Source organism: Furipterus horrens, unplaced genomic scaffold (genome assembly GCF_987537825.1).
Source record: "Furipterus horrens unplaced genomic scaffold, mFurHor1.1.pri manual_scaffold_1, whole genome shotgun sequence".
Taxonomy (NCBI): domain Eukaryota; kingdom Metazoa; phylum Chordata; class Mammalia; order Chiroptera; family Furipteridae; genus Furipterus; species Furipterus horrens.
The window spans coordinates 7,474,574-7,587,830 of record NW_028327171.1 but is presented as its reverse complement, the minus strand read 5'-3'; the positions used below and the strand labels follow the sequence as shown (position 1 = coordinate 7,587,830).

General features: G+C 49.6%; 3 protein-coding genes across 7 annotated transcripts; 1 reads left to right on the top strand and 2 right to left on the bottom strand.

Moving 5' to 3' along the window:
- The first annotated feature begins 6,071 nt into the window (after positions 1-6,071).
- Positions 6,072-39,402, top strand: TMPRSS2 (transmembrane serine protease 2). Of its 5 annotated transcripts, XM_090271858.1 has the most exons (15): positions 6,928-6,973; positions 11,363-11,493; positions 15,140-15,210; positions 17,252-17,474; positions 21,572-21,658; positions 22,393-22,512; positions 26,276-26,402; positions 27,608-27,718; positions 30,730-30,773; positions 31,642-31,813; positions 33,297-33,472; positions 33,879-33,974; positions 35,903-36,045; positions 36,340-36,492; positions 37,852-39,402. In XM_090271858.1, the coding sequence occupies exons 3-15, from the start codon at positions 15,196-15,198 to the stop codon at positions 37,861-37,863; spliced, it is 1,479 nt and encodes a 492-aa protein (XP_090127984.1). In that variant the 5' UTR covers positions 6,928-6,973; positions 11,363-11,493; positions 15,140-15,195; the 3' UTR covers positions 37,864-39,402. The 5 variants fall into 5 exon arrangements, with proteins under 5 accessions (XP_090127975.1, XP_090127991.1, XP_090127984.1 ...); XM_090271849.1 differs by lacking the exons at positions 6,928-6,973; positions 11,363-11,493 and adding an exon at positions 6,072-6,155; XM_090271865.1 differs by lacking the exon at positions 11,363-11,493 and having other exon boundaries at positions 6,870-6,973.
- A 2,903-nt stretch (positions 39,403-42,305) lies between these two features.
- Positions 42,306-70,252, bottom strand: MX1 (MX dynamin like GTPase 1). Its single transcript, XM_090271844.1, has 15 exons — positions 70,233-70,252; positions 69,956-70,030; positions 68,898-69,106; positions 64,107-64,299; positions 63,196-63,333; positions 62,278-62,432; positions 61,467-61,605; positions 60,580-60,778; positions 57,978-58,056; positions 56,303-56,425; positions 55,833-55,974; positions 52,372-52,530; positions 49,739-49,815; positions 48,443-48,679; positions 42,306-43,132 (listed from the first exon to the last, which is right to left on the bottom strand). The coding sequence occupies exons 3-15, from the start codon at positions 69,000-69,002 to the stop codon at positions 42,902-42,904; spliced, it is 1,977 nt and encodes a 658-aa protein (XP_090127970.1). The 5' UTR covers positions 69,003-69,106; positions 69,956-70,030; positions 70,233-70,252; the 3' UTR covers positions 42,306-42,901.
- An 11,810-nt stretch (positions 70,253-82,062) lies between these two features.
- On the bottom strand, positions 82,063-106,402 carry MX2 (MX dynamin like GTPase 2). Its single transcript, XM_090271836.1, has 13 exons — positions 105,941-106,402; positions 105,404-105,596; positions 103,825-103,965; positions 99,759-99,913; positions 97,150-97,288; positions 95,459-95,657; positions 92,092-92,170; positions 89,750-89,872; positions 89,350-89,491; positions 88,339-88,497; positions 87,823-87,899; positions 85,884-86,111; positions 82,063-84,884 (listed from the first exon to the last, which is right to left on the bottom strand). The coding sequence occupies exons 1-13, from the start codon at positions 106,337-106,339 to the stop codon at positions 84,654-84,656; spliced, it is 2,265 nt and encodes a 754-aa protein (XP_090127962.1). The 5' UTR covers positions 106,340-106,402; the 3' UTR covers positions 82,063-84,653.
- Positions 106,403-113,257: the final 6,855 nt, after the last annotated feature.

The following is a 113,257-nucleotide window of genomic DNA, read 5'->3' as shown; positions in this document are numbered from 1 at the left end:
TTAGAAGGAGTCGGTTAGAGGCTTTGACCTCATGCAGGAAAGGGAGCTCCCTAACCAGTCTCTGCATGATTCTGGTCCTTGCATTTGAGGCTGACGCTTGAAGACCCCAGGGCAGGGACAGAGATCGCCTTAGCCTGCTCAGGCTGCCATGACAACGTACCGCAGGGCAGGAAGTGGAAACACCAGACATTTTCTTGCAGTTCAAGATGCTGGACATCCAAGGTCAGGGTGCCATACTGTTCAGTGAGGGGTCTCTTCCTGGCTTGCAGGTGGATGTCGCCTTGCTGTATCTTCACATGGTCTTTCCTCAGGGTGTACACATGGAGAGAGAGACAGAGACACACACGCACAGTGACAGAGAGTGAGATCTCTATTTTTCCTACAAGGGCAATCAATCCTGTCACTCACCAATCCACCATGGGACCTTATTTAACCTTAATTACCTAAAAGCTCTATCACTACATAGAGTTGCATTAGGGTGAGGGCTCCAACATATGATTTGGGGGGGTGGGCATCAATCAGTCCAGGGACGTGCTGGGACCCATATATACATGCGCTGAAGCCCACAAGGCCAGACTGTAGCCCTGACCTTGACGACGGTTTCCTGCAGGAGCTGGTGGGGGGTGGGGAGTGGGTCATCATCGCAGAGCTAAACACACACCCAGTCCAGGAGCTGGGCAAACTGGAGGATGTGGGGGAAAGGCGAGTGTGCAGGCCCGGCCACCGCCTTGTGCGAGGAGGCGTGCCTGCTGACCAGCACCGAGGTGCGGGCGCAAAACCCGGCCCTGCTTCATTGCTGCCTTCCAAATCTCCCAAGATCCTTACGGTCCAGCCTAAGCAGTAAGTAATACATCCTGGTGAAGCCGTCACAGTGCAAAGCCACCGCATCTTCGAAAAGTTCCAACACTTGATTTTCACATATTTTCTTTAATTCACCCGCACTGATTTACGTGTATGATGTGATGTGGGAGGCTAACTCCATGTTTCCCCATTTGGATCATGGGTTTTCTCATGAGGCTTCCGCACTGATCTGCCTGTCGCCTGTGACCTTCATGTCTTCACATAAACCCGATTCTGTTTCTGTGCTCTCTGCTTTCCCACTGCTTCTTCCTTCCCCTAAGCAGTGCCACTTCGTAGCTTCTACAATGACATTGTCACCCTCAATCTCTTACAGTCTGAATGGGATGGTTTATTTGGGAATCATCCTGCCATGCTTTTGCTGTTCTTCCACTGTGACTTGGTGATTCCTGGCCCTTTATTCTTTCCTGCCCTTGCAGATTTATTGCAGACTAAGCTCATCGATGCACTCTAAGACACATGCATTAGAATTTTGGTTGCACTTGTATTAAATCCATTATGTCAATTGAAAGAGATAATTACTGTAACATTGTAGCTTCTATAATATTGTATCGTCTACATGTGCTTGCCTATCTCTCCATTTACTCAGTCTTTAATACCTTTCAGTAAAGGCTTGTAATTCTCTCCATAGGATTTTTCACATATTTCGGTAGATCTATTTAATGAAGGTAACTCATTTTTTGTTGGGATTTAAGTGGTAAACCTTTGTAGATTTTCCTCAGGTTTTTATGACGCATTTCAAAGATGCAGAAGTTATGAAGGTTGGTACAGTGAATACATGCACACCCTCCCCCCAGACCCAACAGTTATTAACATTTTTCCGTATGTGGCTTTTCATTGATGAACCATCTGAAATTAAGTTGCAGACACTGTGACATGCTTCTTCCAGAATGACATTCTCCTATCAAATCACACAACCATTTTTACCGTAAGTGGCACATTTAAAATTCGCATTTCCGGTGCTTAGTTGGTGATATGGAAGAATGCAAGTTATTTTTGTGTATTTCCTCTGTGTTTGCTTAAAATAAACAGCTAACCTTTCTTAATGCTCATGATTTTCTTTTGATTCCTTGAGGTTTTTATAGGTATACAATCTTTTTTTTTTTTTAATCTCATGTGATGGTTTTCAACTTAAAAAAATAATAATTTATTTATTTAGTTAGTTAGTTTCGTTTATTTATTTATTTATTTTTAGAGAGAGGGGAAAGGAGAAAGAGAGGGAGAGAAACATCACTGTGTGGTTGCCTCTCACTCGCACCCCCAACTGGGGACCTGATGTGCAACCTAGTCATGTGCCCTGACTGGGAATCGAACCAGCGACACTTGGCTCGCAGGCCGATAGGTATACAATCTTGTCTTCAAATAATGACAGAATTGTTTCCGCTTTTGTAATTCTCATTAGTTTGATTTCTTTTTCCTCATTGACTACCTAGGCTAAAACATTCAGTGTGAGGTTGATCAGAGTGGTTCAAGAAGTAATCTTTTTTTTTTTTTTTTAGCCCTAGCTGCTGTGGTTCAGTGGATTGAGTGTTGGCCTGCGAACCAAGTGTCACTGGTTCGATTCTCAGTCAGGGCACATGACTAGGTTGCACATCAGGTCCCCAGTTGAGGATGTGAATGAGAGGCAACCACACATTGATGTTTCTCTCCCTCTTTTTCTCCTTCCCCCTCTCTCTAAAAATAAATAAACAAACAAATAAGTAAATTATAAAAAAAGAAGTAATCTTTTTAATTTTTATCATTAAGGGTATTTTTGTGGGATTTATACAGATATCTTTCATCAGGTAAGAAAGTTTTCTTTTACTGCATCTTTGCCAAGGACTTTTTACAAAGTGCTCATGGGTGCATGTTGAATTTTATTAAATGCTCATTCTAGGTATGTTAAGATGGCTTTATAATTTTTCTGTTTTAATGTGTTATTGTGTTGGACTAGGTTGAAAGCTGTTTTCCTAATGTTAAAGCAATATTACATTCCTAGGATAAACCCAGCTGGATCATAATCTTTCTTAGACATTTCCCTAATATTTGTTTGGGATTTTTACATTTATATTTATAAACTAGATTGGCTTGTGATTTTCCTTGAACTATATCCTCCCTGGTTTAGGCATTGATGGGTGGAACAGTATTTTCTATATTTCTATTCCTTTGAAGAATTTTTGAAAGACTGGAATAGTATGTTTCTTAACTGTTTCTAAGAAATAATCTGGAAAACCATCTGGCCAATTATTTGGTATAGGTGTCTGTATATGACCGTTAATAAACTTGCTTATTTTGTTATTCAAATCTGTATTTTTACTGTTTTTTGTTTGTTGGTTTGTTTTGTTTGTTGGTGGGTTGATTGGTTCACTGGACCTTTTATGACTATGAGAGAAGATGGTGAATTTGTGAAGATCTTGTGGTTCTAGAAAAATTTCCTTTAAATATTTTGGAGATTATGTTGTTAGGTATACACAAGCTCACAGCTGTAATATTGTCCAAGTGATTTGTTTAACATAATTTGTTTATCTTATCATTATAAAGTGGCTCTCCTTATTCTCAATGCAACTTATTATTCTGAAGTCTATTGTCCACTATTAACATAGCTAAACCAACTTTCTTTTACATATGCCATTTTACATATGTCTCATAACTTATAGCTGTCTTAAAAATTAGATAATTTATATTTTAAAAAATTCTATTCATGTAAACTGGACCATTTGGAGCACTTGCGTGTGTTATGATTACTGCTGTATTTGTATATAGTTCTACATTTATATTTGTCTTATTTTTCTGGGTTCAGTTTTACTCCTCCTTCTCCCCTCATCCTTCTTCTTTGTTTTATTTCATCTGGTTTTGTTGAATTTTTCCCCTTATCCCATTGTTACTACTTTAAGTTTAGACACGATCAATATATACTCTATTTTTATTCTTTTGTAATTATCCCTTTAACAAATACGTTCAACAAAGTCTAAAGTGAGTCAGTATGTTTATTCTTCTCCAGAATAATACAATCATTGAAATGCTTTAATTTTGTTCATTCCACTAAGGATTATACTACATTTTCATGTTATTACCCAGTATTTTAGTTCTGCTTTTCTTTGCTGTTGTCGTTTCCTTACCTTTACAAACTAAACGTTTTCAATGGTTTTAGTTTATGTTGTCCGTATTTGGTTAGACTTACCCACATTTTTACCATTTTCTTGGCTCACCATTTCCTCTTGAATTTCCTTTTGGGATTATTTTATTTTTTATTGAACTACATCCTTTCAAGTTTCTTTATTGTCAACATTGTCTTGATTTGTCTGGAAATGTCTTTTCCCTTTTTCTTAAAGGACAGTTGTACAGGATATAAAACTATAGACTGACAATCACTTTTCCCCAACACTTTAAATATTTTATTTTACCGATTCTGCCTTCCATTTGGAGACATTTTGTTTCAAGATGCTTTTTAGATCTTGTCTTCATTTTGGGGGTTCTACAATTTCACTATATTATGTTTAAGTGCGCATCTCTCTTTTTTTCCGCTTGAATTTGTTTTGCTTCAATAATCTAAAAATTCATGACTTTCATCAATTTTGGAAAATTCTCAATCATTATTACTTTAAATATTGTTTCTACCTAGTTCCCTTTATTATCACATTTGGAGATTTAATTAGACACATCTTAGGTCATCATACTCTGTTCTTCATACCACCTAGCTTCTATTTTTTATATAATTAAAAAATAGGGAGAGAAATGGGGGGAAATGGACAACTGTAATTGAAAAACCAAAAATAAAAAATAAATAAATAAAATAAAAATAAAAAAACCCTAAATTTGCATTACAAATTAAAAAAAAACAATAAAAAATAACTTAGTTCCTGTATGTGAATTTCTTGAGGTTTATATTTCATGTTCACTGAGTCCTTCTTCAGCTATTGAAAATTTGCATTTTTTATTTCTAAAATTCCTCTTTAGTATTTTCTGCCCATTTCTGCCAGGTAATTTTAAATAATCTTTTCTTCTTATTCATTTTTTGGATTCCCTCTTTTATTTTATTGAAATAGTAAACTTACTTATTTTCTCATCTGTGTCTAATGACAGCAGAATCTATGATCACATTGCTTGCTGTTTTTGCCTACCTTTATGTCTTATTTTAATTGCTTTTAATTAAATCTCATTGTGACTGTGACTGTGTGGGAGTTTTTCCTGGGTTAAGGAGTGTATTAGTTAGGGTTCTCCAAAGGAAATGTAACTGATAATGTGTGTGTTTGTGTGTGTGTGTTTATTATAGGCATTGGCTCACATGATTATGGAGACCCAAAAGTCCCATGATCTGTGATCTGCAAGCTGGAGAACCAGGAAAGCTGGCGGTGTCATTCAGTGTGAACCCAAAGGCCTGGGAACGGGGGGTGCTGAGGACTGAGGGCAGAGAGAGCAAATTCACCCTTCCTCTGCCTTTCTGTTCTAAGTGACCCCTCAAAGGGCTGGGTGATGCCACACTGCAGTTGGGGAGGACAGACCTTTACTCAATCTGATGATTTAGATATTAACCCCCTTCCTAAAACAACCTCCGGACACACCCAGAAATAACATTTTACTAGCTACCTGGGCGTCCCTTGGCGCAGCTGAGTTGGCGCATGAAATTAACCATTGCAGGCAGCAGCATTCCACTAGAGAGGATAGGAGTTTGCTTCTGCCCTGTGCCTGGGGCATTACCAATCTAGGACCACTGGGTGGAGTTGGCTGGTGGTCTGCTCCTGGGGGGGGGGGGTGTATACCCCAACAAAAATTTCAGAATGTTGCAGAAAGGGGAAGTGAATGTTGAGAAAACAGCCACCACAGGAGGGCTGCACGTAGAGACACACAGACTCCCTAGTGTGTAGCAGACATTGGGGGTTTGGGGAACAAAGGTGTCATTCATTTCTAGGGGGCTCCAAACAGACTATCAAAACGAATAAGAGAATTGCCACAGGAAGAGGACCTGCCCTGCCCTATCTGGTCTTGGAGGGTTTTCTACTTAAGACAAGCTGGACACCAGTGAAGTTTGAGAGATGGGTAGGACTGGGGCGCATGCAGGACGGTCCCCTTTCGTGGATCTAAGGGGGAGGGCCAAAGGAGAGGGTGGAAGAACTTACTGGGGCAGTCCAGCGCCCAGGGAGACCAGCCCAGGAAGGAGCGCTGAGCCAAGGCAGCACGTGACTTGGAATGAAGTCGGTTTTCTTGTGTTTCCACCTTACTCTGAAGTAACCCACGTTATTTGGTGTATTGCGAACAGTATTGGAAAGAGCCTCCTAATGGGCCGCGCGGGGAAGGGGAGCCAAGCCTTCTGGACTAAGGTTTATCTCGCTTCCTTTCCTCACCCACTGTCCCCTTGCTTTCGGTGGGCGGGAAGTCCTGGCGCCTCTTCTGGGGACTTGCTGAGGAGGTGGGAAGGGACTTAAGACCTGAGGGCAGAGAAAGGCGGCGCAGGAGAACTAGGGAAGGACCCGAGTATGCGGCGCTGCATCCTCCGACGCTAGTGTCCGGGCCAGCGGTCCCCGGGGGCCGACTCCTGGGTGCTCGCCGAGGGCACAGAGGCCGGGGTGGGGGATGGGGGGGAGCTTGGGGCCAGGCCCGAGCCAGCCGTCCACAGGAGCTCGCGAAGCAGCAGCTCCTGGCCTTCCAAGGCGTCTCGATCAGAGTTCACCGGACCCCCCTTCCTCAACCCCAATCAAGTCGTCGGGCTGAAAGCGCCCGCGACAGACGAGGTCCAGCGGACTTGGGGAGGGAGACGCACTCCTCCCCAGCCCTAAACTGCCAGCGGGGAAACGGGGCCGGGGTAGCGTCCCCGGAGCTCCCTCTAGGTCCCGCCGCGGGCCGGGGCCGGGAGCACGTCCCCCACTTTCCCTAGGGGAACGCCTCCTCCGGTCGCCCCCGCCCCGCCCGGACCGGCCCCGCGGGAGCCGCAGCTCGGGCCCGTCCCCACCCCCAGCTAGAGGTGACCGGTACCTGCGCTGGGGGTGTCGCCCTGGGCGCTCGAACACCGCCTCCCGGGATTAAAGCGAGAGCCGGGGAGGGTCGGAGACTCCCGCGCGGGACAGAGGAGGACACGCGCTCTGTAGGAGGCGGAGGAGGAAGGACTCGGGGCGGGAACACCGGGCCCAGAGAGCTGCAGGTAAGCGTCTCTGTGCGGGGCACGGGGTGCGGGCTCCCGGGCGCAAGAGGGAGGACCTGGGCGCCGAGAGCGATCCCTGCACTCGGTGTGGGTGTCGGAAGTGAAGCCAGGTGTGAGCAGCGGGAACGCTGCAGGTGCCGGACGCGAGGAGCCGAGCCGGGCAAAGAGCCCTCCGTGGGGCTGGGGGGATGCCGCGTGCCTGGGACCCCTTGGCGCGCCGCTCGGAGACCCCCGGCCTCAGGCGGCTGGGACAGGTTGTCCTGTGAGTCCCTGGCCAATTGATCGAGGAAGAAGGTGCCTCGGAGTCCCTTGGGTGGATCATTTCGGGCGGAAACGGCTCCTGCGCCACTTGCTCAGGATGGAGACCAGGGGTGCACATTTTTCCTTCGGGAACGAGGAAGAGGGGGGCGGGTTGTCGATCCGTTTCTTTGTTTCGGGAAAATCTCTGCAGCCCTAGAGTGTTACCTGAACTCCTGCTGCTTGGTTCCCTCCCGAGGTGGGGAGAAACTGGAAACTCGCTGAGATGCCCGGAGCGATACGGCCGGCGCGGCGGGGACGGTGGGGAATGGCCCCCGAAGGGTTCCCGCGCGGGGCATCAACAGCCCGGCGGCCCCCGGGGAGGGACTGCCCTTAGCCGGAGCCCCATTGCGGCGCCCCGGCAGCAGCGATCAAAGCTGTCTCCCTGGGCACCGGGCACCCGCAGGAACCGGTCAAGTGGAGGGGTCCTGGACTTTGGGCGCGCGCTCCCTGCAGGAGAAGTCCAGGTACCTGGGAGCTTCGGTCCACCGCATGCCGGACTCGGGACGGTTGCCAGGCAGCCAAGCGCACCGGACAGGCAGTGGGAACCTTGCTCACGGCCCCACGGGCCCTGCGGGAGGATTGCTTTAGGGCCCGAAAGTTTGTGGCTACCGGCATTGGCTCACGCCCAGGCCTGTGCGTGCGCAGAGCCCCGAGCCCGTATGGCGCAGAGCCGCCCAGCCTGAGGGCACAGCACAGTGGTCCCGAATTCCGTTTCGGATGCCCAGGCGACAGGCCTGATTGGGATAGGGCAACGATGACATGGCGCCCGAGGTCGGCCTGGTCTGCAGGGTTCCCAGAGCTCAGCCTCGAGGCTGCGCACCCCTCGATTCAAACATGCTCATTAGCCGTCGGGGGCGGGTGGGGGGGGGGCGCTGAGGTCAGGGGCGCACACAGGCGCGCTAATCCTTGCGTCCCTGGCGCTCATGGCGGTGGAGAGCCACTCAAAGAATGGAAAATCACAGAGCAGCAAAGCGGAGTTCCAAGACGTTTAGAAAACCTAAAGTGAGGGGAAGGTTGTTGACTTTGCCCCGGAGGTGGGAGGGTTCGCCCGCAAGCGAGAAAAGAGCCAGCCTCCTGGGACTAAAGGTGCGGACAGGAAATGTGCCTCGGAGTTTTCCAAGGACAGGGCACCTGGGTGTGCAGGCACTGAAGAATCCTAGCTTCCTAGGCAATCCCTGCTGCGGAGGGAAGTGGGGGGCCTGGTAGGCCAGGGGATGGGGAGCCCCTCAGGACTTCACCAGGGGTTGCTTCCTGCTTCCCCAACTTTACCAGAGGCGCTGTTTGCCTCCATCCCCCACCCCAGCAGACCCTACTGGGCAGAGCAGGTTAGAGTGGAAGGCAAGTGCTTCCCTGAGCAAGCAAACACTCAGTGAGGGAGTTGGTAGTCCAGGGGCTGGGCCCCCTGCAGACGGGTCATTCCCATCTGTGTTCCAGTTTTTCAAAGAAAGTAAGGGGTGAGCAGCCCGGACCGCGTCGCCCTTGGTTTGGACATTTGCTTTGTCCCCAACAACTTCCTTATTGATGCGCCCAAGGTCACCCTTCTAACAACTGGGTTATGTTGTTCCTGGAGTACCTTGGAGCTTGGCACCTCACACCCTGGCTGCCCTCCCCTGGGCCAGTCACCTTAACGGTAGGGACAAATTTGACCACACTGGTATTCGGATAACAACAAATACGGAGATGGCACCTTCTTTTAGACAGGCATTATTCCTAACCTGTTCAATGCAATTGAAAGGAAACTAGCAGAGAGGGGAGCTAACTTGTCCAAGTACCCTTAGGGAGAGCTGGGGACAAGGGCAGGCCATCTGGCTCTGGCCTTGCTTGGTACATATGTCACTTCCCTTGCCGTCCTTACAGGGGGTTGAATGCATGAAAGCCAGTGGAAGGAAGGAGAAAGGGGAGCTGAGAATGAGGCCTGAGTATGGGCCAGGCTAATGTCCCCCTAACCTGGGACCAGCCCCACCTGTGTGCTGCACCCTTCCATTGTGACATGACAGAGTGCCTGGGACTCCTCAGTGGGCCTGAGCGTCCTAGGTGGTGAGGCACCTAGGTACAAGATGCTGGTGAAATGTCTTATAGAGAGAGAAACCTAGACACACACAGGACATTGTGCCAGTAATAATCGTCATCTTATAAGGGTTCTGACTATCCCTCTGGGTCCAAGTTTGGAGTGACAGTGGGCGGTCCATCAGAAGGTATAAACCAGCACCCGGGGCTGTGACTCTCACTCTTCCCTACCTGCATCTGTGGCAGGGGCCCCGAGACAGCTTTGTAACAATATGGGATCATTACCCTGGTTCCAACTGCTGCATCAGACTCTGGAGGTGGGTAGTCTCTTTTTCTAAACCTTCCAGAAAAGACCTCTCAAGTCTAAGCCTTGGATGTGGGAGCAGAAAGGGAAGGCGATGGGGTCAACTTATCAACTGGTTGGTTTGTGATACTTAAGGACTGGAAGCTGCCCTTGCTGGGGAGGGGAGTCGAGGAGGGTCGGGGGGTGGGGGCATTCAAGGCCTCGAGGCCTTTCCCATCTCTGTTCTCTCCCACTGCTCAGGATCCCCCCAGGTGGCCTCACTTCCCGCAATTGCTGAGCCATTGCTGCTCTTCCTGGCCCCTCTGTCCTTTCCAGGGTGCCTGTTAGGAACCCCTGAGATCAGGTCTGCCCCAAGATAAAACAGGTGGCCTCTGGGCATGGGGTACAAAGTTGTCATGGACCTAAGAGATGAGATCTGTACTGGGGTGGGCTTGCTGAGCTCCTTCCTCGCTTGGAGTTGGGGGGCTCCAGAGGCCATCTTGGGGACCTCTGGCTTGCAAGTCCCCAGGGCAATGGGTCCTGGTATAAGGAAAGGGGACACATGGTGCCCCCATGCTGTTGACCTGACTCTCATTACATGGGAAACCCCCAAGACCAGCAGAGGACTGGGCTGCCCACGCAGGTGGCATGGGGACAGTCTAGAGCAAGAGTCTGAGATCAGGAAGGGAGAAGAGCCCAGCCTGAGACCTGCCTTGTCCCAGCCACTGGACAGTGGTCAGGAGAGGAGGGACTGGGACATGGGAGAAATGTCACAGGCAGCTGTGGAAGCACCTTGGGAGAAAGGCAGACACTGATTTTCTGGAGGGGGAGTTTGAAGAAGGGAGGTGACCCAAAGACATGCTTTTGCTCTTATTAGAGGTGAGCCAGGGAGGAGGAGGGACAGAGTTGCTCTAGGTGGCAATGCCAGGCATTTGGTTTGGGTGTCTGGATGGAGGTAAGCCATCAGGCATCAATGGTGGAGTGGGCGGCATGCAAGAGGGGGTGTGGGCGCAGAAACGTGATAAGAAAGACAAAATGTTGGGAGGCGCTGCGTGTTTGCAGGTGTGGCTGCTTAAGTCTGGAAGGTCATACAAGGACAGGCCAAACTGAAGAACTGGGGCGCTCGAGGAGGCTGAGAAGACAGGGCAGGCTTGTTGATGTGGTTTAGTGGATGCTTGCTAGAACCATATTTCCAAGTGAGAGCCGAATTGGAAGATGAAACAAAGCCCAGTCTTTATTAGTGCTGCTTCGTATGTGGCTTGAGCCCCAGCATCAGGTTCCCTTTAAGGTCACTGCCTTCCAAGGGGCCTTCCTGGCCCGGCGCCGCACCTGACCTCATTTCAGCCCTTGGTCTGGGTTTTCTAGGGACGACAGGTTTCATTCTTCGAGTTTCTGACCACACAGAAGAAAAGATCATGTCTGGCCTCCCAGCTAAAGCCCAGTTCTGTTCTAGAATATTCTTGAGAAATGATCTTCTAGTATTAAATCAAACAATTTTAGGTTTGATCACTCTGTTCTTTCCAAGGCAACCCAGTTGACATTTACTTTCTCGTGGTTGGAAACATGGTTTCCTTGGACTGAGTTAAACCTGCCTTTCTGATATTTCTGACCGTTTTGATTCTGGTTTCGTCCTTTGGATTTACACAGTAAATGGAGTCCCTTAGATGCTGGAAGGTAAATTCTAGCTGCTGTCATGGCGTTACCCCAGAGTGCTCCTCATGTGCTGGGCATGGGCTGGGGTACTTACACACTTTGTCCTTGCGACAACCCAGCTTATTTGTATTGTCCCCATTTCACAGATCAACTGGCCCAAGTTCTTTGAACCTTCGCCAGCGGCCTTTGCACACTCTCTCGTGGAGACCCGGCGCTGGCTGGCCCGTCAGGGCCGCGCTCAGTTCTGCACACCTGGCCCTGTGGGGTTTCTGTCCAGGTGCAGGCGTTCCGGCTCTCTTGCTCCCAGCTTGCATCTTACCTGTTTGGCCTTTGGGACTCAAAAAAACACTGAAACAGTTTCTTTGTATCATACAAGCTAGATTTAAAAAAATAAATAAAACTAAAAAAGACCACACCCAGTTTCTGCCCTACAAAGTTTGTTGGGACAATGAGGCATTCATCAGAAAAGAAACCTGGAGGGGGTAGGCAAAGCCTCTCCCGAGGTGATGTCTGTCTCTGTCTCTGGCTCATCGCGGTGCAAGCCGTTTGCCTGCTACCCTTATATGTGTTCGTGGTGAACTATTATTTAAACCTACCACTGTCTGTTAACTTGCACAGTGTATGGTGTCCCCAGCAGATATGAGAGCATCTTTTTGTATAATGTGATTTTGAGAACCATTTGAGGCATAAGGGACTCTTGTGGGTCATTTGTTCATTGGATGGGGAGTCTCTGCCGTGGTTGCTTGCTTTGGCGTTTGAAGAAGGGACATAGAATCTGAGGTCCCGGAAGGTGGGCCTTGTCGGCCTGTCTTACCTTGACACACCTGCAGCCCCTTGAAGGAGCCCAGTGGGGCCCTGCGCTGGAGCAGATGCGTGAGTGGGGGGTGAGTGGTGACGCCAGCAGAGGCTTCGTTATAGGGAACACCCCTGAGCCCCTGGATGGGGGGCTGGGCTCGTTTGGATGAGTTTGGTGGTTTTCCAATTATTCTCTGGCAGATAAATGGATGCTGGGGTGTCCAGAGAAAAGACGCGATGAGAAGAGACCATTGTTGTTTGGGAATAGCTTTGTTATGTCATGGGGGGCAGGTGGTAGGTTTCCACGGCACGGTCGCAGGTGACTCAGGTGTGACTCAGCTCGCTGAAAGCAAGGCCCGCAGTGGACCGAAACGAGCGTGTTCTGCAGCGTGACTCACTCGGATGATGGTGGAGCCAGTCGACGACAAGGAGGGATCAGGACCTTTGAGGCATATTTGCTTTTTTTGTCACTTAAAGGAAAAGTGCTTCATTGTGCTTGGCATTTGGGAGGAAGAACAATTGCCCATACCCTTTAAATGACAGGAGAGAACATTCGTGGCACGGTATTGTCTGTCCGTCTGTCTTTCTGTCTCTGTCTGTCTGTCTCTCTCTCCATCTAAGCAGCCTGGCTCCTTTCAGGAACCAGTTAGAGATTTGCTATCTTGTGTGGGCGTGGACACGCTGTTTGAAGAGGGGACCCAGACTGAAGATGACCTCCGGCTCTCCTTTCAAAACGAGTTCCATTGTGAGAGGCTCCCCATCCCTTCCTCTTGGCCAGAGAAAATTAGAGGCAGCCCCCGTCCCGACTTCTATCCCAGAGTCTGGGTTGCTTCTCTGGCACACTCAGCGGTTTTGGTCTAAGCTGGGCGGGCCGTGGGATCGCTGGATGAGACAGAATACCCTGCCATTCCTCTGGGGCCCCCTGGATTTTACTGGACAATTCATGGCTGCGGGTCCCTGTGGGCCTTCCTCTCCGGCTTCCTTGTCTCGCTGTTAGGGATCTTGCATGAATAGGAAGCCTGGATTTTGAGCATGGATTCCTTTCAGAGGGCTCCTCAACTGGGAAAGCCGCCAGTGGGTTCGAATGTCCATTTCCTGAAACTTCATCCAAGCCTGTGACTGGTGAGATAGCGCAGGGGCGCAGCCAGCGACTGCCACGACAGCAGGCAAACCAGAGCGGTGAGAGCGTTTGCTTGGCCGGGACTCTTTGGAAAGTAATCTTGGGAAGGTGACCAGTTTATTCCTGCTTAGACCAGAGGGGAGTGGAGCTGACTGCGCTGCCACGGATGTTAAGTCTTAGAAGGCCCTCTCCTCAGGGGGCAGAGACAGGAAAGGTATATTCATAGGGGATACTTGCGCCAAGTAAAGGCTTAAATGTTATATTTATATTCTAAATGGTGAACCTGCCTCCTTGCATACTGATCAGTTCTCTTTCCTCTTACCCAGAAAGCTACTGACTTTATTAATCTTAAAAAACCTCAGTGCTATCAGTATATTCTTATATTTTATCTATATAAGGGTAAATAGATGACCTGGTGTATTTGGGAGGATCTATTCACCGAGGTTTTCCAAGATTAAAAAACCATCCTCATGTTTTTATTCACAGCATGTTGTTATTTTTAGGTTAATGAATCAGATAATAGTTTTGCTGAGGAGACAGCAAGGTAGCAGTGTGCTGGAGCGGGCTGTGTTGCCTTTGGCTTTGCTGGATTTTCAGAGCGCATAGACTTCATGCTGGTAGCTCTGGAGCCCTTACCAGATGCAAATCCGCAAATGCCATCATTAGCCCCTCCCCTCCTCCCACCCCCAGCAGGCCGCTCAACAATTATCAGCCTTTCAATCACTTTTATTTAAAAGAGAAAGGTATGTGGCACCTATTGTGGGCCAGGCACCAAGAGCTTCACTAGCATCAGCTCGTCTCATACCCCCAACGACCCCGTAGTGGGTGTTACTATTATTGCCTTTTGCAGACAAAGACACTGAGGCACAGGACCGATAACTGACCTGCCCCAGATCACAGCTAGTGAAGGACTGAGCCGGGGTCTGGATCCAGAGGCTAGTCCCAGAGGTCGTGGGCTTAACCATACTCGGTGCTGCCTGCTGCTGTCTGAGCACCTGCTGTATGCCAGGCACTTGACTGATGGGAGATATTCAGACCTGATCTGGCCCGCTTCGAAGTCCAGAGCTTTCTCATGGGAACACAGTCTTGTGCATGGATGATCGCAAAGGCCTTTCCTCGAGATGTTCTTTGGCCATTGTCAGAAAGCAGGGACAGGCCCTCATTTGTTCACAGGAGGGAGGGTGATGTTAGAGGGGGTTTTCCCACAGAGCTTTTCATGTGGACAGTCCTCCTAGATATCACTGTGAACTATTGAGAGCCATCAGCAAAGAAATGACCCAGGGCTTTCTTTTCAATTGGAAACTGTCCAAATGACTAGTTCTGAATTTCTTGTTTCTGGATTTAAGCCCGTAAATGGAGTAGTGGGTGGGTGTGGATGTGTTTTACAGATTTTTATAAAACATATGTGTCTATTAAGAAATGGAAGATTCCATATGGCGTGTTTAAAAAGCCAGGTGTGGCCTCTCGTGGGTACTAAGCTCCGGACTGCCTTCTCAGGGTGTGCAGCTGCTTCCTCGTCTCATGCCTGGGGGTGCTCTCTGTGCAGCAGCAGCAGGGTAGCATCTGATGGCACCCGCTGTCACTCAGCGCCTAGCACGGCCTGCACCCTCTCGTTGAATCCTCAGCCGAGCAAGACAGTGCCCATGACTATGTCCAGCCTGTGCGAGACTCAGCGACGTTCAGTTATTGCCCAGTGGTACCTCCGGGCAGTGGCCCTGCCAGGAGTTGATCCCAGGTGTTTGCCTACCTGTAGCCTCTGCTGAACTTGAGGCTTTGAGTCCCCTTGTGTGTGCTTCTAGTCCCCGGCTCCTCCCTTGGGTAGAGGTAACCTAAGGGAGGACGTGGCCGCAGCCCCAGACTTCTGCCGTGACGGGCTGTTGGGAGGACGCGGCTCTTTGTTCTGGAGAGACGTAACTCTCCCCTAGACAGGTCTCTAGTTCTCTCTCAACTGATCTTCTAGAAGCTAACTGGTATGGAAATGTTACGGTCTTATCGTTCTTTTTTCTAGGTCAACTTGAACGTTCCGAATACCTACCATTACCTGATGCTGCAGATAAAGCCAGGATGGCTCTAAACTCAGTAAGTGGTTAACTACTGCCCTTCTGGACTTTTCTTTGTTCTCTTTTCCTTTCTGTTATTTCCCGGGCCGTGTGCGGCTCAGCACGTTCAGAGCTGTGTGTCGGGCCTGTGTGTGTTCCTAACGTATAGGTCTCCTATACGTTACAGGTGAGCAGGAGTCAGGGTGCGGCCCCATAATAACCGCCCGGGTGAGAGTCTCAGAGCTGTGGGTGGTTGTGGCCATGTGGGTCCTCACCTTGGCCCGTTCTCTTCCTGCTCCGAGGGTAGGGATGGGGCAGAGGACAGGGTCAGTGATCAGAGGAGGTAAGTGGAGGGGAAGAAAGTGTGTAGGATACACGGGGCAGCAGACCGTTGTGTAGCCTGGCTTCCTGATACGCTGGGCACGCCATGACTGACTGGGCTATTGGGCTGGCTCTCTCCCCCCGGCCACCCCCCGACCCCCCGTTGGAGACAAACGCACTATCCTCATGCACCATCTTACCTCACTGGTTCATTTTACCTCTTGTATACCCGGGAATAAGTGCGCTTAGGAAGGAGATGTGTTTAACAACAATTTTCTAGACCCTATATCTGGAAAAGACACCTGTTCCCCCCACATACACCCCTTTGCTTGTTACTAGTATATATATTCCCTGGGTCCATTTTAAATTTCAAATCCACTGCACAGGACTCTGCCAGGAAAAATGGCTGTGCTTGCTGCAGCCTTTCCTGGGTAGACGGCATGTTCTCAGATGCTTCCGATAGAGGCCAAACACACGTGCTGCCTGCTTTTGCCTCTGGTGCCCCATTTAGATGGGAGATTGCGTCTCGTTTTCTCTTTCTGTCTGCCGCCCTGGTTTAGACTTATAATCTTTGGACTTTAGAAGGAGAACGTTGGTGAGTTATTAAGCTGGGAGCCTGCCTGTGGCTCATTTCTTTATAATCACGCTTCCCTGGAGGCTCCGTTGAAAATTCTAAGCATTATGTTGCTTCTGGTCGGTGTACTGGTCCTCTCTGAGATCGCAATCAGTAAGAGATAAGGAGAGGAATTAATGCAAGAGAAGAAGGTTTGTTTGCATGGGGACCTCAGATGCTGATAGCTGGCCAGTGTGGCCTCCCAGCCAGTGGGTGACGGAGGGGCACTGATGTGGAGAAGATTGCAGGCTTGTGGGTTTAGGCTTTTGGACCCAGGGATTCCATGCACAGGGGTGTGTATAGCTACAGAAGTTCACACACTCTCCCCAAAAATGCATGTGCTGTGTAAGGAAGTTGTTTTAGGCAGAACTGCTAGGCAGTCTCCAGTTGTAAACCGGGTGCAGGCCCATTAATAAAAGATTGTGAGTAAATATGATACATTTTTATAAGAGAAGAGGAGAGAGACAGGGAATTTGCAAATAACATGCATAGGTAAATTTCTTAACCTCTGCCCCTCACGTGTCTCTCTGCAAAATGGATATATTGATAATTCTGGCATCGCTAGTCCGTAACTTTGCACCCCGATCTCAAGGTATTGACTCATTCCCAGACTTCTAAACTTTTTCTTAAAAACTGAATGTGTGAAATGGGGGAAGAGGGTCAAAAGGTACAGATTTCCAGTCTTAAGATAAAATGGCCTGGAATGTAATGTACAGTGTGGTGACTATAGTTCACAATACTGTTCTGCATATTTGAAAGCTGCTAAGGAAATAGATCTTGAAGGTTCTCATCACAAGAAATAAATATGGTAACTATGTTTGGTGATGAAAGTTAACTAGATTTATCGTGGTGATCATTTCATAATTTGTACAAATATCAAATCATTATGTTGCACACCAGAAACTATTACATGTCAATTATACTTCAATAGAAAAAGAATGAATAGTAAACAATGAGAACTAAACTCTATTGATAATTAATTAAAGATGTTGGGTAGCTTTTATTCTAGGCCGGTTTAGCTTTTGGCATAATTGTAGATGCCCTCACAGGATCTGCTGACTGCTTCTCAAGTGTTGTCGGAGGGCAACAGGATAACCTGTAGGGTCGTTTGGGTCCCCTATTATTCGTCTTCTTTTTCATTGTGTAGGGATTACCACCAGGAGTCGGACCTTACTACGAAAACCATGGATACCAGCCCGAAAGCCTGTACCGACCGCAGCCCGCCGTGGCCCCCAGCGCCTTCTCCGTGTATCCGGCTCCCTACTACCCAGCCGCGGTACCCCACTACACCCCGAGGGTTCTGACGCACACTTCGACACCCGCCATCCGCACCCAGCCCAAATCCCCATCGGGGACTCTCTGCACCTCAAGTAGGGCCCTGTTTTCGTGTTTATTTCCTATAATGGAACCCGAGTGTGGGGTCCGTCTTCTCTAGTGGGCTCTCTCTCTCCACCAGCTCAGTGGCCAGCTCTGCTGTGCTGCTGGGGCTGGCGTGTTCCACACGCCTCTCCTGTCTCCCTCCGCTGTGTCACAGCTGTCTGCTGCCGGGTGTCGGTCGCCTCCTGCCTTCCCGGGAGTCCATGGGCTGCGAGGATCTCGGCACTTCCTTAACTCCCTGGTCCCAGCCTTGCCTCCCAGGATGGGCTTTCAAGATGGGCCTCTCTCTCTGTTCTTAGCGTGTGTGGTTTACCTTGAATAAATAAATGGCAAGCTCCGGACGCAGGAATAAACTAACCTTCCCTTGTGGTGCAGTTCCCTGGATAGAGCCTATTGAGGTTAAGATGCTCAATAAGGATTTTGTATTTAGGGATTGAAGGGCCTCGTGTGGTTGTCATGACATTGTCTTGGCTTTAACGACCTGTAGACAGACGACTGGCACAGGCTGTAGAGATGAGAGGGCTGAGGGACCGCCGGCTCTGTGTCCTTTGCCTGTCCCTTGATCGTGATCTCTTTTATCCTCTCCCTCATTTTCCTTCTCTGCATTTGACTTTGTCCCCTTCCCTCCAGACACCTTCTTCTTCGTTTATGCTAAGAGCTGCCCAGTGTGTCAGTCGGCTAGAATGGCTAGTCCTCTTCTAGAACCGGTACAGTGGCTATCCCAGCTAACACTGGCGTTGGTAATGTTTCTATTTTATTTGGGGAGATGTGCGTGCATGTGTATCCAACTTGTGCTGTTCCAGATGAATAATAAAGTGAATTTCTGTGTGTTCACCGCAGCATAAATCGCGGGAACGAATAGGGCCTGTGTTGTTTGGAGCCCTGTTCCCGAGCAAGCGCCGCCTCTCACCCCCTCTTCACAGGGCTCATTCGGGCTGCTCCTTCTCTCCGCCAACGTCTGGTCTCTTTGGTCCCAGCGTGCGCTACCCCTCCATGGTTCCTCCTCCTCCATCATGTCTTCTTCCCTGCGAGCGTCTCTTCCCCTCTCCTACTGTCTCTGTTCAAGGAAACGCTTGCCTCTGCGCTGATGTCTTTCTGGTGGTGGCTGGGTAGGTTGCGACCAGTGGTTCTCAATCAGGGGTGATTTTGACGCCCAGGGATATTTGTCTGGAGACAGTTTCGGTTGTTATAACTGGGGGAGGGGATGGCTACTGGCATCTCCTGAGTAAGTGCCAGGGACGCTGCTAAACATCCGACAGTGCACAGGATGCCCCTCCAGCCAAGAATGATCTGGCTGAGATGCCAGTCATGCCGAGGCTGAGAGCTTCATTGGTCAGGGTGGTGGGAAGGAAGCCAGGTGAAGCGGGTTAAGGAACCCCAGACAGTGGTAGCTGCCTCCTAAGGAGAGAGGACAGTGCTCAGAAAGCAAGGGGTGCCTCTTGAGGTCACCACCTTTAGCAGGCCGTACTCATACCCGTGACTGTCCCACCGGGGCCGACTCAAAGAGCCCACTTGCCTGACAGGCATGTTTTCATTTCTCCAGGGGGAAAACTTGGTAACGGCAGGTGGCTGGACAGGAATATAAATCTCTGGGCAATTACTTTAAGGCAATTACTTTAATAAGGGAAGACTATAAGACCACACACAGGATTTTGCTATCTAAAATTGTCCTTTAAACTCAAAAATAGCTTACTGAACCTACCTTGGTATTATTTTTTAGAAGATTTTGTTGGCTTATACCCTATGAAATATATATATTTTATAAGTGTAACGTTTGGCCTTGGAAGTATTTTTAAAATAACATACTATTATTTCTAGATTAGTTTTAGGTTTATAGAAAAGTTGAGTGTAGAGAGTCCGTGTATACCTCCTTCTCCTCATCTCACCCCTAAAGCTTCCTGTTGCCTTACCTTAGTGTGATATATCTATTAAATCAGTCAGCCAATATTGATACATTATTATTAACTGAAGTCTTAGTTTTAAATTAGAATTATACCATTTTTATCATATATTCTGTTGGTTTGGACAAATGTGTAATGACACGTGTCCCTTGTCATTACAGTACCCTCTGAATGGTTTCACGCCCTAAAAGTCTTTGTGGTCCACGTGTTCATGCCTCCCCCACTGCCCCCAGCACTTGACAACCACTGATCTGACTGTCTCTGTAGTTTTGCCTTTTTTCCAGAATGCCATATAGTTGAAATCATATAGTATGTAGCCTGCTCAGAGCCCTGACAGTATTTTGCAAGTTACTGAAATAGCCCATATCAGAAGATTCCCTCATCAGGAGCAAAAGGGATGTTCGTGGACCCAATGCATCTGCTTGCTTTAGCTACAGTCATGGGGGCTTCACATTGAATCACAGCATCTACGCATCTTTCCATTTAGGTTTTGGAGACTGAGGGTCAACAACCCTGCGGTGCTATTTATAGTTAACACTAGAACCAGTAGGGCTGAATAATCAACCATAGACTAAATTGATAAGGATGCAGGTCAATGAACAGTAAGTCATGACTAAAACTCAGCAACAGACACAGTTGCAAACCAGCCCCAAGTCAAGTCTGGACTGAGCAGACACTGATTACGAAACGCTTGTCCACCGAAGGTAAACCTGGGAGCGCCCACAGCCCACGTGCTCCTCGGGAGAGCTGGGCAGATTGCCTGCCACACACCCGAGAGGTCACAACTACCTCATTTAATATCCCTTGACTCGCCAGGCAAGCTGTTTCGTTCTTCTTAGATTAAATAACGCACGTGGACGTTGCTCTCCTTGGCCAATGGGTGATATTGGTCATTTGGGATAGCCCCAGGGAGCATGGCCTCTGACTCAACTCTGCTCTGCCTGCCTAAGAGACAGAGTCACTGTGGGCCAGGTTCTGACAATGGGACAGGGTGGCACTGGGCATTCCTCAGACCAGTGGCCTTGGCCTCACCTGTGAGCCTGTCAGAGCTGCAGATTCATGCTCCCTCACCCCCGTCTGAATCCCAGTCTCTGGTGATGGGGCCACCGCCAGGAAACTGGCTAACAGGCTCCCCAGGTGATTCCTAAGCCTGTTTCAGTCTGAGAACAGACTGTGGAATTCAAAGAATGTGACAACAAAACAAGAGGCTTGGCTCTGAGCCCAAACCACATGGGCCAGCTCTGATCCGTCCACTCCCGAAGCTGAACTACTCGCTCTGCTTGACTTCAAGAAGCACACCTGTGTGCCTGGGATGCACCAGGCCCCCCCACAGTGTCCCTCTCTCCAGCCCAGTGTCCTCCCATATAAACCAAGGGGGCTGGAGGGTCTGCTGAAATGCCTTTTCCCCTTCTACTTCTCCCCCCCCCACTTCTGAGGAAAGCTGCCGGGAGTACCTGGCCTGGGGCTGCCCTCCACGGAGGGACGACTGGGGGTGAGGGTGTTTGGCACTGCCCTCTGAACCTTTACACGACTTCTGGCTTTCGTGCTGACCCATGATGGCACGTCAGTTAGTTTTGACTAGCAGACACTGGTTACCTTCTCCGAAGTCTTTATTCTTAGCTGGAAAGGTTCCTGCTCTCAGGCCAAACGGCCGAGGTCACTGCTGCCCAGCAGAACTTGCCACAATTGTAGCATGGTAGCCAGCGGCTACACGGGCCACTGAGCACTTGAATTTACATAATTGTTTAGTCATTGAACTTTACATTTTTATTTATTGATTGAGAGACAGAGAGAAACACTGATATTTGTTGTTCCACTTATTGAGGCATTCAGTGGTTGATTCTTCTATGTGCCCTGACTGGATCAGACCTGTAACCTTGGCACATCAGGATGACACTAATCAACTGAGCTTCCCGGCCAGGGCAAGGCCATGCTTTCTAAAAGAGCTTAACTTTATTGTACAATATGTTAGTTTGTTTATGTCATGCTTTTTGGTCTCCAAAAAGCATAAAGTTTAGTTTAATGGAACCGTTAAGACCTCCCAGGATATGTCCTTAAAAGTCACCTTGTTAAACATAAGAAATTATTATTTCTTGATATGCTATATGATAAAAGTAGTGGGTGAAATTTGAGAGTGTGACTGCCAAAACGCCTTTCCGATGAATCGTAAGCTTGTCTCGTTCCCTCAGAGACTAAGAAAGCACTGTGCATCGCTGTTTCCCTGGTGACCGTCCTCGCCGGAACTGTGGTGGCTGCTGTCTTGCTCTGGAAGTTCAGTAAGTGTGGAGCAGCCACCCTGAAGCTGGAGAGGGCAGGGCGCAGGGCCAGGGGTGGGTACTCGGGCTGTCGCGGTACACCGACCGCTCAGTGGCCGGGGGTCCCTTCCTGAAGTTCCTCTCTTACAGAGCGAGCTGCCTTCTCTTGGCTTCTGTTAGGCACGGTGGCGCATGAGTGCCCGTTCCTGGGAGCCGGTGATCTCTTTGTCCGGGTTGCATGGTCCTTCCTAATCTCATGCCATTTATGTAGTGTTGACACACGGCAGGAGAAGCATTTCAAGTTTGCCCAGTGGTTTGGGGCACTAGGTGCCACCTGGCACTCTGAGCTCAGGTTCCCCGCCTTGGGGCCATACCAGGTCCCTGTGCCACAGTGTACAGCAGTGGGCACTGCTGGCCCGGTGTGCCCTCCCCCTGCCACCAGCCCTTTTCCATCAGCCGTGGGCCATGCAGACCCATAGGAATCACCTGTAGGGCAGAGAAGACATGGAGCCTGTCCAAGGCCAGGAGTCCCTCCCTGGCCCTGAAAGGAGCGTGCCCTGGGGTCTCCGTGTTGCTGGCCTGTGGCCCTCTCTCCTTTGATATGTTGAAGCAAGGACACATCCCCTCTTGTTAAATGTAAGGGGAAAGGTGCTTTCCCCTTGTTACTGGAGGGAGACGACAGAACTCTGGTGGGTGTGGAGCAGCTTCCTTGGTTTCTGAGCCTGACGGGTGTCTCTCTCCCATCTCTCTGCCAGCGGAGAAAAAGTGCACGGTGTCAGGGATGGAATGTGGCTCCTCAGGGACCTGTGTCAGCGCCTCTCACTGGTGCGACGGGATCCTTCACTGTCCCAGTGGGGAGGACGAGAACCAGTGCGGTGAGTGGGGGACTGCATGCAGCCAGCGGGCTGGGCGCTGGGGTCCACCATGTCTGGGGCTTGATGGTGCAGGCCTGTGCCCTGCACGTCAGCCCATTCCATCATGAATCCCCTACCTGGAGCCTTGGGTTAACCCCGATTTTCAGGTGAGGAGACAGACAGGCTCAGAGAGGGTGTGCTCCTTGCCCTGCATCACACAGCAGTGGGAGGGACAAGACAGGGCCTGTCCTTGGGACATGCTCACTCCTGTCTGCCACAGGATGTCACCACACAGCAGTGGACATGGGTAACCAGAATCAGCTGTAAAGTGGAGGGCACACTAGGTGTTTCTGGCCTTAACAGGGAAAGTGATGCTTGCGTGCCGGGGCTGGGCTTCGGTCACTGACACCGACCCCTGCCACCTGATAACTCTGGGGAAAGACTGTCCCCTCATGTCATCTTCCTTCCCCTGTGGCCCTCCTTAGCGAGCTTTCTCTTCCAGCACATCCTCGCCTCCAGGTTGGGACATGCTATCTGTCCGGGCTCATGAATTCCTCCCTGGGGAAGCCTGGGTCCTGGGTCGGCCTCTGCCACCTGCATGGCCACCTGTGTCCTCAGGTGAATGCCTTGGACTCTGTGTGCCAGGAGCTCCCGGTCGGGAGTGTTTGCACTTGCAAGTGACTCACTCACTCTTGAAACTTTCGACATAGTGCCTGCCTTTATTTTAGTGATGACATACAACATCTATCTCCATTTTCTTACATGAAGTGGGGAGTTTTTGAGGTTATGTACAAACACATATGTAAAGTACACACTCATATGCACACACTCTGACGTAGACACACCACGTATACAAACGCACACTCTCATGTACACACACCACGTATACAAGCGCACACTCTCATGTACACACACCACATATATATACACACATACACACGCCTGTTCACCAGCCAGTTAGAGTTTACCTTAGAGGCAACTAATATGAGTTTCTTGCTTCTCCTTTGAGAGGGATTTTGCATTAAAGAGCAAATATTGTTTGTATGTTAAGACATTTCCCAATGGTTACCATTCAGCGACCCCACGGCACTTGTGATAAACATCCTGGCATCAGATGCTGCCCAGAGCTCTGTGTGTTACCGGTCTCGTCCTGGTGGTTTAGTTCTGCCCACAATGTGCTGTCACACGCATGCGCCACCTATGTGAACACATTGTAGAAAACATTCCCAAAGGTAAACCACTGGGTCAGAGGGTTGTGCGTTTGTAACATGCTAGGTCGTCCTCAATGTGGTGTTATCTAATTTCCGTATCGATTATTCATAGAAAGCAAAGCAGACAAACGTGATGTGTGTGATCTATATTAGAGGAGAAAATGCATGTGATGTGCTTCTAATCTGTCCTTGTAGAGGGGAAGTATTTTTCTACCAGGTGCACGTCTTCAGACATTAAAGAATACCACCGAGCCCATGGAGAACATTCCAGAATGTGTAGAGCTTTCTTTCCAAGGGCATATATATGTAAATACATAGTGTGTATATATGTATATTCTTAACATTAATTCTACTTTCTACATCTATTGCTGTACTTCCTGGGAGTATTAAAATGTCAGCAGAGGAATGGAAGAGGCATGTGAAGTGATATAGTTACCATACTGTTTTGGACACCTGAGATTTGCTAAAAGGCAGTCCTAAGTATTCTCATCATGGAAGGAAGGAAGGAAGGAGGGAGGGAAGGAAGGAAGGAAGGAAGGAAAGGAGCAAGTTGAGGTGATACATATGTTAATTAGCTTGACTCTGGCAATAATGTCACAATGCATGTGTACATCAGAATACCAAGTTGTACACCTCAAATATATACAAGTTTTATTTGTCCCTTATACCTCTGAAAAGCTGAAAAAAATCATGACACTTGAAAAGGAAACCCTGCTTGAGATGAGCTCAGGCTCCGGAGCATCAGCTGTCTCCTGGTTAGCATTTGAATGCAGATGGTTCGAAGGGGAAAACAGTCTCCGAAATTATCGACAAATCAAAAGTGAAATGCCTCCCTTACTTTCTACCGTGTCAGTGTTTGGAAGTATATTTAATTCTGGTTACTTTTAAAAAGTTAGTAAGACTTTATTTTCTAGAGCAGTGTGAGTTGTACAGAAGTTGAGCAGAGCACAAAGTTCCATTATTATGACCTGAAGCCCCGCGGTCATAGTGGGGTTCCGTCTCGATGTTGGGGACAAATGTATAATGACATGTCTCCATTTTTATAAGGTCATACACAGTCATTTCCCTGCTCAAACACCCCCTATGTGCTATCTGTTCATCTCTCCCCCAGCCCCAGGCAACCACTGATGTTTTTACTGTGCCCTTGGTTTCCAGAATGTCCTAGAGTTGGCATCATCCTTTATGTAGCCTTTTCAGGTTGGCTCCTTTCCCCTAGGGATACGCACTTACGTTGCCCCCATGTCTTTTCATGGCTTGGTGGCTCATTTCTTTTTTAGCCCCGAATAATATTCCATTGTCTGGATTCAGTCAAGTTTGTTTATCCACTCACCTAACACGTGGCTAGCTCCCACGTGGCATGTGGGATCCCTCATCACGGAAGCGTTGGGAAATCGTTAGACCAAGGCTGGTATTTCACGGAGGAATGTCAGTCAGAATGTCCAGCAAGTCACGGCCCACAGACGGGAGGCGAGAATGAGGCCTGAGAATAACCAGTCCCTCCTTTTACCCTTTGAGCCCACCCACAGTCCCCCCAGACCACAGAGCGCGTCTTTACTGGATGCTCTGGTCAATCTAAGTCATGTAGGACTGCACCCTGTGACCCCCCACTTGACGTTTCTCCCACGCAATGAAATGTTCTCAGAATTCTGAGTTGCAGCTACTTCTAGGCCGAAAAAGAAATGGCGTTGGGAGGGGCTCACGCTGTATTTATAAAGTTTGATCTCTTTAAACTAAAGAGCTGTGCTGTTGGCAAAATGTGGGTGAATTTCAAGGCAGAGCCTTACAGGAGGTACGGGGCACCTCCCTGGGCGCCCAGCCGGGTCCAACGTTTGGGCAAGAGGCCGTCAACGTGCTGTTCCAAGTGATGGTTGAAAGGGCACTTTCCAAAAACCATTGGTCTTATTTAGTTATTTCTTCAAAGTCGTTTTATTGAGATATAACTCACCTGCCATAAAATTCACCCTTTTAAAGTGTACGATTCGGTGGCTTTTACATTTTCAGATATGTGCGGCTATCACCACGATCAATTCTAGGCTATTTCTCTTGCTCCAGAAGCAATCCTTGAGCTGGCACCCTTATCCCTCCTCCCAGCCCCTAACCCCGAGCAACCGTTCACCTCCTTTCCGTCTCGAGACGTTTTGCAGAAACGGAACCAGCCCCTGGTGTCTGGCTTCCGTCACTCAGCAGGGTCTTTAGGGTCCGTGGAGTTTCTCGTGTGCAGGCGTGTCTTTCCCCGCTGTGGCCGAGTAACGTTCCATTGTGCGGATGCACCGGAGAGTGTGTGTCCATCCGTTGAGGGACACGTGGGTTGTTCCCACCTTTTGGCTGTTGGGAAGAGCTGTGGGGGAACACCTGTGTGCAGGGTTTTGCCTGAATCATTGTTTTCCATTCTTTTGGGCGAAGAGCACTTTCCGGCAGGGAAAGAAGGGATTTGCTGCATCCCTCCTGTGTGGTCAGCGCCTGGGGGAGAGGGAGCCGGCCACCGCCGAGCCTCTGTGTTGCGGGGAAGGGTGGGGGTCCCGCGGCAGCTGGGACACTGGCCTGGCACTCACAGGCTACCTTTCTTCCTGCAGTGCGTCTCTACGGCACGAACTTCATCCTTCAGGTGTACTCGTCCCAGAGGAAGTCCTGGCACCCGGTGTGTCAGGACGACTGGAGCGAGAGCTACGGGAGGGCAGCGTGCCAGGACATGGGCTACAGGTGAGTTGGGAGCCCCACGGCCTCACGGGTGGGGCCGGGCACCGTGGTGACCGTGACAGGCAGCGGAAACTTAGGGAAGCCCCGTGGTCCTTGCGCCCCTCCCTGGAAGTGGCAGCCACCGACAGGTGTCTCCTTCCCAGCACCGATTTGTCCAGTGAACATGGCTCCCTGCCCCCTGCCCCCACCCTGACTTGACCTCCATCCACTCCTGGTTACTCAGGACCTTCCCGTGCTGAAGTCACCAGGGTCCAGGACGCTGATGGAGGGCCTACCAGGGTGGGGGGTGAGTGGGGAGGGCTGGATGGGGGAGGTTAGCACCTGGGAGGCAGACAATGCGGGCTATTGAATGGGAGAGAATTGCTCATCAGATCTATACAGGAGAGAACTCTTTCCTGCATGCAGCCACAGGGAAGGTGGGAGAGGAGAGAGTGTCCCTCCCAGAGAGCCCTGGCCCGGGCAGGGCTCACCCAAGCATCCCTGGGGCATCCTTGGCAGCCACCTGGCTTCATGAGGGAAGGCTGTGTGATTTTATTACCACTGTCTCTTCCTTGGAGTATCCCTGTGTAACTTCTGTGCAATGCGAGGGTGTTCTCCATATGCCAGTTTTCACAATGAATTACCACTTGATAAGAACCTTGGCACCTTAGCTAATGAAACACTTCAAAATGCCACCCCCACTTCAGGGTTGAAGGGCATAGTGAAGCCCCTGTCCAGGACCTGTATTTATAACTGGGGGCATTTTAACACCTCTAAATTTTGTTAGATCATATGTACATACCCATCCTTGTTCTCATTTCTTTTAAAAAAAAAAATTTATTGTATTTTTTTCCATTGCCATTTAGTCCCCTTTACCCTCCTCCCCCAACAATCCCCACACGGTTGTCCACATCCATGAGCCCTTTTTCTTTTTTGCTCGGTCCCTCCACCCCTCCCCTCCCCCCACCCCACAAGCTGTCATCCTGCTCTCCATCTATGAGTCTCTCCTCATTTTTGTTTCTTTCTCCTAATCCAAACTAGATTAGAGACAAGACCGATGGAGGACTTGAGCTGACTCTTGTTTAAAACTTGTGATTTTGTTTTCCAAATACTAAGGCTTTTAAAAAAAATCTGAATTTCGTGCAGAACAAGTATGGTGATATAGCACAGGATTGGTGGTATCTTACCACTCAACCATTATTTTTAATATGATTTTCTGTCTTTTTTAGGAATAGTTTTTATTCTAGCCATGGCATAGCAGATGACAGCGGGGCCACCAGCTTTATGAAGCTGAACCTGAGTGCCGGCAACACCGACCTCTATAAAAAGCTCTACCACAGGTATCTGGTGACTGCTGCTCCCCCCTGAACAGTCTGTAATGAGGACGGCAAGGGGTATCAGGGCATCGCCGTGGAGTGCGGTCCTTCTCAGCTGCGATGCTGCTGGCCTTGGCTGGGTTCTCATTGCCAGGAGCAAGGTTAACGTGCCACTTGGCTGTGCCCTCTGCCCTCAATGGTATTGGATGACATTGCACAGATAAGGGGCCACGTTGTTTTCTTCACTCTCTGGACGTTGGAGCTGTACCTACTGTGTGCAGGGAGCGTCTCTAGACCAACTCACCCTGCTTGCCAGGGACTTGGCTGATCTTAGCACTGAAAGTCCTGCTTCCCAGGCACCCCCACAGTCCCAGGCAGCAGGGATGGTTGGTCCCCCAGCCCCAAACCCAGTGTCCCATGATGCCCTGGGTGGGGGAGGGGGCAGGAAGGGGCGGCTGCTTCAGTTCAGCCAACATTTCCTGTACCTCCAAGCTGACTTGCTGTCCTGGGTGGGTCACTGTGGTTCTGGGTGGATCAAAGTGTGTCCTGGGGGTGGAAGTGAACCCAAACAACGGGTCATGTGATTGGTAGCTTAACCTGTTACTAGGATGGGGGAGGGGTGGACTTAAACAACTCCATTTGTTTTGCCTGTGTTTAAAATGTTTACAGTCTTCTTAGGATCATTATTACTGGAATGTTCTTTAATGAAAAAGACACAGTGTCCTTTGTGAATAAGCCTCCCTCAGCTCCCAGGTCCCTGTCCCTCCTCCCCAGGTGGTTAACCAGGCCCTCACCTTTCCGCAGGCCAGGTGCTGTCTTAGGGAAGGATGAGTTCACCCCTCTGCCCCTCCTTTCCTGTGAGTGGGAGGCTGGACCCAGGTTTGCATTCCTGGCCACTGCCTGCTGAGGTGTCCTGGGGGGGGGGGGGGCTGTCGCTGGGAATGTGACAGGGTGAGCCCCGGAGGAGGGGCGTGCACAGCCAGGTGTCCCCATCAAAGCATGGGGCTGCGGTTTGCCCGTGTGAGAAGCTAAACACAGCTGCGTGGGCCCTTTTAAAGGCTGTTTCCTTGTCTTTCTGGGTCACACATGGATTCGGGGCTGAGCAGGGGAGAAAAGGCCACCATCTCTCAGTGAGAGCCCTGGAGCTCATGGCCTTTGGAGGAAAGAAGAGAAGAGAAGGTCACTGCCTGCCTCGGGGTGCCTTCAGGCCGCCGTGGGGGCGGGAAAGACTTTCCCTTGGCTTCCAGAAATTGCCCTTGGATACTGTGGATGAAAAGGGGGCCCCATGCTAAACTGTGGGGGAGGCCTGCATGGCGGCCGGCCGTACAAACTCAGAGACCTAAGTAACCACCTAGGATGGTCTGAAACGAAAACTTCCTGACTAAAGTAGTTCTGGGATGGTGGTCCTGTCCTGGGGTGATATTTTTCTCTAACAAAGGCCAGTCTCTACCTTACCTGAGCCTGTCCAGTGCTGTTTTCATCTAAGATAACAGACCGTGGGGTGGGTGGGGAGGGGGGACCTCAAAGCACAGTCAGCACCAGCGTAGAGACTACAAATCCCTTCATTGTTATTATCATCATGTTAATCTGCTAACTGTTAACTCTCCTTTACTCTTTAACATGAAAAAAAGTATATGTCTGTTTTTCTTGATCTTATTCCAGAGATTTCCCCACTTGGCTTTCTCCCACCTCCCTAATCTACCATCAGTAAATTTCAGAGAACCCCCTCCTCGATTGCAATGTGTAAAATAAGGTGCAAAACTGCCATTCTCTGGAGCATTTTGTCAATCCGTTGAGATTTTGCTTGCTGGCAGTTGTCATTAGCTTGGCTCAATAAACTCATAAAAAATTATTCCAGGTTTGGACATTCCTTACGTTGGCAATATCTGAGTCCCTTGGCTCCCGGTGGGGCTCGCCCGGGCGCCACACAGCGGTGTTGCCTCGGAGAGACCCAGCCTCCCGACTCTTCGCACCAGGACACTCCTGGGGTCCCGGGAACCGGGGAGCGTCTCCGTGGGAAGGGGCTGTACATGGCTTAGAGGACTCGGGCTTGTGTTGGGTCGTTTGGGGGATGGTTGAATGAAGCAGGGATTTGCTTTGGATTGGATGCTCTCAGGAACTGAGGCTGATTCTTGGATTGGCATCTGAGTGCTTTTTTTCTCGAAAGGGCTGGCCTGAGGCCAGGCTGCCTCCGGGACTGGCAGATTAGCTGGAGCCAGCGGAGGAGGCGGACGGTCCCTGGCTGGGCCAGGTCCATGGGGTGTCTTCAAGGCAGGAGCAAGCAGCAGGCTTATTGGTGCCCTGCTCCTTCCCAAAGCAGGGCGGCCCCTCGTCGGTGTCCGTGCACCTGTTTGTGTGCAGTGGGACTCGGCCAGCTGTGAGAGCCCGGGTGGCAGGGGCAGCTTCTCTGCTCCTCAGCGTGTTGGGAGGAAACTCGACACGGCAGAATGCCTGCCATTTCCCTCTCATCTGCCACCTCGATGGTGTACCTCCTGAACCAGTAACTTCCTTTTCTTTCTGCTCCTGGGCGAATAATTGATGGTATTATTTTCTCTGTGATTGATGTAAAACAGTCATAGGAAACCAAAGCTTACCTGTGGTTCCCTTACAAAATTAGAGGACGATGTTAAATTCCAGAGTAAAAATACTAGCTGCTTTCTCTCTCTTCCCCACGTCCCCGCTCTCTAAAAAGGCAATGGAAAGATGCCTTTGGGTGAGGATTAAAAAATAATAATAAAAATGGCTGAGGTTGTGGCGTGCTTACGCTCAAAACCACCCTGTGAGTTGGTGCTATTATAGCCCATTCTGCAAACTGGGACACGGAGGCTAAGTGACTTGCCCACAGTCGCGCAGCTGGGATTGGGACCCACACTCTGTCTGTCCTTCACCACTGCCCCCTGTACGGACTTACTGTCCTGATTCGAGTCTTCAATCATGGGCCCTTCCATGTCTGGGGAGCCAGGGGGCTGAGCACATTGGAAGAAAATATCCCTTTCTGTGTATTTGTGACCAAATTTCTATTTCTTCTTTTGTAGTGATGTCTGTTCATCAAAAAACGTGGTTTCTTTACGCTGTATAGGTAAGTGAGTCTTGGATTTCCTTTTTGTTTTTTCAAAGAGGAGACATTTTGTACCTTTGGTCACATACCCCTGTGTCTTTGGGAAGGTGGAGAGAGAAGGGACCCCGATCCTGAGCCACCCTGGGTGGAGCCGGAGCCCTGTGGGCACCCACCCCCATTCTGTGCTTGGGTTACTTAGGGTTTCTAAACCCTTTGGCAGTAGAGAAGGCTCTGTCCCTGTGCTGTCTCTCTGGGATGGCCTTGTCCTGTTCCTTTAGGGACTCTTGGTCCTGAAGCTCAGCTTTTCTGATTGAAGGGGTGAGACTAGCAGTTGCTCCCAATGGCCCCGTGTGCCAGTGGTCCTGGCAGGATCATCCCAGCCAGGCTGGGCTCAAGCTCCTTTGGGTACCAAGAGCGTGGTGCCCACCCTGCCCTGCGGCCCCACCGGCCACCTGCTGCGGAATGTGACCAGCCAGCCACAGGAGGAAATCCCTCCTTTGCTTTGTTCAGGAATCTTGAGCATTCAATCTCGCTAGGCCTCAATAGGGTCCCAGGGCCTTTGTCACCCAGGACCCACCAGCTGGGTATCTGGAATCACAGTGTCAGCTGAAGTGGTGCTTCCCAGAGTGGGTGGGCGGGGGGTGGGGTCTCAGGGGAGCTGGAGGAGTGTCCTCTCGTCCCTCTAACCAAAAAGAAACCAGGACATGTTCTCTCCAACTCAGACCCCCAGCCAACAGGAATGAGAGGTGACAGAGTTGTCTGCCAGCCCGGTGCGGCCTCTGGGACGGGAGCTGTGTGGGCACACCCTGCGTGGGTCGGTGTTGGGGTGGGGCCGGGGGACCTGGACTCTGCTCCCTGGCCGACTGCATTGTGCTTTTGTCGCCTTCAGAGTGCGGGGTCAACAGGAAGATGGGCCGCCAGAACCGGATCGTGGGCGGGACGAGTGCCGCCCTGGGGGACTGGCCCTGGCAGGTCAGCCTTCACGTCCAGGGTGTCCACGTCTGCGGAGGCTCCATCATCAGCCCTGAGTGGATCGTGACGGCTGCCCACTGTGTGGAAGAGTATGTTCACCGTGGGAGGAGGGATCCCGGGTTTGGAGGTGACTCTGCGGCCATGTGACCTTGGGCCCAAAACCTTCTGACCTCTGTCAGTTCCAGGTTCCTTGTGTAGAAGCAGGGATCCTAATGGTGCCCTCTGTGTGGCATCAGATGAGCTCCTGCATGTGAAACATGTAGCCGAGCCCATCCCTCGGCAAGCGTACATACATGTGGCGCCTGCTGCATGCAGGGTTCTGGGAGCAAGGATGCAGGGTGGGGCTTGGGTGTCACTGTCCCTTCCTGCCATTTAGGGAGCTCTGGTCTCCTCTGGACGATCAGATCAACGAGTGTCGGTGGGGAGAGACCGCACTCAGACCGCTCAGGAATCTCACACTGCCCTGCCGGGAGCGGGGCCTCCCTTAAGCCTCCTCGGCCACAGCACCAGCCTCGGGCTGGGAGGGGCAACCGTAGGCTAATTTATAGCGTTAGCACGTTTGTGGAAGAGACCATCCTCCTTCCTTTTTTTTTTTTTTAAACTAAGGATTTTTTGGTCACATATTGATTTTCTTTTAGGAACGCTTTCTCATCAGAGCTATGTTTCTGGGTCAGAGTGTGGCGGGGCAGGGCCTGGCTGTGTGGCCTCAGGCAGTTCACTCAAGGGGACTGACTGTAGTGGCCGTCTGCTCCTCCCCAGGACTGTGGGGAGGGCTGAAGGAAGCAGCACTTACTACCCACATTGGGGCCCTCCTTCCCTCCCCTGGGCTCTGACGGCTCACTAGGATTCGGGGTGCTCTTAATGGCAAACACCCCGATGAAGGTTATGCCTTGATGGCTATAGACCTAGAGTCTATTCATCAGCACACAGTTATTAAGCACCTACTACGTGTCAGGAAATGCCCCAGCATATACAGGGAGGTAAGACCTGGTCCTGCCAGAAATGAGGTTTAAAACCCCAGAGAGGCATTTAGGTCCAAGAAAGAAATGGTTTTGGAATTGCTGCTGCCGAAGCTCAGAGGAGACACAGGACTCACCCGGGAGGTGGAGCAGGGGCTGGAAGGGGGACGGTGTGCGGGGCCACTGTGCTGAGGTGCCCGAGGCCTCCTCGCCGGTCTCGTGGGCTTGGACGGGTCGTGGCAGCCCTGCGACCCTTGGCTCCGGCGTATGACTTTGGGTCATCGAGTGACAGTGTCACATGTGTGGTTCCAAGTGACAGTGCCACATGTGTGGTTCCGGGTGACAGCGTCACATGTGTGGTTCTGAGCGACAGCCTCACAGGTGTGGTTCCGAGCGACAGCCTCACAGGTGTGGTTCCGAGCAACAGCGTCACATGTGTGGTTGTGAGAGAGAGCATCACATGTGTGGTTCCGAGCAACAGCGTCACATGTGTGGTTGTGAGTGACAGCGTCGCATGTGTGGTTCCGAGTGACAGCGTCGCATGTGTGGTTCCGAGCGACAGCATCACATGTGTGGTTCTGAGATGTGAATGGTCTTCCTCTCTCTCTTCCAGACCTCTGAACAATCCACGGTACTGGACGGCCTTTGCAGGGACTTTGAGACAGTCTTTCATGTTCTACGGAAATGGGTACCGGGTAGAAAAAGTGATTTCTCATCCCAACTATGATTCCAAGACCAAGAACAATGACATCGCCCTCATGAAGTTGCAGACACCTCTGACTTTTAACGGTACCGACCTTTGTTCATGGGGCTCACAGTGTAGGAACAATTTTGACCAGATCTGAGGGAGAGCTTTGTTGGAGATAAACTGGTGTTGTGAGAAACAGGAGGGAATTTGTGTTGTGTTGGCGGGGGGAGGGGAGGGCATGCGGGAGGGTTGGCTGATGCAAGGGTGCTCAGCAGAAGCCAGATCACCCCAAAATGGGCCTGTGTGGAGAGAGGGGGCAGTGAGCACCACGCTTCCTCCACAGTGTGCGGTGATTAAGTCATCACAGAAAAGGGTTTCAGCAGCTGCACCGTTGACATCTGGAGCCGGCTTATGCTAGTGGGGGGCTGTCCTGTGCAGCGTAGGGGGTTTAGCAGGATCCCGGGCCCCTGCCCACTAGCTCATGGTCTTTTCTCCTACTTGAAACAGACAAAGTGAAACCTGTGTGTCTGCCCAACCCGGGCATGATGCTGGATCCAAAACAGCCCTGCTGGATTTCCGGGTGGGGGGCCACCTACGAGAAAGGTGAGGTTCCCGGGCACGTGAGTCTGCAGGGCCCGTGAAACATGGCGCTGGGCTGGGAAGTGGGAGGCCCGGGTTTCAGTCCTGGCTCTGCTCCTGAATGACGGGGTGACTCTGGGCTGGTCTCAGTCTTTGTGCCTCAGTCTCCCCGTCCGCTGAATGGGAAGAACCCTACCTGCCCGATTGAACACACCAGGTTCGTGTTCAAGTCGAATGGTACACTGTGTGGAAGCTGCTGGTTGAGGGATAAAGGCTCTGTAAGTGTGAGATGTGTAAAACCCCCCTGTGATCATGTGTTATTGTTGCTAACAGGCCACCCCGGAAGTCAGCTACCCTCTGATGGCTGAGGGATAATGGACTTGGTGGGGGTGGGCATGCATGGCTGGTGATGGCCTTTGTCCTCTGCCCTGACCCCCCAGAGACAGAGAATGAACTAGGACCCCTCCCACCCACCCAGCACAGGCCTGCTCAGCTCCCTTCTGTTGTAATGGCTTTTCATCTCAGATCAAGTTCAAATGAAGGGATCCCAGCTGTTTCATTTCTGGGGCATGTGGAAGCGCTTAGCATTCTGTGTATGGTTCCCACCCTTCTTCCTAAAAGTGTTCAGGGTACACAGAGAACAAATCCTTTAGAACAGGGTGCAGAGGACAAGGACTGGGTGACCTGGGGTTTTTTTGGGAGAGTGTGGCGGTGGGTATCCCGTCTAAAGGCAGTTACTACGGTTGAGCCTTATAGTTCGTTGCAAGCAAGGCTGCCCAGAAACCAAGGTGAAAAGAAAATCAACAGTTCACTTGCGGAGAACCTGCTGCGGTGGGAATGCCCCAGTGAACAAAAAGGACAGAAATCTCTGCCCTCGGAAACGTATTTCACTTTGTCGTGTGGATTTCTGAGGCAGGATGTGGTCAGACAAACCAGAAACAACTGTGGCTGCTTTGAAGAGGAGCGGGTGGGTTGTGGTCCAGGAAGGCTTCTTGGAAGCAGTGACATTTGTGCTGACATCCGAATGACAAGAACGTGTAAGGAGCAGGAGGGTATGATGAGCCCGCGGCGAAGGGGTAGGCTGGGGCCGGATTGTGTCAGGCCTCACAGGTTATGGTGAGGACACTGGGTTTTATTCCTTGTGAGATGGGGAGCTGTCGACAGTTTTAAGCAAGGAAGTGACAGAATCTGATGGCCGTCACAGAAAGGATGTGGGCAAGAGTAGACAGAACACGATGGTGAGGGAGCCCCTGCTGTGGTCCCCCCTGACGCGTTGGTGGCTCAGACCTGGGTTTGGGCGTGGAGGGAGTGACTGTGTAGATGTGGGCTAGAGCCTCCAGATTTGCTGACGGACTGAATGTCAATGGGGGCAAGAGTGACACGTCAAGGGAGGACAGCTTCCAGCCTGGTGATGGGACCTGCAGGCAGGGGGTGGCGCCGTGTCTGAGCCAGGGCGTGCTGGTGGTAGGTGGCGGGGTGGCCAACGTGAGGCCCAGATGACATCACGTGGGCTGAGCAAGGCGGGAGAGAACAAGTGGAGACGCGAGTGTGGGCGATTGTTCAGAGACCTTGGAGAAGTGAGGCCGTGCGTGGAGGAGGGTGTGGGACCAAGAAAGCTGGTCTGCTTAAGGTGGGGACGGTCCAGGGAAGGGGATGTGATGAGGGAGGGAGGTTGCTCCTCCAGAGCCCAGTCGGTGAGTGATAACCGAGGACGCTCCCGGAGCACAGGGCAGCGTGTCTCCTCCCCAAAACCAGAACCGAGAGCCGCATTAAGCCCAGACCCGCCAGCTGCGGGGATGACCCAGGCTCCCCCGCCGATGACTTGGGAGGTGGGCGGTGGGCAGGGCCCCCTGTGAGCTGTCTGCAGTGCATGTCCCCAGGAGGGGGTCTGCTCTTCCTGTGAGGGCTGCGGGCTGCCCTGATTCCGCAATCACAGGGTCTGTCCATCTCAGGGAAAACGTCGGACGTGCTGAATGCCGCGATGGTGCCGCTCATCGAGCCCGTGCAGTGTAACAGCAGATACGTCTACAACAACCTCATCACGTCAACCATGATCTGCGCTGGATACCTGCAGGGGAACGTTGATTCCTGCCAGGTGACCTCAACCTTTGGGCCTTGCCTACCCCACCAAGGGGATGAACTCCTCTCTCACCCCATGAGAGATAGGGAGCCGTGTCCCTGGGGCAGCTGGGGGCCATCATGGCCGCTAACGGTCATGGGTGAAAGGTTTTGTGCGATCAACCACCCCCACGTGCTGCTGTTTCCTCCAAAAGAATTTTATACTGTCTAAGTGTCCCCCACCCGACCCCCACCCTCTGTGCAAGGTCAGCGGTGTGTGCATGGTGGGTGTTGTTTGAACTTCTGCTCTGTTCCTTGCTGTGTTCCCCAGGGTGACAGTGGTGGTCCTCTGGTCACTCTGAAGAGCAGCATCTGGTGGCTGATTGGGGACACGAGCTGGGGGTCTGGCTGCGCCAAGGCGAACAGACCAGGAGTGTACGGAAACGTGACGGTATTTACAGACTGGATTCATCGGCAAATGAGGGTGAGTGACCTGTCCTCCCGGCTGAGGTGCTGCGTCAGAGCCCGGACGGACGTCGATGAGCTGCGGCCCTGCTGCAGGAGGCTAAAGGCTGGCCCCCATTAGCATCATGCAAACAGCGCCTCTCCTGACTGCGGTTTGCATTTAGCATGCCCCTCCACCCCGCCCGCCAGTGTGCCCGTCACCACTGGTGGGCCTCCTCCCTTGCATGCTGCCCAGTGGTGCCTGGATGAAAAAAGTCTGGGGCTCAGCTTGGCAGGGCGAACCGTACACGTGGGCCTGTGCTCCGCTCGCTTGCACGGTCCTGGCTCCACCCACACCTCATCAAATCCGGATTTTGGTGAAGGGCAGAAAGCGCAGAGATGCAAATTAGCCAGCTGAGCTGTGACCGAGCCCTGTCCTTTGCGGGACTGTTGAGTGCACCCTGGGCAGGTCCCATAGTTTGAGGGTGGAGGAGCAGCTGGGATTCTCCGGTGAAGATGGGAGGTCTCAGGGGCTCCCTGCAACCCTGCCCTCTGGGACTCCCAGCCCGACCATGCTGCTTAGCAGAGGCCTCTTCCCAGGCACTGCCCGGATCATGGCGAGAGCCAGATCCCTGTCCACCCCAGGGCCCGGACTGGCCGCTTCCACAGATTTCTGCCCCGGCCAGCACTGGGCTGCCGGTGAAAGAAAAACTTCTATTTTGTGTCCCCTCCTGTCTCCAGTCTGGGGAAAGAGGGGCAGGACCTGACCTGGCCCCCAGATAAAACTGTGGGACTTAATACCTTCTAGTGACCACGGCAGCAGGCCAGTTGGCACCTGGCAAAGGGCCAAGTGCTGGAAATAGACAACCCAGCAGCTGTTCTGTTGGGGGCTGCACAGTGGAGGGAAGAGGGTGGGCTGGGGTGGGCCTGGGCTGTAAGCCAGGCCCAGGGGTGGACTGTCTGTTCAGTACGGGAGAGAGCAAACCACGTGGTCTGTCCAGGGCATGGCCAAGGGCTCGGCACGGCCAGAACACCCCAGTGAAAGGCTGGGTGGCAGGAGAGACTGTGGGCAGCGAGCCAGGATTGTTAAATGCCCAGTGTCTTAAAGTGGCTGAGTCAAGCTTGGTTTTTCCCCAGCGAAGGCCTGTGTCCTAGCTGTGCTAAGCGGTTGGCTTCCCCACACACACCGCTCCCTGCTTCCTCCCGGTTGTCGACCCAAACACCTTTCCTCCACTGTCAGCCTAACTCCTTGACCTTCATGCTGTAGGAAATTCATGTCCTTTTGTCCTATTAAACTTGCTCATTTGGTGTATAAGCACCTCGTCAATCTAGGGCAGGAATAACTTTCTACTGTTTTTATCTTAAGGAAATAACATAATTTCTTCTCCCCTTTGAACAGGCAAACAGCTAATGAGTCCGGCCTCGTCACTGACACCGTTCCACGAGAAAATGAAGGGGCTGATGTTTAATTCCCTGTGCGTAATGTATTTTTAGAAATGATTCAGAGGTCCTTTCATTTTGATTAAATAGCGAACTTGTCTGTCTTTGGCACTCTCCACAGTTCTGTGCAGGCCATGATGCCTGACCTCTTGTCCAAAAGGGGTGACGGGCTAGGCTGGGTGTGGGTGCCTAGGGCCGATGCGGGGTGGACTTTGCCCACTGGCATCTTTCTTCTGAGCCCACCCAGGGGATGCCCAAGGGGTTGGGGACCTCTCAGCCACTGTGGGACGGCTTGAGATGGAAGGGGACAAAGCCTGGTGGGACATGCAGGGACACCCTCTGGTCCCACTGCTACAGAGGGCCACCTGGGGTAGCCCCAGGGCATGTACCCCCACAAGCATTTTCCCTGATCATTTTTAAGTGCCTTTTTAGCAGCCCTGGATGGTGGCTGGAAATAAAGGGACCAGCCCTTCATGGGTGATGATATGATCATCATTTGAAAGGGCATCAGAAATCTTTCTTCTTTTTTGGGGGGGGTGGGGGTATGAGTGTACAGCCTGAGGCCTTGGAGCAAGGGTGCCACTGCAGACGGTTCACTGCGGAGCAGTGAGGGGCAGGTGGCCGCTCTGGTCGGATGGGGCTCTGCCCGGGGACAGCAGCCTTACCCTCGCCCTCCTCCCTGGCCTGCCTCCCTGGCCCACCTCCCAGCCTTCTTGGAGATGTGCACACCCCGTGGTCCTCACAGGAGGGCCAAGTGCGCTGCCATGCTCACCCTCTTCGGCCTGCTAATCACAGGAAACTGAGGTCACCTGGGGAAATCAGGGATGTGTGATTCAAGGCACACTGTTTCCACGGGACGTTTCCAAGTGTTACTACCTCAGCGCCCATGGAATCTTGGCTGTGATGCTTCTAAGTAGTTGCTACATTTGGTTCTTTGAAACTATTGTCCTTGCCAGTGCAAGCTGCTTTTACAAGTGACTGGCTCCTCACTCCATGTTCTGGAAATGAGTTTGCTGAAGAACAGCACCGTGCTTGTGACACAGAAGAGAAAGGTGTATTTGGGCCTCCGCGCGGCCCCTTCCAGCACCCCAGTTTCCCCTGGAGGGGAGGGTGATGCTTGAATCGCCAAGGGGGAGCGTCAGTGCTCTGCCTGGACTACTTCCCCTGAGGTTGCGCTTTTGGTCCCATGCGCTGGTTTCCAAGAATGAAATGATTCTCCTGCTAGGACTTGGAATGGAAAATTATACAACCCCATCTCAGGACTCTCCTCGGGCCTCGGGCAACAGCGTTCCCGGAGGCCTTCCAAACACACAGCACTGAGGTGCCTGCTCCCCAAGCCGGATGTTAACAAGCCTTGTCAGGAGACTGTGCCCCTCCTTTAGTACTTCTTTTTATTTATGTGACCCCTGTCTGTCTTCTGTTTTGTATCTTTTTTTGTTTGTTTGTTTAAACTGTAAAATTGAATTGTGAAATGTTGTACAAATAAATTATACTTTTCTTTTTCCAAATATTTATTGAGTCTTTGGAGCCCTGACCCACCTCAGCTGAGCATGTGCATGTCCAGTTTTTCGCCATGTTCACCAAAGCCTGCTAGTATGGAATTGCGGGTTATGACTACATTTTAGTGTGCAGGCAAATTCACAAATAAGAGATCGTGAATGATGATGGAGTATATATCTGAAAATGTCCACGTGGCCAGTGGACAACGTTTTCCATTATAGTTTTCACTTTGGATTCATCATGTGAGCGGTTTTCCTTTAGGATGGGGCTGACTTCACTCAAAGATGTTGCCGGTTTGCTGAGACTAAGGAAATAGGGATATTTTTGTATTTAAAGCTTTAGAAAAACAGGTTCATTTGCTTAATATAAAATGACCCTAAGTACTAGTAGTCAAGTGCAAACAGTGTTCATGGACGCATGTCATTTGTGCTGATCCTGTGGTTGCCTCTCTCAGCCAGGCTGACAGGGAGTTCCTAGCATTGAAATACGTGCCCACCTGGATTCGCCTCCCGCTTAGCAACATGTTAAGAGAACCCTCTGGCTTTACACTCGGGCCCGGTCTGTTCCCAGCTCTTTCTCTCTGTTTTACGGTCCCCCGATCCTGCTCCGATTTCAGAGCCTTTTCCTGTTCAGACCAAGGCTTCGTCTGGAGCCTGACTGGGTGAAGAGCCACAAATCCCAGGACCACAGCCCTGGGCTGCCTTGGATGACGAGGGCGGGGCGATGTGGACTCCAGAGCTGTTTCCCGACGTGCCCGATGTTTTCAGAAAAGGCTGGCGTTTACGCTACGTCTAAAGTAACATTGAAGAAATCCACGACGGTACCAGCTAGCTCATTGTACAACGACCAGCTCCATCCACAGCGGTGTTTGAGCCGTCACGGGGTTTTTCAGCTTTGTCACTTCCTGCACAGCCACGGGACCCCTCATGCCCTCTTCCCTGGAAAGATAAGGTGGGACCTGGCAGATGGAAAGCCCAGGCATTGCCCCTTCGTTGTTTTTACCGCGACCTGGTGGAGGACTGGCCACTGGGATGGGAATGCTTTTGTCTTTGCTTTTGCTTGGGAAGGACAGTGATAAAGGCAGGGCCCCCGCAGCATCTCAGAGGGTGCCCACAAAGGCAGAAAGTCATTCGAACAAGTGCCCAACATCTCCCCCCCTGCCCTGACCTTGCGGTCAGGTCAGTTCCCTCCAGCACCTCACCTTGCTCTGCTCCAAACTCAGCCTGATCCTGCGGGTCAGCTGAGCCCCTGACGTGCCCGGAGGGCCCACGAGTGGGCAGCGTTGACATGTGAGCCTATCCTGCACGCATTCTACAGGTTGGACAGCAGAATCCGGGGATGTCCCTCATGGATGTGGGGCGTGGGTGGGGGGCCCCGGGGGCAGTTTACCCCTTTGCCTGAGTCCTGCTGCCTTCTGAAGGAATCACCCGAAGTGACTCCAGGACTATTTCTTCCTGTGTCCTGAGAAGTTGGGAGGAGGGACCATGCACTTCTGCCCTGTCGATGGCTGACACTGCAGGCCTGGGAGATCCCTGGACACCTGCTCTTTTCAGCCAAAAGGAGATTGATTGTGAGTCACCATCAGAGTTACTCCCCTGCCCCCCCCATCCCTGCCCCACCAGGTAAATCCCCCATCTGAAGCACATTACCGTTGTTCTTCCTCCATCCTCTCTGGGACTACCAGGAAAATTACAGCAGCAAAGAACCCTTGGCAATGCTGCCCCGTGTGTTTCTGATCCCCCAAATCTGCTCAGTGGCCAGGATGCCTGGTATTGAAGAAGTCACTCAGGTCGGCCGTTAGGGGGTGCCAGCTCCCAGGCCCCAAGGTAAGAAGCCGGCCTAGTCTCTTAAAGGGACATGCCTCGTACAGGACTGGGGATGCGTGCACTGCCTGCTGACCTGTGTTCTTAGAAAAGCCTATGCGTGTTGGTATAGCGTTTCCTTTAAAGATGAGTCAAGCTGGCTCCTGTGAGCAGTTGGTCCTGGGCCAACCTGCAGGTTTTTGGCACCCGGGAGAGGCGCAAAGGTGCTCCCCCAGAGGTGCATTGTTCTGCCATTCCCTCTTGTAAATAAATCTTCGTATTGTCCCAAAGCGTTGAGCAGCGGGGAGTGTCAGAAGTGATCTGGTGGCAGGGGGATGGATGGGAGGGGACACTGTAATGAAGCCTACCTCTCTGACCCTGAGAATCGGCTGCCCAGCTTGGTCAGAAGCCCTTCCTTTCCGGACAGCTTGGTAGAAAGTGCTTCTGCCACCCATGCGGTTGTGCAGACTGGGTCTCCCCGGAAAGCCCTTTCTCACGCACCCTCCTCTGTAGCACGGCTGACACACCTCATCTTTCTGCTTGTCCCCTGACCACCTCTCTTCTAGGTGCGTGGTGCTTCATCTTACTTTGGAGGACATGGTACAGGTCCTTTTGGACACCACACCCCCCCCCACTCCCCCAGCTACAGCCCTGTTTTTCAGTGTCCTGTCCCTGAGCTGGCATGGCTGGGTGTCTTTGAGCGTCCCCACCCCCGACTAGATCAGGGGTCGTGACTGCTGAGCTCCTCCAGTGCAATCATGGTTAATATTCCACCATCTCTGCTTCCCGGACCACCCCCAGCTGAGCCTCTGCCTGCCGGGGCCCCTGTCCTGCTTCAGGTGTCTGTCTTTAACTCCAGGCAGATGCCCAGGGATTTACCGATTGGGCGCCTGATCAGTGTCCATTACCAACAACGTAAGCTGTTTGCATCACGCTGTCTCACTTCATTTCCCATTTCCCTTCACGTGGCGGTGAATAACCGGCACGCCCTCTTCTCCTCAACTTCCGCGCTGCTACCTGGCCCAGCCACAGGGCCAGCATCTGCTCCCCGGGACTCCCACCTGCTGTCATTGTCAGGCTTTTCCCCCAAATAAAAAGGGAGCCAGAGAAATGTCTGTTAGAAAGAGTTTATTACAAATAGGTAAGATATGACCCGTACCGCATTCATTATACACGATATAGTAGTCCCTCGCTATATCGTGGTTCGCCTCACTGTATCACGGGATTTAAAGAATATATATTTAATTATTTATCGTGGACTTTTTGCTATATTGTGGGATTTTGCGACACTGTATATGTATGTTGTTAAAGTTATGTAGGTTTAAGAGTGTAGAAGACATGTAAGGTTCCTACTTCGCAGGGGGGGTCTGGAATGTAATACCCGCGATAAGTGAGGGAATACAATCCTAATGGTCCTAAAACATCGGGTGAGTGAAAGGTCTTTGAAAAACACAGGAAATAGTCCTTCTACAGTGCTTATGTGTATCGGTGTCTGATGAAGACAAAGAGTGTCTGGAAAGATGTCATTCACTTAACCTAAACTACATCCTTCCTGAGGGTGGGCCCTTGAGTCTCTTGCTGGACACCAAGTGGCTCATCTCAGCCTCCTGCTAGTCCTTTCCCACTGAGGGATGAGCGTGGGTGACTAACAAAGACACAGCTCTCAGGGGAAGGAGCCACGGAGACACGGGTGGGACAGAGCCCAGCCTAACCAGGGAACTTGGATAACTCGTGCTGAGCCTTCCTCAGCCGTGAGAGCTGCTCCTTCAGGAACTTCCTCTTGTCGCTGGTGTCACTGCGCTCTGTGAGGAACCAGTCGTACTTCTCCCTGTTCTGCAGTAGCTGGAGCATGGTCTTCTGCAGCCGCTCGCCATACGAGTGGAGGAGGAAGAACTGGATGATCAGCGGGATCTGGCTGGACAGGCGATTGCTGACCTCCTGGAAGGAACAGTTGCCAGAGGGGTTGAGGGGACATTGTCAGGGGAAGACTCCCTCTCCACTACGTGTTGAGCACCAGGAGGGACCTGGACCTGGCAGGTTTCAAACCTCTGTGCTCAGGGCAGCAAGGGACCACTGCCTCTTCCCCCACAGGGCAGAGGGCTCCGGCCCGGAGTCCAGGGCTGGCTGGACGCTCACCGCCTTGTCCTGATGATGAAAGGTTTACCTCTGACCAAAAAGGATAAAATGTGCTCCACAAAGGTAAATGGACAGAGACTGAAAACTACGCTTACAAATTATTTACAACTCTGCCAAAAGGATTTTATGATGTTTCAAAACAAAAAACAAAAAATACTAAGATTATTTAGCAGAACAGAGGCGAGGCTACCAAAAGCCACAGAAAGGAGCCCTGGGAGTTCTACGCAGGTTGAAAGGGAGTTTCAACCCTTCTTTCTCCCCCCACAGCCCCTCAATCCCATCTGTTAGTGGAAATGTTCTCTTTCCTAAGACAGGTGTTCTCATAGGAAGCTAATATATAGTCAGACTTAGCAAGCATTGTGACCTCTGTGCCTTGGTTTCCTTCTCTATAAAATATTAGCACCTGGCCTCATGGGATGATTTAAAAGATTCAATGAGCTAAAAGATAAAAGTTTAGAAAGACGCCAGGTGTGGAATAAGCACTCAATGGATTTAATCCAGAGGGTCAGAAAGATGGACAGGGCATATATACTATGTGTTCTAGAAGGGGAGTGAGCCAGAAGGGTGGCCTGTCCCCAAACCAAAATGGAGGAAAGAAGAGAAGGGGCAGGCTGATAGGAGGCATTCAGGAGGGATGTTGGGGGGCACAGGCATTGAAGTCTGATGTTGGAGAATGGACACAAGCCGAAAGGGATGGCGAATACCTGAATGACAAAATCAGGCACCTGAAATATCTTTCGAGACTTCTGGTGCAAACATGGCTGCCAGGGTCATTTCCTCATTCCCCTGGAGATCATCCCAAACACCAAAGTTCAGGTGGAAACAGGAGACAGGTGCCATATGACCCCTGACCCACATGTAGCAAGAGCAGTAGACTGGAGCCACCTGGGAGAAGGGGGACACCGGAAGGGTGGAGAGGGAGCAGCGTGTGTCAGACAGGGAGCAGGAACTCCTTTCCGAAGGGGATCTAACTGGTGAGCAAAGCCAGAGGCAGATGTCCCCCCGGCTGACACCGAGGAGGTGCCACACAGAGACTCACACATGGGCTGTGTTTGCATGGAACTCTTTGGTAGATGGGAAGAAATTTTCAAGTGGTGAAAACCAGCTCCTCTGGACCTCTCCCCAGTGCAAATGTGTCACCTCTCACTGCAAAGGGCAGGTGAGGCTGCAAATGGAGGGAAGATTGCTAATCAACTGATATCAAGACAGGGGGATGACCCTGGATTATCTGGTGGGCACATGCGAAGGAGGGAGGCAGACAGGAGGGTCAGAGGGACATGTGACTATTCTGGCCATGAGGGTGGAGGAGGGGCCACGGGCCAAGAAGCATGGGGCCTCTAGAAGCCGCACCAGGCAAAGAAACAGCGTCACCCCGAGGGCCTCGAGAAGGAGCACAGCCCAACCAACACCTTGATTCGAGCCAGTGAGAACCACACTGGGTGGGGAAGAGTGACTGGCGTTCCCGTTAAAATCAGAGGTGAGACGAGGCTGCCTGTCAGTTTCACCATTGTTTCAAGTGGCACCAAAAGGACCCGAAAAGGCAAGAACAGGACGTCAGAGGTACAAGAGTGGAAGAGTGCCCACCAACTGCAGCGGTTGAGTGTTCCTGGGGAAACTCTAAGCTACTACAGACGATGTCAGGGGTGAAATGAGGGCAGGTACCTCTCCCAACAGCCAACGGAAGTAGGCTGGATGGCAAGACTCATTCACAATAAGGACGAAGCTGAGAACACATGCGGGAGCCAACTGCAGAAATGGGCACACTCTGCCCGAAGAGAACGTTTGTCACTTCTGAGCCCTTAGAAACGGAAAGACCCGCGGAGGTCTCCGACGGGAAGGTTCACTGTCATAAAGGCATCCGCTCTCGCTCGGCAGGCCTCTAAAGCGGGTGTGATCCTAGAAAGAATATGAACACTTCCCTTTTTTCAGAAGGAACTGGACAAGCTCCTTCTAAAGTTTATAGGGAAGCCAAAACAGACACGAACGGGCGGGAGTGTCTGCACAGAGCAGGGCGAGCAGGCCACGTTTACAGCAGCACCGTTCACAGGAGCCAAGGTCGGACCAGTGCGACAGGCGTGGGCAGAGGAACGGATAAACAAAACGTGGTCCGTCCGTACCATGGACTGTTGTTCTACATTTAGAAGGAAGGACGTTCCTACACACGTTGCAATGGGGATGAGCCTTAAGAGTATTCTGCTGAGTGAAATCAGCCAGCCTCTAAAGGACATATGTTATATGAGGCTGCTTTTATGAGGTCCCTAAATAGGAAAACTCGTGGACTCAGAAAGTAGACAGGTGGGGCAGAGGGGTGGGGAATTAGTGTTTAATGGGCACAAAGGTTCAGGTTAGAAAGATGATGGTGGTGACGGCTGCATGACAGTGTGACTGTGCCTAATGCCACTGTCCCATACATTGCACAGTGGTTAAAATAGTAGGTTTTATGTGATATATATTTCACCACAATATAAGAAAAAGAAATGGTGGGCAATAGGGGACCACTTACTGTACTAGATTATTAAATATTGTATCAAGACCTACTAATGTATCATGTTGATACTGGCAGACGAACAGCAAACCGATAGAACAGAATCTAGAAAAAGACCACACACACAGGGAGAGAGTGTGAAACAGGTGTATTGCCCACCAGTGGGGACTAAAAAGACCCTTCCGTGACAGTACTGGGACAACTATTAGCCATCTGAAGCAAATCTCCTTCTTGACATCAAACAATTCCCAAAGGATCAAAGGTCTAAATATGAAAGTTGAAATAAGTTACTTGAAGAAAATACTTTATAGAACTCAGACAGACCAAGTTCCTTTCAAAGTATGATAAAAAGCACAGAAGCCCCCAAAGAAACGACTCCTAAATCCAACCCACAAATCTAGAAAACTTCAACATGGTCTAAAGCCACCATAAACAAAGTTGGAAGGCAAATGACAAACTTCAGGGTATTTGCAACACAAACCCCCAGGGGCTAACACTGGAAAAAGCTGGGAGCAGCGTGGCTCAGTTGGTTGGAGTACCCTCCCACAAAGAAAGGTCACCAGTTTGATTCCCAGTCAGAGCACATGGCTGGGTTGTGGATTTAGTCTCGGTCAGGGCCCGTAAGAGAAGCAGCGGGTCAGTTTTTCTCTCCCTCTCTTTCTCCCTCCCTTCTCCTCTCTCTAAAAATAAGTAACATCTTTATATATGAATCCTCTTTTTTTTAAAAAGAGCTCTGACTGGATAGATACTTCACTGAACAGGAAACAGAAATATTCCTATGCTATGAAAAACTGTATCTCATTGTAATAAGAGAAACGTAAATTAAAACTACAACAAGATACCATTTTTCACCTTTCAAATGGCCCCCAAATCCCAACAACTTAAGTAAAGACTAAATTGAGGAGTGTGGGAAGAAACAGGCCTTCTACAGGTGCTACTTATCAATATAAAGGCGCTGGGACGCCCGCTTCCAAGTATCAGCATGACCAGGTGATAGTACCCAGCTACTCAGTCAAACGAATTGGGTGTTCTGCAGATGTGACTAGCATCTACAGTCAGAGGACTGTAACACAGGAGGTTCTCCTTGATAATGTGGGCGGGCCTCATCCAATCCGTTGAAGACCTTACAAGCAAAATAGAAAGAAATCCTACTTGTAGACAGCAGCTTCACTCCTGCCCAAGAACCTCCAGCCTGCCTTTCCTGGCGGCCTGCCTGTGGATTTTGGACTTGTCCAGTCAGGCCCCCACAGTCTGGTAGCCAGTCCCTTGAGATGCATTTCTTTAACTACACATATCTTGTTGGTTCTGTTTCTGGGGTACAACCCTGACTAACACCCCAGGAATCTCATCTATCCTCCAGATACCTGCTGCATGAACAAGGCTATTCACTGCACATCCCTGTGTCAGCTGAAGACAGGAAATGAAACTATGTTAATAGGGAAATGGCTCAATTGGCTACATCCATGCGACAGGAGACTCAGCCGCTGTGAAAACGAAGAGGGCATCTCCACGTGAACTGAAGTGGAACAATCTCCAAGGTACAAGAAAGCAAGCGAGATGCGGATACTGTGCTAACCTTGGTGTAAAAACAGTCTGCATATGCACATATATGGCACACACATGTAAGCTGTCCCTCAGAGGATATAAAGAAGCTGGAGGAGTGCTTCTGCAGTCTCTGGGGAGGGACGTGGTGGGTGGGAGACTCACTTTCCACTGTTCCTCATTCTCTTTGCCGGATTGTGTGTGTGTGCATGCATGACCTCCTCTAACAGGTTCTACGGGGCAGGTGAGCAGACAGGTGATAAGCTTAGCTACGTAGAAGCCAAGGTGCACAGGTGTCCTTTGGTCTCGCCCTTCACTGGCTTCACTCACAGGTGTGCCCCTTCCCCATGTTTGCGGGAAACACAGTTCGACCCTTGGGTTCCAGCCCTGCCGCTCAGAGCATGGTCTCTCTCCAGCAGCAAGGCATTCCCCTGGGAGCCCATTACAAATGCAGAACGTTGGCCCCAACGCAGACCTGCCATACGCCCCTGCACTTCAACGGGACACCAGGAGGTCAAGTTTGACCAGCAATGCCTTAAGCACGCGAGGAGTGAAATGATGGAGACACCTGGTAAAGCAAGAGACTCCTGTTGGCTTTCCCTGACCAGTTTTCCATGCCCCTGTGGTTCTAACTGCGGTGTGCTCAAGTGGGCTGTGCAGCCCTCCCAGGATGAGCCAGGTCACCCTTCATAGGATGGGAAACACAGAATGGCAATCAAAGCATGCGGTCTCCTGAGTAGCTTCTACAGGGGGAGCTGCCGTGTCGTCCCACCGCTGCCCTAAGGGACGGACCCACACTCATCCCCCTGATGAGCCACTAGAAACCTATGAGCAGAGACCATGTTACGGAGAGGAAAGCTGTGGCTCAGAGAGGTTGAGGAACTTGGCCAGGGCCAGCCAGCCAGTCAGCACCAGATGTGAGAGGCTCTAAGCCACAACCTCTCCTCGTGGTCGGAGATGGAGTTGGTATTTCTATGGAGGCTAACGGAGGGCTGAGAGATGGAACGGGCTGGGGGACACCTGGCCCAGATGATCAGACAGGAAATGAGATGAAAGCCACCTTTTTGAGACATGTGCAGACTCACCCGGTGGTAGGCCTGCAGGTGTTGGAGGATTTCATCCAGGAAGTTATCTGAAGAATTGTTTCCAGAAAGGTTACGGCCCGGACTCTTCTTTTCTTCTGCTTCCGCCCCCCGGACCTTCTGTAATGAAGCCCGATACAGTGCGTCTTGGCAGTAGACCATCTGCTCCATTTGGAAGTAGAGTCGGATGGACTTCTCAGCTTCTTTTACTTGTTCTACCTTAATATCTTCAATTTTGGACTAATGCACAAGAGAAACACATTTCCCTGGGTCATAGGAATGAATCACTGGGTCATAGGAATGAATCACTGGGTCACAGGAAAATGTGTGGACGTAAAGTCCACAGCAGGTCCTCCCATGGGAATTAAAATAGCACGCTGCTTTGGGGCCGCCTTCTGGGACTCACCGTGGCCTTTACCTAATATGGGGTTTCCACCCCCACCTCTGCCCCAGAGGGTCAGGCTCTCCTGGAAAGGCCGGACCCCTCCCCCCTCTAGCCTGGGAACCCAGAGGGCTCTGTGTCATGGCCTGAGGGGCAGCGTCGCCCTGTCCTCTTACAGGTCTTCCCATGCGAGGAAGATGCCTCCATCAGAGAGCTCAACGGGATAAGACGAGGGCGAATTTAGGTCTGTCAAATTCTCTCTTTCTTTCTGTTTCTGGGATTTAGAGGAACTGGTTACCTGAAAGCCAGGGAGCTCCTTCACACAGAAAACACCCGGACGCCACCCCCTCATCCCCCACAGAGCTCAGGCAAGACATGCCCCCACTGCTTTCTTCTGTCGCCGCAACCGTCTAAGGAAGCTCCTCTGACCAGCGATTCGCGGATTGGGGGGCTGGAGGCCCAGGCGGCCCCCACGGTCGGTCCTGGACCCCCAGCTAGTATGGAGCAGAGATGCCTTCCCATCCGTACGGGGTGCTAGGGACTGGATGCTCGTGTTCCCCCAAAGTCATATATTAAAAGCCTAATTCCAATGTGATGGTATTGAGGGGTGGCTTTGGTAGGCCTAGGTCATGGGAGTGGAGTCCTCACAATGGGATCAGCGCCTTTATAAAAAAAGACCCCAGAGGTCTGTCTCTCTCTGTCTCCATCTTTCCCTCTACGTGACTTTTAGTGCTTTTAATCAGACTTTGCTGGTCATGTAATTAGTAAGATTCACTAGTAAGTTTCATTATTTAAGTCTCCAAATATACAATAAAGTTGCAATGGTCTTAATCCAAGAAATCTATTTTCTAGTGTCAGGATTATTTTTTTTTTTTTTTTTTAATTTTTATTTTTTAGTAACAAATGGTTGGTTTTACCTTGCAGGTTTTGAAGAGGTTGAAAAATTCCTCATAATTTTGCTTGCAAACATTTGTGAAGGCAAGCCGGACCATATCTGATGGAAGACAAAAAACAGTCCATAGAATCATTCATCATCTTTATAGATTTCAAAAAATAAAAGGATGAAATGATGGGAAGTACCCTCCATCCCTCAGTCCCTCCCTCCAGTCCTCTCTTTTCACTAAAGAAGGAAGGCATAATATTTTGCTCAAGAACTCCCTAGAAGAATGTTAAAACCCAATGTCCCCCCTGGCATACCTATTTGACATTTAAAGTTTTCATCCTAAGTATAAATATTTGCAAGGAATATAATTTCTCATAAATTATGAATATATCAATATTTTGTAGTGAAACCTTATATCACTTTTTAAAATTTATCAATGGAATCTAAACGTCCACATTATCTATTTGAAAAGAAATACATGCACAAGCTCTTAAATCAGAAAATTTAATTATTTTTATTTATGAAACCTGTATTTTCACTTGGCTTTCTCACAGAATTTTATCCTAAGATGAAATACAGTATGTTTATGCTTAAAAATCTTTTATTGACTCCACATCTTATCTTTCTAAAGTAGAAGTTTATACATACACACACACACACACACACACAGATGTTTTTAAGTTACTTCTATGACTATAAGGCTCTTAGTACTACATATATTCATTCTTCACAAGTGGATAAAGAAGGCACAGCTGATCAACATACCACAATGTCAGATTTTGGTATATAATTATTAAGCCAAGAGATAAAACTTTATTAGAAATACATCTCTTAATGAGCCATTACGAAGCCCTGTCTGGTGTGGCTCAGTGGATTGGGCATCATCCCTGAAATCGAAAGGTCACCAGTTCAATTCCCGGTCAGGGCACATGCCTGGGTTGCAGGCTCGGTCCCCTGTCAGGGGTGTGCAAGAGGCAACCAATCAATGTTTCTCTCTCACACTGCTGTTTCTCTCCTTCTCTTTCATCCTCCCTTCCCCTCTCTCTAAAAATAAATACCGTTTTTAAAAAATGACCTGTCATGAGGCCGTCACCCAATAATGCATGAAGGATTATTACTTATTGCTAAAATGAGGCAGCTGAAGGCAGCATGTGATAGTGCCAGCCAAGGAGCGGAGGAAGAGAACAGACTTGGTCACAGCCCAGAAACCAAGGAGCAAAACACGTGAAAAAAGAGGGTGGTCAGTACTATAAAATACTGCATTTGTCCTCGGCAGGCTGCTAAGTTTCCTATCTGCACGTGACAAAGGGAATGCCACACAGAGAAGGCTCCAATCACTCCCACAATGCAGTTGCTTCATCACCAACCTTACTTCTCAGAGATTTCAGATAAAAAGAATATTCTGAGGGTGGGCAGTGACCGCGGCAGGGGAGCAGAGTGGAGGTGTTGTGTGGTAAGAAATATATATTTGGTCTTTGCCCCTGGTTCTTGACACAGAGCTCCTAGATCCCTTAGAATTTCCTGGGAGATAAGAGCATCTCTTGTTCTAATGAGGGGACTCTGGGCGGCCCTGAATAGTTTCAGGGTGGAGGAAGAGCAAGCCTTGATTGGAAGCCTGGAACTTTCAGCCTAGCCGCCCTCCACCCCCCAGTCTCTGGGAAGAGGGGCAGGAAACAGTGATGAGGACTGAGTTAATCATTGATTATGCCTATGAGGTAACTGATTATACCTCCATAAAAACTCCTAAATGACAGGATTCGCAGAGCTTCTGGGTTAGAGACCCAAATACATGCCAAGAGGGTGGTGACCTCCAATTCCATGGGACTTGTGCTTGGGACACCCCCGAGCTTGCCCCATTCATTTGCTTTCTTTATAATCAATCCTGTATGATAAATCAGTAAAGGTAAGTAACATGTGTTCCTGCATCCTGTGAGCTGTTGCAGCAAATGTTTGACCCTGGGGAGGGAGCTGCGGAACTCTGACTTACAGATGACTGGCTGCCACCGGACAATGGGCGCTGGGGGGGGGGGGGGGGGGGCAGTCCCATGGGACAGAGCCCTGAGCTGTGGGGTCTGTGCTAACTCTGGGTCATTAGTTTCAGAACTGAGTTGAATTGTTGAAGCCCCAGTTGAAGTCCAGAGAATTAAGAGAACCGGTTGGGTCTGGAAAAAAATAAGATAAGCAGAGCCACTTTAAAATGGAGAAACTGCTTCACAGGTCTTCTGCCTCAAACCTTGGAATGTTAAAAATGGCAAAATCATCTCCGGGCTGAGCGTAGGGCCACAGTGTGTCCTCCTAAAGAACTGTTTGCAAGGATAACAAGAAAGCAGACAAGAGGACGCCAGCGCTGAAAACTGAAACCACTGCCTAGAATTAACGTCACTGTTACATTACCCAGAGCCATGCCTGCCTTCTGCGGGTGCACGTGTTCCGCTTCCCGGTCTCAACAATACCTGTCGCCTTGGCCTCGTCATCAGAACACTCTTGGGGCCTCTGCCTGAGTCAGTGTTTCCAGAAGAGTTATTCTTATATTTGGAATTTAAATCAATCCCGTTGCCTCTCACTTGGGCCTTCTGTTTTTAGATGACCAGGTTGCCGGTGTCGGGAAACACCGCGGGGGAGCATTCTGAAGCCCCACGCGACCTAAAAGCAAAGGCCAGGCCTCACCAGTTATGGTGTACAGCATCTCCACTGCTGGCTCCTCCAGTTGTTTGACTTGCTCTCTGACAAGGGTCTCAAACGTCTTGTAATTCACAAATCCTGGCAGCTCTCGGCCACGATGCTGCCGTTCGAATATGATAATCTTGGCTGAAATGGCGTTGTAACCTACCATCGGACAGAAAAGCTCTGAGTTACTTTACAGAAACAACATTGCAGTCTTTTGCTAATCACGGCACCATTCTGGACTTTCTGAAAGCACCGAGGGGCAAGGGAAAAAGTTAAATCTGATTTTTTAAATCAGAAAATAACTGGGGTTGCAATAAAGAAACAGCGCTCAACATACGTTTCCTTGGTCATCATAAGAGGGCGAGTACAGAGCCAGGGTGTCTGTCATGCCAGGAAGCAGTGACTGCAGACAAACTCTCAAAAAGGTACTGGAGTATGAAATTTCATGAATCCAATTTGATTTGTACCAAAGCCATTGTATCATAACAGAATATCATGACCTGCAGGTCCTTTAAAAAGTAGGACTGGCCCCCACCAGGGTGGCTCAGTTGGTTGGGCATTGTCCCGTGAACCCAGAGATGGCCCGTTCGATTCCTTGCCAGGGCACATGTCTGGGTTGCACGTTTGGTCTCCAGTTGGGGTGCGTGTGGAAGGCAACCATTATTCGATGTTTCTCTCTTGCATCAAATGTTTCTCTCCCTCTCTTTCTCCCTCCCTTCCCCTCTCTCTAGAAACAATGTTTTTTAAAAAGTAGGATTGACTGTGAACATCATCTAGAATCAGCTACACATCACTGACTCGTGTGCTGTCACAGGAGTGGAAAGTGTTTATAGAGCAACGGGATAATAGTGGGCCTGGGCACATAACAGCATATTAATGTGATATGGTATCACTTTTACTCGATTAAAACCACTTAATGTTTTCTTTACGCTTCTGGAATTCTTGTTACTCTCAACATACTAGATTGTGGAGAAATATACATCCATAGGGGAGAAAAGTCAGCAGAGCTCTGGGTCCTCTTTTGGAAGAACTAACCAGGGTCAGTAGCCCAGGTACCCTTTCTTGGTCAGGAGATATTTTCTCATCAAACAAATTTTAAAGTGAGATACAAGTTGTCCATTATACAGTTTACCCTATTAGAGTGTACAATTCAGAAGTTTTTGGTATATTCACATAGTCGTGCATCCGTCGCCTCTCAAACATTCCCGTCGCTCCAGAATCCTGTTCTCACTGGCAGTGGCTCCCCATCCCCGCGACGCCACAAATCTCCTTTCGGCCTCTATGGATTTGCCTGTTCTTGACATTTCATACGAACGGAATCCTACCGCATGTGGCCTTTGTGTCTCGCTTCTTTCACTTATCATGCGTCTTCACGCTTCATCCATGTTGGGGCCTGGGTCAATACTTCATGCCTTCCTACGGCTCAGTAATATTCCATTGTATAGTGTTAGAGTCTGAACTTTGTCTCCTCAAAGTTAACATGCTGAAGTCCTAACAGGGAGAAGATAGCTGTCGCTACACTAAGGAGAGTATAGGCCTCAGGAGGCTTCAGGAGGAACTAACCCTGCCCACACCTTGACCTTGAAGTTCTAACCTCCAGCACTGTAAGACAAGACATTTCTGTTGCTGAATAAGACACTCCATCTATGGTGCTTTGCTGTAGCAGCCCTAGCAGACTAATGCCTATGAATATATCTTATTTTCTTTATCCAGTCATCAGTTGATGGATATTAGGGATGTTTCTGCTTTTTGGGCTCTTATGAATAATTCTGCCTAGATGATGGATATGCAAAGTTTTACACACACCTGCCTTCATTCTCTTGAGTATATACCCACTAGTGAAATTGCTGGGTCGCATGGTCATGGTGTGCCTACCTTTGTGAGAAACTGCCATAATGACATTTCCCAAAGTAGGTAGACCCCTGGCATGTCCTCCAGCAGTGTATGAGGGTTCTGATTCCTCCACATTCTTGTCAACATTTTCCATCTGTCTTTTTGATGACAGCCATCCCCGTAAATGTGAAACGGAATCTCATTGTGAGTTGTATTTACATCTCTCTGATGGCTAATGATGCTGAGCTTCTTTTCATGTGCTTACTGGCCACCTGAATACCTTATTTTTGGAAAAATGCCTATTCCGATCCTTTGTCCATCCTTAAGTCGGATCATTTGTCTTTTTATTCTTTATATATTTTGGACACTAGAACCTTATCATATCTATGATTTGCAAATAAATATCTTCTCCCATTCTGTGGGTTACCTAAAAGCACAAAAGTTTTTAATTTTGATGAAGTCCATTTGATCTACTTTTTCCTTTGTTGCCTGTGCCTCAGACATCCTGTCTAACAAACCAGTGCCTCGTTCAAGGTCATGAAGATTTAACCCTATGTTCTTCTGGGTTTTATAGTTTCAGCTCTCATATTTTGGTTGTTGATCCATAGTGAGTTAATTTTTGTAAAGGGGGTGAGTTAGGGGTCCACATTCTCTTGTTTGTTGTGAGCACCCAGTGATTTGTAACTGATCATTGGCTGGGAGGAATTTAGCTTTTTTTTTTAAGAAGAGCTCTTTCCTCACAGGCTGCACTCATAAACACGAATGCTGTGATACCCTGGCTGCGCCGCCCACGAGGGCATGGCAGAGTCAAGCTCTGTGCTCTTCCTTGAAAGGGGCACAAAGTCCCTTTCCTGACATGAGGATACCCGTGGCTCAACCCTCTGCTTTGTGGATGTAGCACTGGGCACGTGACTATCCCAGAAATGAGTGTCCCTGTCTTTCTCTGCCATGGACAGTGTTACTCATCCCATCTTGCTTCTCCATCCCTCTGCCAAGGATTCAAAAGTGTGGCCTGGAGTTATGTAGAAAACGGCATGATATATTTTCCCATGTTCATCACTCAAAGCCCAGAACTGTCCATGGAACCTCTGCTCAGCTGAAATAAGTTGTGGAACCTCACCACTTTGCTTGAATACAATCAAAATGACTAGAAATTTCCCTCAGCAGCTACAGCTTTATCATGAGCTGACGTAGGATTTTCTTTAGGCTTCTTGAAATATTAAAGGATGAATTTCAGACCATATTTTCTACCTTTTTCCAACTCATGAGGATTTAGTGATGCCAAGGTAGCCCCTAGCACAATGTTGGTTTTCTCCACTGCTGTGGCTACCAAGTCCACTAAGATACACATCATGCTTCCAGAACTTGGCCAGTTAACGAAGATCGATCTAGGGTATTTCACCATTTGTACACAAAGAGCATGACACACATGCCACGTAGACCTGCTGATTCTTCTAGAAGACTCTATCAAGGTCCTTTGAAATAGATGCTCACCAGCCCGAGTTCAGCGACATGGAACGGAGCAAACGTGGCTGCCGCATCACTTACTCCTCACCGACTGCACTCCCTGCTTCTCCGGTCCTCTACGTAGCCCAACACACAGGTTTGCGATGGTGCCTTGCACTCACCTTTCACGAAATTATTTATAGTCAAGTCGCTCCATTTGTAGAACTCTTTCCGGATTTTGTTGAACAGCCGAGTATCGTCCTTCTCCACAGGCTCCTCCCCGAGTATTAAATCCATGGTGTCCTTATTAAATGCATTGATTTTCTGTGAAGAAGACAAGTAAGTGGAGTTATTGCAAGTCCAAGCGTTGAGGGGGTTGGGAGGTCGTATGGGTGCTGAGGGGGGGTGAGTCGTTCTGTGCTGCCTGTGGGCCGCTGTGCAGTGACGGAAAGGGGGGGGGCTTGGCCACCAGGCCACCTCACTCTCCCCTTATGGCCTTTGAGGTCTTGGGTGAGTCACATGATGAAGAGTCAAGGAGCAATGTGACCATCCACCCTCAACACCCACCGCGCCCTGGCCCCGTCCCTCCACCCCAACCCCTTTCACGCCGTCCATGGTGATTCTTCAATGTGCTGGAACGAGCAATACTCACGTCGACCAGAAAGAAGGTTTTTTCACTCTCGTCTTCCGGTATGTCATGCCCACATTTCTGTAACTGTTCTGTGACTTTCTGCTGCTTCTCCTTTATTTGATTCTCTAACAGGGGCAGAGAGTTCTGAAGAAAACAGGGAGCAAGTAATGGAAGTACATAAATATGAACAGGGCAAGAAAGAAGGTTCCAGGCCTGCTTCTGTGCAGCTGAGCAGTGCATCTGACTTCCTGGCTTCCTCTAGAAAGATTTTCCAGGAGAGAGGGCACTGTCTCCCACCCAGGCCTGCCTGCTCGCTTGCACCTGCACAAAGGGCTGCAGAGCCAGCCACGCCAAGGCAACCCCTCTGCTTGGTTCCTGGGCCCTGTGAAAGCAACACAAGGAACAATTCCTTTTCTGGTCGACTAACACAAACTCTGCAGGGGGGTTAGAAAGAGCCACCTGTCCAGTGGGTTCTGAAAAAGTGGGGGCTGCAATAACTTGAGATTCAGCAACTTTTATTCTGTTGTTTAGAGATGAAAAGTTGGTTCCAATAATATGGTTAATGGCACATCCTGGTTCAGCGTTCCTCTGCAAACATCTGAAAACACTGGCTAACTTGTCACAAGTACCCCCTTAAATGTGTCAGTGAGCGGGCAGGTATATAACAGACACTCAGAAGCCAAAGCCAGGTACCCGTGGGTACCCACGAATGAGAGCAGAAAGCAGCAGTCAGGCTGGATTTGGCCTCAAGGACATTTGTAGGAGAGAAAATTTGAACTTGCCATTCAGAGCCTGACTTGGTGCTGAGAAAAAGGGGAAATCCCCATGGGCTTGCTCCAGGTGGGACTCTAATGAGCGAGCACCTTCTTTCTACATAAGCTGGGACCCCAACACCATAGCTCTCATGATAAGGTAGGCACAACCCTATCCACCAGCCCGCCCCTGGGGGACCGCACGCAATGCCTGAACTCCGGGGCCGCGTGGAGGGGAAAAGAAAACTCTGCATGGAGAAGCCAGCCCTCAGACAGTTCTGCTGCCCAAATTCACACTCGCTGAGGGGTCCCCAAAACCTGAAGCTGGAAGCCCCACCAGGTGTCTGGAGAAGCAAATGCTGCTTCTACCTGAAGAAACCCCATTTGAACCCAGGTTTCCATAAACACCCACAGGTCAAATTCCAAGAGAAGACAGGCTCACAGTCAAAAGTCTGGCCCAAGTCAATGTGGGTGAAGGCCAGCAGGACCTAGAACACCAGACTTCTGACTCTGGAATCACCAAGTTCAAGATACAACAGATATATGTGCAAAGGTATCTTTTAAAAGGATTCATGTGAAAAAGCAAGAGACGGCCCCGACAGCTTGCAAAAGAAACAGAAAATTTCAAGATATGAAACACAGTCATTGCAATTACCCAGACCCGATGAAGGCGAAGGTGGCTGGTGATGAGACAGGAAGAGTTAGCACAATGCTGACAAGACTTTGAATGTTAATTCAGCTGGGTAGACGCGGTCCATCGGCACCCCACTCCATGTGCCTCACCACTTCTCCAGAAATGGGGGACCTCAGGTTGCACTCCAGATCCCCTGAACCGGGACCTGGGTCCGCACAGAGATCCCTAGGAATCCCTTGTGCACGCTGACACCTCAGCGGTCCCCACGGCTCAGCGTTTGTGTGCGGCAGGAGCCTTCCCATGCACTTACGGAGATGTGCGTGATGAGCTCAGCGGTCAGCCTCTCTGCCAGGCAGGGGATCGTGGCCCTTCCCTCCTCCAGGAGAACGCTGCAAGAGAAGACAACATGCATGTCCATCCTGGTGGGGCCACAAGACGGCAGTCAGCTTTGCGCTGCTGGGGAAGTCACAGCAAACCCGGGAACTTCCAACTGTCCTAAAGCTGGAACCCCACCAACGCTCAGAATCGGATCATGTAGAATTATGGCAGCGTTTTAGTAAATTTGGATCATTCAAAAACGATGTAGAACATCCCCTTCCAGCTGATATAGTAAATGTCTTTACACAAATACAGTCTCCTATAAGTTTTCAGCACACACATGCACACCCTTTTGCGTGTACCACATGTATTGGGTTGGCCAAAAAGTTCTTTTAGTTTTTTCCGTACAATGGCTCTAGTAGTGCTTAGTTGTGTTTAACTGCACTCAAAACAATTTTGTTAGTTTGTGCTGTGACGCTGTCATATCAATGTGCACTTGAAAAAAAATCCCCCAAACTGGTGAATTTTTGTGTAGCCGTTTCAATATTGAAGATGGAAGAAAATACACAACATTTTTGGCGTATGGTGCTTGATTATTTCAAGAAAGGTAAAAATGCAACAGAAACACACAAAAAATGAGCAGTGTATGGAGAAGGTGCTGTGACTGACTGAACATGTCAGAAGGGATTTGCGAAGTTTCTTGGTACGTATTGACATTTTGGCCAAATAATTCTTTGCCAATAGCGGGAGATCACTGACATACTCAAAATATCCAAATCAATTAAGTTATTGGTGAGAATGAAAAATGTGTCTTTTATGGAAAAAACTAATTGGATGCTTTGGCCGACCCAATATAAGTATATATAATGCATATTGGTATAGGGCTTCCTAAAAATCTATTGACCCATTTTTGCATAGGTGTGCGGATGAACACTGAACCAGGGGACACCCTGTTCCCTGAGGCAGGAAGGGTCACCGTGGCTGCCTGGAGGAAGGAAGCCAAGCTCTGTTCTCACGCAATGCAACTCTGTGTTCCCAGGGTGTGTTATGACAGGGTTTTGACACCATAAAGGACTGTTTAGTATAAAAGGCAGGGAAGCAGGAGTTGACAGGGCTATTGTGAGATTACACAAACCTAGGTTTCATTTTCCACACCCATCGATTGGTCTAACGATCGTAAAACACATGTCACATAGAATTTATCATCGGAACCATTGTTAAAGGCACAGTTCAAGGGCATTAAGCACAGTCGCATTGTTGTGTAACCATCCCCACCTCCTTTCTCCAGGACTTGCCATTTTCCCCAACTGAAACGATGCCCGTTAAACACTAACCCTCCTCCCCCTCCCGCTCCCCCAGCCCCGGGCACCCACCATCTACACTCTATCTCTATGGATATGATCATTCTAGGGACCTGATATAAGTCACACAGTATTGCCCTTTTGCCACCGGCTTATTTCACTCAGTGTAACGTCCTCACAGCTCACCTACGCTGTAGCCGGCGTCAGAATGTCCTTCCTGTTTAAGGCTGATACGCCATCGCTCCAGATGGACCACATTTTGTTTATCCAGTCATCCATCGATGCACACTTGAGTTGTTTTCCCTTCCGGCTTTTGTGAGTAGTGCTGCTGTGCGCAATGGCGTACAAGCATCTGCTTACACACCTGTTAACCTGAACAAGGCCTCTCCACGGGCTTCGGGCAGAATTGACTGTAATATTAACAACACGCGTGGGGCTCCACCTGCATACATGTGTGCGCACAGGGGCTTCAATGTCCCATAAGCACCTATTTTTTTTCTTTCTAGTTCTTTTTTTTTTTTTGCAGAGAGTTAAGTTTTTGTTCACTCTCCAAGAGAGGAAAGAGGCATGGTGTGGCTACAAGCACCTTTTCATTGACCTCTTCCCGGCCCGGTACCAAATGCTTTGCAGAGATTGTGCCAGTAGGCTCCCAGCTGCAGGGGAGAGAGCCAGGCTCTGCCTTTCCTGCCAACTCTGTGTCTTCTCACTATTTTAAATCTAGCCAATTTATCAGTCTTTCCCTTTTTAAAAAAGTTCTGCCTTTGGCATTAGGGTTAGAAAGATCTATATCCTGGGATTCTTAACTCTAAGCTTCAACTGATATTTATTTTGGTGTCACATGTGAAGTAAGGGCAGGATTTTATCTGCCCCCCCCCCCAATATTAAACAATTTTTTCAATGCCACTGGTTAATAATCAAACTGACAGAGCCTATGGATTTGAAATGCCACATTGATCATATATGACATACATGTATCTGAGTCTAGTTCTGGGTAGTCTATTATTTTCCTACTCTGTTGTACATATGTTTTTATTCTGGTTCTAGCATCATACTATTTAAGTTATTGTAACAAGTCCAGTCTTTAAGTTTCTTTTTTTTGTTTGTTTTTTTGTTTTTAGTTGTATTTTTGCCATGCATGTGAATCCCTCCATTACTCTTCTAGGCAAATCCCACGGTCATTGTCAAGGAACAAACACACTCACACACATACTGCAATGTCTGCTTTTGGAAAGTGGCAGTTTTCCCCGGGTCCTTGGTCTGGGTTTGACCTCGGAAAAAGAAAGCCGAGCATACCTGAAATGTGGGTGGTCCTCGAAGAAGGCCCTCTCTTTACACAGAGCCTCGGACAGGCTTAGCTGGTCCTGGATGTCCTGCTGGCCCCGGCACTTGACGATCATGTAACCCTTCTTCAGGTGGCAGACGAGGTTTTGCACCACGTCAACTATCTTGTCTTCGGTGCCTTTATCCACCAGGTCGGGCTTTGTCAGGATTCCTGTGAACCAAAGCTTTTCAATTAGAGGACCCTCACAGCATCATGGGAGCGAGAAGTGGACAGCTCACCCACCTGGGGGAGAAGAGTCTGCTGCCCATGCCTTCCCCCAACCCTTGCTTGAGGGCAGACAACAGGGCTTGCAGAACCCAGATGCAAGGTGCAAAACTTCCCCTTTTCCCCATCTGATACTCTGTCCCCATGAAACACTAACTCCCCATTTTCCCCCGCCAACCAGCCCCCAGCACCCACCATTCCACTCTGTCTCTATGAAACGGACTCCTCTGAGGACCTAATATATGTGGTATTTGTCCTTTTGTATCTGGCTTATTTCACTTAGCAAGATGTCTTCAAAGGTATCCATGCTGCGGCAAGTGTCACAACGCCCTCCCTGTTTTCCACTTCAAATTCACTGTTGTCCGAATCGCTTTCTGGTGCTGCCTCACCCCCTGAGCTCACCGTGCCTTCTACAAGCAGGTTGACAAGGGTTATGAGCCAACCTGTGGCCAACAACAGTCGATCTGACCCATGTCACCCAGCCTCAGTGAGCACCCAACCTGACACCTTAGCAGTTCTCACCTGCTAGGTGCAGGTCCCCCACCCTGCATGTGTGCCAACAAACACCCCTCTGGATTCAGGGACACTTTTCCACTCTTGGACCACCTACCATGTGTAGGTTCTTCCCTCTTACCTATGGTCCTGTCTCCCTCGGGGTCCATCTCCTGAGCCATGCTCAGTGCCTCTGTGGTGGTGATGTCCACATTACTGGGCACCACCACCAAGTTGATGGTCTGTTTCCTCTGGATGTACGTCCTGATAAGCTTCTTAATCTGTAAAAAAAAAAAAAATGAGAGGGTGTGAGAGTTAAGATGGGTCCTGACTTTGAACTTGCTTCAGGCCCTTGGAATCCCAAGGGTATTTCTCCCCCACCCCTACCCAAAATGTGTTCACAATACAAGCTAGGTGACACTTCCTCAGCCAGAGTTATGAGAAACTAAGTTCTCTATGGTAGAAATAACTCTAAGGTCAGGAAAAACAAAGGTTTTTACTCACTAACCATCTAAAACCTCAAATCTGATGGTCCCAATGAAAAACAAATACCACAAGAACTGTTTGACTTTTCCCTAAATCATTAATCCACAGGGTGAGAGCCATTGATATGGGACTATCATTATATTGTTTCTAATGCTCCCTCTTCCCACACGAGACCCTTCCCTAATACATGCCAGTTGACATTTCCCACAAAATGCCACTAACCAAAAATGAGTCAGTGTACAAAACCCAAAACATATCTCCAATTTTGCCTGTTTGCTTCAGTCTCTCCAAAGAAGCTCCCACCTGACTCGATAGAGGAAATTGCAACCATCATGCACTTCAGGTTCCCCACTTACACCTCCTAATATCCACCCGTCAACCCCAGCCCTGAAAGCACTGTTGCTCTAATCTAATGCAGCCTCCCTTTCCCCCCAAGACCAAGGTCAGGATGGAGCTTGAGATTTCACCTGCTGTCCAATGTCAGCTGGCTGACCGCCCACAGCCACCCTGGTGATGCCAGGAAGGTCTATCAGGGTCAGATCTGGGACATGCGGGGAGCTGACCTCCAGATTAATCAGCTCATGACTGATCCCCACACCTTCCCCAGCAATGACATTCTGGGCTATAGAAGAGGAAGAAAGGAAAAACCTAGACTTAGGGTGAAAGTTACTCATTACAATGAATCCTCTGAAAGCAACACCAACCAGCCACTTTTGTACCTTCCCAGAAAGGTTGAAAACTATGCAACATGCTAGGAAGAAATCAGAGCCAATTAGAAAAGTTATCTATTCATCTCAAGCACACTTAGCAACAACTAACTGTGCCACTCCTTTGTCTTTATCAACTGCAAGTATGATTTCTCCCTTTGGATGTTTCAAATTGATCAGATGATCTCTGTGGTTTACATTCACTGAGACCTCCCATAAATTATAGTCTACATAAGGATTCTGTAAACACAGGTATTCTGCTCCTGAAGGGAAGAGCCCACCCCAATTCCGCTTCCATCAAGTCTGTGGAGTGGAGAAGCCCTTGAATTAAAAAAAAAAAAAAAAACCCTCAATATTTGGAGACAAGCTTTGAATTTTAAAATTCACATTAGTCTCAGATACCTAACTGACACACAAAAGCAATAAATTACTGAGGTCAGATTCCGTCCAAAAGCACTGGTCTTAATGAGGGAAAAGAAGAGAAAATACAAGGGAGCTGGGGCCTGATGTGCAGGAGGGAGAAAGAGATGAAAGGAGAAAGGGATGGAGGGAGGACTGGCTCCCAAGGCTGCAGGGCAGGCCCTGAGAGGACAGTGTGACAGGCAGACCCCACCCACTTCACAAGGTGTGAGCTGACATCTGAAAATAGGGGAGGATGAATGAACACGGGGCACTTACTTTTGCTGATTTCCTTCTCAACCTCCGAAGGTGCTGAAAGGTTCATCTCAATGTTCTTATACTTGATTTTGCCACTCCACTCACTGCCATTCCTAAGTCTTCTCAGCTTCAGCACTAGGGGGCATCTTGTAACAATACCTAGGAGGCCACGTGCACATCAGTTCCATGCTTGGCTCTTAAATGTCCTATGTGGTGGCCTTCGGCCAGTGGATCTCAAAGTTCTAGGTCATCTGGGAGACGCACACGGCAAACGTCTGTCTCCCCGTCTGGGGTTCTGATGCATGATGTCTGCGGTGGCCTCAGGAATATGTACTTTGAATGTACCTCCATGGTGATTTGGGCTCCCTAATGCTTGAAAGCCACCATTTTAAGCTTCTCACTTCGTGCCAGCGTTTTGCCACCAGCTCGGGTAGTAAACAGCAAACTTATGCAGACAGCTCCACTCCCCCCCATATACCTGCCCCTCCTGTCAGGAAGGCTCACTGGTCCCACCAGGCCACCAGACCGTCAGCTCCTTCCAGCTCTCACCCACAAAAACGTGTATCAAGTGAGTGCTGTGGACCTAATGGTGTCCCCCTCAAAATTGACATGTTGAAACCCCGACCTCCAATGCGACTCTATTTGGAGATAGGACTCTCTTTTAAAGAGGTGATTAGTTAAAAAAGGTCATAAGGGTGGAGCCCAACCAATACAACTGGCCTGCTTATTAAAAAAGAGAAGAGACACCACACATGTGTGGACTCAGAAGGCAGTCATCTGCGCAAGGAGAGAGGCCTTGGGAGAAACCAATCCTGCCAACACCTTGATCTTGGATGTCCAGCTGCCAGAACGGTGAGAAACAAATTTCTGCTGTGTAAGCCCCGAGCCCGCGGTAGTTTGTTAGGGCAGCTGGAGTGAGGGCAAGTGCTTACCGCTGCCTCTGGGGAGCGCCACGCCCGACAGGGCCTCCAGCACCGAGCTCTTGCCGGAGCTCTGGTCCCCGATGACGGCGATGGCGGGCAGGTCCAGGTCCTGCTCCACGCCCAGGGCCCGCAGAGAGTCGATGAGGTCGATGCAGGGACGCACCTTCTCCTCGTACTGGTTACACAGGTGGTGCTCATTCCTCTGGAGAAAGCAGAATCAGAGAGCTTTGTCAGGACTTGCAGGTCATGTCGATCAAAGACGGAGTGTCCACTTGCCTAATACAAAGGTGATTCGAGCTAGCAGAGGAGTGTGGGAAAGGAAAAGCAAAAAAACTATAGAAGTAACAGGTAAGGAAAACTATTAACCTAAAGATCCAAGAACCTCAATGAGCCCCAAGCACAAGAAACATAAACTATATCATCATCATAGTTAAATTGTTCAAAACCAGCAATACTAAGAAAATGTTTAGGGCGGCCAGAGTATGGCATGTTATGTACAGAGAAACATGGATGAGATTCCAGCAGATCTCTTATCAGAAATAATGCAAGCGAGAAGACAGCGGAGAAGCACTTTTAATGCCCTGAATGTACCCTTTAAAAATGAAGGTAAAATAAATACTTTTTCAAACCAACCAAAGGTGAACAAATCCATCACCACCAGGCCTGTCCCACAGGAAATGCTCAATTCCTTCCAGCAAAAGGCAAATGGCACTGAAAGGAAATCTTCATCTACACTAAGGAATTTACACCAGAAATGGTAACTACTATACTTTTTAAATTACCTGAATATATTTAAAAGATAGTGGACTATTGAGCAAAAATAACAATGTATCGTGGGGTTTATGATATAGGTAAAATTAAAATTTATGACAAAAACAGCATGAAGGCTGGGAGGGCAGACATGAAAGCATTCTATTGTAAGGTTCTTACATTAAACATGAAATAGTGTAATATCCCTTGAAGGTAGACTTAATAACTTGATGATGTTTAATATAAACACTAAGACGGTTCTGCTTAATAAGCCAACAAAGAAGATAAAATGCAATCATAAAAAAGACTTCATTAATTCAAAGGGAGGTAGAAAAAGAAGAAGAACTGAAGAACAGAGAGGGTAAGTAGAAAATAAATTGCAAAATGATCTTCTCAAACCCAATTATTAATATTAGCAAACACAATAAATATAAATGGTCTAAATAGTCCTAGAATAGTTAAAATGACTTTGAAAATGAAGAACAAAGTTGGAGGGCTAAATTACCTTATTTCAATAATTGTTATAAAGCTTTGGTAACCCAATCAATGTGATAACTGGTATAAAAATGGAGAAAGAAGTCAACAGAACAGACATATATCCCAGAAATTAACTGACACATATTTGAACAACTGATTTTTGACAATAGTGCAAGGATGATGCAGTGGACAAAGGAATAGCTTTTCAACAAATGGTATTGTGATAATCAAATTATCAACACGCAAAAAATACAAACAAAGAACTTATATCTATATGAGGGGGGACCCAAAAAAACTCAGATTTATAAAAATTGTGTATTTATTCTTACATATTTAAACTTCGGTCACCTTCAAAATACTCTCCATTTGATGTAATACACCTATCAAGATGTTTTTTCCATTTCTCAAAACAGTTTTTTAACTTGTCAATTTTGATGCCTTTTAGTGCTTCTGCCATTTTTTGTTTCACCTCTTCCATGTCAACAAAATGTTTCCCTTTGAGGATTTTTTTTTTCATCCAGGGAAACAAAAAAAAGTTGCTTGGGGTGAGAGCCAGTGAATAGAGAGGGTGGGGCATGGAGGTCATGCCGTTTTTGCTCAAAAACTGCTAAACACTCAGCATGGTATGGGCAGGTACACTCGTAAGTCACACATCATGAAATGGGCAAACGTGTTTGAAAGAGTCTTCAAAAAATACTTCAGCGAAGCCAAATGCAGCCTCTCACAACAACGCCAGCTGGTACAAGGACACAGATGGGTTCCTCAAACACTCACCTGGTGGGGGAAGTCTGTACTATAAGGATCCCACCCTCTGGAAGATAATTCAGTTTTTTTGGAGGGGTTCCCCCTCATCTATCATGCTATATACAAAAATTAACTCACAATAGATCACAAACCTAAGTGCAAGACTTAAAACTATAAAACTTCTAGAAGAAAACATAGGAGAAAATCTCTGTGACCATGATTAGACTATGATTTCTTAGATATAGTTGCAAAAGCAGAATCTATAAAAGAAGCAACTGATATTAAAACTTCATCAAAATGAAAACATAAGATGCTTAAAAGAGGCTGTTAAAAGAATGGAAAGACAGGCCACAATCTGGGAGAAAGTGTTTGCAAAACACATATCCAATGAAGGACTGGTACTCAGAATATACAGAGAACTCTCAAAATGCAACAATAAGAAAACAATTCGATTAAGAAGAAAATTAGAAAATAATTTTGATTATCTTTTACCTTTTCTTTTTTAATTCCTATTTTGTGTATGCTTTATAATATACATAAATTGCACTACAACATTTCCTTTATGTCATGGTGAAAAGGTACATTTATTTTGGGCCAGACAAGTCTTTGTGGTAGGGGACTATCCTGTATATTTTAGGAGATTAAGCAAAATCCCTGGCTTCTATTTACTATTCTCCCTGAGTCATGACAACCAAAATGTCTCCAGACATTGCTACATGTTCCAAGAGACAAAACTGCCTTCGGTTGAAAACCACTGCTTACAGAGTGCATGAGTTCAAAACTCCATATACGAGCAATACTGACCAAGTTCAGCGTGAAGGGTACACGCTGACAAGGACTTTCTCAACCAACCATGAGTGGGGCTCCGTTAAGCCCTCTTCTCAGCCTGCTGCTGAGCTAGTTCACCCAGAATCCTTGAGCTTCTGTATCTAATCAAGTTCCTCCCCAACCCCTCCATCCGAACAAATTCCTCTCAGGGTTTCTCCCTCCTCTCTCTCTCCCCGCACCCACCAGCCAAAAACCCCAGTTGCCCTTGTATTGCACGTGGAGTTCAATCTCTGTCCCCTTTTGCAATAGTCTGGAATAAAACCTCCCTTGCAGCCTGTTTTGACAGGGGCAATTTTTCTCTATTAACAGCACTTGAGAAGGGCGCGGAGCAACCGTCTCAGGGAAAGCCCGCTGCGCCGTGCGGGAGGCCTGGCTTCTGTATTCAGGAGCAGCCTCGGTATCAGGCCTCCTTCTAGGCTGTTTTTGTATTCATTTCATCGGCCATTCACAAGAGTGCATAAAAGGTGAATAATTAGCAAATACACATGCACCAACCACCTGCGTTAAGAAAACATATTCCCAGTGCTTAAGAGACTCTATCCACCGCTCTCCTTCATCGCCAGAGGGTCCTTCTACCCTGAGGCCTGTGACAACTACATATTAGCTCTTCTTCAGAGCTGTACCCCAGCCATTATCTCAACTCCCAGTAGCCCCAAATGCACCGAGTGTTTATCAGCTAGAGCCCCTCTTAAAATAGAAAGTGTGTGTATGTGTGGTTTCTCCTGCCTGTGTGGTTTTTCCTGCCCGCCGCTGTTATCTGGCAGCTGCAAGGACATGAGGGTAGCTTTTTTTTTTTTTTTTTTGGTCTTTAAAAATCCTTTAGTTTGTGAGGCGGGGCGGCTCTCCCATCTTCTGCTTCTGAAAGTGGGAAGACCCGTCCCTGGCCGGGTAAATAAACGCCACAAATTTACTTGTAAATTGCCTCGTGTCCTCTTTACTCGCAAATGCTCTATAACATTGTAAAAAGCCCCACTCAGGAAGTTTCTAGTTCTCTGGGTCTGGGGGAGGAGTAGTTAGGGATGTGATCATTTGCATTTTAATCATTTGCATCTGGCCTCCCAGGTGATGCTAATACTGCTGGTCTGGGGACCACACTTTGGGAACCAAGGTCTACACCTAGAAGTAGAATTGCCAGATCACAAGACACACTCTATTCACCTTGCCTGGGAAAGGGGAATCTACTCCCAAGCAAGTGGTTGTGAGCTGTATGAATTCTTACTGCCTCACACACTCACTACGGGTTTCAGCCAGGCCAGAGACAGTTACATCAGGGAGGTGGAGAGGCGGGTAGACCTTTTATTTTTCTACGTTCTTCAACATGGCTTTAAATATTGTTTAAAATATTGATAACATTCATTATGAAAATGAAGTCAACTTGAATGAAGCTGATGATCCATGGCTTTAAAATATGTAACAGCAAGAAGTAGAGCTTTTCCTAAGTGCCCAGACCACCTACATTCACTCCTGTCAAGAGCCGCATGAAGTAAATCCTGTTATTATTCCCTCTAGAAAATGGAAACCTGGGCTTATAAAGGGAGGAATAATGCCAAGATCATGCAGCTGGAAATGTCACTGTTGAGGTCAAATTTAGGCCAGAAGCCAAGTTTGTTTCCCAACCAAAATATGTCTTGATTCTGGGAAAAAAGATACCACAGGGCTATCCTGTGCAGGAATGTCATCATGACACCTTAAAAGGTGGCAGCTTGAGATTGAATCGTGCATGACATGGACACATGGAGAGACAGGGCTCCTTGGGGCCCAAGGACCCAGGCTAATTTCTACATGAGCCGATCAGTATCTTCCCCGGTTTCCCAGGCCAAAACTGCACCTCCACCAGCATCACCTAAGTCTGCACTGGGTTGCAAGAAGTGCTCCGGCCGGGCTCCGGGAGAGGTGACTGAGCGGGACTCTCCACGTAGTGGCATCACTATGCACAAGGCCAGCCCTGAAATGGACACAGCTCACAGCTACATGGAGAGTGATTTTCAGGCAGCAACTTACTGTTTCCAGATTTTTCTTTGGCGTATCAGCATTTTCATCTGGTAATTGATGACCGGATGCTGAGGCTGAAGCAGGACTGGCAGTTGGTGTGTCAGAAAGAACCATCTTCTTCCTTTGTTGCTTCAGCTTAAAACCAAGCAGATCAGGATGAACACGAGTCAGAAGCCACGTTTGTTGACCATGGAATGAAGTCCACCACTCTTTACTGACTGAAAAATAAATGATAGGAGGACCCGAAGGGAGCAAATGTCAGACGAAGACACAGGCTGTGTCCCAGCTCAGTGGTCTTCATGAACATGCCTCCAGGCCCCAAAGATTTTTTTTTATGTACTTTTAGAGAAAAGGGAAAGGAGGGAGAAAGAGGGGGAGAGAAACATTGACATGAGAGAGAAACATCAATCGATTGCCTCTTGCATGTGCCCTGAGTGGGAACTGAACTTGCGACCCAGCCCTGTGCCCTGATTGGGTATCAAACCAACAGCCTTTCCCCTTGCAGGGTGATGTCCAACCAATTGAGCCACATGGGTCAGGGCTCCAAAGATTTTTTAAAACTAGGTATTTTCTGTCGCAATTTTAGGTTAAACATCAAAAATTTTTTTCATTATAAATGTAGGTAGTGCCAAGGGATGAAATTTAGAATATTTTTGAAATTTACATTTAAAAATAAAATTATTATTGTAGCACTCATTCTAAAGTAGCCAAAAGAATTATGGTAATTTGATACGCAGACCTACAATTAAAAAAAATACATCAACTCCAAATCATTTATTCTGTCCCTTTTTATCCTTGATTTCATATTTTTGTTCCATTTCTCCCACATCCGTGTATCTTAATGTTATTCCTTTTCTTTTTGAAAGCATGTAATTGACCACTTTATCATACTTGTCTGCCTCCAAAAATATATATATGTATGTATCTGAAAATCGTTTGAAAAATTTTCTGGGACCACAAGCCTCTAAGTGTTAAATTTCACAGGTCTAATAATCTTGGATAAAAGTAAAAATATTTCTCCTTTGATTTGAAATAAATTTTATAAAAAATATAAAGCATCTACTTACCCCCAAATACCTTCCTTTTCCTTAATGATGTAACGCTGACGAGTTGAACAGGAATGCAGAGCTGTTCCACACCTCCTTGAAATCATGCAAAACATATAAATTAGACCAAAACCCGGGCAGGTAAGGGTACTCATCCAGGTACGTTCCCATAGCTACCCATGGTGCACATGCAGAGGGGACAGAGGGGACTTGCTCTGAAGCCAATCCATGGTTCCCAGAATCGTTTTAGTAAATCTCAATTATTTTAATTCTAAAACAGATAGACAAGGCACAGAACCTTGCTGTAAATTTTCTGCTTGAATCAGCAATGTTCTCTGATGCTGTCTGCGCTTCCTTTCACTGGACTCTCCCCCCGGAGCTATGCTATCTTTCTCAATATTTGTGCAGTTAGAAGGGCAAGGGTAAAAAGGGGGGGCAGGGATACATTCCTTTTATTGTAAAGTGGGAGAACGAGGATCTTGAAAGGTGATCAATTTTAAAGAGCACTATGGGATTTTGCAATATGGAAATCATTCCCTAACCCCATGCCTTTGGAAAAACTTTTGTGCTCAGGGGGGTTCAGGAAATGTATTTATAAATACATTCCCTTCCTGTGTTTTTTCTTTCTCCTTTCTTGTCATGATTCCCTCTGGCTATGCATGCCTTGTCTAGTCTGGAGGCTAAGGTCCTCTGGGGACAAGTGTTCAGTTCAAGAATGGCAATTACATTTATCTGTGGCTTTCGGGATGTCAGAAGGTCTTAAAATTTAAAAAGTTCCCAGTCAGCAAAAGAGAACACCAGCCATTGGGGGTCCCAGTTCCTTTCTGCCTGCCTCCAACACATTTCACATTTTAATGGTTTTGTAGTGCTTCTTTTGTATGCCTTGCGCAGGGCTGTCCTTTCTTCCATCTGGACGCAGGACGACACTTGACTCTCCACAGACCCAGCTGCCGGGAGAACTCCATTCTCTCTCACCCCCACACACAGTCTCAGCAACGGGTGACTTTGAATATAATTACTGTGTGCCCTGGGCCGTGTGCTCAGTGGGTTGGAGAGGGGTCGATTCCCAGTCAGGGCGCATGTCCAGGTTGCGGAATCCATCCGCTCCACCCTGGGGCGGAGGCTCCTGGGGTCAGGGGTGGCAATGATTCGTCTCTACATGGATGTTTCTCTCCCTCCCTTCCCCTCTCTCGCAAAGTCAATAAGCATGGCTTTGCGTGAGGATAAACGAACAGGTAAATTACTGTGCGTTCTGTGTCTTTTATTCAGCGCTGTCCGATCACGCCCGCGCAGTGCCTGGCGCAGGAAAGATGCTCAATGAATTCTGAATCCATGAATCAAAGGCTTCACAGTCCCTGCCCTCAAGGAGTCTCTCTATTGCCAACCCCTCGTAAATATGCCAAGACAAGAAGTACAAATTACTTTGTGTCAATTTTTTTGCAGAAAAGCCGCCCGTGAGGGGGGCTGTATTTGATCGGCCACGCAGGAGCCTCAGCAGTCTGAAGGTCTGACCTGCTGTGAGCCCAGCCGACACGGTTGTTAGTATGACTATTGTTATTATTACTAGCCCTTGTAATGCCCACACCCCAGAGAGCTTGCCTCTGCAGCCGGGCGCCCAGACGTCCCCCACGAGCCCCCTGCCCCAATCCGGCAGGCTGGAAGGTGCGCGCGGACCCGCAACACTCACCTGTCGCGTCGCGGCCAGAAGTGCTGCAAGCCCGTGGCTCTTCGCTTTATATTGCGTGTGCTCGCCCCGCTCCGTCCTGGCCCGCCCCAGGATGCGGAGAAACGAAACTACCAACGCTCTGGGGCGGGAGGGGATGGTGATCTCAGAAACGAAACTGAGCCGCCGTTGCGAAACCCGACCTAAGCTACAGACTCCCCAGGCTTTCCAAGAGCATCCAGAGCATCCCTATCCCTGGGAGCTTTCGGGGAGTGCAGTTTCTGGGCACTCACTCCAGACCTACTGGATCACAAACTCTGGTCCTGGGCCCAGGAGCTTGAGTTGTATCAGGCCGTTCTGAGAATTCTGCCGCACTGTTTGAGAACAGGGCTCTAAAAGCCTTGAATCATCCAAAGCTGAACGTAGCCTTGAACCCAGAGGGTCCCTTAACCCCTGGTTCCTGAACATTTGCATTGACAATAATTTTAAATTCCTGCTGGAGATTCCTTGTGATCATTCCAGCATCAGCAGGGATTCTCAAGCATTTTCTTGCGTTAATGCAAGCTTCCCCCATCTCCCAGTCCCTGCGGACCCACATCATCTTCCTCCTCTCCCAATTCTTGTAGACTCAAGCCTCCCTGGCTCATCTGATTTCTCTGGAGTGGAAATGGGTGGAAAGTAGGGACCGAGGTCAAGCCGATCCAAGAGTGGCGCTCCCTGTGAGGATTCAGTGTGTGGGGAGTAACCTTTCCCTTTGGAAAAGGTATATTCTACCTCCACTCTCCTCAGTTCAGCTCAGAGTTCCCCAACAACAAGAGCCCCCAAAGGCTCCTGTGATTAGGAAGGGTTGCCCCCACTCCACTCAAAGACCCCAAAGCAGGACTAGTTCCAACCTTAGGGTCAGGAAAAGCCTGGATGGAGCCTAATTCCACATGGTTGCCTCCGAGAGAATGGGAAGAGGCCTCAGAGTACAGACTGAGGTCCCACCTGGTTCCACAGGGTTCGTTGCTGGGGTCTGGGCAATGCCATCCAGTGTGGCCTGGTGGGAGAACACGCACTCTCCCAGTAATTAATGAGAAACCCTTGCCGGACCTACTCACCTGTTGGGGCAAAAACAAAAGCAAAATAATTGTCCTCCCTGGGGCTAAAACAGATTAATTCCTTTTCTCCCACCTTTTAAGTTCTTTAACTGGGCTAAGGTTAACAGGAGAAAATCAAATTCTAATACATAGGCACGGGGAATTCACAGAAGCATGAACATTCCAGGCAGCTAGGCAGCACTGGATATATATGACATTTTGGAAAAAGGAGAAAAGGAGAGTGGGTGACTTATAGGTAGTTGAGAAAGAGCAGAGCGCATCTGGCGGGCAAATTCTTGCTGGGCAACCCAGGAACAAAGCGATACAGGGGATCAAGCTAACAGGCCCCTGTAGTTACCATATTTAATTCATATTAGACGAAGGTGAGCATTCTAAGTTTTCCTTCCTGGAGGTGTCCTCTCCATCTGAGTCTATTAGGTACAAAGGGGACAGGTCAAAGGTTCTGAGTCTTTTGTTTTTTTCATAACCAGCTTAAAAGCCATATCCCAAAAGGCAAGCGTCAGGGTGGCAACACTTGGGTCCCCTTCCCACCTTCACTTACTTCTTATTACAAAGAAGAGTGGCAGCGCTTCCTGGTGCGCTGTGAGCAGGGTGCCCTGGGGCTGCTGATGGGGGTAAAAGTGCTGCTGCAATACAGGGTCAAGTGTGAGCGAGGCTGGCCGGGGCTGGAGACGTCACTCTGGCATTTGATGCTGCTTCTTCAAAGGGCAGGAGGCTCTGCCCAGGGAGTCCCATTAGGGACTGAAATGAGACAGTCATAACCAACCTGGGGAGTCAGTGTAAGAAACAAGGACATAGTGACTCCCAAACCAGTACAAAATCAGCAATAACAAAGGGCAAATGAAATTAAAGGGTCTCTGAGAGGGGAGTTGACAGCACTGGCATATTTACAAATCACAATAGGGACATTTAGGTAACCTTGTTAGATTGTAACTCCGGAGTAACCAGTAATGGAGAAACGGGGAAGAAGGAGAGCGGAGGGGGAGCTAATTGCGTTAGGGATGGGGAGCTGATCGCTCTCACTTTAGGGTGGCAATTTTAGGGTGGAGAAGATAATCACTTTAGGGTGGCAATTTCAGGGTGGGGAAACCAAGACTATAAAACCAGTTTCCTTTGTCTACTTGGCGCGCACATTCTCCTGGCTGTGAGGGTGCGCCCGGCTCTGCAGACTCGTGAATAAAGGCCTCGCTTTACTGCTCAAGTCCTGTGTCCCGGTTTTTACTGTGAGCGTTTCTCACATCAGGACTAGAAGGTGAGTGAGGTGCCTGAGGGACAAAATTTAAGGAGCCGCTCACTCTCAGGAGGTGCAAATGCCTCCTTGATTATGGTGCCTGAGCACCTGGCTAGTGCCACCCCCCCCCCACTCCCCCGGCCTTTGGCACCTCACTCTTTCTAACATGTGGATTATAGAGTAGTTCCTTGAAGAGCCCAGGGGGTGTGTCTGGCGTGTAATAATACAGTGATAGTTGTCAACCAATGGCTGTTGGTGCCAATTTAATGCCAACAGGAATCTCCAGTTCGGGGTGCAGTGGAGGAGACTTGATTCAGTGCAGACAGCTCAGTTGTGATAACACAGCTGTGAAACAGCAAGGCTGGGAGGAAGCACTGCAGCCCCGTGGTCCCAGGGTGGGCCAGGCCCCTCTCTGCTTAGACAGCTCTGCTCTGTACAGGTCGGCTCTTGCCTTTGTGCACCGGGCTTCTTTCTAGAACGCAGCCTCCCTCCGCCCTTCTCTAGGCCTAGTGGACTTGCTACCTGGGAGCCCCATGGTCCTTCCCCACCCCGGACCCTGGAAGCATGGCCACGTTGCACTGCCTTGGCCTCTGTGACTGTGAACGCCAGGCTGTCAACGGGGCGGGAACAGGTGCGTGGTGTTCACTGTTGCACTTGTGTCACAGAGTGGGGACCCCCAAATTCCCTAGAGCCTGCAGTTCGGGGATGGGGGACAGGGACAGCTTTCAAGATGCCTTTGCACATCTATGGCTATTAGCTAGTGTCTCTGTTATGCAAATGTTTGGTTCTTCCAAGGCCCCAAGGAGATGGGAGGGATTTTGACCACGGAATGATGAGAAAAGAGCGTACAGGGCCTGTGCAAGGTTCTGCGAATGGTCATAACCGGTTACTCTGCCCATTGCAGTGGTCAGGGGTTTAAAAACAAGGCGGCGGCCATTTTGCAGAGAGAGCATCATGTGGTTTTAGAAGCAGAGATCCATGCAACTTTGAAAGGGCAGAGAGAGAAGCCCCGTGATCCAGTGCAACATGGCACATGTCTTCCTGGGCTGTTATACGGAGGCTGATGACATCGTACCCCAGATCCTGAAGGAGAGAGCTGACAGATAAGGGATGGGGAACTTCCGGGCATGTTTTTGGCTTCTAGCCTTTGGGGGAGCGAGGGAAGTGCTGGGTCCCGTGGGAGAACAGGGTTCTGAGCTGACATGCTCACTGCCCTCCCCAGGTTGGAATATTATAAAGAAAGACCTGTTTTCCTCAACACTAATTGTTAGGTTTTACACCAGGGCACCACGGGAAAGGACCCCCTTTCTCTCGGTAACACTTGGAATCCAGTATTTTTCAAGTACAGTGTTCAATAAATGTTTCTACAATGAATACATGAGTGCAAGCCCTCTGGGCTTGCCGAAGGGTCCTCAGGGACCTCTGAGAGTTCCCTTATGTCTTTTGGTTTCCTCTCGGCCTCTACTTCACCATTTTCCATTTCCTAATTAACTCAGATTCGGTTTCACTTTCTTTTTCTTGGTTCACAGAAAGAAAGTCAGATGGAGACACTCCAGATTCCTAAATCTAGGGCTGGGGAAGGAGGAAAAAAAGCCGGGAAGAGGTGCCTAGGGAGGGGCGGAGCCCGGAGGAGGAGGGGGCGGTTTCGGGTGGTGGAATGGGCGGAGCCCGGGGCAGGAGGGGTGGTGCCGGGGAGGGGGCGGAGCCCGGAGGGGGAGGGGGAGGTTTCGGGTGGTGGAATGGGCGGAGCCCGGGGCAGGAGGGGTGGTGCTGGGGAGGGGGCGGAGCTCGGAGGAGGGGGAGGTTTCGGGTGGTGGAATGGGCGGAGCCCGGGGCAGGAGGGGTGGTGCCGGGGAGGGGGCGGAGCTCGGAGGAGGAGGGGGAGGTTTCGGGTGGTGGAATGGGCGGAGCCCGAGGAAGAAAGGATGGTGCCGGGGAGAGGGGGCTGCCAGCGTGGTTGCTGAGATGTCTGGCCGAGCCTGGACACGGTTCTGTGGGTACCGTCGGGAGAGGGTTCAGGGGGAAAATGAAACTGCGGGGATTTCCTTAATCACCGAAATAATGCTTCCACATCTGTGGCGGTTTGACCAACGGGCAGAGCAGCGCGCCCCCGCCCAGAGCCCCCTCTCTCCGACCGGGAGCACCAGTCTATGGTCAGGTTAGTCATTAGCCCCATCTTGTTTTCTCCTTTGCGTGTGTGACCTAGACCAGTGCTTCTCAAAGGGTGGTCCCCGGACCAGCAGCATCGGCTTCAGGATCTGGAGCCACCATTTTAAGGAGATTCTCCCAGTGTGTCGTTTGCAATTCAAACGCGAGGGGGCTGGCGCCTGCAAGGTTGCTATTATCTGGTCTTCTAGGTCCAGGCCTGGCTTTGCTTTCTAGTCTGCCCCCCGCTGGCCACCCAATAAGGAGCTGAGCTGAGGGTCCCGGCTTGGCGTACACGTGGCCCAATGGGCAGTCACTGGGGGAAGGTTGGTGGCCATTCCAAAATCATTTTTCTGGGACAGAGCCTCGTGTTCTGGCATTTGCCTGGTGATAAGCACATTGTAAAAGTGTATTTTTCTCCCTGGGAAGTATGGCTCAGTGGGTTGGGCATTGCCCCACAAAATGAAGGGTCACCAGTTCCATTCCCAGTCAGGGCACGTGCTTGGGTTGTGGGTTTCGCAGGGGAGTGGGGTGAGATGCATAGAGAGGCAACAGGCAACCAATCCATCGATGTGTCTTTTTCTCCCTCCCTTCCCCTCTCTCTAAAAATAAAAAATATATATATCTATTTTTGAAAGTTTATTTTTCATATGGTGGAGGCAACTGGGCTCCGTATTTTATAGTTTTATGGAGAGACCTCAATGCATGGTCTCTGTATTAAAAATGCCACTTTTTGGTTATGGAGCATCTGTGGAGTATCGACCCTGTCAGGCACTAGGCTAATGTCTACACACATGATCTCCAGCATCACAAAAACCAATCAAATAGGATATGGAGACTGAGAAGTGGATTCTTCTGTCGAAAATCACTCAGCTAGTGAGAAAAGGAAGCTGGGTCTTGTTGACCTTAAAAAAAAAAAAGCCCTGGCTGCTGTGGCTCAGTGGATTGAGTGTCGACCTGTGAGCCAAGTGTCGCTGGTTCAATCCCCAGTCAGGGCACATGACTGGGTTGCACGTCAAGTCCCCAGTTGGGGGCGCAAGTGAGAGGCAACCACACAGTAAAAATAAAAAAAAAAAAAAAGTTTTCCAGCAAAATGGATTTATATGGGAATGATAATGAAATTCGATTCATTCAAGGAACATGTATGAATGACCCCTGAACATGGACAACAGGGTGGGAATTGACTGTGGTAGCAGGGGCGGGGGGTGGACAGGGCAGGGGAGAACAACGTGGGAAAATTGGGACAACTGTAATAGAACAACAATAAAAAAAGTAAATAAATCTTAAAAATATAAAAATAAAAAGAAACACACACACACACAAGAATTTCAGTTCAGGATCTGCAGTCCAATGGCAAATCATGTGCAAGTCCAGAGAACCAAGGAGAGGAATGTTCTCTTATAGAGAAAAGGGGGGCATTCAGAGGGGCTGTTGTCAGCGCAGTCCCCTGGAGGAAGCTAGGAGTTTGTCTGAAGTGTTGTGGCTTTTCATTGGCTGCGGGTTGCCAGCCAAACAGATCCTCCTTGAGTAGGAGAGCAGAAAACATCCTCCTACTGGAGGTGGGGAGTCGGGTCTTTCCTTGTTTGAGGTGATTGACCATGAGTGGCAGAGCATGAGGACTTCCCCTACAGCCCCTCCCTTTTCACACTTTCATTCAGTCCCGTTCTCTCTGTTGCCGTGGCACTTACCTGCCAGCTACCACTTATTGCTCCAAAAAATATTTCTAAAGTGTGCCAGGTACCATTCTAGGAGCCGACTGCTTTTGCACTGAGGAGTCATGCCCATATCTGCCTGTCATCACAATCACTTGGGCAGCTTTAAGACAAATTAAGTCAAAAAGGATTAATGCTGTGTAGTGACAAGTGTTTTTACATTAAAAAAAAAAAAAGAAAAGGAAAATTAAGTCGAATCCATTTTATTTACAAAACACCGTCCTGATAATTCTATATGCCTTTTATTTGGGCTGCAATGTGTGGCAAAGTCCCAATATGTGACATGATGATAAAGGACTGATGTCTTTGCCCAATGGCTGCCGAGGGCCTGAAGCCCACCAACAGCCGGGTGAGTGTGCTTGGAGGCCGTGTTAGTTTCCTGTGGCTGCTGAAACAAATTTTTGTGGTTTAAAACAGGCAAAATGTATTCTCTTATGGTTCTGGAGGCCAGAAGTCCAAGATCAGTTTCATGGGGCTAAAGACATGGGGTTGACAGGGCTGTACTCCCTCTGGGACTCTGTGCAGAATGCCTTTCCTTGCTTCTTCCATCTTCTAGAACTGCTTTGCCTGCATTTCTTGGCTTGTGACCTCTTTTTCCATCTTCAAAGCCAGCGGCTTAGCATCTTCAAACCTCCCTCTCTGTTCCATCTTTCCGTTGACTTCTCCGTAGTCAGAGCTCCCTCTGCCTCCCTCTTATGAGAACATGTGATTCCATTTAGGGCCCATCTGGATAATCCAGGATTACCTCTCCATTTCAGGATTTTTAACTTAATTGGCTCTGCCAAGACTGGCTGTCCATAAGGCTGACTTTCCATGTAAGGTAACACTCGTAGGTTCCAGGGACTCGGGCCTGGCTCTTTTGGGGGGGCCGCTAGTTAACCCCTCACCTACAGCTGAGCCTTCAGTGAAGAGAGCTAAGCATGCAGCTGCCTGGCCCACAGCTGGACTGCAACTTCATGAGAGAGCTCGAGCCAGAGGTACCCAGCTGAGGCACACGTGTGAATTCCCGATCCAAAGAAACTAATAGGACAAAAGCCCCCTTTTCAGACCCCCTTTTCCAGAGTCAGCTGGGCCCCATAAAGCATGACTGATCCTAATTGTTTTATGAACCTTTATCCTTGGGGTGAGAAAATGACTGGAAGGGCCCTGAGGCACCGTCTCTGGGAACTTAGGAAAAGGACATACTGGACCACAACAGCCTGGCCAAGCTCCTGCCCTCAAAGACAACATCGAAACAAGCTTCAACCCCACTGAGATATCCTGCCCCACAACCAGCCCGTTACCTGAGGAAAGCTCAGAGCCCTCACCCCTCAGTGCAGGTGCTGCTGCACGGCTCTGCACCCAGCCCTTCCCGCTCTCGGGAAAGTAACATAAAAACTTCGCTCTCTGCAGTTTCTTCTCCTTGCGAATTCTTTCCTAGCCAGCGTCGTTGCCCATCCTAACGGAAACTGTGAGATCAGAAATTTTAGGGGTACACTTTGGAATGACTTGTGATGCAAGAAGAGATACCCAGTACACCGTGTCACCATGCACAGGATAGGGACACAATAGGAAATTCAGATCTGTTTATCCCATCTGTTGATACCTTTTCATGGATACTCCCAGGTTGTTATCACTACACCACTGAGGGAAACACACCTGCCCCCCAAAACCCTCAATTAAAAGCAACTTCCACCCCTGTGACGAGTCTTGTGGTAGCCTAAGCAGGGTCAGGGAGGCATGGATCATATGCCCAGGGAGATTGCCAGACACTTGGATCAAAGTAGATTCACCTGCAGAATCAGGGCTACAGTGTCCCGGGTGGAGGAGAAAGGAGGGTCCCACAAGGTAAGGTCAGCTGTGAGAGAGTGAGTGTACGTGCGGACAGTGGCCAAACCATACATAAACGGTACAGTATTCCCTCACTCGTCGCGGGTATTGCGTTCCAGACACCCCCGCAAAGCAGGAACCTTACATTTATTCTACACCCTTAAACCTACATCACTTTAACAACATATGTATATGGTACCACAAAATCCTGCAATATAGCGAAAGATCCGCGATAAATAATGTAATACATACTGTACTCTGACTCACAGACTACACCGACCTGCCCAGGAAACCAGCCCGTTACCTGCAGTAACCAGCCCTGGGAGCCAGCTGCTGGAAGTCAGGCTGCTATTTCTATTGACCATGTCGGGAAGCCAAATGATAACCCCCATAACACCTGCCCCCCCCAAACAGGACTTGATTAATAACTGACAGCTTCTCTAATTTTTGTTCCCACTTTAAACTTAGGACTCACCAGAGAAAGCTAAATGTGCACCCTAACCAATCACAGAGGGTGCCCCCCTCGTAGGGAGCCCCGCCCCCCAGCTTCCCCAGCCCACAACTTTCATGGGGGCGCACCTGGGGCCTCCCTCTCCTCCACTGTGAAGATGCCTCACTCCTCTCCTGCCTGTGAGTCTCTGCTAAACACAAGTGATGGAGGCTGACCCCTTGCTGGTCGGCTGTGAATAAATACCTTTGGGTGGTCTTCCTTTATTTCCTCACTTGTTAGGGGAGAAAAAGCCCAGATCCACAGTAACACTGAAGGAGGAAACCGCTGTGTGTGTGTGTGTGTGAGGGGGAGAGGGGATGTGTGAGTGAGCGAGTGAGCCTGGGTTAAGAAGGAAGAGCAGGAGACACATCTGTGTTAGAGGGACAGGTGCGGCAAGGTCCGAATCCTGCTCCCTCTTTCTCTTGCCTGCCAAGCTGGGCCACGTTTCCCAGCCTGCATCGCAGCTAGGTGTGGCCATAGGCCTGAGTTCTGTCCCTAGGATGCAGAAGGGATATACCCCTGGCTCCTGAAAACCTCCCTTGCAAACCTCTACACTTTCTTGCCTGATACGGAGGGTCTGGTTGAGGCTCAAAGGCCCCCCATGACGGTAGGACCCCTAGATGAAGGGAGGCTGGTACCTGCAGGGCCTGAGTGACTCAGGGCCCTACCAACCCACCTTCAACGGCCATGAGGTGAGCAGGGAACACACTTGCATGAAGCTGTGGAGATCTTAAAATGTTCGTTGCAGCAGTGAGCTTGTTCTAGCAAAAGCATGGGCCTTGTTTCCCGCTCCGTGCTCGGACCTGCTGAGCTAACTGTGTCCCCCTAAAGGATATATTCAAATCCAAATTCCCAGAAATGGTAAAGTTGACCTTATTTGGAAGTGGTGCTTTTGCAGATATCATTAAGTTAAGAATCTTGAGACGAGACCATCCTGATTTAGGGTGAGTTCTTAATCTAATGACCGGTATCTTCAAAAGAGGAGAAGGGAGATTTGCTCTAGGGAGACACAGAGAAGGCCATGTGAAGACAGAGGCAGTCACTGGAGTGACGTGGCTACAAGCCAAGGAATGCCAAGAATAGCTGGAGCCACCAGAGGCTAGGAGAGAGCCCAGGACGGAGTCTCCCTCAGAGCTTCGGATGGAACCAACCTGCGGACATCTTGAGTTTAGACGTCTGGCCTCCAGAACTGTGAGAGAAGAAGCTTCTGTTGTTTTAACAATCCTTTTTGTGGCACATTGTTAGGGCATCCCCCGGAAACTCAGTTAAGGGCCCCACATGTTTTCCCTGGGTTTTGAGATCAATCCTGACATGATAAATGAAAAGTTTTGGTTGAGGCTATGTGTGTGTGTACATATGTGTGAAATACATTGAACATTTAGAAAAAGATTGAATATACAATTTAGGGAACAAATTTTAAGTATCAGACTTTATTTTTCTCAGACTATTTTTACAACAGTATTTATAACTTGAAGAGATTATTCTCCTTGGCTCTGCTACTGACTATCTGTTCCTATGTGACCTAATTCACAGAATAAGGGAGAAAAGCCAATTTTTTTAAAAAAAGTGAAGAATACCTAAATTAAGACCAATGTTTTATCTTTTAAATCATCTTTAGCTTCAAGATGACAAAAGTTCTTTAAAACCAGAATAACTTTATAAAATAAGTGTTATGGTGCATTAGCGAGTAATGAGGACAACGAGGCAATTTAGAAGCAGATTTAGGTGTTTATTTAGCCGGCCAGCGACTGCTCACCCGAATGCAAAGCAAAAGCTGGGTGAACAGCCCCGACCTTACAGACTAAAGGGTTTATAAAGGCAAAAACCACATCCTGGTTCCTATGGAAGCAGGGATGGTTACAATGCTTAACTGAAAATAACATTGTCTAGCAGTGTTCCAGAAGTCACAATTATGTGGTTAGGACAGTGCATTGCCTAACAGTGCTCAAGGATGGGATGCTTTGGTCAGCCATTTGTCCTGCTGAGTATGCACCCACAGAGGTCCGGCTTAGCTAAGTTCCTCTATTGTGACCTGGGAGTTAAGAGCTGCAGGGGATTGGGGGAGGAAAATGACCTATAACAATAAGGATCCCCACTTTCATTCAGCATGCTGTTGGAAGTTCTAGCCTAAGCAATTAGGCAAGATAAAGAAATAAAATGACCTCTGTTCACAGATGATATGACCTTATCTGTAGAAAGCTATAAAGATTCCACAAAAGAAAACGGTTATAACTAATAAATGAATTTAACAAAGTGACAAGATACAAAATCAACATATAAAAATCAGTTGCATTTTTTATAGACTAATAATGAATAATCTAAAAATAACATTAAGAAGACAGTTATATTTACAATTGCATCAAAAGGAATAAAATACTTAGGAACTAACTTAACCAAGGAAGAGAAAGACTTGTACAGTAAAGAGTGCAAAACATTGCTTAAAGAAATTAAAATAGACATAAAGAAATGGAAAGACATTCTGGGTTTATGGAATGGAAGACTTAATATTGTTAAGATGCAAAGACTACCCAAAGCAATCTACAGATTTAATACAATTTCCATCAAGTCCCAACAACATTCTTTGCAGAGATAAAAAAGAAAAAAAACCCATCCTAAAATTCACATGCAATCTTAAGGGATGACAAATAGCCAAAGCAATTCTGAAAAAGATGAATAAAGCTGAAGGACTTATACTTCCTAGTTTCAAAACTTACTGCAAAGCTGCAGTTACCAAAATAGTGGTACTGGCATAAGACATACAGACCAATGGAATGGAACGGGGAGTCCAGAAATAAAGTGGGCACATATGGTCCAATTATTTTTGACAGGAGTGCCAAGGCCAATGAGGGAAAGGACAGTTTTTTCAACAAATAGAGCTGGGAAAACTGAATATCCACATGCAAAAGAATGAAATTGGACTCTTATTTAACACCATATATAAAATTGACTCAAAAAGTATCCAAGAACTAAACCTAAGAGCTGGCTGAAGAGCTTCAGGAGTGAGGGCTGCTCTATTGACCAAGAGGTAAAGAAGAAAAAGAGGCCTTTGGTGGAGGGAAGAATTGGTGGCCTTTTTGAACACGTGTTCTAGTTTTTAGAAATGGTCTCACTTAGCTCTCCTAAAATTCCTATCTGGAAGGTATGACTTAGCGTGAAGAAGGAAATACAATTAGCCATGATCCTCCAATCTAGAGATGACCACTGGTGTGAACCTCTATATTTTTCTTTAAAAAATACTTTTTATTATTAATTTTTCCTTTAAGACTTAACACATAATCAATGTTATATGTTAACATAACATCAGTTCAATAAAAAGGTTAAAAGACTTAAAGAGACAACATAGCAATGGGAACTTGTCACAACTAGGGAAACAATAGAAATTAATAATAGTATCGTTTAGGCCTGTGTCTCCCAGTGTGGTGGGAAACATCATCACAGCAGGAGGCATGACCTAATTCATCGGAAAATGACCAGCTACGAGACACCATTCCCAAGAACCAAAGGCTGATTTAAACCCTGGCCTCAGGTGAGGAGGAGCTGCCTCCAACGCCCCAGCTCGATTGGAAACTGCTCTGTCCAACAGAGGTCTCATGACCGAGGCAGAACAGACTTATCCAGGACAGTTTTTGGCTGAGCAGTAAGGGAGGCGGCTGTTCCCTCTAGTGGAGAAAGTGCAAGACCGCCAACTCTCATGCTTTTTATTGAGAAAGGGTATGCATGGGAGATACAAGGTCAAAATTCATATATCACCCATAGCTTTTAGGTGCCTGGATTACAGTTGACGATAACAGATTACAAGTATCAGTACAGAGGGCATGGTGACCAGTCTGTGTCAGGGTCTATTAAACATCTTGACGCTGCACTGGCATTAGGTATAAGGCTTCATACACTTCTTGTTAGAGACTGTTTATCGTTAACTAAGAGATAAGAAAAGCAGAGCAAGCTCTAAAGCATAATTAGCATTCTTCAAATCCAATTCCCATAGAAACCCTCTGAATGGTTTTTGGTCAGGTCTCCCACACAGCCTTCTGTTGAGACTTAAAGACAAGCCGGGGGTGGGGGCAAGTCAGGCTCACGGCCGGGGCTACAATTCCCTAAACCACAAGGAGCGGCTCCTCACACTCAGGTGAACTCCACCTTTCATTTGTTCAATAAGACATCATTTATTGAGTGGCTACTATGTCCCGGGTGCCATGCAAGATCCTGGAAATACAGAAGACAAATATAAGACTGACCTCCCTCCTCTGGGGTCTCATAATCTGATGGGTGGGGGGAGACAAATGAACAAAGAACGATAGCAGTAATTAAGAAAGCTGTGACTGGAGGCTGTGGGGCCCAAGGACTGGAGAGACACCCAGTCATGGACATGGGTGGAGGTAACAGCTCTAAGCATGTGTGGACTTCAGATCTAAACTGTGGTGCTCAGTGCAGTCCAGCAAAGACGAACAGACAGGGACAGAAAAGGCTTGCACCCAATGAGAACCCAGTTCCTGCACTGCCTCCCCTCACGAGGAATGCACATAAGATAAAACCCCAAAGTACTGCTGCTTTTCCAAGTATCTGCCCCCTTTAACAGGAGAGTTTATAGAGAGCTTGCCGCGCCTGCGTGAGCCGGTAAATTTTCTCCTTAAGGAGCCGCCTCTTGTTGGCCGTCTCGCTCCGCTCCTGAAGCAGCCAGGCATAGTGCGCTTTTTCCTGTAGTATCTGCATCATGGATTTCTGCAAGTGATCACCATTCTCTCGGAGCATAAAATACTGAATTATGAATGGGATTTGGTTGGAGAGACGCTTGCTGGTCTCCTGGAGGAGAGGATAAGAAGGGTCAGCTGGAAGGGTATGGGCCCAAGGCCAGTGGTAGCGCAGAGAAGCGTTGGGGTTCTGGATGCACACACGGTCACTTTGCGAAGTCCTGGTGGTCCCGTCCACCCCACTCCAGTGTTCAGTATCAAGCCACGAGAGGCTTCTCTCTGGGCGGCCCAGTTTTATTACCTAGGTGTTCTCTCTGGCACTAGGAACCCACCTGGTAGGCTAGCAAGCCCAAAACACATCGTGGGCACACCACCCTTCCTAGGAGCCCTCTCCCCAGGCCCCTCCACCTCTCTGTAAGACTTCCTGGTCCTGCGATCCCCGGGCTCCATTCTGGAAACAGATCAGGACCTGCTTCATTCCCCACCTCGTGCCTTCTCTGCAGAGGCACATCCGGTTTGCCTGGCAGCTGAGCTCCACCTCTGGGGAACTCAACTCTTTATTCTGATTAAGAAAAGGCTTCAGTAGTTGGGGTTCTTTGCAGTTTAAAAGCTGCCTTCCCTTCTGTGTGCCCCAATACTTTAGTTCATGCATAGGATGGGGCAGGGGGGCGTTTAGAAACCATGAAGTTGATTGGGTCACAACATCTAAGGAAAGGAATTTCTTTCCTGTTTTGGGAAGCTGGTGAGTTTCTGGCACTTGAAGAGCCAAATGCCTTCTAACACCGACCGGTAAGGCTGGTTGTATTTTGGTTGCATTTTGCTGTGTTCTGATCGTGGTAATTTTGTACCTCATGCATAGCCTCAAATATAAAGAAGTGTGGGGTTGGAATCCCTCTTGAACACATGTTCCGCCACACGAAGAACCTGATTTGTGGCGAATCATTTAAAAGTGTCTTAATCGGGTTCCTGTACGATTACAGATGAAATCATACGTGAGTAATTTGTCAGAGCCAGAAGGGTTTAATACCCACAGTGGTCCCTCCCTTCTTTGCTCAATTAAGCAACTCTCAATCAAGATGCCCTGGCAAAGGCCATGTGCGCCCACACTCACCCAGAAGTACGCATTCAGGTGCACCCCGATCTCAGTGAGGACGGAAATGGCAGACTCCTGAGTCTGGGAAGCATTTCTGAGTGGGTTAAAATTCTCTTCCCGCATTTTTTGCAGAATCCCACTGTAAATCTGGTCCTGGCAATAAACCATCTTCTCCATCCTGAATTGAAGGCAGATCAGGTCTCCTGCCTTTTCTGCTTGCTTTGTTCTTATCTCTTCAATCTTGCTCTGGTTGCATAAGGAAGAGAAGTTTGTTTTTATGCCCCCCCTTAACACACACACACACACACACACACACACACACTCCGAGTTGTTTAAACAACTCAGGAAGTACTATGAGGTTGAACAGAGAATTTAAAATAATTTAAGGTTAAAGGAGGCCTGAGACTTTAATGCTGACTTTCAGAAGGTCTCCACTGCGTCCTGCCTGATCCTGTCTTGTGACTCCAGCCCTTGCCTGTGCCCATCCCCCCGTCACCCCGTGTCTTCGCTCTGCTCTCATCTCCATTTAACTCACATCACCGCCTTTCTGCCTCGATGGTGGCTCAGTTTACATTTTTATGTCCATCACCCTTGTCTCTCTAGTTGGCTTGAATCCAAGCTTCTAGGAATGACCCCAGTGCCAATGAAAACAGTGGGGTAACAGCCTGCTATCTTTGTTTTGCCCAAAATCCTGTGACTCCTGCATCACTCCCACAGTCAAAGGCATTGTGGGAAAGAAACGGATGACATAGTGGAGAAAAGTCACTTTTTGGCTTTTGAGTTTCAAACAGACTTTTGTACATTGAATAGAGAGTCCGATCTCAGAGAGAGAGGGGACAGGAGTTGCGGGAGGAGGAAAGTGTGACCCACTGAGTTTCACAGGGGCTGGTTCTTTTTGGAGTGTAGGTGGCAAACAACAATGCATGTGGCATTGCCCCCTTGCAGGTTTGGGGCCTGAAGGCAGAAGTGGCCTGTGTCTCTCTTCCAAGAGGAGTGACACGGGAGGTGACAAACCCCTGGCTCTGAGGAGGCTCAGGAGGAGCAAGGTACAGTGGTGGCGGGGAGTGCCTGGGCTGTGGCCGCGGAGAGCTCCGGGAGCTCCCGCGCGGTCCGGGGAGCTGTGACGAGACTTCTTAGCTACCCGAGGATGGCACCAAGGGGTGGAGGCCCTGCTGGGTGCCGGAGTGTCCTCGGCCCCAGGGTGACCTGTGCGTACAACAGAGCGCTTCTGTGCCCTGGCCTGGCTGGAAAGAGCTCAGCAGAACCAGCCCTGCAGTTGGGAGCGTGGGGGACCCCAGGAAGCAGCCGCAGAGGCCCAGGAAGGAAGGTGTACATCCTGGAAGCTGCCAGCAGGGAGATTTGGAGCTCAAGGACCAGATGTGTCACCCACTCTATGGTGAGGCAACCCCAGGACTCAGACACAGCCCCTGGGAAAGCTGGAGAGCTCAGGAGTGAGATTTAGTTTTCACCAACCAGCAACAGACGTGAAAGAAGAAACTAAGCTGCATTGTGGGGAAATGACGGAAATTCTTTTCCTTGCTCACCTGAAGGAGATGGTGGACTGAGACTCTGACCCACAGCCCAGGCCTGGGCAGAGGAGCGTTCTTCTCCAGAAGCCCTCTCTCTTCCCTGCCCTGAGAGTGGGGTTCAGGGAGAGTTGCTACGTGGGAGCCCACACAACGCTGCTCTTTGTGTGGGAAAAAGATCTGAAATATCACGCAGTCACTAGGGACAGTCGTATGTTCGGGTATGTCCTGCCGTGCCGCTGGAGATAATGGGGAGCCCAAGGTCAGAGGGGAAGCAAAAACAGCAGATGCTGCTCGAGTCCAGCCCAGCGCATCTGCAGCTGTCACCCTGGCCTTGCATTTCCCCATGACAGGACACGCCCACCTTCTTCCAAAGGTTAGACCTGGATAAATCAGTGCAGGTGACCAGCAGGTGAACTGTGGGTACTTACTTGCGTTATTTGATTAAGGTTGGCAAATTCATCAAAATGGATTTTGGCTGTTTCAGCAAAAGCTTGCCGGACAATTTCTGACCAAAGGAAAAACCAAACATCAGTCAAATGCAAGTGGGAATAAAATGGGTTCATGACACAGGGAGGAGAATTCATGGTACATGTCCCTTATTCTAAGGCCATGCTCCCCAAATTTATAGACCAAAAGAGAAGGAGGGGATGGTACCTAGTCCCAGGGAGGCACAAAACCCATCGTCACCACCCACCCCGAGCAGGTCCCATCAGTGTCCCGTGGTCTGCCCGGGGTTAGCACTGGGCTGGAGCTCACGCAGCTGTGTGGAAGGTTAGGTCTCATTTGATGAAGCTCAGGTCCGCTCTTGCCCTCCTTCCCAAAGTGGGCAGAGAAGATGTGCGGGCTGTGTGTGATAGCTCCATTCCAATCTCTCCCTCCAATGTACTGAGACCCACGAAGGCGCAGGGAGGGTCACTGGAAAGGTGCTTGTGAAAGAGCCTCACCTATGACCTTGCTGAGCATGTCGAGGGCGGGGTTGACCAGTTGCTCGATGTACTGCTGCACGATGGCCTCGAACGTCTTGTAGTTGACAAACCCAAGGAGCTCTTTGCCGCGATACTGCCTCTCATATTTGGACACTTCTTCATGAATAATATTTTTAACTGCGACATAAAACAAACCACACACGTTTTAAAGATAAGAACATTGTTTTAAGTCTTGTTTGCCTACTGTATGTATCCTAAGGCGATGTTTCTGAATGAAGTTTTTTTTCTTTTTTAATAATGAAAAAATAAAAAAGGTCTGACAGTAACTTTTACAAAACAAAACCTTATGCTTAAAAAATGTGTTTCAATCACCCCAGCAGGGAAGTTTAGTGCAATCGTTGATAGGAAAGAATCTGATTAGTTCAATCAAAACAGAAAGTTACATGGTCTTGTGTCCCTTAAAGCCAGACTAGGGTTGGAGAATTCTACCATGGAAATGAAAAGTGCTCTTTTCACCAAGTGCCAAAATGAACAAAGATGCACCACATGCGCACACATACACATGTGCACACATGCGTAAGTGCATACATGCATTCATGCACATGTACACGCACACAAAGCAAATGCACACGCATACGCATGCATACACACATGCACATACAGAAATGCACACAGGCTGGAGCAGAATGGAAGGCGGACAAGGAGATTCTCATCAGAGCTTTGACCGCTCTGTCTTGGATTAAGGGTGACAAGACAGGAGAAACGGGACATGTGGAATTGTCTAACCCCAAAACACAGATGCAGGAAGAGAGTTGGGGAGGCAGAGTTGTTTTCTGTTGACCTGGTGAGGGCAGTGCTCCACGTTGATGGAGGGGAGGGGGCTGCTGAGCAGTCAGGGGTGACTAAGGTCCCCCAGGAGCTCTTGCATGGGCATGTTAGCTTTCTGCATACTTCCCATGTGCTGGAAGTAGCTTCTGGCCTTGGTGACTAAGACGCTCCTTTTAGGGGCAGCCCTGTCCCCGGACTTACCATTCTGGCTATTGGCTGCCAGGACAAGCACCCAGTTTTTGAACTCGTCTCTGATTTTGTTGATTAAGCGGGTCTCTTTCTCCTTTACAACTTCTTCTCCTTCTACTAACTTTTCGATGTCCCGATTAAACATTTTGATTTTCTGAAAATGAGGTATAGTCATGAATCAGTGCTGAAATCACACTGAAGAGCGGAGACCGGAGGCAGCGGTGTGTAGGGCTGGGGGCTGGAAGGTCAGGTCACCCACCTGACCACCTCCCAGATGAACAGGGCTCCCAGCAGGACACAGGTGCGCAAGCACAGAGGCTGCCTCAAGACGAGCTGGGCCACCTGGGAGGACGTGGCCACCTCAAGGGATCTGGTGCCTGAGAGGCCACGGGGAGGCCCCTGAAATCCTCACCTCAACCAGAAAGAGCATTTTGTCGGTGTCCTCGTGGGGGATGTTCTCGCCACACTGGCGCAGCTCCTCGGTCGCACTCTGGTGGCTCTCCCTGATTTGATTTTCTAACAACGGGAGGGATTTCTGAACAAAACAAAAGCAAACAATGAAACTGCACAGCTCGAAATAAGCTGACAGATTTCTTGGGGATATAAGCAGAACCCCATTTGAAAGCATTTGAGGGCATGCAGAATTTCTATTGCTGTTGAAGCTTGTCGCGATGAAGATCCGTTACGGAGCCCGAGGAGGGCTTTGCGAGCAATGGGGGTGCACGACGGCTTGAGCGTCTGTGCCGAAGTCGGTAGTTCCGTTATGCAGTTGGGGTGCGGAGGAACCGAGTGATGGGCAGTTTTTGTTTTCTGTTCGGTTTGGGTAAGTGTTTTGTGTTTTGAGAATAACCACACTTGAATACAACGTAAGCTTCCTGTCGTTGAATGTACTGTTCGTGACCCTTTGAAGTTGATAAACTGATAATGGTGTTTTGGTAGAAGCTATGTCTTGGGTGTTGGTGTCAGGTTGCTAGTCCTGACCAGTCGATGATGCCAAAGGATGAGAACGAAGTCGAGGAGAAGGAAGGACCTGCAGTGGCACTGTGGGGGCTTGTCTTCGGGCTCTGCACTGTTCCAAGCCCTCAGCCTCTCAGGTCAGCCTCACACGGCATGAAGCACATGGCTTCTCAGCCTCTCTCTCTCTCTCTCTCTCTCTATTTATTTATTTATTTATTTATTTTTACCAGGGAGGAACTTAAGGCTCAGAGAGGCAAATTGCTTGATGTCATTGCTGAGCTTGTAAGTGACAGAGTTCCGGTTGGCACCCTGCTCACCACCTCCAAAGCCCATGCAGGTGAAGACCGCAGATCAAGACGCCCAAGTGAGCAGCGGCGCCAATTTCTGCCTCGGTGCCTGAGGTCACTGCAGCCAGCCCGGCAGGTTGCGTTCACCGGGGTCTTGCCAAGGTGACATAAAGTGATGATAAAGGTGGTGACACCAAGAAGTTAATAAGTCTCACGGGCTCTTTTTATTTTGGACAGCGTATCTATTAATTATTTTTGATATTTCAAATTATAATTAACATAATTGAGTCTTGACATATGTTTTAAAGATTAAAGTGTCATAAATGTTAAATTCAAAATTTAATAGAAAATAGTTAAACGTTGGGAAATGTGTTATCAAAATGCAACATCTTTTTGCAAAATAATGTTTTTTTTTAATTGGACAGGGTTATCTTTTTGAGCCTCCTTCTGAAAACAGCACTTCTCCAAGCGTGGGCCTTCCATCACCTGGGAACTGACAAGTGCAGATACATGGGCCCTACCCTGGACCTGCCAACTCAGAAACTCTGGGTCTGGGGCCCAGGAATATGTTTTTGTTTATTTATTTTTTAATCATCACCTAAGGATATGCGCATTGATTTGAGAGAGAGAGGGAGAGAGAGAGAGAAACATCAGTGTGAGAGAAACGTTGATTGGCTGCCTCCCATAAGTGCCCCAACCAGGGATTGAACCCGCAACCTAGGTATGTGCCCTGACTGAGAATCAAACCTGCAACCTTCCAGTGTACAGGATGATCCCCCAAGCACCTGAGCCACCCAGCCAGGGCCAGGGATATGAATTTTAAGAAATTTCCAGATGATTCTTATGTGCACTACAGTGTCAGAACTACGGCCTCTGTCCAACCGGATATGTGTTGAGTATGTGTTTCCTGTTTGCTTTTGTCTGACATGCACTTTGGCGTGGACAGGAACCCAGGATCTGGGATCATCTCTGCTCTTAGGGTTAACCTTCAGTCTCGCCATGTTGTTCAACCTCATGTACTAAGGTCTAGGCAAGCCCCACAAATATTCTATATCTCAAGAAGCACCAAGCCACACCCGTACCCCCTTTAATGACATGTCTACAGGTGCCCATTGTTGAGAATCAGTGAAAACCGAACACGTCCTTCTCGCAAGCCTTAGGCTTGGAAAATGTTTTATACACAATGAAGTGTTAAGAGCCTACGGAAAAGAGAAGAAGTAGCTAACTTGGTATTCACTCCTTTTTACACTGCTGGACCGGTATTATGATTTCTCTTTTCACTTCCCCCAAATTACTGATTCAACTCTTTGGTTCAAGATTATGCAGCTGTTCCTTCCCTGTTTCAGAGGCTCTCCTGTGCGCCTCTGACCCTGAGCAATTGGTTCTCAGGATGTCCTCATCTGTTTGCTTACTGGGGCAGATCAGTGCAGTGTCTGAGCCCACTCGTGACCGGGAGGGTGACATGGACAGCCTGCAACTGCTATAACTTTCAACCACCCCCAGGACTCACGTTGATGTGCAAGACGAGCTCCATGGTGAGTCTTTCTGCCAGACAGGGCACCGTAGCCTTTCCTTCCTGCAGGAGCGACCTGCAACCAGACGGCACACGCGAGTTCAGGAAGGGCCCAGAGGGTCGTGTTTCCAGTCCTGGGCTTTGTGCATGGGGAGGTGAGCTCAGCTCTCTGGGGCGACCCATGGCATCAGAAAGGCCCCCAACCAACTGAGCCCCCCCGGCCAGGGCCAGGGGTGAGAAGGACTGTCGCCTACGCCCGGGCAAGCACCGCGCTGGGAGGCTGCATTCATCCCTTTCTGTCATCCCCGCAAGCTGAAGAAATAAGGGACGTTTTACCTCCAGGAAAACAAAACAAACCTAACTTCATAGAAGTTCAGGGACTTGTCCAAACAGGTAGTTTATTTCTTGTAACATATGTTTATCCCTGAATAGCCAAATCAATCTTGAGAAAGAAGGATGAAGTGGGAGGCATCACACGTCCTGATTTCAAACTCCCTTACAAAACTACGGTTTACTGTTACAAAAAAGTATGACGTTAGTATGAAGACAGACATGTACTGAATAGAGAGCACAGAAATAAATGCATGTATATATGGTCAACTGATTTTCAATAGTGATTTTCAATGTGGAAAGGATAATCTCCTCAACAAATGATGCTGGGGAAACTATATCTACATGCAAAAGAATGAAATTGGATCCTTATATCATCATACCATACAGAAAAGTCAACTGAAAATTTATTGAAGGCTCAAATGTAAGATATGGAATATAAAACTCCCACAAAAAAACCACATGGGAAAATCTTTATGATATAAGTGTTGGAAATGGTTTCATGAAAAGCACAGATAAGAAAAGCAAAAATAAACTAACAAGGGACCACATCAAACTGAAAAGCCTCTGCATAGCACAGAAACAATCAACAGAGAACCTACCAAATGGGAGGAGATATTTACAAACAATGTATTTGATAAGGGGTTAATTTTCAAATTATATAAGTAACTCCTATAACTCAGTAGCAAAAAAAACCCCTCCAAAAACTAAGACCCCAATTAAAAATGGGCCAAAGAGTTGGATAAAGATTTCTTCAAAGAAAACATGTAAATAGTCAAGAGGTATATGGAAGAGATGCTCAGCATCACTAATCATCAGGAAAACACAACTCACACCACAATGGGAGGGCACATCTGTCAGGATGGATATTATAAAACAACAATAAAGGACGAGCCGCGGCGAGGATGTGTGACATTGGGAGCTCCTATACCATGTTAGTGGGAATGCAAAATGGTGTCACCACCGTGAAAAGCCGTACGGCAGTTTCTCAAAAAATTAAAACTAGAACCTCCATCTGATCCAGCAATGCCACGTATGCATATTTATCCAAAAACATTAAAATCAAGATCTCAAAGCGACAGTATTTTTCCTACGTTCGGAGCAGCGCTATTCCCAGTAGCCAAGACATTGGAAATAACCTGCAGATCCAAGGACAGACGAGCGGATCAAGAAAACACGTCATATACATGCTGTCAAAAGTTCAGAAAAAAAGAAAAAGATGTGAAACCAACGAGTCCCGGAAGTAGTACTCAGCAAAAGTGTGTTGTGCACACAGTAAGAACCCATTTGCAGACCAGGAGCGTTCAAACCAGAACGTGGACGGAGGTTGTTACAGAGCAGCGGATGTAGTGAGAAAGCAGGGACAGTTTTTATGCTTCGCGGTGATCGGTTCTAGTACTAGAATTTTCTGAAATATAAGGAAATTGGTTCGTGGTTACCTTGCATCAGTTCTGGGGAACCATTTAAGGTTTGTGTGTGATTTTCAGAAGCATAAACAAGAAGAGCGTTACTGTGTGCACGCGCTTGTCTGATAAAAATAAGCTAAATTAAGCTTTGCTCATGTGACTAAGAAGGTTTTGTCGACTCCGGGGAATTTCCAAGTCTGGCTTCCATCTGTGTTTGATTTTAACCATGCAACGAAAGAGGATTCAGCCGTAAAAAAGAAGAAAATTCTGTCATATGTGACCACATGAGTAAACCCTGAGGACACCATGCTGCGTGACAGAAGCCAGTCACAGAAGAACAAATACTGCATGATTCCACGTATGCATGAAATCTAAAATAGCCACATTCACACCATCCGAGAGTGGAATGGTGGTTGCCAGGGTTGGGGCAGGGGAGAGTGGGCAGCTGAAGGTCAGTGGGCCTCCAGGTTCAGCGATACAAGATGAGTAAATTCTAGAGACCACAGAAGAACCCACAGTTTAGTTCACTGGCCCCAATTCCTGGAGCAGGGTTTTCCAAAGGGTGCTCCCGGGACCAGCAATGTCAGCCTCAACTGGAAACTTGATAGAAACACAAATGCTTGAGCCCCACCCCGGACCTCAGAAACTCTGGTACAGGGCCCAGGACCCACGAACTCTCCAGGAGGTTCTGCCGCTCAGGGCTGAGAACCACGGGTGTGATTATTACAGAATCTTTTCTTTGCTCAGAGAGCAGTTTTCCTCTCCTCCTGGGCCCCCAACACTATTGCAAATGAGCCGCTTCTTCCATTCGGGGCAGGAGCAGAGAGGAAGAAAGGAGAAACAGGGTGGCATTTGCGTGTGTCCTACTACTTTATCTGAAATGCCACCCTATGAAGCAGGCGTGTGGCCCTCCCTGTGATGAGAAAGCAAAAGCTCAGAGACATTGAGCCATTTCCCAAGGGCACACAGCCCGTAGCTAATCTGGTCTGCCCGTACAGTGGTCACCCACTGTCTCTCCTTTAAAGCAGGAGTGACCTTTGGGTCCCACCATGCTGCGCCCACATCATGTGGGACCATCAAGTTCCTGAATAAAATAGAAGAGCAAGGTGCCCAGCGTGTGGGGAAAGTCCCAGTGTCCTGCAAACTGCTGTGCCTCTACAGGATCATTTATATTTAATAAAACCAGTGCATCTGTGGGTTTTAACATGCACCATTTACTGTGGTCGACATCGGGTTCTGGAAGGTAGGCGATCTGCTTCCAGTCCTGTTCCCACTCACTATTGGCCTGACTTCATTCTCCTTAGCTATGAATATGGGAAGCTCACCTGCCATATGTATCTCTTACAATTTTGTGGGATGCAAATGAGAAAGCAAGGAGAAACATTCTGGAAAACCAAGGTGTCCTATGCTTTCTGCAACGCCCTATTACAATTTTTAATCCACCCCCATCATTAGAGCCCATGAAAAAATGATTTGTTTAAATAAGCCAACGAATTTAACACTAAAATAAAGACAAGGATGGGTTCTGCGACACTGTATAATTCTTATATGCAATTTGGTTATCCCTTCGGCCAATGCTGGTAGGTGGCTCTGGCGTCCAATTCTAAGGCTGCCCCATAGACTCTCACCTGAAATATGAATGCGTCTGAAAGAACATGATCTCTTTCTGGGTCGCCTCTGCCAAGCTCAGCTTGTCTATGATCTCCTGCTGGCCCCGGCACTTCACTATCATGTAGCCCTTCTTGAGACGGTACGTGAGGTTCTGCACCACGTTCATGACATTTTTCTCAGCACCCTTGTCCACGAGGTCTGGTTTGGTCAGGATCCCTGGGAGGTGATGAAAGGAGGCGTGGAAAGGTCAGTCCTCGTCTCAGATATATTTGAACCCCGCTGGGCTATGGGAGCCTTTCTTGGACACGACCAGCAAAGTCTTCTGCAGCCTGATCGCCCAGGGCCCGACACTCACTCGTTCATTCTGTCATCACCCCTCATATTTGCTCCCCCACTCCCCAGCTCAGTTTACTAGCTGCCTCGCGTCACTTAATAAGCAAAGGTTGGTGGGGTGCCTGCTGCGTGCCAGCGCTCGGCAGCTGGCATCATCACAGCTGACCGGCTCCATCACCATGTTCCTAAGAAGCTTTTCTGGCACCTAAGCAGTTGAATTTCTCTTCCTTTTTTCTTCCCAAAGATATTATTTATGAGCAAATAGCCTTATAGTCACAGACTTTCATGTTGCTAACCGAGCCAAGACATTTCTGAATCTACGTTACACCTTCCATTGGGAGTGGAGATAGCAGCCAAGAATGCCCTTCCCTGGAACCAGCAATCATTCGTGGAAGCCTAACTCATTGTACTTTATTCTGAGAAAAAGGAGTAAGATAACAAAAATGGAGACTGGCAGTTAGAATTCCCCCAAGCTGGGGGGACAAGGCCTCCTGATACAATGCCTTCATCTACAGAATTAGCCCATAAGCACCATTTAATGACTCAGCTAGAGAGTCTCCGAAGCCCAGGCGTGCACTTGGCGTGACTGGTGACACCCTATTGCGGAATACAGTTCGGCACAGCGCCCCCTAGTGGCAGACGCACTTACAGCAATTTTTAGATACTTCCATTTTTTTCTCTTTTTAAGCTTATATATTCCTGAAGACATTACACATACATATTAAATTAACAAGTGCCCATGAAAACACTCCACTCTAAGTGTTGAGGAAGTGGCAGTGAACAAGACTACAAAGTTCCTGATTTCATGAATATCCCTCCATCATCTAGTGGGAAAAGCCAGATAAATTGATCTAGTAACATACAAGAAATAAACAAAAATATCTAATACTGATAAGTGCCACTCAGAGAATTAAAATAAAAGCAAAGAAATGACTACAGGCAAGGTGGTCATACAGGTTTAAGCTGGATGGACAGAGAAGGCATCTGAATGAGAGGACGAAGCCAGCCCTGCGGACAGAGAAAGAACATTCCTGGCCACTGTAACTAACGGTACAGTTTAGTGGCATTGAGCACATTCTCAGTGCCATGCAGCCGACTCCATCCAGAATGGCTCACAAACGCAAATGAGGGATGGGAAGAGGGAGGGCGAAGAACCAAGTTCTGGCGCCTCATCTAACCCTGGCTGGGAGTGAAGAAGACTCGCCCGCAGTGCATGAATGCACCCGGAGCCCATGCAGCTTCTGCGGGCACTGCACTTGGATCCAACACAGGACGTGGGCGTCTCTAAGAATGGACCGCACTCCAGGACCTTCTCCGTATATCAGAATCTGCCCCTCCCTCCCCATCTCCTGGAAGCTTGATTCCCTCCTCTTACCTATGGTCCTGTCTCCCTCGGGGTCCACCTCCTGAGCCATGCTCAGTGCCTCTGTGGTGGCGATGTCCACGTTACAGGGGACCACCACCAGGTTGATGGTTTGTTGCCTCTCAATGTACTTCTTGATAAGTGCCTTGATCTGTTGCCAAAAAATCACACAAAGGAAGAATACATCTCTGGTTGCCCAACACCATTGCAAGACCCCCGTCATTGCGAAAAGCAATGTTGTCCCAGAGCATGACCCAGTTTTCCCACTTCTGAGCTATGGCTTGGGCTGTCCTCTTTCTGTGGAGTGTGCACCCTACCTGCCCTTATGCAGTTCTCTGCTGATTTCCTACTTTTTCCTCAAAGCCCATCACTGGTGCTGCTTCTCTCCTGAAGACTCTGATTCCAGTAGTCAGATGAAACCTCAGCTTCCTCTCCAGATCTCTCCTGGGAGGCTTCTGAGATTATTATTATTCTATCAGCATGATTTATTTATGCGTTGTAGCTGCCCGAGAAGCCCAGGGGTGTCCTTGTGATTTGTGTGACACCTTATTGCAGAATCCAGTTCAGCACAGCGCCCCTAGTGGCAGGTGCTCAGTGCCCGCTCACAGCAGTCTCTGAGAGCAACATCTCTCCGTGTTTATGCCTACTATGAATGACTTTTTCTGTAGTTTGTTCTCGAAAGGGGTCTAACTCACTCAAATTAGAGAAATACAATAAAATTTCTTAGGATTTGTAAGCAAAAGAGAGATGTGGGCAACATAAGCCTTACAATGACAAATTTCAATACTATTTCCCCCGTGGACAATACAAACAAACATACATAGAAAAAAGGCTGGCACCTTGGGACATCCTTCTTTAAATTTGGTGCAATTTATACGTAGTTTTGCTTATATGATGTCCTACTTAATTATGTTAGTGAGCCATGGAATAGGAAATTTGCAACGCAGAAGCACAAACTAGCATCATGTAAACAATTAGGCCCTGGGGTGAAATAAAAATGAAGAATATAAATAGGTCCGATTAAGTCTTGGCCCCAGGAGGACTTAACTGAGTAAAGGTATAATCAGCCTTCCTCAGGGAGCTGTCATGTAAATTGTCCTCCGGTGGAAAGTTCTCTTCTTGTTGGTGCCTATTCCTTCTGCTACACCCATGTGACGGACTGTCCTGCTGACGTCTGCACGTGAATAGGCTCCCAACCCAGGAATCTCCACTTCAGCTCTATTGATGATATTAATCAGTCTGTGTTGTGGAGGCTGTGCTGTGCATCGTGAAATATTTGGTTGCATCTCTGGTCTCTACCCACTGGATGCTGGTAGCAACCCCGCTTTCCCAAGTTGTGACACTCCAAAATGTCTCAGACATTGCCAATGTCCCTAGGGGTGGCATAGTCTTGGGTTGGGAAGCTCTGTTTGAGACACCCTCCTTCGTGTGCACTTTGACAGGACCTTGGGGAGTGAAAACCACTCCCCCAAGGTCTGCCTAGAGAGAGAAGCCCCACAGTGAGCACATTCTATTCATGGAGCAAACGGTGATTGGGTGCCCACCAGGGACTGAGCCCAGTCTAGGATCTAGAGGTTCAGCGTTGACCATCTAGGCAATGTCCCTCAAGGTCTAGTATCCTAGTTGGCAATAGGGTCCATAAACACTCCATAAGGGGGGGTAAGTGAAATTAGAAGGGCCATGTGCAGGGTATCGGACATCAGGAAGGGCATCCGGATAAGGTGGCATTCCGGCGGAGCTCTGAGGAAATAAGAGAAGGTGCCATGTGGAAGCCTGGGTAGGGAGAGCATTTCAGGGAGAGAAAAGGGGAGGTGCAGAGACGGAGAGGCAAGGGTGGGCAGCGGTGTCCAAGGACGGGCCTTGCCCAAAGATCCGGTGTGACTCAAGCATCCCAGTAAGACCATTCTCAGGCAGCTCTAAGTGGGAAGGCCTTTGGAAAAGAAGCAACAGGCTCAGCCACTCTTGGTCTGTCCTGTGGCTGTCACCCCTCCCCACTGTGACGGCCTTCTTGCCCCCAACCAGAGGCCACAGACCATGTTCTGATTGTTTTATGTAGTGCTAATTAAAAATATATATATATCGCTAAAATTGGCAGATTTTATGTGAAAATCCAAAATTATGGCTTCTTCTTCATCTATTTTTTAAAAATCCTCACCCAAGGATATGTTTACTGATTTTAGAGAGAGAAAGGGAGATGGAGAAACATCGATGTAAGAGAGAAACATGGATTGGTTGTCTCCTGCATGTGCCCCAACCGGGTATTGAACCTGCAACCTAGGTATGTGCTCTGACCAGAAATTGAACCCACAGACTTTTGGTTCATGGGATGATGCTCCAACCAACTGAGCCACTGGCCAGGGCAAATTTCTGGCTTCTTTTGACTTTCAAGACAGTTGGTAACACTGGGCATAAGCTGTCCCAGGCACCCCCAGTCCCACCATGTCATCTTCAATTGACCTGCCAGGCTCTCTCTCATCAGATCCTGAGTATGAGGCCCCTGCCCAGGTCTTACTGTAACTTCCTCCCCAACCACTTAAAATGAGGGCTGGGAGGGCACACCAGAGCCCTTGGGGTCTCCCCAGCTTCAGCCTGGCCCATGCCCAAGTTCCAGAAAGGCTCACCTGCAGTCCGATGTCCTGGGGCTGATTTCCCACCGCTACTCTGGTGATGCCGGGAAGGTCAATGAGGGTCAAATCTGGAACTTCAGTGGAGGTGACCTCCAGACTGATGAGCCCATGGCTGATGCCAACGCCATGGCCGGCTATGATGTTTTGGGCTATGGAGGCCAAGAAAGGAGAAACCCAGAGTCCAACTTAATGACCCATTTGAGAAAAAGAAGTTGTTCTTGAAGGTGACAGTTTATATGGAGTGTAAGAGCTTCAGAGAGTCCCTGGGGCTTAGAAAACATTTTATAGAAGCCTGTAGAGTGGTCAGAGGCCACTAAGGTGGCCATGCATACAGGGGTAGCATGTACATACATTCTCTAAAATTCTAGATGAAAACATAGCAGTTGTTCACATTGAAGTTGTGGAGAGGTTCTGTTCCCTTTCTTTATGTTCTTAAGTATTTTTCTTTGGGTGTTGCAATGGTTTTAAAATATGTCCACAAATCCTCCAAGGTGGAGCCTTGAGTGGGGGCTGCACAGAGGGACTTATGTCTACAGAGTAGATGTGGGGGAAGCAACGACGTGACTAGGTCGTACAAGACATCATGGCTTACTCCTGCTTTCTGCTGGATGCTTCCCTCTGGGGGAGGCTAGCTGCCCCGTCATAAGGACACCAAGTGCCTACAGAGGTCCACTACAGCGGGGACCAAGGTATCTTTGCCAGCAGCCAGTGGCCTCCTGCTAAAGGCCACGTGAGAGAGTTCACAGGCCCCAGTCAAGCCTTTGGATAATGCAGCCCCCAGCCAGCAGCTCACCTGCAGCTCAGTGGAGACCCTGAGCCAGAGCCGCCCCGCTGACGTGGCTGGTTCCTGACCCTCACACGCCATGAAAGAGGATAAATTCTTGAGTTTTCAGCTGCTAAATTTTGGAGTAATTTGTTATGTAGCAATAGATAACTAATAGAGTTATGAGTAGTACTTCTATGACCAGAAAAAAATGTAAATATAAATATAAATGTAAATGTAAATATGTGTGTGTGTGTTCCAGGACAGTATTACAGTGTCTTCTGTCTCTCTGCATAGATCCAACTCTTTTAACATGCACACACATGCAAACACACTAAAACACATGTACTCACATAAACACACGTGACAGGTACCACATGTGCAATTCCACTGCTAGGTGTGTTCATGGCTGTGTAGATACACCCCTCTACTCTAGGACACTTCATGCAAAGCCTCTCTGCCTCCTTCCGTCCATTGGCAACGAGCACTAATCTAAAGGCCAGTGGTCAGTCTGGAGCTAAGGAGACCCCTGAGTGTCAACTGCCAGCCACCCCGGGGTCTGCTGCAAGGAGGCAGGACCCCTTGTCCAGAAAAGATGACGTAAGCAAATGCGGCACATAGATAGTAGGTACTGCTGCTGTTTAATAGTATTTGGTGTTTGTCTTTGGTCACGAAATACTTTGCAGTAGTCCTACAGTGCTGTCCTTTGGGGGTTAAGAGGCGCTGAAGGGAGGCAGAGGGAAAGAAAGTAGTAGTCCTGGGAAGTAGAAAGGAAGGAAAATGATTTCTGCTCTTAGAGTCTGCCTGAAAATAGATTATTTGCTATAGGAGGTTTAAAAGATTTCTTCTTGAGGGCTTATATACAATTAATTTATTACATACTTAACATACACCCGAACTACACATTTATAATACATAGTGAGTTGATTATGATTATTTTACACTGAGCCCTTTAAATCACGTAGCTGGTCCTGCTCTGATCAGGGTTTCTCAAAATGTAAGCGCACGTGATAGCCCAGGTCAGGGGTCTGGTTACCGCCCAGATTCTGACTCAGCAGGTCTGGGCCGTGGCCTGACACCCTGCAGTTCCAAAAATCCCCAGGTGAGGTCGCTGCGGCAGACCAGGACCCACGCTGCAAAGGCAGGATCGAGAACCCGCAAGCATCCTGAAATGAGTCGAAGCTGAGGGCGGTCTAGGTGAGGGCAGGATAGGTAGCACACGCATGCCAAGGACAAGACAAGGACACAGAGGTCACTGGTCACCAGCTCAGGGGAAGCACGGAGGCGGGAGACAATGCTCGCCAGGGCCGCCCAGTCACTTCCCTGGTCCTGGAGGGTATCTGTGTGCTCAACACCCCGCACCTTCCTTCCCCTCCAGGGAGCGCTGACATTGTAAGTTAGGACAGTGCCCACCCCAGGGACGCTGAATGGGTTCTGCACAAGGGGGCTGCTGGGCCTCGGCCAGATGAGGGGAGCCATGCTGGCACCTTTCTGGGCACAGCAATGACATCTGTGGGCAGCTCCACATTTCACCTACATTCTGAGACACCGGGAAGCAGCTTGAGCCACAAGCCCAATTAATGGCCTAACGCTGTAGAGGCAGAACCAGGAGCCTGTGCAAAACCAGGGCTACGCCTTTATAAACTTGGCCAGCCTTAGTTATCACGTTGTGGTCACTACTTAAGGTACGATTTCTGTAGCTTTGTGCTGAAGGGTCACATAGGTCCTGAAAAGTCCTCCTTGTGTTTGGTGTGCGGCTTGATGCGCTTCACAGGCTGAATACGCAGGGGTAACCAACACCGGACAGAGAAAGAGAACAAGGGCAGCCCCCGGAAGCCCCTCCTGCTCCAGCCGGTCGCTAGTCACCACCGAGAGTGACCGCTGTCCTGACCACTACCAGCATCCACTCCTTTTGCCCGTTTCTGACCTTCACATGTGGTTGAGCCGAATGAATTTGCTGAGATAGGACCTTTGAGATCTGAGAACAACAACCTCGTGGGGTCCCACCTAATTATAAGTGGAATCATGTCACGTATGTGCTCCCTCATGTCTGGGTCTGGCTTCTTTCACTCAGCATGACGTTGGTAAGTTTCCCCCAGTGTGTGCTTGTAGCTGAGGGACCCCGTGCCCGGGCAACGACGCCTCGGCCCAGCCTATGCCGATGGGCTTTCCAGTGCGCAGCGATCGCAGGAGTGCTGCTCTGAGCATCCTGGACCCTGGCTTTTGGGGCACATCCTGGCTGGGTGACACTCGGGAGCGGTGCATCAGTGCGTCAGGGTGTGCACAACTCCAGCCTTAGTGGACATGGTCAGTTTTCAAAACAGCTGCACCAGCTGACACTCCCAACGGCAGCAGATGGGAGTTCCAGACGCTGTGCTACAGATTCTCTGTCAATGGCTTGCTTATCACACACCTTCACACAGAACAGTCACCCACCATACACCCCTGTGTGCAGAGCTCTGCTGTGTGGGGAGCACCCAGCCCTCCTGGCCCTGCCCACAAAGCTCAGGACAGCTGTCAACAGACCCTGCAGGATACGAGGGCACCAGGATAGCCGTAGTGGGCACAGCTGGCCATAGAGCTTCTGTTGTTTCAAGCTAGGAGACTTGCCAATCGAGGGTCTCCAGCAGCTCCTGCATTTGGGGGTACACACTTTCCATTTCGGAAAGGCTCTCTCCGGTGATCCTACAGATGTGGGTTTCTCCAGGAGCTGAGCCCAGGAAGCTATGGGGAGACCTCACCCTCAAGTGCTGAGTTCTTTATTTACTAACATGAAAACTCCCTGCAGAGAGTCTTATGATCAGCGTCACTTGTGCTTGCCGAGCTGAGGCCAGAGTAAGAGCAGGAAAGGGGAGAAGCCACCCAGGGGCACAGGCAGGCTCTGGTGTCATGGGCGGGCAATGACCGCCAGGGGTCCCTCTCAGGGGGTGCGGAAGAGCCTCTGTATCATTCTATCATTACCTGAAACTAATAGCAAGCTTTGGTAAACTTTGTTCAAAGGCCGGGGGATGGCTGTGCTTCCAGAAATGACGGGTGGCTGGGATCGGTGTTGGGGAAGCTGTGTGGAGACACGGCCACCAGATGGCCAGCCAGGGGTTAGGTTAGAGCTGTGACTCAGGACAGAGGTGATGAGGACAGCCGGGTGCAGGGTAGGGTCCTGCAGGGGACACTTCCCAAGGGGTGAGGGGGAAACAGACTTGAAGAAAGACTAGGAATTAGGTGGACGGAGGGGACAGTGTGTGAGGCCGTGGCACTGGGATGTGGAAGTGCCCAGAAGGAAGTGAGTCTGGCCCCTACCTTTGTGTATCTCCCTCTCCACCTGGGAGGGGTCCTGAAGCTGGATCTCTGTGTCCTGGTAGCTGATCTTCCCACTCCACGGGAGCTCACTCGAGAGCTGCTTTCTCAGCTTTAGCACCAGCGGGCACCTGGTTACAATTCCTGAGAGAGAGAGAATGTCCCAAATACCCTAAGTTTTTTTTAAAAACAGATGTCCAGGGTGCCCTTTGCTCTCACGCTTCAGGAGATGCCCACTATCCCCAGAGGCCTCATCTGACATTTCTGTCCCTGTCTCGGGCCCGATCCAGATGCCCCCACTCACTACCCAGCCCTAGAAACACCATGGGCACTGGCCTCGAGACCTGCATTTGTCCAGGTGCCAGTCCAAGAGGGGAACAGGTGGAAGTAGTGAGATTCACAGGATGACGACTGTCACCCAACCCTCCCAAGGTGCAGGGAGAAGGCAGCAGGAGCCTGGGGAGGAGCTAGACATCCGAAGGAGGGGTCCGAGGAACTTCTAAGGGCGAAGTTTGTGGAGGCACCTGGGAGGGAGGGGGAGTGCCTCCCGATGCAGCTGGAGCTCAGAAAGACTGGACCTGCCCTGAGCTTCTTGGGGCTGGAGCCCGAAACCTGCAGGGTGAGTGATCACTGTCCGATAGGGAGGACTACCTCCTCACTAGCCGGGAGACATGCCCTGGGCCACATGCCTGCCCCTGGTATCCAGGCTCTCACCCCATCACGCCCCTCCCCAAAATGCGGAACCCAAGGCAGAGAAGAGTCCCTGTCCCAGATTCTCACTGTCAAGCATCAGGTGCCTTGCTAACCAGGGACCTCCCAGGAGCCCCTGCAGTCAAGGAGCAGGCTGTCTGCAGCCGGGAGGGAGCACAGACCCAGTGCCTGGAATGCAGGCTATTGTTGGGGTCTGTGCAGCCGTCTGGTGTCCCCCAACCCTCCGCTCTGCCCAGGAGGCAGCCCCGGGGGGTGGGGGTGGGGCAGGAGGCAGGCATCAGTGCCTCCGGGCCCCAGGGTCTGGCTGGGCTTGACCGATGGACAATGCTTGACAGGAGACAGGAGCAAGGGAGGGGCCAGGAGGGGCCTCGCCTGCCCACTGCGAGGATGCTCTCTGCCTCCTGCTTTTTTCCCTTTATAATTATCTTATTAAACTCTACAACAACTCCTTTATTATTTTTTTAAACAAAAACACATCTCTTATCACACATGATCCCGGCTAATAACTTCTCAGCATGTTGAGAAAATTCTTCAGGAGTACTTCGCCTGTCATCTGAAACTGACGAATGTAACACGCTCCAAGGAGAAAAGCCTCTATACCCTTACAAAGACCTCTCGGGAGAAAGAACAAGGTCCCGGGACCTTGACTGAGGCAGCGCCAGCAATGGCTGCCGCCCCGTGGGCGAGGACTGGGAAAGCTTGGGGCAGCGTGTGCACTCCAGACCCCAGCCCGCCAGGGCCTGCGGGAGCCGCCCACCTCCCCTCCCCCCTCCGCCCCACCCCCCACCGGGGCATTCCCAGAGGTCCACCTCTGATATTGTTACCGGTCCCCCGCAGACGCTTCGTGGCCCGTAGGTGGCCAGCTGCTTACCGCTGCCTCTGGGGAGCGCCACGCCCGACAGGGCCTCCAGCACCGAGCTCTTGCCGGAGCTCTGGTCCCCGATGACGGCGATGGCGGGCAGGTCCAGGTCCTGCTCCACGCCCAGGGCCCGCAGAGAGTCGATGATGTCGATGCGGGGACGCACCTTCTCCTCGTACCGGCGGCACAAGTTCATCTCGAGTCCCTGGGAGAGGCAGAACAGGCGTCACATCCGAGGCCTTTGAGAAGGCTCCCAGCGCTGCGGGGGATTTGCTGCTGATGTGGGGCTGTCGGTGGCAGGGCGGGCGGTGGACCTTGGTGGGCCTCTGTGGATGGGGGGTGGTCCCTGCATCTTGTTCCTATTGAGGCTTTGCTTCCGTGGAAGTGGAGATATTTGGCTGGGGGTGGAGGTGCCTCACTGAGCAAGAGAGAAGCTACCGAAGGTGGGAGCTGGGGGAGGGTTGGCAATAGCGACAGGGACAGGACTAGTTGGAGGAAACACTCCTGGAAGGAGATCCCCAAACTTGAAACAGAAGCCCCCAGACTCACTTCAAGGAAGGTCATCGCTGCCCCTGAGACTGGGTATGTCTGTGGCGTTTGTTGGACGTGTCTGGGATAGCTGGGGGACACCCGCTGTGACAATGGAGGTGGAGGGCTAGTGGCTAGGATGCGTCCTTCCTGAATGTCCTCGTTCCGACTCACCTTGGTCCTCTGTTGGCCCCGGTTTTCTCCTGGCGGCTGAGGGCTCAATGTCATCGTGTTGAAGTTCTTGGTGAGGTGCCCTGGGCTCCTCTCTCCCGCTGGCCAGTTGTGGGGAGGCCTCACTTGTCCTCCTGGTGCGCCGAATGCCGGTAGTGGTTGTGGGAAGTACATTTCTATTTTGGGGTACTGTTGGGAAGAAAATTGATTGTGCCCCTGCTGTGGCCAAGACCGGTGTGCTTTGGGCATCAGCTGGCGACCAGTGGAAGCTGGTGGGTGTGTTCCCCGTGGCTCAGCAACTGCAATCTTCTTGACGAGCTCTGCAGGGACACAGAATGGGGCAGTGGCCCCAAGTCATCAAGCGGTCCTCCCCCGGGCTGCACCCTGACAGCCCCAGCTTATTCAGCCCCAGGACAGCCCACCCCCTGCACACAGACATGAGGGAGACCCGGGTCCCAGTACAGGCCCCCTGTCTGCAGGAGGGGCTGGGGTGGCAGACAGGCACAGAGAACAAGTGGGGTCTCCACGGGCCCCCGGGGCTTGGGGACGGGATAGCGGACTCCATATTTCCACGGGAGAGTGTGGACCTTCCCCTGTCACTCTGAGTCACCTGTGGCTCAGGAGCAAGCAGGGGACCGTACGGGTGGAGACATGGCAGGTAGCATCTCTCAGGCCCCGTGGAAGCCAGCCCGGCCCTCATGCCACTGTTTGTCCCCCAGACTCGGTCAGACTGCTGCGGAGCCTGGGAGGGGTGAGTGTTTGGGTGCCACTTCTCAGTGTCGGTGGCCTGTCATCAGATGACGGCCACACTGTGAGAAACAGCTGGCGGCAGGGAGGGCTCGCCTCCCCTGGTGCTGCTCTAAGACACTCGTTTTGTTTGGACAACAGTCCCACAGGTTAGCTGCTTATCCGCATTTTCCAGGCCAAGCAACTGAAGTACAGGAAGCTCCCGGTGTCGGTTACGACAGGACTCGGACCCAAGCCGGCGACTCTCCAGCCCCTTCCCTGCTGTCCCGTGCCCAGCGCCTCCTGTCTAGGAACAGACAGATGCAGTAGCTTCAACGGCGTCTCCTCCACCCCCTCAAATCCATGTCCACCCAGATTCATGCATGTGACCTTTTCAGAAAAAGAGAGTTTGCGTATGTAATTAACGTAAGGACCTGGAAGTGACAGCGGGCCCTGAATCCAATAAGAGATGAGCGAGGGGAGGTTTGAGATGCTGAGGCCCAGAGCGGTGGGGATGATGTGAAGACAGAGGCAGGGACTGGAGTGAGGCGGCCCCAGCCCTGAGGACACCGAGGAGTCACCTGAAGTTAGGACAGAGCCGTGGGGCGGATCCTCCCTTGGAGCCTGCAGAAGAAGCTAACCCCGTGAACATCGTGACCAGAAACATCTGGCCACCAGGCTGGGAGACAATCCATTTCTGCTGTCTCAGCTGCCAGGTTAGAGTAATTGGCTATGGCAGCCTCTCGGGACACTAACGCAGTGGGCGGGACCAGAGTCTCATGGCCACTGCCGTGCATTAGCTGGACTTGGAAAATTCCACTTACGCTCCTTGTTCCGCTGCCGTTCCTCAGCCCTGCCCCTCCCTCGCTCCCTCCTGACACTGTGCCGAGGTGCATGGCCTTCCTGGGCCCCGATCTCATCATGTCAACACCCTTTCTAAAAATTTCTGTGACCTGTTTTCAGAACAAAGTCCCTAAAAAGCGTGGCCCCAACTGACGTTTCTGTATTTATAGCATCTCTTCTCTGAACGCTGGGCCGAACATTTTCCCGTCCTCAAAACAGGTGCGCGCGTTCACAGCTTGGTGGGTGTCGTGACCTACTTAACAAAAGGAGGCATAGTTCATTCATTCGTTCGTTCGTTCGTTCATTCATTCAAGAAACACTCATTGAGGCTTGTTCCGGGCTGAAATGTGTCCCCTCACCCTGCACCAAATTCAGATGTTGAAGTCCTAACCCCCAGTACCTCAGAGTGGGCCTTTATTGGAGATGGGCCTTTAAAGAGGTAAAGAGGTGAAAATGAGGCCATTCGGGGGGCCCTAATCCCATACAATTGGTGTCCTTATTAGAAGAGGAGACGAGAACCTGTGAGGACACAGGAGAAGAGGGCATCCCCACACCAAGCAGGGAAGCCTCAGAAGAACCAATCCTGCTGACACCTTGACCTCAGACCTCTGTTGTCCAGACAGTGAGGGAGTAAATGTCTCCTGTCCCAGCTGCCCTTGCCTGTGGCATTGGGTGAGGACAGGCTGAGGAAACAGATAGGGGGACCTAGTATGGACAAGGTACTCTCTGCATGGGGCGGTGGTAACCAAGCCCGCTTCCGACACATACATTCAGGAGGCCCTGAAATAAACAAGCCAACCAGCAAAGACCTCTACCACACCAGAGCGCCAGGGGATGGCAGAGCTCTGGGAGGGAAACAGGGAGGGGGTCAGGCGTGCTGGGGGTGGTGTTAATCCCCAATCAAGTCTTCAGGGGAGCAGTATTTGAGGGCGTGCCTGCAGACAGGAAATGGAATGAGCCATGGATCCAAATTTTGTGGAGTGCAGAGGAGCCTCCCTGGCAGAGGCCAGAGTACCGGGGAGCTGAGCTGAGGCTGCCACACTGGGCTCTGTGGGGAGGACGTGGATGGCGGATGTGTCCCCATGCTGAACTCTCACTTGACAGCAGGTAGAACAGGCCTTCGTTTATAGTTTGTACCCGTCTCTGAATACGTGCCATGGCCCTTCAAAGTCACAGGAACACCCAAATTCAGCTGACAAAATCCTTCCAGTTTGTTCTAGGACCCTCATGGATGAAAGCAGGCGTGGATTCTCTTTCCAGGCCATGCCTCCTTGTTGCAGGTCTGTGTGACTGCTGTACCCACGAGAGCCTACATAAGTCCTGTGCTCAGAACTGTCCCAGCCTCGGGTGCTTCTTCGCTGGGGCTGCCTGAACCAGGCGCACAGACTGGGGGCTTAACCAACAGGAGTTTGCTCTCTCCCAGTTCTGGAGGCTGGGGGTCCGAGATCCAGGTGTGGGCTGGGTTGGTTCTGTCTGAGGCTGTGGGGGAGAACCTGTTCCAGGCCTCTGTCCTTGGCTGGTAGGTGGCTGTCTTCTCCCTGTGCCTTTGCATTGGCTGCAGGGGGGTGGGAATCAGGCATAAGCCCCAGGGGCCCAGGGCTTGCTTAGCTCTCCTATCCCTTCCTCAAGGGCCCCAGACAGTGGTATGGGCTCTGCACACCTGTTACCTCATCCCGAATTTAAGACGTGCAAGGGAGTTCAGACAAGTTAAGCAACCAGGGTACCGCCCCCGCTGCTGGAAGGTCACAGTCTCAGGATGCCAATGGACAATATTTCACTTAGATAGCGAGGAAACAGTAAAGCTATTCAGATTTTGGAACCACGTGGCAGAATGTCATCAGTGACATGCAGATTTCAGAAATGCCATCTGGAAGACCAGCCCCTCTGCCCTGAGCCTCTTCCTCTGGACTGTTTTTGACTCTTGTGTGTTTCGAGCTTCCCATACACTGCCTTCATGGAGCCTGTGAGGAGTCTTGGTAGGACCGGCAGGCCTGAGTCCCAGCACCCTGTGTCCCTTCCCAGGCCTGCCTGGCCTCCTCTGCCAGTTTGGGTCTGCCCAGGAGGCCACGCTGCAGAGGAGATGATTGTTGTCAATTTCAGATGTCTCCCCCCCCTTGACCAGGTCTGTATGATCTCTCAGGTAGGCCTGTGGGGATATTTTGCCTCCTTTCCTACTAATTAGGAATTAGTTTCTCCTCAAAGCAGAATACAGCAACAATCCGGTTCACTGAGATTTCATCATCGTTTCCAGCAAAGAGAAAGGAAGTTGATTACTTATGGATCCAAGTCTCAACCTTCCCTCTGCTCAACCTCGTGTTTCTTCGTGAAGGGCAGAGGAACAGCTAACTGTCTGGCTAGCCTGTAAAATCTGCCAGAATTGGTCGTATGTTGTGTGGGTGACCGTGTGGCCTGGATTTCTTCTTCTTGCAGGTGTCATGACCTGAAGGGGCCGCCACAGCCTCTGGAGATATTTTCCCCAAGCATGGCCAAGGACTGCTGGCAAAGACCAGAAGCTGGATGAGACAAGGAAGGTGATCTAGGGACAGTCTCGGAAGGAACCAACCCTGCCAAAACCTTGATCTTGGACATCAACCTCCGGAGCCAGAAGGAATCACTTTCTACCACTTAGGCCACCGAGTTGGGGCCCTTTGTTACAGCAGCCCGAGGCCGCGAACCCTCCGTGCTTTACACCCAGTCTGTTCCCCACGGATGCCGCTGTTTGCTGGGAACACTCGGTACCAACGTCTCCAAGTAAAAATCAGAAGGCCTAGTAAGTAAACACATGTTACAATAGGGCATCAGCAAATGCTAGAACTCAGTGCCTTGTCCCCTCAGGACGGTGGCCCTGTGCCACCAGCACCACACGAGAGAGCTCCCGCACCCGAGGCCAGGCTCTGATTCCGACACCAATCCCCATGTGTTTTCCCCCTGCCCCCCCAGTGCTATCTACCTGGAGTCAGCGCTGGATTCCACAAGCCTGTACCTGCCACGCCCCATCCCACCCACTTCAGAGGTCAAGGGCAAGTCCAGGGGGTCACCTGTGTTTCTGACCAACTGGCTGTGGATTACAGGTTCCAAAGACCCCCCTCCTTGGTTTCAAATAATTCGCTAGAGCAGCTTGCAGAACGGAGAGAAACATGTTATTTACCAGATCACTGGTTTATCGTGAAAGGCTGGAACTCATGAACAGGCAGACAGAGGAGCCATACAGGGCAAGGGGTGGGGGAAGAGGGCAGACCTCTCACACCCTCCCCAGACACTCTACTCTCCACAAATCTCCACGTGTTCGCCAACCAGGAAGCTCTCGGAACCCCAGCCTTTGGGGATTTTATGGAAGCTTCAAAACAAGAGGCACGATTGATGAAATCATTGACTATTTATTGGCGATTGATTCAACTTCCAGAATAATTGGTGAATGATTCTCCCCTGCCTGGAGGTTGGGGGTGGAGGGCAGCTCAGGCCCACTAGCCACAGGGTTTGGCCCCCTGGTGACCAACTCCAATTCAGTGGGCAGTGTGCACATAACCTCATTAACACAACAAATGATAAACACAGTCTCCTCACTTAGGAAATCCCTAGGGTTTTAGGTGTGACAGAAACAGGGACCGACCCTGACCAAAAAATATACTGTATTTTTTTTTTTTTGCTATTTGCATATTTTATGAGCTAATCACCACAATAAGTCTAGTTAACATCCATGCCCATACACAGTTACATTTTTTTCTTGTAACAAGGATTTTTAAGATCTATTCTTTCAAATATTTCAAATATTCAATACAGTACTCTTAACTATGGGGGTATAACATACTGCACAGCGACTATAGTTAATATATTTCTTGTTGTTATATATCGCAATATCACACAGGCACAAAGCTCCCACGCCAACCCCAAATGGAAGTGCTTTACAGACGCTAAGCTGAGTGAGCGTAAGGGCCTGTAGCCAGATTCTGGGAGGAGGGCCTCCCTGGGCTCCCTGAGCAGCCACTCCCTTTCCAGAATGTGTCCTCTGGGCTCTGGGAGCCAGGTCAGTGGTGGGTGGGGGAAGGAGCAGCACCAACAACGGTCTTAACCAGTGTCACCAGGGCAGCATCAGAAACTTACCTGGCCAGGAAATCCTTTGAAAAGTCACATCTGTTTGTTCAGGTGTCCTAAGACAGCCCTCCCGACCCAGCCCAGCCCTTACCTGTGAGCCTTCAGGACTTTCAGGACCGAGATCCGAAAGTCACCTCTCTCCTTTCCAGTACGTCCCCTTAATGTGGCATGCGAATCCCTCCCCTCGACGTTTCACCAACAGCCACGGAAATGAAACTAAGTGTCCCCACCACTGAAACGAAACTGAAAGATCTACATCTTCTGATAAATCCCTCTGGGGGGCTGTAATGGAGAGGGCTGGGGGCTGGGACCCCGGGACTGATGTCAGGGACGCAGGGCAGCGACGTCCCATGGGACTTCTCTGCAATGATGGAAAAGTTCTCTTCTGTGCTGCCCAGCAGGAGCTGCAGGAGGCCAGTGAGCCCTGGAAATGTGGCTAGCGCAGCTGAGGGACTGAGGGGTTCATTGTTTCTTCCGAATATGTTTAAATCGCCGCCGGGTGTGTGACTCCCGTTCTGGACCTCACAGAGCACGGGAGGGGTGTTTGCTCGAGTGTATGATTTGAAAGTTCTCAATGAACTAGTATAAGTGACACATGGGTACGGACAACAGGGTGGGGACTGATTGGGAGAAGGGGGGTGGGTGGAACAGGGGAGAGCGACGGGGAAAACGGGACAGTGGCGATAGAACAACAGTTAAATAAATAAAAGAAAGTTCTGAGACAGCCTGCCGGCTTCACGCCTGAGCCGCACCAGCCAGATGTCACCCTCGGTCACCTCCCCGCGGTCAGGGCTGCCTGCCCAGCGAGGGGAAGTGCGCAGATTCCCGCAACCCCCCGCGGGAGTCCGCTGGGTGCGGCAGGAAAAGGGCGGGCCGGGCCAGACCCAGGAACCGCGACCCTAACTCCGCCCTGAGCCCACGTGATCTTGTGGTCTTCGGCTACGTCACCTGCAGGAAGGCAGGAGCCCCCCTCCTCCTCCAGCCCAAAGGCTCCCAGCGCGGTGATGAGAGTGCGGGAGACGCAGGCAGTCCCACGACCAGAGGCGCGTCTGGAAACCCGGAGGGGCCCCCAGGAGGCGGGGCTGCGGCGGGAGGGAGGAAGGGGGCGCCAGTCTAGTTTCCACTCCCACCACCCTTGAAGCCCATCTTTACCCCTCCCAGTGCCACACGGCTGACACGCCACGGCGGGGCCTGGGTAACAGATGTAGGAGGTGGGGGTCCCCCTGAGCCCTGGCCGGAGCTCTGGGGGCATGTGCATTTCTGCTCTCGCTGGCTTCTGTGCCTTGATAGGGACCCTCCTCCGGCCTGGCTCCCGGTGGCCACGGCCCAGCTGCAGGGGACCTGTGGCGCACGTGTAACTCGAGGGAGCTGTCACTGCTGCTGTAAGCCACTGCGATTTGGGTGGTTTGATATGACGAGGGTGCTGAAATTCAGGGTGCCACGTGCTACCATATTTTAAAAAGGATTTCTGTTGGTAAAAATGCTTGAACTCATTCATCTATCCCA

Excerpts from the sequence above, each read along its gene's own strand:
- MX1 (XM_090271844.1), bottom strand. The coding sequence starts at position 69,002 with ATGGTTCTTTCTGACACACCAACTGCCAGTCCTGCTTCAGCCTCAGCA. Across the intron at positions 55,975-56,302 it reads AAACCTTCTTTCTGGTCGAC|AAAATCAATGCATTTAATAA; the intron begins GTGAGTATTGCT and ends TCTTCTTCACAG. Across the intron at positions 52,531-55,832 it reads TATAAATAATTTCGTGAAAG|GTTACAACGCCATTTCAGCC; the intron begins GTGAGTGCAAGG and ends GTCCGATGGTAG.
- MX2 (XM_090271836.1), bottom strand. The coding sequence starts at position 106,339 with ATGCCCAAAGCACACCGGTCTTGGCCACAGCAGGGGCACAATCAATTT. Across the intron at positions 103,966-105,403 it reads GGCGCTCCCCAGAGGCAGCG|GAATTGTAACCAGGTGCCCG; the intron begins GTAAGCAGCTGG and ends TCTCTCTCTCAG. Across the intron at positions 89,873-92,091 it reads AGCTCGTCTTGCACATCAAC|AAATCCCTCCCGTTGTTAGA; the intron begins GTGAGTCCTGGG and ends TGTTTTGTTCAG.
- TMPRSS2 (XM_090271849.1), top strand. Across the intron at positions 31,814-33,296 it reads GCTGCCCACTGTGTGGAAGA|ACCTCTGAACAATCCACGGT; the intron begins GTATGTTCACCG and ends TCTCTCTTCCAG. Across the intron at positions 33,975-35,902 it reads GGGGGCCACCTACGAGAAAG|GGAAAACGTCGGACGTGCTG; the intron begins GTGAGGTTCCCG and ends TGTCCATCTCAG.